The sequence below is a fragment of the Sorghum bicolor genome, chromosome 2, assembly GCF_000003195.3.
Source record: "Sorghum bicolor cultivar BTx623 chromosome 2, Sorghum_bicolor_NCBIv3, whole genome shotgun sequence".
NCBI classification, from domain to species: domain Eukaryota; kingdom Viridiplantae; phylum Streptophyta; class Magnoliopsida; order Poales; family Poaceae; genus Sorghum; species Sorghum bicolor.
In genome coordinates this window covers 8602469-8746286 of record NC_012871.2, presented here as the reverse complement: position 1 = coordinate 8746286, position 143818 = coordinate 8602469, and the positions used below count along the sequence as shown (strand labels likewise).

General features: G+C 42.3%; 9 protein-coding genes and 1 long non-coding RNA gene across 14 annotated transcripts; 7 read left to right on the top strand and 3 right to left on the bottom strand.

The window, feature by feature from the left end:
- LOC110432975 lies at positions 16163-21004 on the top strand. 2 transcript variants are annotated; one of them, XR_002450317.1, is made up of 8 exons: positions 16163-16528; positions 16646-16692; positions 17476-17530; positions 17921-17986; positions 18211-18301; positions 19753-19872; positions 20500-20572; positions 20741-21004. It is a non-coding gene; the product is annotated as an uncharacterized LOC110432975 (long non-coding RNA). The 2 variants fall into 2 exon arrangements; XR_002450318.1 differs by having other exon boundaries at positions 20500-20583.
- On the bottom strand, positions 26379-31111 carry LOC8069127 (probable receptor-like protein kinase At2g42960). The gene is made up of 8 exons (XM_002459530.2): positions 30947-31111; positions 29984-30697; positions 29761-29865; positions 28059-28181; positions 27799-27969; positions 27489-27618; positions 27040-27249; positions 26379-26949 (listed from the first exon to the last, which is right to left on the bottom strand). Exons 2-8 carry the CDS (start codon positions 30685-30687, stop codon positions 26827-26829), a joined length of 1566 nt encoding a protein of 521 aa, XP_002459575.1. The 5' UTR covers positions 30688-30697; positions 30947-31111; the 3' UTR covers positions 26379-26826.
- Positions 38036-40018, bottom strand: LOC8078462 (nitrile-specifier protein 5). The gene is made up of 2 exons (XM_021452625.1): positions 39842-40018; positions 38036-39353 (listed from the first exon to the last, which is right to left on the bottom strand). The coding sequence occupies exons 1-2, from the start codon at positions 39860-39862 to the stop codon at positions 38361-38363; spliced, it is 1014 nt and encodes a 337-aa protein (XP_021308300.1). The 5' UTR covers positions 39863-40018; the 3' UTR covers positions 38036-38360.
- Positions 43257-44909, top strand: LOC8078461. Its single transcript, XM_002461663.2, has 3 exons — positions 43257-43706; positions 43816-43949; positions 44034-44909. The coding sequence occupies exons 1-3, from the start codon at positions 43341-43343 to the stop codon at positions 44692-44694; spliced, it is 1161 nt and encodes a 386-aa protein (XP_002461708.1). The 5' UTR covers positions 43257-43340; the 3' UTR covers positions 44695-44909.
- LOC8078459 (putative disease resistance RPP13-like protein 3) lies at positions 49565-79433 on the top strand. 4 transcript variants are annotated; one of them, XM_021452167.1, is made up of 7 exons: positions 49565-49613; positions 49690-49846; positions 50040-50942; positions 69102-71160; positions 72527-75322; positions 75981-76877; positions 77057-79433. In XM_021452167.1, exons 3-4 carry the CDS (start codon positions 50131-50133, stop codon positions 71149-71151), a joined length of 2862 nt encoding a protein of 953 aa, XP_021307842.1. In that variant the 5' UTR covers positions 49565-49613; positions 49690-49846; positions 50040-50130; the 3' UTR covers positions 71152-71160; positions 72527-75322; positions 75981-76877; positions 77057-79433. The 4 variants fall into 4 exon arrangements, with proteins under 4 accessions (XP_021307842.1, XP_021307843.1, XP_021307841.1 ...); XM_021452168.1 differs by having other exon boundaries at positions 72522-75322; positions 77124-79433; XM_021452166.1 differs by having other exon boundaries at positions 72522-75322.
- On the top strand, positions 81059-83082 carry LOC8078455 (40S ribosomal protein S12). Its single transcript, XM_002461657.2, has 5 exons — positions 81059-81192; positions 81284-81335; positions 82087-82378; positions 82666-82731; positions 82826-83082. Exons 2-5 carry the CDS (start codon positions 81331-81333, stop codon positions 82883-82885), a joined length of 423 nt encoding a protein of 140 aa, XP_002461702.1. The 5' UTR covers positions 81059-81192; positions 81284-81330; the 3' UTR covers positions 82886-83082.
- LOC8078454 (glycerol-3-phosphate dehydrogenase [NAD(+)], chloroplastic) lies at positions 84400-88494 on the top strand. Its single transcript, XM_002461656.2, has 8 exons — positions 84400-84796; positions 84878-85014; positions 85662-85767; positions 85844-86045; positions 86417-86504; positions 87215-87512; positions 87606-87755; positions 88236-88494. Exons 1-8 carry the CDS (start codon positions 84500-84502, stop codon positions 88248-88250), a joined length of 1293 nt encoding a protein of 430 aa, XP_002461701.1. The 5' UTR covers positions 84400-84499; the 3' UTR covers positions 88251-88494.
- Positions 89626-95290, top strand: LOC8078453 (uncharacterized aarF domain-containing protein kinase At5g05200, chloroplastic). Its single transcript, XM_002461655.2, has 11 exons — positions 89626-89840; positions 90013-90160; positions 90491-90633; positions 91103-91216; positions 91724-91912; positions 91992-92147; positions 92634-92899; positions 92978-93075; positions 93304-93482; positions 94309-94419; positions 94851-95290. Exons 1-11 carry the CDS (start codon positions 89754-89756, stop codon positions 95025-95027), a joined length of 1668 nt encoding a protein of 555 aa, XP_002461700.1. The 5' UTR covers positions 89626-89753; the 3' UTR covers positions 95028-95290.
- On the top strand, positions 98126-99790 carry LOC8069126 (formin-like protein 3). Its single transcript, XM_021454824.1, has one exon. The coding sequence runs from the start codon at positions 98344-98346 to the stop codon at positions 99415-99417; it is 1074 nt and encodes a 357-aa protein (XP_021310499.1). The 5' UTR covers positions 98126-98343; the 3' UTR covers positions 99418-99790.
- Positions 122149-130894, bottom strand: LOC8069125 (KH domain-containing protein SPIN1). The gene is made up of 7 exons (XM_002459528.2): positions 130721-130894; positions 130499-130587; positions 129625-129776; positions 129149-129268; positions 128945-129061; positions 127249-127392; positions 122149-122778 (listed from the first exon to the last, which is right to left on the bottom strand). Exons 1-7 carry the CDS (start codon positions 130798-130800, stop codon positions 122635-122637), a joined length of 846 nt encoding a protein of 281 aa, XP_002459573.1. The 5' UTR covers positions 130801-130894; the 3' UTR covers positions 122149-122634.

Here is a 143818-nt window from a genome sequence, read left to right as displayed (position 1 = left end):
CATCACCGGTTGAGGGGGCCCCTTGGATTCGGCCCCCGACTCCTTCTTCCCCTCTTGAGGACCCACAGGGGCTAAACCCTCACGAGGGGCGCTGTCCTCGTCATCCACGATGATGTGGGGGACGGCCTGTCCGCCCCCCGGCGCCTGGGTCCCCTCGGGGGCCTCCGACCCCCCTCGGGCCTTTGACCCCTCCGGGACCTCGATCCCCCCGCCCGCAGGGGGGATCACATCATCCTCCTCCGCCAGCTCGTCGAGCCAGTCGGCGTTATCTCCTCCGCCCTCTATCTCCGAGACCGATGTCTTAGGAGAAGGAGGCGGGGCGACCCCCGCCTTCTCGGCTTCACGGCGGTTCTTGGAAGAGATCTCCCGCCTTTCCGCCCTTCGCGCCACCTTTGCCTTCTTCTCCTCCTTGGCCTTTTTCTGTTCCTCGTTCCGGGCCCTATTCTTGGCCCGGATCTCCTTGTCCTCGGGGACTGGGGGTAGGGAATCCCTAACGAGCCCCATCCCCTGTGAAGCAAACAGATAAAAGGGGAGTCAGGCAAAAGAAAAAACAGGTACAGGAAATTGAAACAAAAGACACTTTCTTACCAGGGAAACGTAGCCCTTTTCTGGGCGCATCGGCACCACCCGGGAGTTCTTCAACTCCGAGTGCGTGGTCTTCTCGACCCGGGCAGTGATATCTGACGCTGACACCGGCTCGGCTAACATCCTCGTCCCAGCCCAGGGGACGTCCCGAGTCATCTCGAACATAAGCACCCGACGCTACGCCAGTGGAAGCAGGCTCCTCTTGTGGAACGCTATTGCCACCGTGGCCGCAGTAACTCGGGCATCCCGCAGCTTCTGAAGCCCAGCAAGAAGCGGGGCGAGCTTCTTCTGCTCCTCGGACGGAGCACCCCACGCCCACTTCTGGGGGGCCTCCGTCACCATCTTCCCGGTGTACTTCGGCAGCAGACCGCCGTCATTCCGAAGGTAGATCCACCCGTTCTGCCACCCCCGGTTTGACGAAGGCATCGAGCTCCAGATGTACAACCCGGCCCGTTGCTGACGAAGTTGCAGCGGCAGCCGCCGACTCGTAGGGGGAACTTCTCCTTCCCCACGTAATGGGCCGACATCTCCGCCTTGAAAAGGTGAAGCCAGAGGTTCCAATTGACAGGAACCCCCAGGAACCCCTCACAGACCGCGGCGAAGACGGCGGCCTGCATCACCAAATTGGGATTCATGTTGTGCAGCTCCACCTGATCAGACAACCGGCCGGAATCCCGAACCCCCGGTCTAAGAACGACAGGAAGCAAACCACATAGCCCGGTGGCGGGTTTGGCTCCCTGTCGTTCGCCGAAGGAACGATCCACTCCGGGAACTCGACATCCTTGAGAGGACGGAGAATCCCGGCCTTCACACGCGCCTCCAGCGCAGACTTGGTCACATTGCAGGGAGGCCACGCCTCAACGCCGGCCATGGCTGTGGGAGGAGAAGGGCGTCTACGAAGCGGAAGTGGAGAAGTTGGCGGCAGAAGAAAAGGCAGGAGGCAAGAGCTTTTTGGCGCAGGAGCGAGAGGAAAGAAACCAAGTCCCCTGCGGCTGCTTTTATAGAAGGAGCGCGCCACGACCACGCCGCCTGCGCAGAAGGCCAAGCGGGAAGGAGAGCAACCGTCGCCCACTCCCCACCAGGTGAAAAACTCAAAGCGCCAACTCCCTCCGATTCCCGCGCCTGCCGCACGCGCGCATTTATTTCACAGGCAAAACGTCCCATCTAGCCAGGGCGAAACGGCATGGCCGTTTTGAGTCCCCATGCGCCGCGCCTCAAAAGAAGCGCCCTGAACAGTTATGTCAGGGCGGTTCCTTCCAGGGGACGCGGCGCTCGACCCCCCGCTGACCAAGGTCGCAGGGCCGTCTACGTCGGGCGCAGTCGTGTCTCGCCCGACCCCCTGCTAACCCCGAGCAAAAATCGCAAGACGGTTCACGTCGGGCGCAGATTCTGTCTCGCCCGACCCCAACACTACAGACAAGTCTAAAAAAAGCCTTTCGAGGCTAGAAAATCCCCAGGCCATGTCCACCTACGTTCCAGAGGTTGCGAGACTGACCTGCAAAACAGGTTCGAACAGTCGCCTCAGGATGACTGAGCGAGGGATGACTGGAGATGAGCGCAATAGAGGCCAAGGTCCGAACCCCATTGGGAGTCGGCGCATCTTTACAAGTCATATCCGAGACCCATGCGGGTGTCACGCGAGTGGGATCCCATCGAGGGAGGCACCGAGCCCTCGGAACCCAACGAACGGTTTCGACATCCACCGTGACTGCCCTCGGGTATTTTTCGAGATGTGCCCATAGGGCCACTAGCCGACCCCTATCGAATGGGACTCGGACATCCACTTGGATCTACCCGCTTGCAGCTCTCGGGAAGCGTCGTTACTCGCCCATCGAGGGTAGTACGGCACGACTCACCCCTCCTCCGAGCAAAAGGAAGAATGAGGGACGTAACCATAAGACGAGGAAGAACCTGATCGGCCCTTGCGGGGAAAGGGCTCGGGGGCTTCCTCGCACCATGGGAACAGGCGCTACGTGAAAAGAACACGCAACCTATCCCTCAAAATACTCCAGACTATAGCTGCAAGGGGCAAAAGCCTTTGAAGGAATAAAGCCATTCCTCCAAAAGGCTCGGGGGCTACACCCGACGGGTGCGCTCGCGCGCACCCTGCGGAGAAAAGTAAAAAAAGCTCTCAGTCAACAATAAGTCCCTTGGGAAAGAACCTCTGAAGAGGTGACCTCACCCCTTCAAAGGCTCGGGGCCTACTGTTGGGTACCATAAAAAGGGATACCCAAATCAGAGCAATAAAAAACGCAAAAAATAGAGCTTGTTAACCATAATCACCAGGGCACGAGCCCCAGCTCGCCCGACCCCTCAGGGCCTCGGACGCAAGTTCCGACTCGCCCGACCCCTCAGGGCCTCGGACGCAAGTTCCGTCTCGCCCGACCCCTCAGGGCCTCGGACGCAAGTTCCGTCTCGCCCGACCCCTCAGGGCCTCGGACGCAAGTTCCGTCTCGCCCGATCCTTCTGGGCTCGGGCGCCGGACCCCGCTCCACCAGGTCAGCAAGACTTCCACCACACGGCGCCCGTACCCACGATGTGACAAGCGCGATGACTCCCATACTGCAGCAGGGCAGGGTGGCGACTGTTCCAACCACCCTGGGCACTGCAGCCTTACCTCTTTCACTGTGTACCCTTACCTCTTTTACTGTGACGTACTGCCTCACAGTAGAAAGGGAATGGGAGAGGTAATCAGCACCACTATTTGAGGTCTTTTCCCACTATTGACGGGACGATCAGCAGTACCAACGATCCGACCCCCATGACTCCTACAGGACTCGGTAACCCTCCACAGAAGCAGCCATCCCTCAAGGACGAGATGGACAGGCTTCAACAGGGTTGGGACTGTAACTCGTCCACTCGGCAGAGGGAAACCTACCCATGTAAATCTCTGTCTCCCCTTGAGGCTATAAAAGGGGAACCAGGGCTCATAGCTAGGGGGATAGAGGTTCCCACAATCACAATACTCTTTCACAGAGCAGCGACGAGCACTCTGTCCACCATCCAGTCGAGACCTGGGACTTAGCCCTCTCTCGCAACCTGCTTGTACCCCCCTACTACAAGCACCCTTAGGTGCAAGGCTATACAGACCCCCGATCTCACTGGACGTAGGGCACTCCAGGCCCGAACCAGTATAAACCCTCTGTGTCTCACTTGCATCACCATCCAGGCTAGGGTAGTCACGTAAACTTATACTCGTTTGTGTCTAGACCACGAGTCTAGACGCCGACAACCGATGTTGGAGAAATTGTTGTGCCATCAATTTGGCAGTTCTTCATGAGACTTAAGTGTTTTGCTTTTGTCTCCTTTTTGCTCTCATGGACTGAGTAGAGCTAAGAAAGTGAAGTTAGTTCTTAGCTCAAAGTTTTAGATTGTAGTGCAAGTATGAGTGTTCTTCTAGGATCTTTGTCGAGAAGGTTAAACCCAATTTTTAGCAAGTACATTATTTGGATCAAAGGTTTGAGGTGCAGTTGCATACACAAGCTAATTAAAGTGGTTGGCATCATTGCTATACCAAAGAGGTCTCTTTCGTTCAATGTGAGGTCATGTGGTTGGAACTGCATGTAAAGAAAGCATAAAGTTTGGATAGTGTTGTCCTAGTGGATCCATATGTGATTCCTTACTCAATTTTGTGTTTGCTAGTAGTGAAGTCAGTGTAATGTTTTCCAATTTTCTTCAAGAAGTTAAAAGGAATGTTTTGGAGAAGAGATGCTCTAAGCTTAGTTTTAGCGGTGCAATGCAGCCTCCAAGCTCACGGTGTAAGAGGCTTTACGCATCGTCCTCGTAGGTCTAGTCATCTAGGTGCAGGATGACAAATAGCATGTATTATGTGCTATAGAAATTCACACATACAATTGTTCAACGTGCCTTGCATAGTTGCATGCTTCACTGTAAGTAAGCAACATGTGTTGAGCTTGTTCCATTGTTCGATCAGGTGCTAAGCTCAAGAACATGACTTGTTTTGGTTTTGCTGCAGCATATTTCTTGAAGCAGGTGCTTTTTAGATCAAATTATCAGATTCAAAAATAAGACTATTACACACGGTGGTATTGATTGAATGATCATAGCACGTCTGATTGTAACAAATTAGTACGAACACTTGAACGCCACAAATCAGGACAAGCATTTTCCTTTGAAACTCTTGCAAAAATAGTCAATTCACTAGGTACCTTCATAGGAACATACAACAAAATATAGAAGCAAAAGACAATAGATCTTAATCAGCGACTAATATGTTACAAACAATGAAGGAGAAAATGCTTTGGTATTTTTGTTTTTTTAATAACATCGACAAATAGCTTTTATCAGACCTAGCTACCGATGCAAAAACAACATCCATGTACACCTAGTAGTAACTCATCAAGGCAGATTAAACGATCAAGCAACCAACCTGTTATAATCATCTATGTGTAAGTGACCCGGTTGAATGAGTCATCATGTCATCAGGCATTACGTCCAGTCCACCACCTATGCCACCTCAGCTAACGGCAGCATGGTGAGGTCGAACCACATGTTGACCACTTTTGGGGAGGAGTTTACCATGGATGATGATAACGACCTAGTGTCTCTCTGCTCATCTTCATAGCATTATACCTAAATGTGGTTGTAGCGTTATTATGGACAGGAAAGAAATATAAGAGCTAAACCAGATCTCCTACAAGAGATTGGGAAACCAGAGACTAAGCAGAGGGACATAATGGATGTGGAATTCGATCAGGAGTGATTTGAAGAGTTGTAGTGGCATTAGAGCCATGTTGTTGTTATTGGTCAGGAAACCAAGACAAGAGAACATGTTGTAGAGCTATTGCGCCACTATAGAGTTAGATCGGAGGAAATGGTTATGTTGTGGTGAGCACGGCCACAACTTTCATATATTTATAGGCTTAAAGTCACAACACCCTAACAAATTTTGTAATTCAGTTCGACTGAATAATGGTGACATATCCTCCAAGCATTCAACAGATATAACACTATTTTTTCATGCACGTGCATGTCCGTGTGTTGCACCTAGATATTTGTGATTTAAGTTATACTCGACTAGATATGCTAACCATAAACTTTGATTCCATTCGAACAAAGCTATATACCATATATCTTAATTCAAATAGTTATGTTATTTGAATAAAACAAACTTGCATGGTGATCAACACAAAATCACTCTAATTTTGTTAACTATAATAACACTACTACTACATATTAAGAGAATGGAGAGGCTTGCTCCTTGTGGTGTGTGTGTGAACGAGAAGTAGTGAGAGAATATTTATAGTGCTAGGAGGTGCCTTGGTGGAGTGGAGATGCTTCTTTGATCCTAGGGAATATTCCATTTGGTGGGCCCATGGATCCAAGTGCTCCAAACACCATCAATTGGATCAAACGCCATCAAATCAAAGGTCAAGATCTGCCAAAGTTGTGTTTATTTGCATGGAGTGGAGAAATATGGTGGAGTATCTAGGGACGTCGGGCGATCATACTGTGGTCGAGCGACCCCATACTAGCAAGTGGGCCCTCCTATTTACTTATGGATGTTGGTCCCACTATCATGGTGAGGTGTGGGTTGTGTTGGAGTGTTGGAGTGTTGTCGCATTGATTTCTTATAGGTTGTGTGTCCATCAATCCTTGTACATGGTGCATCTACCATCTAGAGAAGATACAACTTGCATTTGATGGTTGAAATTGTCTCCAAGTGTGTTACTTGCTTGTCACCTAGATTGAGGGTCAAGGGGGTTCGAGCGACCCGTATTGTCGGGCAACCCTAGGGTTTACACCCGTGGTCCCACCTTTTCTTGTATTTCACCTGCATACTCAAATAGTCCATGTACATGTGGAACCATGTTATTTCTATAAAATATGCTTATGCAATGCTCATTTCCTTTTATTCCAAGCCACGTTGAGTCATGTCATTTTCACTGTCAACATTGCTCTTTACCTTTTATTTGTCAAACACAATGTCATTTCGGTTGAGCCATATAGCCTAATGCTGAACGTAACTCCCAGCAAGATTTGGTGTTTTAAAATTTTTATGTATTCCATATAGGCAAGAACCAAATGTATGTACAGTACGTGTCATCTGGAGGATGTTAACTAAATGAAAGAAATTGTTTTGTCCTACGAACAATAAAAAGTTATTTGTTATCTTGTGATCTTCTAATTAAGTTATCCTCGGTAAAACACCCCTATATAGGGAACCAAAGGAAATTTTATATTAAATGCTGATCTTAAGTCAACCTAGTAATACTTTTGTGTACAACACTCATCAACATCTGAGTCGAGGATACTTTTTACCTATATAATCTTTAAAATTAATAGAACTAGTAAGTAGTAATAATAATGCTATACAACTTTAGGGGGCCAGGCCTGCCTACCCCCCTTCTCTCCACCCTGGTATGGTGTACTGTTTGTTGACAATCATGTAAAATGTAAAATGATGTGGTTGATCATTCCTCGTTCACAAAATTTCCAACTAAAGAGACGTTTGGTTCAACGGCTAAAAATTATCTCATCTTGTGATAATGAGCTAACATGAGATAATCACTAGCTAAGAGTAGCTAACGGGTTGTAACTACCAGTTAGCCCCAACAGCTCTTATTAGCCTATGATTAGTCTATGTTTAGTTCTTCTAATTGACATCCAAAATGCAGGACTAATTTTTAGCCCTATATATTGTATTTATAACTCTGCTCATATCGTTGCTTGCATTTCTGCCATGGCCAGGGCCTTGAGACATCTACAGCCGACACAACAAAGATCGGCACATCAATGTAGCATCAATGACCATAACATAAAGCATGGCAAGACATTGCAATGAGAATAAGGGCACTCTCAATGCAGAAACCACCATAGTTTCTATACACATTAATTATGGTGTCACCTAAGCATTTTGCTGATGTGGCAAGGTAGTTATTGAAGATAGAGAGCAAAAATCATAGAAACTGGATCTAACTTAGAAACCATGTCTACGCGAAATCCAAGACATAAAGTGATATGATTGGTTAAGAATGGAGAGAGAATGAATATGATTAGATAACAAATTATTGTATAGAAACTATTTATTGGAAGCATAGTTTCTATACATAGTGTCTATAGAAATTAATAGGTATAGAAAGCATTGGGAGTGCCTAAAAAGGCCCAACTCCTATCCTACAAGCGCAAATATGTCAAATTTTAAAGTGAGCCAAGATTTTGCCACACGAAATTGAGTTACCAACTGTAACACCCTAGTAGATAACAGCAAGAATGTTCTGGAGAATTACCATACAACACTTCAACAAAAATAAAACAACAAAAAATACAAAAGCATAAAAGATCATACTAATCAAACAATAAAGAGCGAGGGAAAGAGAAAAAAGCAGAGCAGGACACGTTCATGGAACAGAGGAACGCTCGGTCACGGGAACCTACGGCGACTGTTGTAAGCTCTCTACAGTAATCACTATTTCCCTCCTTTATTAATCTTCCGGTAGGCGAAACTTTCTGATTTAAACTCCAAACAACACGTCTACAAGGGACTTTGCAAATGAATTTTGCATTTAGTGTTGTTTGCAAAGTCTCAAACTCATTTGCAAAGACTAAAAATAGTCCAACTCCAAGGGACTTTGCATTTAGACTTGGCAAACCCAAAGTGTGGACCCCACCTTCGAATTTTTTTTTCATTGATCACGCCCGCGCGTTTTTTTTCCTTCATGCCATTTTGACGTACGTCGTGCGTTCCAGTCGCCGCCCAGGCCAGGTCGCCGCCAGTTGCCGCCCAGCCCAGGCCGCGTTCGTCGTTCGTCGCCATCGTCATTCGCGTCAGTTCGGCTCCGTCCACCTCCGTCCTCCTCCGAGGGAAGGTCCCCGCGAGGGAAGGTCCACCTCCGTTGCCGCGCCGTGGCCGCGTACGTCGTCCAGACGTGGGCGCTCAGACAGCTGGAGGGACGGCGGGCACACGCGGCAGCTGGAGGGCGGGCGCGCGCGGTAGGGAGTGCGGACGGGCGTAGAGAAATCGCGCGGGGTGGGAGGGCGGGGGGACGGAGTCTGACGTGGAAGGCTGAAATTGTAGATGCAAAGTGGTGGGAAGCTTTGCATATATGCAAAGCCTCAACCTCTATTTGCAAAGTTAACCAAATTGCAAAATTTATTTGCAAAACCATTGGAGGGGTATTTTCTACTCTTTTTTGCAAATAGGGCAATGCAAAGTTTGTTTGCAAAGCCTTTGGACGGAATGCAGTTGACAAGTTCTACCGATGATCTATCTAAGCAATGGATCAAAAAAATGAAGTTTTGATCTGTCTTTAAAGTTTCTAATCAACCTTCATTAAAATTCACTTATGGTTTATTTGGATGTCCATATATTTAGCTCAATCCACATATGTTGAAGTGGATTGAAATGAAAATTAAACTAAGTTTCACCCCACTCCACTCAACACATGTGGTATGAGGTCATGAGTGTAATACCCGATTTTAAGGACAAAATCAGATACGCACCGTATGTGAGTTCTAGAAGTCAAATCCCACATATAGCTACAAATAAAGGGTAATATCAAAATACAATGCATAAATATATAACGTACTTAATATAAAAGATATAACCTTTGATAGCAAACAGCGGATGGACAACTCCGAACTTCGGGTATTAACTTCTCTCTACAGGATCCAACTGACTGGTTGATCACAAGCCTAAAACATCTCCTGAAGTGTGGGGGAAATAGCAAGACTGAGTCCATGTCGAACTCAACAAGTATAGCAACTAGATTGTATATATCCCACAATCTCATCATCAATGTGACATAAATAATGTAGAGCATTAAATAATAAATAATGAGCATATTTAACATACAAGAATCATCACCCTTAATGTAGATGTCCCCAAGGCCGCTTCTGACCGTGAGCTCGGCTAGTATACTAGTTTTTAACCCTCTGCAGAGGTTGCACATCTTTACTCATGAGTCATGATTTACCCTTTCGCCCGAGGTAGCTAATCTCTTAACCCCTTTCCAAGGGAGGTCGGCAGGGATCACTATGAAGTCTTTCAAAGGTTCGTCTAACAAGTTAGGGCCGCTGGGTCTCATTAGTCAGTCCGTGTGATTCACCCGCAGGAATCCAGGGTCTGCTATTCCTCAATTGCGCCACAACGGGTAACCGCTAACGAGCTAGAAAAGTTACTCATACTTAACTAAAGCCAGAGCCATTATAGCCCTCATGGTTGCACTGTTGTCCCGGTTATCACTTACAGATAAATCATCAAGTTGCTAAAAAGTCATTTTTATCGTTTATTACTTATCATTAATCTAGCCACAGGATCATGGTCACAGAAATAGAATCTAAATGCTATACTTGTCTTAATCCAAATGCTCTTGTTGATCTTGCTAGTTGTCCAAGATTCTGATCTTGATCACTGAAGCACTCTTGATCACCACGAATTGCTCACCGGCTAAACTCGATCATCGATAACACAAACAAACGGAGAAAACATACACGAAGCAAACAAGGCTACAATTAGAACAGTACACCAATCATATAAAAACAGTAGGAAAAGTTTATAAAAAGATTCTACACATCGCTACAATTCCACGAACGTAAAGATCACAAAAATCGGAGCTAAAATGGAAAAGTTATGAATTCTCTAAGATTTTATATAGAAAAGTAATTAATTAATTAGGGTCACAAAAATAAAAAGTTTCAAACTGAGAAAACAATGTTACTAAGATGTAGAGCTCATTAAAACGAACCTAACACAATTTGAATGGGTCAAATCGGAGTTAAAATGAATATTTTATGGCCAAAAGAAAGTCAATGGCAATTCTGTAAATAGTGAAAACGTATTTTTAATCTAAAACCGAGCTGTTTGTATTTTCCAAACTGAAAGATAAAGTGATTGGGGCTTACGTTGGTGGACAGGGAGTAGGTTCACCGGCAGTGACGCTTTCTTGGAGCTACAGCAACGCCGGAGCAGCCGACCGTTCGTAGATGTCCTGTATAGGCGAGACGATGACGATCACGTTGTAGAGAAGAAAATATAAATTTTATTTTACTACCATAGGAATTCTCAAATTAGAGGCTTTCTATATGATAGTTTTTGATGTGCTTTGCCTAAGGAGTTGGTACATATATATAGGGAGAAAAACTCTCCACCTCCACGTCAACTAGCGATATGTTACTAATTGATTCACAACCTTCATCTTTACTAATAGGCCTAATTAATTATTAAAGCCCATTAATAAATAACTACATGGTTTTTGGGATTTCTTATGGGCTTTGACGTTGAAAAAATAATAAGAGATTTATTATTTTTCGGAATTAATTATTTTCATTGATAAAATAATTCTAGAAAAGTTTAGAATTAGTAGTTAAGCCACGAAAAATACTCCGAAAGCTATGAAAATTCGGGAAAAATTCTCAGAGATATTATAGGACACGGGAAACCCCAATAAAGTTTTTGGAGCTCATGATAAGATTATTTAGAGCATCTAAAAATTAGATCATGCTCAAAGAAAAGTAAGAACAGAAGATGGAAAAATTCCCGAAAAGATTGTAGAGAGTGCTTGATGGACGAGGAACTAAAAGAAGTGCTTTGAGTGACAAAGAAAATATTTTAAGAAGGTCCTAATAAAAATTTGAACTTAGAAATAAGGAATTTGGCTGTAGATAAAACATAAATACGTGCCGAATAAGGAAGATCGATCTACTAAACGTATTTTAAATATTTTTCTTACTATCAACACATAAAAGAGCAACAAGCATCACATCAAAACATATGCACCAGCATGTATGCATAATAATATTGCTAAGCCTTATGATAAATTTTAATTTAATGAAAAATATTATTTTTCCTATATTTTCATGAGCACAAAAACACCAAATTAAATAATTTTATCTACATTTCAAAAGGAGTAAATTTTAGGGTGTTACAATGAGGAAGATACATATATGTATCCAAACAAGACATTAATCTATATTATATTAAACCCGTATTTATGTCTTATGTATTCCTACTGGTGTTACACACCTATGTATCCAAACGCGCCCTAATTAAATCATGCCAGGGTTGTAGTTTATATATTTTCCACTAGCACTCATTGAAGATTGGCCACGCCCATGTAATTGGATGGATATTACCGAAAGCTAGTGGCGATAGCACTCCCTACCAGAACCGTGGAAACGCAACATGGAAGACTAGTTTTACCGAGTGTTGAAGTTTGCTGAGCGCTTGGCGCTGGGCAAAATATTCTTTACCAAGTGCTAAACTTTGCCGAGTGCGGCGCTCGGCAAACATAAATTTTGCCGAGTGCCCCGATAAACTGCACTCGGCAAAATATGAGGCACTCGGCGACGTCCCAGTTTCCAGTAGTGTTTATATATTTTCCACTAGCACTCTTTGAAGATTGGCCACGCCCATGTAATTGGATGGATATTACCGAAAGCTAGTGGCGATAGCACTCCCTACGAACCGTGGAAACGCAAGTTACACGTAATAGAAGTTAGGGATAAGCTTCGAGCGAACGCAGTTTACGGTTTCAATTGACCAGCTTCATAAGCATGCATGCCATTGACGGGTCAGGGTCTCACCAAACCTAGCTATAGCTATATCCAGAGCTTTGAGCTTTGAGCTTTGAGTGTGCAAAAAGCTAACAAGAATCGCAATATATGCATGCATTGCATGGTCCAAACTATGCATGGGGGTGCCTTTTACGAGTCTCGCCGTTCCGATTTCATAATAAAAGGCCGGCGATGCTACGTAGCTTCTTGGAAGCCCGGGCCTATATATAATGTATTGCAAGAGTGCAGTGTCATTTCGTCAGGCGTTTTCAGACAATGAGGTCGTCATTGATTAATTTTGTCCAGATCAACCAAATAATATAATGACGACACACAGGCATGTTGTATACACGTTTAGCTATAGCGATCAGCGTGATTTGTCTCTACGTGCTTGCAGCTAGCTAGCTAGCTAGCATTGGACACTAATGAGCTTCATCTACGAGATGTTGCCAAGCTAGATATACAGTGTAGAACATGTATGGATTTGATTGACCAGGTCTTGTGATTATTAGTCAACAGACCCTGGCACGAAATTGTCGTGGATTAGATCAACTAACTTCACCACTTGCGTCCAGGTTGGTTGCTGCATGCGCTTATCTTGGACGGAGTAAAAGTTGATTGCTGCAGTTCGTTGTCGTTGCTAATAGCTGGCAATGCTTCAAGTAATGCAGTCTATTACTGTAATTAGGAGTATATCAGTTACCACAGAAGAACAAAAATTAAAGAAAGGGTTGGATTGGATAGACAAGGTCTCATATCCTTGTTAAGTTTAAGTGTTTATGAGAAAGACACGAGACTATTAGTACGTGTGCTACAGCACTGTGCGTACCAGATCAACCAGGAGCACGACAAGCAAACCAAACAATCGTGTTAGATTGCTTCGTGTATAATCATCCCAGTCAGCTCTCCAAAAGAAGTCACCATCATCCACCATCCATCTCCTACACTCATCGTCAGATCGACCAGGTGATGCATCATCCACTATTGCACTCACTCACTGAACGAACGCTTTATTTCAGAGGATCCAAGCGTCATCAGCTTTGCCGACGAGGATCTATATCATCGATCCTTCCGCCATTACCTCCGATCCGATTCCTCTCAATGCAAACTTTTTATCTTCTGTTGGAACGTCATCCAAAGGTTTCCCACGTATAGCAGCTTAACATACTCCCTCGCAGTTTCAAGTTATAAGTCACTTTAATTTTTTTGGTACATCCATAGTGCATTTAGATATAATCTAAATCTAGATTCATAGCAAAATCGATGTACGAAAAAAAATTAAAATGACTTATAATTTGGAACAGAGCATCTACATGTTCAGAGCTCAAAAATTTTGTCAGAGTTCTCAAGAAGATTTTTTTTTTGTTGCATTGTGCTTTTTGACCCTTGGCTGATTATGTTTCGCCTTTGCTGCTTGTGTGTGTCCCGTTGAGATTCTTGCTACAGAATAGTACATAGGATTTAGGGTATCGATATTTCAGAAATATCGGTGCACTACATCAGAATTCCTTGAGGTCAACCGCCAAGTAAAATATGAAAAACGCCAAGAGATTAGCCAAAAATATTAGCCAAATTTACTGATTTAGCTACTCTCTAAAATAGATTTGACAAAATAATATTAGAGTACTCCAACAGACTCTGTAAAAGATGGCTAGTGAGGTAGGCTATCCAAAATTAGAGAGCGAATAAGGTGGGATGGAGAGCTACTAAATTTGAAGAGTCATTTACAGAGTCTGTTGGAAATGTTTTTCCTTCAACAATAGCTAAATTTACCTTTAGAAAATGATTTAGCTAATCTCTTGGAGATGCTCTAAAATGCTTCTTTGAGGGATGACCGTACGTCAAGCAAAGACCACCAAGTATAGAGAACAAAGGAAATTCAATTTTCCTTGTCGATCCACACCCCTAAGAATGAATTTCTTGGTAGTTTGACTACTAAGGTAAATTGGATGATGACGTCAAGAAAATTAGTGAGAGTCGGTAAGTATAAAATTAGTGAGCCTCAAGACACCAAGGAAATGAGTTACAATCACGCCAAGCAGAAAAACATTTTTAACCTCGGAAGAAATCCCATGGCCGCCAGGGATCAAACTCAGAATCAAAAGCCTCATGTGTTGCTTATTTATCACTGTACCTCAAAGTTACTTATTATAACTAAATGACTTATACATACCTTTTATATTCACCATAGTGAATATTGTAATGCATAATTGAGAGACTAAAGGAATCCAAATGAAAAATATTGAACTAGAAAGTTTTAGATCACATTCGAGTACTACTTATGTCATTTTCTTCATCTAAAGTCACTTAAAAATTTAAAATATATTTGTTTCAAAATGATGATTTTCTTTGGCGGTTTACAATATAGCACTCAAGGAAATAGCCATTTTCCCTGACGCTTAGCAATAACACTCAAGAAAAAAATGCTCATTTCTTTGAAGGGCGAACGGAATAGCCAAGGGATACAAATCACCTTGCGGTTTTGCTACAACCACTAGAAAAATGATTATTCCTTAGTGACTAGATTTCAGCACTCAAGGAAATTCTGGGCCGCCAAGGATTTTTTGTTTTGTGTTAGTGGTGGTGACCGATATCGGAAAAATTTATCGGAGGTCAAACATTTTAGCAAAAAAAACAAAACCCTTTAATTTGTAAAAAAAAGTCATGTAAAAATATCTCTAAACCATTGGACATAAAAACCAACAACACGAAATAGTATAGAAATAAGATGGTATAACGCTATTATGGTTTGTACGACGGGTGATATATAAACTAAACCGTGCCGTCGTCTCGTCTTTTAGCACGTCTAATAAATATATAATTGCCCTTGAGAATCAATCAAATAAAGGTGCTAATTAAAACGTAAGGTTTGTACTTTGTACAACCGGGCGGATTCTATATATATGCAAATAGCTAGTATTATTATTATTATTATTTCGAATCTGAAAATGGCCTCCATCCAAAACCAATAATTGGATTGTTGGACCAGCAGCAAAGTGGCGATTAGAGAGATGATCGTACGTCGTGAGGCAACTACGCGCCGTCGTCTTGTCCTACGTCGATCGTTGCACTAAATAATAACATACTCCCTCGTTTCCAAATTATAAGTCATTCCAAAAATCTTAAAGAGTCAAAGCATTTTTGAATTTGACTAAAAATATAAAGAAAAATATAAAGATTTATGTCATAAAATAGGTACACTATGAAAATATAAGTAACAAATAATATAATGATACTTGGTTGGTACCAAAAATGTTATTATTTTGCTATATAAATTTGGTCAAACTTAGAAAACTTTAACTCTTCAAAATTTTTAGAATGACTTATAATTTAGGACGGAGGGAGTACTAATTAATCAAGATACGTAATGGATGAGCTAGCAACCGAACAATGCGAGGCAAGGCTAGGGTTTGTTAGCTAGCGCGTCCACGTCCGATCCTCTGCCTGTCAGCGCGCGCAGGGGCCGGCCGGGGAACAAACGTGATGGTGGCATAAATTAAAGGCCACCACAACCATGCATCGCTGTACCGTAAAACACGTACGCAGAGGTCGACGCGACGCATGACATATTGCCTTGCTGTTGTGTTGACACACACACGTACGTGCGACGTCTAGTATGCGTACCAACTACGTAGCAAACGTACTACGTAACTTTGACACATGAGCCATCCGTATTAAGTCGTATTTTTTCTGCCAGACGTTAGTATTTTCTTCATTGTTTGGAGTTGTGTGAGTTGTCAGCTTCTTCGGCGTCGACCGACTTGAAATCTTTTGCACATGTAGCGTACGTGCTAGTTACGATATCAGGGTCGTGGCGTACGTGTAATTCGCGCCAGTCGCCATGCTCAGTCGAATGCATGCACTTGCAGGCTCAATTTCACCTCTTTAATTGGGAACGCGTCCCTGAGCTCTCAGGTACTCCACGTTAGCAACATTAATCTGTACCATTTGATCTCCATCTGACGCCTCTTCTTTCAGCATCTCCGTCATTCTCTAGAGTCTTCATGCCTTCTCCCGAAACCAAACCATCGGAGAAAAAAATGCCGCTCCCTCTCCACACGCCGGCCCTCCGTCCCTGTGCCAATCTTGCCTGCACCACCGTCTCTCTCCCTCTCTGGATCCTGGCCGTTGCCACAGCCAGGGCAGCGCCTCTCACTCTCTCCCTAACGCGTGCGGCAGCGACGGCATGGCAGGCGGTGGCCATGGTGCCTGCGCCCCCATGGCGGCAGCTCCCGGCCACAGAGCAGCGCAACCGCACCCACATGATGGCCGCTAGCGCTGCTTCCTCTCGGCGCTGCATCCTCACGCTGATCCGTGTGGCCTCAACGAAACCCTAGCTGCCTCTTCCTGCGCGCCGCAACCGGTTCGTCTGCTCTACGCATGCACAGGGGTGCATCTTCTGCTCCATTCGCTTCTTGCCGTCTCCCAGGTGAAGCAAGACCACCCCTCTCCTATCTGTTGCTCATGTTGCTATCTCCTTTGTATCCCTCTTCTGATCAATCTATTACTCACTGCTGCACATATCCATTCGTTTCCTTGCATGCAGGAACAACTGTGTAACTTTGATTTGTACAACTGCTCTTCGTTTTAATGGTATGCATTATTTCCCCACTAATCCCCATCCTCATCTCCATATTATTCAACAAATTGGTAGATCCATGAATGGGTAGCGATTCGTAGAACTGCTCTTTATCCTCATCTCCATATTATTCAGTATATTTGTGGATCTACGAATAGGTGGCTCTAAATCCCCTTTATGTCCTTTGCCACTTCAGTTACTTAGAGCACTTGGTAAAACTCATCTTGACATCCAGGGATGAAATAATTTTGTCTTTAATTAATCATGGAGATGCAAGTTTCTTTAAGTTATCATTCTATCCCATGCACTTTCCACCTTCATAGTGTTACCTTGGTTGCACTGCAGTTACCATGGCAGTGGGCTACACAGTTTTTTTTCCTTCAATGTATGTTCCGATGGGCATGCTTATAAAATAGCGGCATTTGTTCTCATGCATATGGTTGCTGGCTTTTCGAAACTTTCATCCTGGATTGTAAAAGAGATATGGAGGAGTACTCGGCGCAGCACGCAAAGGAAATACTCCTCCATTTGCTTTCTCAAAATCACATGGAAATCACCATAAATTCTAGAAGCTGGCACAACATGTCGCATTTTTTTAATGATTTCAGAACCTATTGGTTTCTAAAAGTCTGTACAGCTTGAGAGCTTTTAAATTGTCACTGAGTTTCTATATCTGCAACCTCATTACAAAAAATATTGGTAAAGGAAGCTACTCAACAGGCTATTAAAGGTGTTATCTGCTTTTTGCACGCCAGCTTAATATACATGTTTTTTACCTCTGCCTTGTTAAATGTTAGGTATGACCTTACAGAAGTGACTTCACAGCTCTAAAAGATTACATCTCATTCTGTGGTGAGTATCTTTTGATTAGGTCTATACCAAACTCAATGTTTTCGTACCACTGCATAGTTCTTTGTATAGGCTTGAATCTCAACATAGTGTGCTATGTACGAACCCCTACCATAAAATGTTGTTTGTTTCCGCGAAAAATTTATGTTCTTTCTAAAAGGAGTGACCACCTTCACGCTATGACATACCACTGCTGTCTTTCATCCTCTGAAAAATCTGTGCGACTATATACATAAAAGACAACACATCTTGCTAGATTTATCCTAAAAATTCTCTCTCTGAAAAAACTGTGCAACTATATACATAAAAGACATCACATCTTGCTAGATTTATGCTAAAAATTCTCTATATGTTATGTATCTTCTTTGCTTATGTTTTCCCCTACTATTTCAGGTTCCAATGTGTAATTTCAAAACAATTACGGATGTTGCTATTGCCATAATGCTTTCTTGGATACAGGTTTGTGTTTCTCCCTGCTACTTTCTTCCTTTACAATGGCCATGATGCTCCCGTGTGGAACATTTGGTCTCCTATGTTTCATACCACACGAAATGCAACCTCTCGCCTCTGATTTCTTGCAGTTTACTAATATTTATGTTCCGATGTATGTGTCTATCCTGTACAATATTTATGTTCTATTTTCTACATAAGTTTTAGGAGTGAAATTGTTCTATGAGTTTCAGATTTGCCTGAGGTGCCGACCTTGAAGTTTTAATTCATAGGGACAGGTCATGCAACTCACTATATGATCAAATACAGTATGTCTCCATGGAGGTAGTATTTATCCCTCAAAATGATTTTATTTGAAAGTATAAACTGCCATGTGAATGTAGTCTGAGAAATAAGAGGTTTGTATGTAGCCATCATCTATTTATAGATTATGAATTTGACTTGATTCTTGGTCAACAATAATGGGCAAAGAATGATAATACGACTACTGTTGCCTCAAGGCGACTTCCTCTATATTTCACATAACCAGTCTTTTTCTGACTTATTGATGGTGTTGCGACCTGTATAGTGTTACTACTTTAGAACTGCGTGGTAACGGATAACTATGGCAAAAAAAAATAGGTTTAACAAATTTTATGTGCCGCCAATTAGTTTTCAAGACCCTTATTATGTGTACCTCTCATGGCTTTATATATGTTAGTTGGTGCAGATGTAAATATAAAATATTCTAGGTCCAACAACATTCATAAATGGCGTCTTAAAGTTTGTATGACTCATATGTATCATTCTTTATTCTATGGTAATGGCTAAAGGTCTAAGATATCCATGGTGGTGTTCGTCCAATGAATTTAAAGTGATTTCTTATGTCCAGATCAGTCATAGCATCCAACATTACCCTTTTTTACCTTCTATCATGGTATGTCGTGCTATCTTGGCCTGGTAGCAACCTAGGATGAACTAAATAAATTTGCTTTCTACAGAATAGATTCGATTGATGTGTGGAATTCATTGGCTGCTTTGGAAACAAGGATATTGTTAGAAATCACAAATAAACAATTCTTTCCAATTCTTCTGTGAATACCTTTTTCAGTTCATTGCAGAGCGCAGTTTGTTACCAATATGTATATGGTTGTTTTAGCTCTTGGCAGCTTTCCTTCTTTGAGGACAACTTCCTTTTTATGCATCCCTTATTTATTCCTTTCAAAACATTAAAATACCTAGCCATTAACACGTCCTTCTCACTCCTTTTTACATACTTTAAGTAGGAATTATTTTGTTTGTGTTCTTCAATTCATACCACTTTCATTAGATTCCTTTGTCGATTTAAACTTCCATATGTTGGTTGGCATTTGCACCTTCATCAGTGTTCATTTGAGAAGCTGAAAGAGATTGGTCAGACTCAATAGGGGTTTTGTCAGATTCATCTAGAAAACAAGGTCAGAATCATAGGGGTTTTGTGAGAATCAAAGGGTATAAGTCATACAAGTTGGATGCAAACACAAAACTTTTACATTGGTTTATTTGCAATGACTCGGTTCAAGACCTCATATTATGCATTGCTTCTACTCTTTTGTATACATTTATTTTTACATTAGGCAGCTAAGTTTACATATCTAGCATTCACAAGATTTCTTGTTTGTTATCAACCATATATAGGATATCTTATGGACACAGAAACTTCACAGTTTTAATATATTTGCAGCACAAGCTCTTTGATACAAAGTTTGGCCCAAGTTTAGACTTTTCTATTTGATAGACCTGCTGCCTCTCTTTAGGTTATAGTTGGACACACACAAGATGCTACTACCCACGATTTGAATGCCTTCACAGCTTCACGCATATTCGCAGCGTAAAAATAGGAAAAAAATATTGAGTTTTATTCAGCTACTTAAAAGGTATGCAATCTACCAGTTTTTATATATGACAAGAATTCAATCTACTTACTTAGTGGTGTAACATGTAATTCTGAACTTTAGTTACCTTTTGGAAATCTGTTCAGCAGTACATTTAGGTGTCGATTGTATTATCTTGTGAAATAATACTTATTTAATCACAGAAAATAGAAGTCAGGACGTCAGGTATCTTTGCTAAATGTTTTAGAGAGGCTAATTCCAGTAATTTGCCTTTACCTTCTCACATAACATCTATAATTCTACATTCATATATGCAGTTATATCTATGCTAATGATCCACCTCACCTACAACAAGAGATTGAATTAAGAATGCATGTTTGTTCCATACATGAGTATTATGTTTTACTAACGGTCTGATTTCACTTTTTCATATTCTTAATAATAGTAGTCTTCCCAACACATTGTGTCTGCAAATACTCTTACCTAGAGAACTATTAACATGTTCTGCAGTCATGGAGTGAGATGAATTCATAGTTCAATTTCAAAAGTAATAACTAGAATTTGATCCATGGTCGTTAGCCTTAGCATGCTTATAATAACTATGACATATGATAACTTACAGTCAAGACTGGTTGCTTCCATTGACTTCATCTGCTTTGTTAAATGCAGCGACACCTGTTGCCTCCAAGACCGAGGACGCTAGACAAACCGCGACAAAAAAGACCCCAAAAGGAACCTGAAGGTATATTCCAGGTTTACCCTCTTACACAATTCTTGCATCTTTAACAACCTAATTGCTGCCAAGTAGGATCTGTACATATAAGAAGCTCTATTGTTAGTACATCCATGCCACAGAGTTGTAGCCTCTAACACTGTGCAAAATTTTGTACTTTGTCCCTTTTTGATGCAGCCCACCCCATTACCGTGTTTCGGGGAGCACAGGCTTTTGTTAGGTTCAGAACAACACATGCAACAGCTATGTTGTGTCGTACCTATCTGTTACTAGAAATCTCTACATAGCTATGAACTGTATGTCTAGAACTCTGCATAAAAATCATGCTACCTTCTCATGGCCCAGGCTCAGCATTGGTCTACTTCCTTGCAGCGTTGTATATCAGTATATGCTACCATCAGATTATGAATTTGTATCAAATTACCACATCTATTACCTAAATCTTTGCTGATCGCGCGCAGGGGCGCGCGTTACCACTAGTTCCTGATAATTGTCGATGCATGGTTTACCTGCAAGTGTACCTACTCTATCTACCTGGAGTACTTTTTGTGTGCGTATCTTGGTCGGTTGTCTTCGTCGTTGATTCATCCTCGGCTTGCCTATTAGCTAAATATATATTTACTCTATACGTTTCAAATTATAAGTTATTTTAACTTTTCTAGAGGCATATTCAAATTATAAGTTGTCCTGGTTTTTCTAGCTAGGTGTAGTATAATTTATCTGCTATATATCTAGTTATATATTATGTCTACATATATGTGCATAGTAAAAAAAAAGCCAGAAAGACTTTTAATTTAGAACAAGGAGTACTAGACTAATCAATTAACGGCCAGAGCAATCCTAATTTGAATATGCAATTTTGTTGACAGCTAGTAGCTAGTATAGATATTTATTTCTTTGGAACCGTATAGACATTTTAAAAAAAATAACAAATTCATCAATATATAGAAGAAATAATATCTAAAAAGTGTGATTTCGAATTTGCGGTTAAGGACGACATTCGAGAGTTAGTAGGCGGGTCAGCACTAGGCTATTCGGCCTTGGGTGGCATAACTAGCAAGCTTAGTTGCATTGGTATGCATTTTGGGAGTTACTTAACCGACATGAGGAATATGGACAAGTTGAAGATATTGCAGGTGAGTTTGAACATGTTTCACTATATGGATCAGCTAGAACTAATAAGTTGTGGCTACTAAAAAGTATTCTAATAAAAATTTAAGTGGTGTTTGGATCAATCAGCATGTAATAGGTCGGTAGATTGTCGGTTATTATGTAAATGTCCCTATTTGCTCATATAAGTTCGTCGGAGGAGCTATTGGATTATTTCTAGTTGGGTTATATATCTCTAATGTTTCTCTTTAGTGTATATTAGTAATATTTATTGCAGGCCCAATGTTAATCTTTATATATAAGACGCACTAGAAGAAAAAATAAATCCTAAAAATTCTATAAAAATAGAAAAAAAATCTAACTATCAATTTAGTAGACTCTAATAATCACAACTGATAGCGATAATTGTAGGATCTATTATGTTTTCTCATAAATTACCAACCCCTATTACTACATAAAGTAACACTATTCTCATTTAAATTACATACCCATACATGCTATTACGAAATGTAATATAAAGTGAATATCTAAATTTGCACCTAAATTTATCCACTTATGCTCTTATGAGACATAATTTGAATGAAAGCCATCGCTTAATTTTATCTTTAAATTACCAATGTTGCTAGTTTGAAAGATAGTGTAAGTAACCTCTAAAATTTGCACCTAAATTACCACTTCCCAATACTAAAATAAATTAAAAATATCCCTATGATCTACATTTAAATACCAAAATATATTATTGTGAAAATGTTTAAATATCATGGATTATGTATATATATTTCAAACACTACACCACAACATCAAGATTGACGATGGTTGATCTGACGCTAAAAGCGGATACAACGATAGATGATCTATCACTATAAAGTTATAGCAACAGACTAGTGCAGATGGTGTAAGTCCTATTGCTAAAAAATCTTTAGCATCAAATATCCATGTTGTGCCATCATACAACTCAAATATCCATGCATGGATGAGCAATAAATTGATATTTCATACTTTAGCAATAATGAAAATGTACCTTTATGAGTGACTCATATATCGATGCCCCTAACAACTTTGTACATTTTAAGTCAAATGCTATGGCCTATCTATATCGTTAGTATTGATGTACTATTTTGTATAAAATGATATTGCTACACATATAGTTCTTTACTTAATTCGATAAGAAAAAATCAGTATACTAAATACTAGAGAATAGTGCATAACAAATTTGGCTATGACCTCCACAGTGCATAACAAATATGGTAAACAATGTTTATCAGGTTTAAATGGTATGTTCTAGAGCTTAGCACCCTTAGCCCTTCCTAGATCATACCTCAAATTGTACCATCGACCTTGAGCATTGTGGTCAACTTAAATGCAGGGGTGGAGCTAGAACTTTATGCCAATGGATCTTGCAATGCTATTTATCTATTAGAAAGAGATTTTTATAATTTTAAAAGAGGAGACTATAGTAAATATAGTAAAAAAAATAACAAAGGTTAGCTAACCCTAATAGAACAACATAGCTCCACCCTTACTTAAACGACCATTAATAAATACCATTATAGTAATGAAAATGCGGACATATGACCTAAAATCATTATTTTAGTAACATACGAAATGGGAGTTTTAAATAAATGCACAATAAGCATATTTGGTTGAGTTTAACTTGCGATAAAAAAGTTATAGACAAATTAATAATATGCAAATTTGAAGGTCAAAGTCTAAATTCATTGCATCATAAGACATAGGCCGCAACAAAGCCATCATAACTTGAGCTTACAGTGTCAACTACATGCCTACTATCGAAGATATACGGAGGATAATGTTATCACAACTAGATATGGATTATATGTGTGTATTGTGTTAGATAAGTAACTTTTGTTTTTGTAGATAAAGAATGAACTTTTCTAATGTTTAATTATATATGGCTCCTGAAATTCTAAAGCGTGTAGGAGTCCCAAGTTCATGGACTAGTTATAAACAATGGCATCATGTTACTTTATATAGGGACGAAAGTATACCCATGCAGTCTGTTCATGAAAAGCCAAAACAGAGCTTACAATTTGGAACCCTTGATGGACTATTAGACGGGCTACACCTACACCTGAGCTACATCAAAGTGTAGGGCCTTGTTTAGATGCGAAATTTTTTTGGATTTCGCTACTGTAGCACTTTCGTTTGTTTGTGACAAATATTGTCCAATTATAGACTAATTAGAATCAAAAGATTCATCTCGTGATTTACAGGCAATTTGTGTAATTAGTTTTTATTTTCATCTAGATTTAATGCTTCATGCATGTTCCGCAAGATTCGATGTGACGGGAAATCTTGAAAAGTTTTTGGTTTTCAGGGTGAACTAAACAAGGCCTAGGTTTTTTCACAATTTTTCAATGCATATTTTTCCAAACTTCTAAAGGCTAGAAGAACGCGAGAAATGAATGACGTGAACACACACGCAGAAATACATTATTGTCCACAAAAACAAATGTGTCTCGGATGTACATACAGTACCCGACGCATTGAATCATGATGCGGATGTAGATACCAACGTACGTACGCAACAGTGTAACACATGGAACATCGATCATTGGAATGCAAGCATGCATGCATGGTCCCTTGCATGATTTGGTGTGCATATATAATTACGATATGGATCGGTGCAATCTTTTTGCTGCTCCCTCTCGCCGGCCGGTATGAACCGTCGGTGTCGCCGTCGATGCGCAGCCTAAATCCTACAGGAAGCTAGCTAGCTAGTTCAATTCTTGCCTGCAGCAAACTGCGTAGGTTTAATTTGATCGGAATTCTTGTCACGTCTCGTGCGTGAGTGCTGCTGCTGGCTATTCTATGATGCTATGAGTCGCCTCCTAGTCGCTCAACGCTAGCTCGTATAGGAAATAAAACAGACAACACAATAGGCCCTGTTTAGTTCCGCTGTAGCAATTTTGTTTTTATTTGATAATTATTGTCCAATTATGGACTAATTATACTCAAAAGATTCATCTCTCGGTTTACAAGCAAATTCATCTATATTTAGTGTTTTATGCATGTGGCGCAAGATTCGATGTGACAAACAATCTTGAAAAGTTTTTTGTTTTTCAGGTGAACTAAACAAGGCCTAAGGAGAAGAAGCACATGATTTTGGGATCCGAAAGGACCTGGTTCCTTGTCGTCATCCTCCCAACTACAATTCATCGCCAGAAATAATAATGAGTTACTTTTATACAATTTTTCCAAAAATAATGATTTATTTTTTTTCATATAGGTGGAAGGAAGAGAATGAACTATCATATCATATCTAAAAAGCAGAGCTAGATGTGGGATTATGCCTACGCCAGAGGTTGAGGTCATGAGATGTGTTGTCCTTGTCTCTATGATGATGATGAAGGATTGTCAAATTAACGAGGTGAAGTCCTTCTTATTAAGTTCTTTGTGTGTGTGACTAATTAAATGGGAGGCGAAGTGGTTGTGTATGTGTAGGTGTTAGTGTTATAGAGGACTGGTGTACCATAGGCACGGTGAAGAGCGAATGACAAGGATTGGACCAAATTCAATTTCAAGGACTGAGACCGAGAGGCCAATGAGTGATTCACACCAAGCATGGGCATGGCCGCACAGGGGAAAAGATGTCAATGCGAAAGGTGATGAAGATGGCGTTGACCCAAGATCATATCAAGACACAGCCAAGGAGCGCTCCAAGAACTTTACTGCAAAGCCATGCATGGATGAAATGGACAGGCATCGACATGGCGGAGAAAATGTATGGGGGCTCAAGTGGATTATTTGAACTTCAAAACCATTGATATCTCCACGTTAGCATCGAGGCTAAGCAAAGCGATGAAGGAATCATGACGCCGTATATGTATCGGTATTGGGTCTTTTCTTATTGCTATTTGGACCATATATATTGCTCTTAGCTTGTTCGCTTGGCTGATAAGTCATGAGTAAAAGTATTGTTCGCTGATTTATTGTGAGAGATAGCACTGTTAAATGACTAACAAATTTAACAGATAATTATGTGAATGGATTGTGTGGGACGATCGTGCTGGGCCGATTTCATCAATAAGCCTGACACCAAGGCATCTAAACAGTGGCCTAATTGCTCCGGTCACGTGGGCCAAAAGACAAAATTCAACCTCTTATTATTTTGTTATTATAATAACCATGTTGTTTTTGTGTTAATCTGCATGAAAAAAATGTGTTGTTGTATTAAATAGCACATGATTTCACAATATCGATATAGACAAGTATTGAAGAGATCAAATTAGTGCATCAACAAGTGCTACCAGCTAAAAAAAAAGGTGTTGTATTAAATAGCACATGATTTCACAATATCGATATAGACAAGTATTGAAGAAATCAAATTAGGGCATCAACAAGTGCTACCAGCTAGCTAGTTAAGGAACATAAGCATACGATCACAGTTTGGCAACCCCAACGATCACAGGATTTGCCTGGCCGATCCTAATAAAGAGTCAAGATCCTAGGATTTATTATGTAGTAGTAGTTGTCATCCTGCTCAAATTTCTCCAGCGGTCAGAACTTTAGTAGCCAGCGATTCTCTGCATCTTTTCAGTTGCATTTAATTTCCAATCTACTTGGAAGTTTTTCCAGGAATATCACAGAAAATAGCATCAATTGGATTTGAATCAGTGAGATTCCATGCTAAACATGCTTCACAGAATTCTAGCTTGGCCAATGGATCAGTGAGATTCCATGCTAAAGATGCTACGATTTGAATCAGTGAGAAGATTAGAAGAAGATGATGGTTCAAGTCACTCAACACTCATCACATTAGGAAGGAGACCATATTTTCTGCTAGCCAGCAAGTCCTAACGAAAGACAGAAAAGAAATGTCTGTACAAGCTGCTGCTGCCGCCGCACCAGCAGAATACCGAGTAAGATTCGCAGCAAGTCTGAATCTTTTCTCTCAGGGGATCCATCTCACTCTGCATTCTAAGCTGGCCACTACCAAGGATAATACCTACCTCCTCCAGAAATGCAATGACCTTCCAATCTCTACAGTACAAAATGCAATGCCCTCCAGAAATGCAATGTCCTTCCTATCTCTACCGACCAGCCCCACCCACACCGCGTTCCTCCAATGCTCACCGCTAGTCCAAAACCGAGTTCTTGGCCATCAGGATCTGCTGTGCTCTCATCAGGGGTTAGGACTGAAACCTCGCGGACGGTCCCAACTCTCTTCGATCACTGCTTATCTCGAATTCACTTGAGCTTGCCTTAGACTCGCTGTCTGCGTTACTGCTGTGGGCCCTCCGGCTCCGACGGTCCTTCACAGGATCAAAACACAAGGGTCAGACTTATTGCACAAAAAGAGCAGTATGTTTGTATCATGGGGGTTAAAGCAGAAGAAGCACAACCTCCCGCGATGGGACATCTTCTGCCTCGAGCATCCGAACAACCTGTCCCATAGTGGGTCTTTTCTCAGAGTCTGGGTCAACACACCGCAGTGCCACTAGAAGGGCACGCTTCAGAGCCCGAGTGGTAGGTTTCAACTCCATGTCAGGATCCACCACCTCCTCAGCTCTTCTCGAGCCAACCATCATTTTGAGCCACTCAACCAGATGCACCTGCAACGTGTCCATGTTGTAGCTGATTAACAATCAGAGCTGACAAAGCATTATTGCTTCTACAAAATTGAAAAAATTACACTTGCCACAAGGGATATGAAGCATAAATGCAAGATACCCATACTCCTGAAAACTGAAATATTTTATCTCCCATAGTAGGTAGAAGCTGCTTTTCTGTGAAACAGGTGGTCTCTTGTATGGATGGTTTCAGCAAGCATGATATGATAGCAGATGCTCACCTCATTAGCAGGCCGACCATAGTCAACTGGATCCCTCCCAGTTACTGATTCCAGTAGTAGCACCCCAAAACTGTAGACATCGCTCCTCTCATTTAACAGGCCTGTGTTGGCATATTCAGGGGCGACATACCTGAAACAGTAGCAAAAAAAAAAAGGTGAATGGTTCTTTCCATGTGAAGTGCCACAAAGCTAATTGCTCTAAAAACATGAAAAACAAAGCTCTCAACATCTAAAGTTCCCTACTGTAATGCCACATGTTCCAGTTAGTGAAGCAAGATACTACAAAATGAATGTCAAGCAAACAACATACCCAAAAGTTCCCATAACTCGAGTTGTGATATGGCTCTTTCCTGCACCCAAGAGCTTGGCCAATCCAAAATCAGAAAGCTTGCCATTGAATTCTTCATCAATTAGTATATTACTAGATTTGATATCACGGTGCACAACTTTTGGTTCTATGGCTTCATGTAAATAAGCAAGCCTGTAGTATATCATCCATTATAAAATGTCTTACATAACTAAGCATATGTATAAAAGAAGAGGCAAAATATTGAATGGTCCATGTCTTACGCCTTAGCAATTCCAAGAACGATTTTCATCCGAGCTTCCCAAGTAAGAACACCATGTTGACGCATTGCACCATGAAGCCACTGTTCTAAATTTCCATTATTCACGTACTCATACACAAGCATCCTGGAGTAAGAGGATTATGATGAGGAGAATACACAAATAGATTACAAAACCATATATGATATATGAAACAGATAGATTTACACAGTTTACATTAACCACCAGAAGTGCCGAATGTAGATGGAGAATGCATGTAAGCGTTAACAGCATCTATGTTTTTCTTATTACTCAAACTAAAATCAAGTGTTTCATTCAAAAATGTCTAACTACCAAGAATCGTTGCCCATTGTTAACAACTAAAACCAAGAAGAGGAGCAAGAATTCACATATACTGAATAAAAAACACTGTTAAAGACAAATGCATATCTTATGCACCAAATGAGAATTTTCTTGTAAAGAAATAGTAATCAGGGTATCACAACTTCATAGTTGTAAAAATCATGTAAACATGTGATAGCAGTTAGTACAGCGCAGCAGTACATATGATTAACTGGGTGGCCTGGGTCTTGTGGATTTGATACTGCCTGGACAAATGACTCCTATCACCCACATATGGTGGAGTTTAGTTCATGGAATCCATGCCTCTCACAGGCAGCAATGGCCAGCAAGACCTCACTAGTCACTAGATGCCTTTGAACCATGCTACAAACACCAAAACTACCAGCAATGCGACATCATCAGTGCTGGATACATCCATAAAGCAGATAACAAGTGCCCTATTAAATGGCTTGCTTGAGTTCATAGTGCCTAGAACAGCACAGACAAAATAACCCCGGTCACCATCTTTTCATCTGAAATGACAGATTTAAAAGTTATATATGGCATCAACCCAACTCTCCTGTGAAGTTTCTGTTCGCTTATCTACCAAATTAGTTTCCTTCAAGGAAGTTATATATGGCATCGACCCAACTCTCCTGTTTCGTTGAGATTCAACGATTGTTGTGTTCACACTCCACAGGGCACATGAAAAGCAAATGGGCACAATTTGAGACCCAATCTAAAATTCCATTCCAAATTATTTGTATTCCACAAAAGCACCAATGGGTACAAACTAGTTCAGTGTACAATATTCCTCTGGCATTGCTTGTATATATGTGCAATATGCAGTTATGCATGGCTGATTGTCTTTTGCAAGGTGTAATTAGAGCTTATCTTCTGCGCGAAGCCCTGTTGTACTTAAGAGCCCTGTTACGATTAATGACTGGACATGGATGGAGTGGAGGAAGAAAGTGCAGGAGACAATGGGTTTGATGGGCATTGAGTATTTGACAGTCTATAACAGAGTGAAACGTGGTAATTAAGCTGTGCCAAAATAGTAATCTGAGCCAGCACAGCCATACGTTGGCAAAATGATTCGCCAATAGTGCTATAGACGCAATATCACCCAATGATTATGATCTGACAGATAACGTATCATGAGCTGAAATTGGAATAGCTCAATGAATGTACTTGGGTAGATGCATTCTCAAAGTCAGATGAGCTGTTAGATTTTTCTTTTAGGGTTTGAAGTTTAAGATTTTATCTTGAAACTAGAAGGCGATTATGTATGTATCAGTAGTCATCATATTCAGGCACATATGTATGGCAGCTGAGCTGAGACAAAATCTAGACATCAGTTAGTGCAATCAGAAATTAGCTTCACCTGTGTATTCCCTCGACGCAATATCCAAGAAGGCGGACAAGATTCTTATGCCTGACATGTCCAATTGCCTCAACTTCAACCCTGAACTCCTTTTCAGCTTGACCCCTACAATGACATATCAAACACAATCAGTATGCTGAGACCATCAAAGAGGACAGAACAATATTTCAAGTCCGATATGGAAGGTGTCCTTTAGGTTAAAAATAGGTCCAGAGGTGCTTACATGTTATTAAGGAGCTTCTTTACTGCAACATCAGTACCATTTATGAGGCGACCACGGTAAACAACTCCATACCCACCTTCCCCAATGACATTCTCCTTAGAAAACCGATTCGTCGCATGCTCCAAATCCCTCAAAGTAAACCAATGGCCCCAACCCAGGTGCGAGAACTCCGGGAGACCAACCAGCGGCGACGCGGAGACGGTCGCATACTGAGCATACTGCCTCCTCGCATTGCCCGAGCTACCTTCGTCGCCAGAGTATGAGCTCCCAGCCCTTTCGCACTGGTACGCCGCGGAGCTGCACTGGCTCAGGTTATCAGCGTCGCTCGACTTGCTCCTAACCAGGTGCCCCAGCATCTTCCCCGAATCCTTCTCGTGGTGGGGCTTCTCCTGAACGGCCAGCGTGTGATGGCTTTCCTGCTGCACACGGAGGTTGTGGACAACGGCGTGGTGCTGCTCCCGCACCTCGTCCACCGCAATCTCTTTGGAGACGTCCGGGATTTGGGACACCGGGATCTTATCGCAGCAGGGCTTGTTGCCGTTGCCAGGCTTCTTGTTCCTCCGGTGTACGGACCAGAAACACATGAAGCCCAGGACGCACAGGATTAGCGCCCAGATACAGATGCCAATCACAACCCATAGCCGCAGGCCGAACGGCGGCGTCCTGGAAGATAACTCCGCCCTCAGGATTTCGCCCGCGGACATCTTCAGCAACCTGCAGAGACAGCAGCATCAGTACTGCGATTTTTAGCTTAGCGCTCCGCCGAAGAAGACAATGGATACGAGCGGACCCGGCATAGCGTTAGCACCCCTATGAATTTCGCGGAGGAAATGGAAGCTAGCAGGTATCAGCTGCGATTGGGTCAGATCCGAATACGAGTAGCTCGTACTTAGGTTTGGAGTGCGAGTGCTCCTTTTTCTCGCGGCAGGAAAGGAAGCCGAGGGAATGGGCGGGCGGGCGTACCTGGTGGATGCCCGTCGGTGGTCGCCGGCGAAGCGGCCGACGAAGGCCTGGCGAAGGGCGGCGCGCTCGCGGCTCGCCCAGTCGCCGCCGCCGCCAGCCCCCACTAGAAGAGGAAGAGAGCGAGCGAGAGAGCGAGAGGGAACGGGAAAAAAGGGGGAAAAAAACAGAGAGAGAGAGAGAGAGAGAGAGGGAGGAGCGAGCGCGGACTCGCAAAAATCCTCAGCCGTTGCGGCACAGTGGGACCCACAGTGGGAGTGGCAGTGGCAACGTAGGCCACCCACATCTAGATCGACGGCTACAGATTACAAGACCCCGTCAAACTTCAGTTATTGAGGTTTTGCTTCCTATGATCCAGGAGATTGGAAATGAGATGCCTCTCGATTCATCAAGCTTCATTAATCAAGCATTTTTTTTTCTCAAGTTTTTTATGGTCCAAGAGATTGAAAATGATATGCTTTTATAGTTGATGAAGTGTGAATAGGTGTAAATGTGCACTGCTCTCTTCTTTGGAGAAAGAGTAGAAGGCAAGTCGACTGAGACGCTGCTAGGCATGAGTGATACAAAATTGTTGGACGGTAATAGTTGGGTCATAGATGACATTGTAGACTTTATCGGAGATAATCAGAATTAAACAAAAAGATTTGATCCGATTCCTTTGATGCCAAATAAAGAAAACTCATCTAGTCATACTCAAGTGGAAAAAAATGCATAATATCACTAAAAAGAGTCCTTAAAAATACTAGCTCACCCCATTTTAGGTAGAATAGCTAGCAAGCAGAAGTACCACTAGAGAGTAGGGTTTGGCGTTGTACTTTGTAAATTCTTTAGGGGCACCATACACACCATCTAGAGTAACCTTTAAACTTGTTCAAGTACTAATGGTACTACCCTATGTGTGCTTCTTTCGCTTCCTCCATTTCGAGCTATTAGGTTTTTAACTTATTTTCCTTTGGTGTGTTAATGTTGGTGGGAAAGGATGGCGACGAAAGCCACGCCAGTTTTGAAAGGGGAAGACAATGCTAAAATTCACTAGGGGAAGAGGAGATGAGATAACACTACTTTTTGAAGCAAGCAAACATATATGTATTGTGATGAAAATTAAACCATATGAAGAAATAGTACAAAACACTTGTGGAAGGTTGGTTTTTTTAGTCTAGAAAATTTAACGGAGCACCTCCTTTGTTGAGGTTTTCATTTAACAATTAACACACCTTAGTGATTGGATACTAGCGATAGTATCTTTCTTTGTTGCGAACTACATCGTGGAGAAATTGATACTTGTGTGACGAAACATGTACTTACATGTTGACGATAATATATGCTCTATGAGGGATGACATGTTCTCGGAATCATATTAATTAATAATCAGCCATAATAAATATTTTCATTAAATGTTATGGAGAAGTTGAGTATCCTAAGGCACTCCTAAGTTAAATCATCTAAACACTCAAATGGGAAAAAAAAACTAGCTAAGTGTTTAATTGATGTGTAGCGACTTGTGTGAATTTATGAAAACTTAAAATGTTGATGTGCTAAGTTATTGGATGGAGAGGATGTAACATTGAGACTTGCATTCTCGATTAGTCTGACGGTATAAACCCCGTTTATCTTTACTTAAGAATATGTTTGGATCCACCAATTAAACTTTAACTAGCTAAATTTAGCTATTACCTATCGGAACAACCTAGGCCTTGTTTAGTTCCCAACAAATTTTGCAAAATTTTTCAGATTCTCCGTCACATCGAATCTTTAGACGTATGCATGAAGTATTAAATATAGACGAAAATAAAAACTAATAACACAGTTTGGTCGGAATTGACGAGACGAATCTTTTGAGCCTAGTTAGTCCATAATTGGACAATATTTATCAAATACAAACGAAATTAGTACTATTCACATTTTGCAAAATATTTTACAAGTAATCAAGGCCCTAGCTAAAAGACCAGCTACAATTTAGCTGGGCTGCAGTCTCGCGGGTGGACGAGCGCAAGCAAAGTGACGCCACGCCACGCCAGCAGCGCCTTCCAAAAATTTCCAGGCTTCCACCACACACAACGCAAGCGACGAGGGGCACGGCCAGCCTCGAGCAGCATGCTGGGCCGTGCACAAAGCCATCGAGTGTGCCATATTCTCGTGTTGGTTAGCGGTGTGTACGCAGCAGAAGGCGAGAGGGACAGGGGCCCGATGCCGAGCGTGAGCATGGAGATGAAACGGAAACGGAACGGGCACGCGGGGTTGGCTGTCGCGAAGCTGCGATCGTGCGGATCGCAGTGGCATGCTATTGCTGTGCAAGCAGCTCCATGCCCGTGGCCCGCCAGGTTTCACACGGCAGGGCCCACCTACCGTGACTTGAGCTATCCTGCTCTACCTGTGTACGCGGGCCCACCTGCACAGGAACACAGGATGACACCCAGGTCCCACGCACAGCCAGTTCACGGTCCAGCTGGAAAATGCTGTGGCTGTGGCATCTACCTCTGCTTTCGTTTACTATAATAAAATAGTAGGATCTGTCACCAGTGATTTATTACTCTAGCAAATCCCGAATTCGTATGTGTGTGTGTGTTGATTGCTGCAGTATGTGGGTATGATTTTTTTTATAAGGCCTTGTTTCGTTCACCCAAAAACCAAAAACTTTTCAAGATTCTCTGTCACATCGAATCTTGGAACACATGCATGAAGCATTAGATATAGACGAAAATATAAACTAATTGCACAGTTTGCCTGTAAATCACGAGATGAATCTTTTGATCCTAGTTAGTTTATGATTGGATAATATTTGTCAAATAAAAACGAAAATGCTACAGTACCAAAATACAAAAAAAAATCGGAACTAAACGAGGCCTAAGTATCTAAAAATTATTAAAAATTATTAGCACAAGCACAATAAAATTTGTATAGCCAAAACCCAGCTGGTGCCAAGTAATCCAAAACAGAGAAAAACACCTGCTTCCGTATTTTGCAAGGATCCCCATAAAGATTTATGTGTGTAATAGCATATATTATCTGATCATACAATGTGAATTTCGGAACATTTTATTAACTGATTTTCATTGTATTTTAGTTCCAAATTGTAGTACATACAAATGCACTCGGCACTTGCCATTGGCGGATGCAGGGGGGCTGGGTGGCTGCAGCCCCCTCTTGGACTCAAAAATGTTTTAATAGGTTTTCTTTTTTGCAAAAGATTTCATATATTTGGTATTTTTCTATGTTTATTCTATGAATCTTTGTCTTTGAACACTTTGAATCAATATTAAATTATCAATCTTAGCTATATCCATTAGTGTACTGCATTGAGAAAAAAAAAATTAGTCTATGTTATTTAGCCCTCCTCTTGATCCGTTTCTGGATCCGCCACTGGCACTTGCCTAGCTCCCATTTGAATGTGCGTACACTCTAGATCTATAAACATGGTTAAGAGATTAGGCCAGCAAATCTTAAAATTACGAAAGTTACTACAACGGTCTCTGCTTGCTGTTGAAATCCTAATGTCGCCTAATAATTGTACCCCAGTAAAAATAACTTAATAATTGCAGTTACTACAACGGTCTCGCTGGTGAAATCCTAATAATTATACTCCAAAAAAAAAAAAAACAGGTTCTACCAAGGAGAAAACCTAAGCAGCAGAGAGGTCGTCATCATTTTCCATTAGTTGGAACATTTGTCCTCTTGCCAACATGTAATTAAGAGACCACATGACCATGCGATGGCATTTCGCTAGCAAGGAAGACGCGCTTTGGCCTTCTTTTGGAGCGGAAAATTGCCATACTACACGTACTATTACCACTGTTTAGGTGGTGATTATTCTACGGCCTTGTTTAGTTCACATCAAAAACCCAAAACTTTCAAGATTCCCCGTCACATTATGGAACATTAAATATAGATAAAAATAAAAACTAATTATATAGTTGTCTGTAAATCGCGAGACGAATCTTTTAACCCTAGTTACTCCATGGACGATGTTTGTCAAATAAAAACGAAATTGTTACAGTGTCGTTTTCCTAAAAAATTTTGGAACTAAACAAGGCCTATATGTCAGCATGTCATTTTCACCGCCCGGGTGCAGCATGCATAGGGTCATGGCTAAAAATATTGTTTGCTAATTTATTGTGAGAGAAACAACACTGTTGGCTGATAAAAAAAATACGGCTGATAAGACAAGCGAACGGCTAGGCTAGCTGAGTGTAGCTTTACAAGTAATAAATCAACTACTTCTCTTGTTGTGCAGACCGCCGATTACTTTAACAATGAGGCTAAGAGCAACCACAATGTTTTATCTACCAACTAGCTGAAATATTGTAGAGGTGGTATATAAAGCAATCCATAAATGAAGGTATTTTATTATAGGTTGCCTATAAGGAAAAACAAATAGTTCTCTCTACTTTCTCTCTCGCTCGCTCTCTCTCTTTTCCTTGCCTCTCTCATATGGACTACCCACATCATATACATTGTGACAACGACAATAAGGCCTTGTTTAGTTTGCAAAATTTTTTGTTTTTGGGTACTGTAGCATTTCGTTTTTATTTGACAAATATTGTCCAATCACGGAGTAACTAGGCTCAAAAGATATATCTCACAAATTACAGGTAAACTGTGTAGTTAGTTTTTATTTTCTACTAGCCTCCAGCGTAGGCGGATCCGGAAAACGCTTGTAGAAATATGTTAGCAACCGCCTGTATAGTGTGCCAATGTACTAGTGATGCATGCGACCAAAGATTCGATGTGACGAGAAATCTTGAAAATTTTTGCGAACTAAACAAGGCCTAACTATAGCTCTTTGACATAAAAATTGTCTATATACATTGTGGTTGCTCTAAGATAACAATCCGATCTTACCATACATGTAAGGCACCACAGACTAGTTTAGGCATCGTTGGGTCTGTAGGACCTAGAGCGATTCCTACCATGAATGCTTATCTAATTTATATAACCTTTGATCAGTTGGAACGATTTTTGGGTAAATCTTATTCAACCGAATGATCCTTTAACACATCTTATTATAACATAAATATTAGTTATTTCACGTAACTGAACAGTATTTCCCACCGGATGATATGCATCGATCAATTCCAATCAAGCTATGGACGATCTGACATTATTGTCTAGTAGCTTGTTCATAGTGGAGAAAAGGGTTAGAGAACAATAATCCGGCGGTAAAAAACATCAAGGTTGGTAGCATGAATTGATGGTGGTGGCAACTGGCATACTTTTATGAATTTGTGACAATCTTTAGTTGACAAACTAGTTTCATTTTTTCAACGAATCTCTGCAGTCTGTACTGCACTGTCTCACCTTGCATTGGAATGATGGATCAATGTGAGTGAGGCCCAAAGAATTCGGCCTGGCCCATCCTGGCCCGGCCTGGCCATATGGGTCTACTTCTTGATGCCCTCATCGGCCCATCCGTTGTTGTCCGCCTGTCGCCAACGGAATCGAAGAACGGAAGAAAATAGGCTGATCCAGTTGCATATATATATAGTCCAAAATTGATGTGTACTACTCTATTTATTCAAGAAAACCCAAAAAAGCTTATATAATTTAAGAGCCCTTTTATGATAAGCTAGAACTTGATTCAAGACACTGCTGTAGCTGCAATGCATGCAAATCTAAAAATTATTAGTAAGAATTGCTATAGCATGTAGTAGTAGGGTCTGTCTACTAAAAACTCAAGTGATTTACGTCTTGATGTCACGCGAGTGACACATGACTCAAAATCACTCGATTCCACAGACAAACAAGAATCGAGTGATTTTAATATAGGAATCACCCGATTTTGAAAAAGGAAAATATGCAAATCCAAAGGCCAGAAACAACAAAAAATAAAAGATAAAATTTTTAAAAAATATATACATAATTTTTCTATGTAGGACAAATTGAAAGAAATTTAAAAAAAGAAAGAAAGACAAATTACAAAAAATACATTTGTTTCTATGTAAGGCAAAATAAATTAAATTATAAAAAAATAAAGAAAGACAAATTACAGATTGCACATAGACCAAAATAAATTACAACACTAAAAAAAATTACACTGAGCATTCCTATGTAAAAAATAAAATGAATGACTGTAATTATAGTATAAAGAATCTGATGTGAGCCTGAGCCCATTCCTTATATCTAATTAGAAAAGGCCCAAGAAAAACGCCCAACTAAGGCCTTGTTTAGTTCCAAAATTTTTTTATAAAATAAACACTGTAGCACTTTCATTTGTATTTGATAAATATTTTCTAATCATGGATTAACTAGGCTCAAAAAATTTGTCTCACAAATTACAAGCAAACTATGTAATTAATAATTATTTTTATCTATATTTAATGCTCCATGCATGTGCCACAAGATTCGATGTGACGGAGAATCTTGATTTTTTTGCAAAATATTTTGAAACTAAACAAGGCCTAACTGTAGAGCCAGATGAAAAAAGAAAGGGCCCAAATACAAAGCCTAATTGCACATAGAACAAGGACAACTATAGTTCACACCAAGAACCAAAAACTTTTCAAGATTTTTCTGTCACATCAAATCTTACGACACATATATAGAGCATTAAATATAGATAAAAACAAAAATTAATTGCATAGTTTGCCTGTAAATTACGAGATGAATCTTTTGAGTCTACTTACTCTATAATTGAACAATGTTTGTCAAATAAAAACGAAAGTGCTACAGTACATCAATCTAAAAATTTTTGGGAACTAAACAAGACCTGTGTCGAAACGTATCTTCTGGAAATAAAAGCAGCGGAAATGAGGGCTCTTGTCCAAACCAGAACATAAGGCGTGGCTCCCCAAAAATCTATAGGTGCCGACAAGATGGCCCCACATGTCAGACAAAGACCAAACCAAAGAAGAAAGAACGACACAGATGATAACACAAAAGAGAAATCGGAGGGCTGCCAGAATCAAGTGACAGAAGTAAATGAATTGCTCGAGTGAGACACAGATTTAGAAGTAAAGGAATTGCTCGAGTGAGACACAGATTTACCGTAGTAAAAACCCTGGTGTCAAGTAAACCAAAACAGAGAGAAGCACCTGCTTCAGTATTTTGCAAGGAGCTCATAAAGATTTATGTGTGTAATAACATAATTACCTGATCTTACAAAGTGACATTTCAGAACATTTTATTAATTTATTTTCATTGGGTTTCACAATACGTATATACGTACATGCACTCGCCTCCCCTTTCAATGCGTGTGTACACTCTACGTCTATAACGTTACTGTCAGTCGCCCGTTTCAATACAATCACGCAACATAAAACCCACAAACCGACCAAAGGAAAACAGCAAGAAAACTAGACGTCCGCAAAGATGATGCGTCACAAACTCACAATTCACCACAACATACATACATACATACATACAAGCCCTGCAGATTGCACTGCTACACATTTCACCACTGCCAGTTTGCCAGACGCGCGCGCTAGCTTGCGGCCGCAGCTTCAAGAACGGGCGCGAAGAAGTAGATGTCGTCGAGCCGGTCGTTGGTCGGCGAGTTGCCGCCATACACCAGCAGCCCTTGCCGGCCATCCTTCTCCCCCGCCGCGAACGCGCACCACCCGCGTGGCCCGGGGTGCTGCTGCTGCTCCGCCTCCGCCTCCGCCTTGTCGTCGTCGTCCACCAGCCGCGTCCACGCGCGGGTCTCCGTGTCGAGCGCGAACGCCTCGGCCGAGAACTTGCCGGCGCCGAGGTGTCCGAGGTCGCTGGGATCCACCTCGCCGCCAAACACCACGACGTGCCGCCCGATCCCGGCGCCGCAGAACACGCTCCGTGGGCTCGGCCTGTCGCCCGTGGTCTCCACCACAGCCCACGCCCGTGTCGCCGGGTCGTAGCAGTGCACGTCGTCCATCTCCTCGCCGGAGAACCCGTACACCACCCACACCTTCCCGCCGGCGACTGCCAGCCCCGGCCCGCCGCGCGGGCGGCACGCCTCCCCCGGCGACGGCAGCTCCTCCCACCTCCCACTCGCCACGTCGTACGCCCACAGGTCGTTCAGGCGCCCGGCGTCGCCGCACCCGCCGAACACGTACACCCGCCCTCCCTCCGCGTCCGCCACCATGGAGTGGTAGCTCCGGTGCGGCGGCCCGCCGCCGGAGGAGGACAGGAGCGTCCACGCCCGCGTCGCCGTGTCGAAGGCGTAGAGCTCGTTCAGCTCCTTGTGCTCCAGGTCCCGCCCGCCGAACGTGTACACCGTGCCGCCCACGGCCGCCATGGTCACCCCGACGCGCGGCGGGGGCACGTCGCCCGTGGCGTCGTCGAGGGCGGACCAGGTCTGGGTGCCGAGGTCGAACGCGTACATGGTGTTGTCCACCGGCACGCGCGGGGTGAACTCGCCGCCGAATGAGTAGGCCGTGTGCCCCACCAGAGTGATGGAGTGGGAGCTTCGTGCTCCAGGGCCGCCACCCTTCTGCTCCATCTGGGTGGGTTTTACAAGCATTGCAAATCGCAATTGCAAGCATAAATAAGTGAGAACATCCATACTCAATCTTCCCTGCCTGAATATCTAATTTCACAAAGAAGTTAAGCTCAAGAATGCCCCCCCCCCCCCCCCCCCAACTCAATCGAAAATTGAGGCTTCAATTTTGCAGAAAAGGAATCAGAATTTCAAGAAGTTAAGCTCAAGCAGTCCCCCCTTTGTAGATATTAGATTACAAGATAATTCCCCCACAATTCGAATATGATTCCAGCTAAAGAAGCCCGAAAGTGATACTATCACCGACTGATCACAACTAACTTGTAAACTTGAAGGTTATCCTTCCGCGAATCAAAGTCAACCCTAAATCCGACTGAAACATCAGAAACGTCTCTAAGAAAGATGCACTTGCTAGTGAGCATCCGACGGAACAACAATAAGCAGATCATAAAAAGAACTGGAGGAGGAGGAGGAAGGCTAGGGAAGCAAACCTTCACCCAGGTTCCTGCCATTGCTGCTCCCACAAAGCTCTGCTCTCCTTCAATTCCTCTGCTCTCCCGTGCTTTGGTGGCTGAACAGTGTTGATGTTGAGGGGTCCCCTGGAGTCACTTTTAAGGTGCAGAGGATGGTGGCATGCAGGAGCAGAGCAGCATGAATCTGACCATTTTTTGGGCTCTCGCTTTTCAGAGGATATCTGTCTCTTTGCTTTTGTATGTATTGTTGGGCCTTGTTTAGTTCCTAAAAAATTTTGCAAAATTTTTCAGATTTCTCGTCACATCGAATCTTTAGACGCATGCATGAAGTATTAAATATAGATGAAAATAAAAACTAATTACACAGTTTGGTCGAAATTGACGAGACGAATCTTTTGAGCCTAGTTAGTCCATAATTGGACAATTTTTATCAAATACAAACGAAAACGCTACAGTGTCGATTTTGCAAAATTTTTTGGAACTAAACAAGGCCCCGGTTTAGACGTGGACATTGTTTGGTGTTTTGTGGGGGCAGGTGTCCACTGGACGTGGACGTGACGTGCGTTGCGGCACGGACGAGCACCCAAATGATTTTGTGTAAACTGTGTGTATCAGGCTTTGTTTAGTTCCAAAAAATTTTGCAAAACATGAATAGTAACATTTTCGTTTGTATTTGATAAATATTATCCAATTATGGACTAACTAAGCTCAAAAGATTCGTCTCGTCAATTCCGACCAAACTGTGCAATTAGTTTTTATTTTTATTTATATTTAATACTTCATGCATACGTCTAAAGATTCGATGTGATGGGGAATCTGAAAAATTTTGTAAAATTTTTGGGTAAGTAAACAAGGCCTCAGTTGCGAGTCTGAAGCCAGCCAGCCAGTGTAACAAAGGGTGCGGTTTTATCTCCAATTCCAAGTGTTCCATTGCTTGGAGTTTACCGATGTAGGTTAGCTTCTTCGTCCACATCTCAGGCAGCAGTTCTCCCGACCAGGGCCTTTTTAGATCCGATTTTTTTTTTTTGGATTTTGATACTGTAGCATTTTTGCTTTTATTTGACAAATATTATCCAATCATAGAGTAACTATGCTTAAAAGATTCGTCTCGCAATTTACAGGTAGTTTTTGTTTTTATCTATATTTAATACTTCATGCATGTACCACAAGATTCGATGTGACGGAAAATCTTGAAAGGTTTTGGGGTTTTGGTGAAAGTAAACAAGACCCATGTTAAAACATGGATAAACTTCCCGTCAGACTCCTAATGGAAGTTGACACCGGTGGCAACTGAAGGGTTTTGGTACGAGGTACACTACTACTTCCTAATTCTGCTCCTTGTATGGAGGGAACGTGAGTTGGAGCTTCGAAATCTTTTTTTTTTGGTTTTGTATAGACTATGGAAGGAGAATGATATTTTAAATAGTGGCACACAAAGAAAGTTTAAGAATTCCAATGACATAAATAGCATACTTTTTGTTATTGGCATTGAAAATTTTAACTTTATATTATTATTATTTTTAATGTTAACTCTATATTATTATGTCACTTTGTGCACATGGCACTCAAACAAATGAAATGTTTCCATCATATCACCTTTACATGGCATGGAAAAATATAACTTGAGTCGATGAAGCCTTTAGATCTTTTCACATAAAAATAATGTCATGTGTTTGCCTACAACAGTTCCATTATATATATAAAACAGATTACAGATATGTGTGTCGTCATATACGAAGTGTTTAGATTGAAATGGTGCGTAATTAGTGCTATGGTCAGCAATCAAAATGTTGGTATTTAGAGTACCTATTGAGGAGCTCAAAATATGAAATCATAGAGTTACCCCCCTGTCCCTATTCTCTATGGAACTAGAAGAGTTGCTTGGCTCAAAGTAGTCGCAAACACCTTTAAGATAGTAAAATTCTGTTTCAACTCCGTCTATAATCTCGAACGACTACTCTACGAGAGTATATGAACTATGGGGATCTGGTTGGATCCAATAGATGCTAATAGTTTAGGTAGTTATTAACAGCAACTCCAAGAGAGTTGATAAAAATGGATGGCTAAATTCAAGATTTAGCCAACCCCTAAAATAGAAAATCATGTAAAAAACAAAAATCTCTAACAGTCTTTCTATACAACAAATCATATGGTTAGCGGGACATGCAAGCTATATTTAACATGCGAGAACTCCGGGATAGATGATTTGCTATTTTAGCAAACCAAATACAATAGTTGTTGGACTCTCTTTTCTCTCCTAAAATAGTCAAATATAGAATACATGACATGAATAGCTCTTCTCTTGGAGTTGCTCTAATAGCTCATATCTAATGAGCTAATTATTACTAGCATCTAACTATTAGCTACATGGATCCAAACAGGACCGGCCTTAGAATATCATCAAGCTGTTGGCGGTTGGAGACTTCCCATGCATAGTGCATTAGCAAGGATTTGGTTCCATCAAAGATTGGTTCCATCAAAGATTTAGTTCCTTTCGTTCCTTTCTGTAGAACGAAAGGAACTGAACAATTTTAACCGTCACCGCTCTTCCGTACAAGACATCATTTGTAAGATCAAGGATGAGGGAAGGCTTTGGTGCGCCGCAGGAGCTAAACACCTAAGAGAAATTGTCCCATCTATGTGATTCTGCATATGCTTCTTGAGCTATGCTTGTGCTAGCCGCTCTTCCTGAGGTAAAACAAAATTTTAGAAAAATATGAAAAATAGAGCATGATTTTAGAAAAATATAAAGCCTCTTTTAATCTGAGATAAAATATTTTTTTAGGATTAAACCATTTTGTGATTTTAAATTTTCATAAAATTTCAAAATAAATCTATTTCCTATTCGTTTTACTTCCTTAAACTATCAACAAAGTCCAACTGGTCCTTGTACTTGTTAACTTAGTGTCACTCAGAAAGATCATAGTCCAAATCTATATAGCTTTAATTAAAATTATCAAGAGGGGGAAAAAAAATCAGGTTTTATGAATCCGTGGAGTAAATGAGAATCGAAGAATCACGAAAGCTGAGGAGAAAAGCCTTTTTTTCCCGTTACTTAGGCCTTATTCAGTTCCCAATAAGTTTTGCCAAAATTTTTAAATTTTCTATCATATCAAATCTTGCGGCATATGCATGGAGTATTAAATATAAATGAAAATAAAAATTAATTACACAGTTTATCTGTAATTTGTAAGACGAATACTCTAAATCTACTTAATTTATAATTAAACAATATTCCTTAAATATAAATAAAAATACTACTGTATGAAATCCCAAATTTTACCAACTGAACAAGGCTTTAACAAGCCCCTGGCCCAATCGGCAGATACAATTGGGCCGAGGCTACCGGAGCCCCCACGTGTCCTCACCAACGGCTCTTTCTCTCTCTCCCTTCCCCTCTCGCAGTTTCCAACGGTCAAAATCATCCCCGTCTCTCTCTAGAAAAAAAGAAAAAAAAAATCTGCGGAATCAATCGCAATCACACGCGCAGGCGCAGCGCACAGAGGCGAGTGAGGGCATGGCCAGGAGGGGAGCGCCGGCGAAGGGCACCTGGAGGCCGAGGAGGAAACCCTCGCACGCGCACGCGGACGTCGACCGCGACGGCGATGGCACGGAAGGCGGGCGCGCGCCGCCAAAGGGAAACGGAGCTGCCGCTGCGGCCGGCGGCGGCGGCGGCGGCGGGTTCTTCTGCTGCTACCTGCTCCGGTCCCTCTGCCCGCGCAGCAAGAGCCGAACCTACATCGGCTTCACGGTGAACCCGCGGCGGCGGATCCGGCAGCACAACGGGGAGATCGTCAGCGGCGCGTGGCGGACCCGGCGCGGCCGGCCCTGGGAGATGGTGCTCTGCATCTACGGCTTCCCCTCCAACGTCGCCGCCCTCCAGGTACGCGCCCCCCTATCCTGGTTGGTCTCTGCCTCCGTCTTCTTGGACGGAAAACATCGCTATGTTCTCTTGTGTGCTGATCTGAATAGAGCTTCTGTTTCCTCTGCAGTTCGAGTGGGCGTGGCAGCACCCGACGGAGTCCCTCGCCGTGCGCAAGGCCGCCGCCGAATTCAAGTCGCTCAGCGGCATCGGCAACAAGGTCAAGCTCGCCTACACCATGCTCAACCTCCCCTCATGGGAAAAGTAAGCAAAAGCCGTTTCCTTTGATCTCCGTTCCTGTCTCTGCATTCATCTGTACACTGATGTGGAGCCGTTTCCTTTGATCAGTCTGAACCTGGCGGTGAACTTTTTCTCCTCGAAGAACACCAAGTTCACCGCCGGCTGTCCGTCGCTGCCGAGCCAGATGAAGACCGTCGTCTGTGCGATGGAGGATCTGCAGTGCCAGCAGGCCGACGGCCCATCATCTGAGGAGGATGGCAATGACATCCGTGACCCTGAGGAGCCCCAAGACAATGACGAAGAACTATCTGATTCGTCTCTCCGAGATGGATACTCATATTCTGACCATTGTTTCCAGCAACCGTCCTCTGATGATCAAGTGCAGCCAATGGACGAGCAAACCGGTACTGCTGGTTCTGATGTCGAGGATGACTTAGCTGACGAGCTCGCTCCTGCAATGGGATGGAGCCAACTCCTTGAAGCAAGAAGAGAGTTGAATGGACCAAGAACATCGCCTCTGTGTTCCTTGAGCCCGTGCAGCGAGGATGTCGGATTGGAAGAAGGGTCAGGACTGATGTCTCCATTGTTGATGCCCAATGCTAGTTCAGATGATGATGATGGCCGTGGCCGCCGTATCCTCTATGGAAACGATGTGGTGGACCTGGTTACCCCGACTCCAGTAGGCCGGCTACCGAGAAGAGACTGCGTTTCCAGCATTTGCCCAAAGATCATTGATCTGACGTCCTCGCCTATTGTCATTCAGTTGTAGCGCCTTGCTGCATTGCAGTGTACTAAATGTATCTTGTAATGGCTTTAAAAAAATATATCTTGTAGTAGTGACACTATTTTGGTGTCATACCATGAATTGAATGAATAAGTTAAAATAGCGTAAGATAGGTACGCACATGAGCATCAACATTCTTGTGCGACAAGCTTGCGAAAAGTATTTCAGCAAGCATATGAATCGAAGTATCTACGAAGCTATCATAATTCTCAATCAAGATGTGATTACATTGCTCTTCTCTTGAAATTTTACCGAATTACTATCTTTTTCGGTGGCGTGATGCCTTTTCTTTTCAGTTCATCTGTTTCAGATGAGCAAACAACACAGTACTGTTCACTTGGCTGATGGTTTACAAGGTTAGGAATGAAGGTAAAGTTTATTTTACCTCTGAGGGCATATACCCTCACTCTCTTATCCATTGGATTCGCTTTGAAAAATGTGCAAACATACATCTCAATGCGAAACTGCTTTGAGATGTGTGTTTGCACACTTCTCAAAACGAATCCAATGGGTGGAAGAGTAATGACATGTGCCCTTAAGGCAAAAAAAAAACAGACTTCCAGGAATGAAACCAGGTATACAACCTCAATATGGAACCTGATATGCTAGCGCCAAGAGCCAAAATCATTCAGACTGTATATGCAAATACAATTCATGCTACGAAGATATACACACGTGAGATACTGAATCAATTGTTCAGCAACAGAAAAAAAAATCAAAAGGAGAAGCAAAAGGGATAATCTCTCCGTTTTAAAGTAAATTAATTTTTAAAGTTATTTTAAATCAACTACTTACGAGATTAAATTAGTATAGTTAGATACATCATAAAATATATGTTTATAAATTTAAATTGGTTTGACTTGTGTTCTACCTCTTTCTTCAATAAATATGCTGCCACATCAGCAAAATACATAAATAATATATAATTAATTGTTTTGGACTCTGTGATAGAGTCTTGCATTGTGAGTGCCCTAAGATAGAAACCATGTCTACACGAGAACCAAGACATAAAGTGATATGATTGGTTGAGAATGGAGAGAGAATGAATGTGATTGGATAAAAAAAATATTCTATAGAAACTATCCATTGGGACTATGGTTTCTATATATAGTGTCTATATATCGCCATAGTGTTAGCACGGGCAATATATAGTGTCTATAATTAGACATAATCATTCTGGATGATGATGAGCTGGAGGTGTGTGAGAAGCAGACAGAGAGATTGATCATGAGAGTTCCTAGAACACCAAATAGAATGTACAAAATTGAGTTGAAGACTGTTGAGTTGGATTTTCTTTTGACTATAATTGAGGACCAAGCATGGCTTTGGCATGGGAGACTTGGGCATGTGAATTTCAGAGTTCTGAAACAATTGGCAAGTAAGGAGATGGCTAGAGGAGTTCCTTGGTTGACCATCCTGACCAAGTCTGCAGTGACTGTCTCGCAGCCAAGCAGACTAGGTTGCATTTCCCAAGGCAACAAAGTGGCATGCAGAGGAGAAGTTGTCACTGGTATATGTTGATTTGTGTGGGCCAATTACACCAAAGATAGCAGGTGACAACAGATACTTCATGTTGCTTGTTGATGACCACTCAAGGTGGATGGAGGTGTTTCCATTGAAGAACAAGGACCAAGTAGTTGATGCTTTTGTCAAGTACAAGGCTGAAGTGGAGAACTTCACTGGAAAAAGCATCAAGACGCTCAGATCTGACAGAGGAGGGGAATTCCTTGCTGGGGTGTTTGCAGGAGTATGTGAACAAGCAGGAATTAAAAGGCAACTCACAGCCCCATATACACTCACAGCCCCATAGGATGTGTGTGTGTGTGTTGAATCACTGGTTAAGCGTTTTTGTACGCATCACCAAAAACCACTGAAAAGGGGTAGTGTCATCACCCTGTCGCCAGAGCGACATTGCCTGAGTTCTTCTTGTTCTTCATTTGTTTGTCATTTTCGTTTGATCCAATCCACCATACAGCACGCAATTGTGATCCTGCTCTTACAGCAGAGCAGCTGTCCAAAGTAAGGTCAATTGATGTCTTTGGCAAGGTGAAGTCGATACCGCCCCTGTCGAGCTTTCGTGTCCTGCGTGTGTTGGAGGTAGATGACTGCTCTAGTCTGGATAGCAATCATCCCAATGATCTTGGCAAGTTCTGTCTCCTGAGATTTCTGCGACTGCAGGATTTCAATGACACAAAGCTACCCGAGAGGATTGGCGAGCTAGAGTTGCTGGATACATTGGACATAAGACAAAGTGGCAGTATCACTCCAGTGGTATTGCCAGTGTCTTTCAGTAAACTAGGAAAACTGGTCCGGCTACTCGGCACAAACGTGGAAATACCAGATGGTTTGACTCTGGAGAATATGACATTCCTACGAGATCTAGGAAGCATATGGGCTAGCTACCTTGCATGCAACCAAGTTTGGTAAACTAGAAGAACTAAAGGTCCTCAAACTTATATTTCTTCTTCTACCTTGTTTGTTTAGCTGATAAGTCATGATAGAAAATAGTGTTAATACTGCTAAAGATTAAGAATTTCTATGATGATTTTTATAACGTCACCTCGATCTGTCGCGTATAACCTTATTTCTTGTAGTGCTTCACATCCCTGGTCACGGTCATAGGTTAGTACTCGAATTGATTGTCAAGTGCCTACAATCCTTTTCCAGTTTACAAGTATTCATCCTACGGGCCCCATCAGAACTTTATGACCTTCCCATGAATTTGATGGCACAGCTTCCTTCTAGTCTGCAGACATTCACTGATGGTGGCTACTTGGAACTCCCAATACAGAAATCATTAAAGCTTCTATGGAGATTAATTGTACTATTACCTAAGCATTTTGCTGATGTGGCAAGATAATTAAGCCTTGTTTAGATCCGAAATTTTTTTAGATTTTAACACTGTAGCACTTTTGTTTTTATTTAACAAACATTGTCCAATCATGGAGTAACTAGGCTTAAAAGATTCGTCTTACGATTTACAGACAAACTGTGCAATTAGTTTTTGTTTTCATTTATATTTAATGCTCCATGCATATACCGCAAGATTCGATGTGATAGGGAATTTTGAAAAGATTTTGGATTTTGGAGTGAACTAAACAATGCCTTATTGAAGAGAAAGAACAAAAAACATAGAAACTATGTCTAAGGGCACTCACAATGAAGACTCTATCATAGAGCCTAAAATTATTTATTACCTCGAACAATGTGGACTTAGAGTCTAAATAAGACTTGGAGTCTTATTCTTTCTACCTCTTTCTTCAATAAATATGCTGCAACATCAGCAAAATACCATAAATAATATGTAACTAATTGTCTTGCACTCTGTGATAGAGTCTTGCATTGTGAGTGCCGTAAGATAGAAACCATGTCTACACGAGAACCAAGACATAAAGTGATATGATTGGTTGAGAATGAAGAGAGAATAAATATGATTGGATAAAAAATATTCTATAGAAACTATCCATTGGGACCATGATTTCTATATATAGTGTCTATATATCGCCGTAGTGTTAGCACGGGCAATATACTCGTTAGACAAAATTTGCTGTTGGTCATGCCAAGTGATGGTTCTTTGCTGGCAGACACCTATTTTCGAGCGATTTCTAAAAGACACTTAAGTTGTTGACAAATTGGTTGGTAGACACTATGCCTAACAATTTTTTTTTATATAAAATAGATATAAAAAAATCATATAAGTGTCCCAAAATTATACCATAAAATCTTCTAGACTCTACGTGATGAGAACTACACAGTAAAATATTGTTTTGCAGTGCAAATGATTATTTTGCCTCTCTTCATAAATAATCAAAGTTAACCATGATTAATTTGTTCATGTATTCGTAGGACACTAACAACCTTGGAAAAATCAGAAAATACGTACATCATCAAATCATGACTATGCTAAAAAAAATATCAGCTCAAAATAATAAAATTCATAATGGTATATTTTGCTCAACCGAGTTATAGGTTTATCTCCTGTCGAGCTTAATTGATATATTATTTTATACTATATATAGTCAGGGGTATTTTGGTTAATTAGTCTTAACTTCTGTTGTCTCAAGAAGATCCTAGATAATATTATTTTATTTTAATATAGATATTAATGTGGGGGAACCAAATTACTACAATTAAAGAGTGTTTACTCCTCTTCTCTCTCTATGCCCGTGAGATGATGGGAAGATATATATAGAAGAAGACACGCGTCTAGCTAGCTCGTGCAACAGTGCAGGCCACGACAGTGGCAGTGGGTGAGAGCACGATCCGGCGGACCTGCTCGGCGTGGGCGTGGCTGGCATATATATAGTCACGCGGCCAAGGAGCACGAGTGATTTGGGAGCGCGTGTAGGCGAGCGAGGCGCCGCACCACAGGCAGATCGAGCCAAGCGAGGCGGAGAGCTCTCGTTGCCGGCGGATCGAGCTAGTACGTGCTGGCTAGCTAGCTGTGGTGTGTGTGTCGGCTCGCAGCTGGCCGGCGAACAGGCCGGCCGCGGGAATTATATATGAACTGGAGCAGAACGGGCAAGTACTGAATTATATATGATTTGCCAGCTAACAGTGACCTGTTTGATACCATACGAGACTGCTGACTATATATATACGTACAACTTCTAATTTCACATGTTGGTTCCAATTTAATTTGTAGTCGTCGACACTCTTGACAAGTTGACATGCTTGGCATGCCAAGCATTTTTTTTAACAGGCACAACTATACTAGTGACATAGCATCAAAGGAAAGTGCTTAATTAATTAGCGCGCTTGCAGTGTCGATCTCTAGCAATAGGATAAACATAAACTATTTGCCGGAATCTTTTGGAATCAGATCCAGGTAATAATAAAGACATGTAGGCATGTGGCACCATGCGATCTTGCAGCCACGGCCCTTGAATTGGTGGAGTACGTACGTACGTGTTCATCAGTTCTCCTTCTCACTTGCTGCATGCTGTGCTATATTATTCTGATTTTCCTTGTCTCTGTCAGCATCTCTTCTCCCGTTGATGGCGAGTTGATGGTCTTCGACTGCAGCGTCGATCGAGTCGAGATTGCCGGAGGCAGCGTACGTTTACGCTGCTCGCGGTGATGTGAGCCCCGCCAGCATCTAGCAAGCTTTAATTTGCTAGCTTGGATCGATTATCAGGTGAGACAGCACCAACTGTCCTTTTACGTCGATCTAGTTTTGGACTGACATATATGCAAGCATGCTAGATGAGTAATTAATGGATTCAGATCATCAGATGTCATCTACATGTTGTCCACACCGTATTGGTTCCTGACACATAATTAAACACAAATTAAGGCTGATTAAAGCATCTGTACACCCATCCGCGCAGATTTACGACTCAAGCCAAAAGATCTCCGTCTTCAAAGCATACTCAGGGAAGTGCTGTGTCACTAGGTAAACCAACATATATATAGGGCAAGATGAACATTGCCACTGGGGCACTGAGCACCCTCCTCCCCAAGCTTGCGGAGCTGGTGGCGGGCGAATACAAGCTGCAGAAAGGTGTGAAGCGAGAGATCGAGGAACTCATCAAAGAGCTGGCAACCATGACTGAAGCCCTCCACACGGTGGCTGAGGTACCACCGGACCAACTTGATAAGCTCGTCAAGATCTGGGCCGGCGATGTGAGAGAGCTTTCCTATGACATAGAAGATCAAGTCGACACATTCATGTTACGCGGCAAGCCTTTAAGCCAGAAGAGGCTCATTGGTACGGTCACCAGTTTGATAAAGAAGATCAAGACTAACCATCAGATCCATAATGCTATCGAAGACATCATGGACCAGCTCAAGAAGGTCGCTCAGCGCCGTGATAGGTACAATGTTGGCAACATTATTGCTGCAAAGCCAGATATTGTGCCTGTTGATCCTCGCTTAGAAGCTATGTACAGAAGGGCCACAGAGCTGGTTGGTATTGGCGGCCCAAAGAATGAGCTAGCTAAGCGACTCTTGGAAGAGGACTGCTCATCGTCATCGAGGCAGCAATCAAACATAATTTCTATTGTTGGATTTGGGGGACTGGGGAAGACCACTCTTGCCAATTCATTGCTTCAAGATCTTAAGTCAAAATTTGATTGCCATATTTTTGTCTCGGTCTCCGTTAATCCTGATATAAAGAAGATTTTCAAGAACATCCTCCTCCAACTTGATGAGAATGAATATAGTCGCATAGATGAAGGGTGGGAAGTGAAGCAGCTCATTGACAAAACTATAGAATTCCTCAAGAACAGAAGGTACGATTCTGTGTTACACCTGCTTTTCATCATCGTAATATATATTAAGTAAATACTTTTGCTTTTTGAGAGAAGAATGAGAAAAGTATGCTTTTACTGGTGTTTTCAACTTTCATGTACTTTCACTAGCCTATAGTTATTAGAAACTAAGATTCTGCGTTCTGAGTTTTAGATTCTATATTTTGTCACACATATATGGTGCTAAAACTGTTAGGAACTACACTTTCACTTTGCATAAAACTTCTTTAGAGGCGGGTAAAACAGGTTTTCAGGGGTGGTTAGCCCAACCGCTGCAGTGCTAGCGATTGTGAAGATAAGTGATTCAATTTTTAGTCTGAAAATCAATTTTCAGAGACGGCTTTTAAAAAATATTTAGAGGGTAATAAAAATAAGAAAAAAATTAATGTAGCCGGAAGGGACGAGGACCAGCCACAGCTCACACTACCACCTCATCATGCAGTCACTTATGTCTAATTCTACGATATTATCTATTTATACTAATATATATAAATCTTGTAATCAATATTTTAGCTCATAAATAATTTTAAATGAGAAAACTTTCATCTATAAAGTTTTAAATCCCGTTGAACACTACAACTTTGATATAGAACATTTCGCCATCCATGGTCATTTGAAAAATTCAAATTTTTGAAATTCAACAACTGAGACTTAATTTATATATTTGGACTCGAACAAAAAAATTATCAACCACAACGTTCTAGATTTCACCGAGCACTACAACTTTCATATAAATTTTGTCGTCTGACTTCATTTAAAAAAAGTTATAAATTTATTTTGTGCTGCAATCATTTTTAAGGACGGTTGACTTAGTCAACCGCCTCTAAAATAAAACTGTTGTTGAAAATCACTCATTTTTAGAGGCGGTTGGCATAATGAAACCACCTCTAAAATTGATTCCTAGCAACGGTTTTATAGCTACCGTGCCTCTCACAAAGGTTAGCAGCGATGTGCTAAAACAACCGCCTCTGTTAGAAAAGGGGCGTCTCTGAAGATGTTTTGTGTAGTAGTGTTATTGTGCCATGATAAAGGTTCTCATGTTATTGTGAAGGACCAGAATGGCAACCAGAGGAGGATGAATGAGAGCCAATTAAAATTCTTCACCAAGAAGAACTTGGCCAGTGTCCCTAATACAAAGCACAATCCCCTTGAGTAGTGCTAGCCAAGATCACGTAGTCACATTGGACCTATTGGATCCTAGGAACTCGTCTGGAAAGAAATGGAAGCAAGCGAAGATGTCCAAGAATGAAACCGAACAGACAAAACTGATCTGGCTAGTTTCAAACTGTCTTGTGCGAAATTAGGTGTAATGTAATGCCTTCGCCTTCTCATGCTCACGGCTCTGTGTTATAAGGCTAGGAAAAAACCATATCATGGCGGTACATCTTGGAGTACGAGACAAGAAAGATTTATTTGCCTTTGCTAGCTCCTTACCTAGTGAGAGCAGCCACCGCCGTGACACCTGCCTCCACCACAGATGGTCCCCCTCCCTTCCCCCTCCGGCATCTCGCCGGGAGGCCGAATGGAGTGGGGATCCATCCCTTCAATGGGATTTTTAGTAAACTAAGTCCTTTAGGATTAGAGTCTCTTCATGCCAAGTTTCTTGGTATTAGGGATTTATCTTCTCCTTTAACTCAGTGACTGCGATGGGGCAGGATGGATTCATTTTCTCCATAGCAGCTCTGTTGAAGATGAGGACAACAACTACGGTGTCAGCAACATCCTCAACATGAAGACATTCATCGCCATGGAATTATTCTTTTGGTCTCTTATCCATTTAATTGTGGTTAGATCTGACCATGATAAATAAGTTTAGAGCAGTTTTCCTTATCTTGGTGGCAGAAAGAGGAAGAAGGAAGACATGGGAAAGAAGAAGTTTCTCAACTCCATTTGCAGGAATGTTAGCCGTCATTCGTTGGATATCTATTCTCAGACCATTTGTTGAGTGGTTGCTTGTGCAATCATTCATATGAATCGTCATATAGGTTTGGATTCGAGATTTGGAGCTATATATAGCATGGGTTCAATATAGATGAAGATCAGTTTCTAGGTATACATATTGTATTCCAGAGCGCTAGTAATGTGATGATGAACTTAGCTATAATCTAATATAATTCTTCTTTTATCTCAAAAAAAGACAAGAAAGATTTACATGGATAGAGAGATCAATATTAATCAATTTAGTTACCATACAAGAAAACAACAAATATGGAGCCGTATCTACATTGCCTTGAGAAATAATCCATATCACCATGAGCAACCACCTGTCACATATATATTCAAACCCCCCCCCCCCCGACAATTACAACGTAGGAGTACTAGTTAAGTTGAGATTTTTCCTGAACATCGTCATCTGCCGTGTACACAACGCCTTTGTAAAACCATTGGCTATCTGATCTATAGAACATATGAACCGAATATCTAGACATCTAGAAGCGACTTGTTCTCTCACAAAATAAAAATTATTTCAATGTGTTCTGTTCGAGCATGAAACACTAGATTTGCTAAGAAGATATTTTGCAATAATGTTGTCACATCAATGACAAGTAGCACGAGCATGCGCAATATTCTTAATTCACCAATTTATGAATCCATGTTACCTCTGCAGTAGCATTGGCCAAAGCCATATACTCAGTCTCTATGCTAGACATGGAAACCGTTCCTTGTTTCTTTGTCACACCAAGATATGAGATTATTTCTGCCAAGAATGCTGCAAAACCTATCCGGCCCAATCTGAATCGGAGAAAGCACTTACAAGAAGTGAATTAGACTTTCTAATGTGAGACCAAAATTGATAGGTCCCCTTTATATAACGGAGAATCCTCTTGACTGCCTCCCAGTGAACAGTTGTAGGAGAATGAAGGAACTGAGACACCTTATTAACTGAGAAAGAAATATCTAGATGTGTCAGAGTTAGATATTGTAGTGCTCCTACTATGCTTCTCTACCTAGTCGAGTCTTTAGACCCTAGACTGGTTCTGCTAGTGAGGGATAGTTTTTTTTAGTGCACAACAGTGTAGTAACTGGTTTGCAAAGCTGCTTGTTCACTAGCTTCAGCCTTCTCCTAAGAAGAAGAAGCATCAGTCCAAACTTATTACAGGAGCACACCCATAATTAAAACTTATTATAGGTTCAGGACTAAAGTTAAAGACGGAAAATGAAGGACCATCCACGCGATGCGAAGAACTCCATGGATCTCAATTCTAGTAGCTTGCAAGTGTCAATAATCCGTTCCTTGTCGTCATCCGAGCGCCACAACATAGCCCAAAATTGTAACCAGTGTGTGAAAGGTCCTAATATGGCTAGAGGGGGGTGAATAGCCTATTTAAAAATTCTACAAACTCACTAGAGCAAGAGGTTAGTAAATAACAAAGCGAAGCTTTTTGCTCTAGCTTTAAAGGGGTGTTTGCAAGCCACCTATCCAACAATTCTAGTTGTTAAGATCACTAGGCACACAAGAGCTATGTCACTACTTACACTAGAGAGCTACCTAAAGTTTCTATACAAGTAAGTAAGCTACTCTAGTTTGCGGGAATGTAAGAGAGAAGGTTTGATCTTTATACCACCGCGTAGAGGGGATGAACCAATCAATAAAATGAAGTCCAATCACCGGGAGAAATCCAATGAACAAACACAATGGAGACAAGCAATTTTTCTCCCGAGGTTCACGTGCTTGCCGGCACGCTACGTCCCCGTTGTGTCGACCAACACTTGGTGGTTCGGTGGCTAAGAGGTGTAGCACGAACCTCGTCCTCACTAGGACACCACAAGAACCTACCCACAAGTGAGGTAGCTCAATGACACGAGCAATCCACTAACGTTGCCTTTGGCACTCCGCCGAGGTAGGCACAAACCTCTCACAAACACCGGGAGATGGCCACGAACAATCACCAACTCGTGCCAAAGCTCCTCCGCAGCTCCAAGCCGTCTAGGTGGCGGCAACCACCAAGAGTAACAAGCAAACCCGCTGCTCAACGATCACTAGTGCCACTAGATGCTCAAACTCTAAGCAAATGCAACTAGGATCTCTCCCAATCTCACTTTGGATGAACAAATCTTGAACAAGGTGAGTGGGAAGTGTGGGAGTATGCTCACAAGGTGTATCGACAAGTTAGAGAGTCAAGAGTGTGAGCAAGAACCGGCCAAGGCCTATTTATAGAAGTCCCAACCTTCAACTAGCCGTTGGCAGTTTATCCCACAGTCTGCGTTCACACCGGACGCGTCCGGTATTGACCAGACCAGCGTCCGGTGCTCCTGACCGTTAGAAAAGTAGCCGTTGCCTCTAACACTGACAAGGCACCGGACGCTCACTTTTGAAATACCGGACGCGTCCGACCTCATACCGGACGCGTCCGGTATGCACCGGACGCAAACTCAGAGAGCGTCGCAAAACTTGAGTCAACACCGGTCGCCACACCGGACGCACACACCGGACGGTCCGGTGTGCACCGGACTCACACCCAGAGAGCTCTGCAAGAGGAGTTTGCACCGGACGCCAACTCGGACGCGTCCTAGTTCACACCGGACGCGTCCGGTGTGCACCGGACGCAAACTCAGAGAGTTTCACTGAGAAATGAACTCACCGGACGAGGCACACCGGACTCTACGCGAAAACTGTTTTCGCGTCCGGTGCCTCAACTCGGACGCGTCCGACCTCATACCGGACGCGTCCGGCCTGAACGCGCTGCACACAAAGATTTCTAACTTCTTCCCTTGCTTCCATGTGCCAACACCAAAGTGTCTCCACACTTGTGCATGTGTGTTAGCATATTTCAAAAACATTTTTCAAGGGTTACTTAGTTAGCTCACTAGGTCCTAATGCACATGCAAGGAATCCAATCACTTAGTGGCACTTAGACAACCGTTTTCACAACGAGATTACCCCTCTTAATAGTACGGCTATCTATCCTAAATGTGATCACACCCTCTATGGTGTCTTGATCACCAAAACCAAAACCCTAAGCAATACCTTTGCCTTGATCTCCATAGGGTTTTGTTTTTCTCTTTCTTCTTTTCCAAGTTGAGCACTTGATCATCTTGTGGTCATCACCATCATCACCATGGTCATCACTTGCTCCGTCACTTGGCATGTACCAACCTCATTAAGTCTACACACACTTAGTATAGAGGTTAATACTAGGGTTTCATCAATTATCCAAAACCAAACTAGGGCTTTCAATCTCCCCCTTTTTGGTAATTGATGACAACCCTTTTTACAAAGATTTTCAATAAAATTTTCTTGGATTAATTCATGTTGCTTGCCCAAGCATTTTACCATGTGCAAAGATTATGGACAAGTTTCATAAACCCAAATTGGTAGCAATTGCTCCCCCTACATATGTGCTAAGAGTTTGGATTTGAAAGCTTGCACATATGCTTAAATAGGAAATATAGGAGTCAATTTCTACCAAATGATGCTAAGGTGTAAAGAATGGACCTTTGAAGCGTGATACCAATCGGAGTTGCCAATATACACCATCCTTAGCACCATTAGTAACTAGCCATTCACAAAACTAGAACACCTCGTGAGATCAACATTATAAACAAGGTTCTAGTACCACTTGTGAAACAATTAAAGGTCTAGTTACACTACCTATGCATGCTAGTTTTTCATTTCATCAATCAAATTTACAACTAGCAAACACCACACAAGCAAGGTATCGGAGAGAAAGCTTTTAAAGCTAATGCAAATGCAAGCAACCATATGTTATGCACATTCAAATGCAACATACAAGTTTATGAGCTTGCTCCCCCTACTTGTGTGCTTCAAATTTTATTTTATCCCCTTCTTTTATCATGTTACTCCCCTATCTAAAATCTTTGGGAAATTTTCTCCCCCTTTGTCATCAATGACCACAAAAGGTGAGCTCAAATTTTAGATAGGTTAGTGTGAAACCATGTGAAGTGAGATCATTTTACCATTTTGGTCCAATCTAGATTACTTGCCTAAGATATTTAACTCGGTTTGATCCAAGGACAAGCTTCTTCACACCTCCAAATAAGGGTTATCTTGTACCATGTTGAGTTAAACACTTATAGCTCATATTCTAGATCAAACACTAGGATTGCAAGCCCACAAACATGTCATATGCTACCACTAGATTAAGTCAAGCATAGAAGCAATAGTGGTACCATACAAGCATCAAGTTCATTTGATTTTCATGAATGAGCCTAAGACATGGAAGGAATGACTAGATGCACTAAACAAGTCCTTAGCATAGGATGAATGACATGTCAATCAATTTTACCTTGCTTTGCTTGAAGGAGAGGCATGTCATATAGTGGGGGTGCATCAACACATATTTGAGAAGTCAAGTATGTTCAATTCATTCCTTAGCTTGCAAAACCTCTTCTCATCAAGTGGCTTGGTGAATATATCGGCAAGTTGATCATCGGTGCCTATACTCTCAATGCAAATGTCCCCTTTTTGTTGGTGATCTCTTATGAAGTGATGGCGGACATCTATGTGCTTTGTTCTTGAGTGTTGAACCGGATTGTTGGTGAGCTTCACGGCACTTTCATTGTCACATAGCAATGGCACTTGCTTGAAGTTGATTCCAAAGTCCTTCAAAGTTGCCTTCATCCATAGGATTTGTGCACAACAACTACCGGCCGCAATGTACTCCGCTTCGGCGGTTGATAGTGCAACACTATTTTGCTTTTTAGATGACCATGAGACAAGTGATCTTCCCAATAGTTGACATGTGCCCGATGTGCTTCTTCTCTCAACTTTGCAACCCGCATAGTCCGAATCGGAATATCCAACAAGTTCAAACTTTGCACCTTTGGGATACCACAAACCCACATTTTGTGTATGCTTCAAGTACCTCAATATTCTCTTTGTTGCTTTCAAATGACTTTCTCTTGGTGAGGCTTGAAATCTTGCACACATGCATACACTAAACATGACATCCGGTCTTGATGCGGTTACATAGAGTAGGCTTCCAATCATAGACCGATATAACTTTTGATCCACCATATTTCCACTTGTATCATTATCTAGGCTTCCATTTGTTCCTATTGGAGTGCTAATTGATTTTGCATCATCCATACCAAACTTCTTGAGCATGTCTTTTATGTACTTGCCTTGACTCACAAATGTGCCATTCTTCAATTGCTTGATTTGAAGACCAAGGAAGTAGCTAAGTTCTCCAATCATTGACATCTCAAACTCATTAGCCATCATGTTTCCAAACTCCTCACAAAATTCTTGATTGGTTGATCCAAATATGATATCATCAACATAGATTTGCAACACAAACAAGTCTTTGCCAATCTTCTTGGTGAAGAGAGTGGTGTCAACCTTGCCCATCTTGAAACCTTTAGAGAGTAAGAAATCTCTCAATCTCTCATACCATGCTCTAGGTGCTTGCTTCAAACCATACAATGCCTTTCTAAGCTTGTAAACATGGTTGGGTTTCTTGTCATCTTCAAAACCGGGAGGTTGCTCAACATAAACTTCTTCATTGACATAGCCATTGAGAAAAGCACTCTTGACGTCCATTTGGTATAGCTTGATGTTATGAGCACAAGCATAGGCCAACAAGATCCTAATTGCTTCCAATCTTGCAACCGGGGCATATGTTTCACCAAAGTCAAGACCTTCAACTTGAGTATAGCCTTGTGCTACCAATCTTGCTTTGTTCCTTACAACTATCCCATCTTGATCTTGCTTATTGCGAAAGACCCATCTAGTACCAATAACATTGTGATCACTAGGCCTCTCAACTAATTCCCATACTTGATTTCTCTTGAAATTGTTAAGCTCTTCATGCATAGCATTAACCCAATCAACATCTCTCAATGCTTCATCAATCTTCTTTGGCTCAATGTGAGACACAAAGGAGAAATACTCACAAAATGATGCTAGTCTTGATCTAGTTTGCACTCCTCTTTGAATATCACCTATGATATGATCCAATGGATGATCTCTTGCAATGTTTGTTGGTTGGAGTATTTGCACTTGATTGCTTGCACTTGGTTTATCATGAGATGATGTACTAGCTTGTTGATCTTGCACTTGTGTACCACTTGTACTAGCTTGATTTTGATCATGAGAACCACTAGCTTGCACATTAGAGGTAGGAAGCACTTGATCTTTGTCATCTTCAACATCAATCACCTCTCTTGGCCTTAAATCACCAATGTCCATATTCTTCATTGCATCGACCAATTGAGTGCCTCTCACATCATCTAGATTCTCTTCTTCCTCTTGAGAGCCATTGGTTTCATCAAACTCAACATCATGCACCTCCTCAAGAGTACCACTAGCCAAATTCCAAACTCTATAAGCTTTGCTAGTAGTGGAGTAACCAAGTAAGAATCCTTCATCACATTTCTTTTCAAATTTACTCAATCTAGTGCCTTTCTTCAATATGTAGCATTTGCAACCAAAAACCCGAAAGTATGCAATATTGGGCTTCCTTCCATTCAAGAGCTCATATGGTGTCTTCTCCATCATTGGGTGACAATAAAGTCGGTTGCTATAGTAGCAAGCCGTGTTGATTGCTTCGGCCCAAAAAGAATGACTCACATTGTACTCACTCAACATTGATCTTGCCATGTCAATCAAGGTTCTATTCTTCCTCTCAACAAGACCATTTGATTGTGGAGTGTACTTGGCCGAGAATTGATGCTTAATGCCAAATTCATCACAAAGCTCATCAACTCTTGTATTCTTGAATTCACTTCCATTGTCACTTCTCACTTTCTTGATGGTTGTTTCAAACTCATTGTGTATTCTCTTGACAAATGATTTGAAAGTTGCAAAAGCATCGCTCTTGTCACTAAGAAAGAATACCCATGTGTATCTTGTGAAATCATCCACTATCACAAATCCATATTTGTTTCCACCAATGCTTGTGTATGTGGTTGGTCCAAATAAGTCCATGTGCAACAACTCAAATGCCTTGCATGTACTCATGATGCTCTTCTTTGGATGAGTGTTGCCAACTTGCTTTCCAGCTTGACATGCACTACAAAGCTTGTCTTTCTCAAATGTGACATCTTTCAAGCCTCTAACAAGATCATGCTTGACTAACTTGTTTAATTGTTTCATTCCAACATGACCAAGCCTTCTATGCCATAACCAACCCATGCTAGATTTAGTGAGCAAGCATGTTGATAATTGAGCTTCACTAGCATTGAAATCAACTAAGTATAGATTCTCATATCTAAAGCCTTTGAATATCAAGTTTGAGCCATCTACACTTATGATTTCTACATCATCAACTCCAAATATGCATTTGAAACCAAGATCACAAAGTTGAGCTACGGATAGCAAGTTGAAGTTCAAGCTCTCTACTAGTAGCACATTGGAAATGCTCAAGTCATTGGATATAGCAATTTTACCAAGCCCTTTGACCTTGCCTTTGCCATTATCACCAAATGTGATACTATCAACACCATTGTCATCATTTGGATTGATTGAATTGAACATTCTTGAATCACCGGTCATGTGTTGTGTGCACCCACTATCAAGCACCCAATGCCTTCCTCCGGCTTTATAGTTTACCTACAAAACAAATCAATGTTTCTTAGGTACCCATACTTGCTTGGGTCCTTGGAGGTTAGTGACTAAGCTCTTTGGTACCCAAATGGCCTTCTTCTTTGGACCCACAATTGGTGTACCAACAAACTTAGCATGCACACCCTTCTCACCCTTGGTAAGCACATAACAAGAATCAAAAGGAATGTAAGGTACATTAGCAATTTTCTTGTTCTTGTTCATTTTATTGCAATTAAGCTCTAGGTGCCCAACTTGGTTGCATTTGTAGCAATACCGACCATTGCTCTTCACAAAGCTAGGCTTGTGAGTTGCAAAAGCTTTCTTGCCCTTCTTGGGGGTATAGCCTAATCCCTCTTTGTTGAGAGAAAACCTTTGGCTACCCAAGCACTTTAGCAAGCGGGCCTCACCACCATAGGCCTTGCCTAGGGCGTGAGTGAGCTTATCCACCTCTCTTTTGAGAGTCTCATTCTCAACCTTTAGTGAAGCATCACAAATGACACTAACACTAGAAGTAGAGATAGAGTTGGTGGTGGTGGATGAAGACCTACAAGAAGAGTTAGTGGCAACAACAATAGGTAGATTGGGTGATTCTTTAATTAAGTCACATGTTGTGCCCACATCACATGATACAACAACCTTTTCCTTGTTCTCTTCTAATAACAAGGAGTGAGCTTTCTCAAGCTTGGTGTGAGCCTTGCCAAGCTTATCATGGGCTTCCACTAGCCTCTCATGATTAGCATTGAGCTCATCAAAGGATTGCTCAAGAGCTTTTAACTTCTTGGCCAATTCTTTGCACTTCTTGTTTTTAGATTGAATAAGAGAATCGGCTTGTTCTAACATGTCCATGAGTTGTTCATTAGTGAATTCATTTTCATCATCACTATCACTATCATGTTCATTTTCACTTTCACTTTCATCATATTGTACCTTGTGGCCCTTGGCCATGAAGCATGAAGGAGTGTCAAAGAGTGATGGCTTGTTGTTGATAGCAATGCTTGCAAGCTCCTTCTTCTTGGATGCCTTGTTATCATCACTAGAATCATCATCCGAAGAGGCATCACTATCCCATGTCACAACATAGGATCCGCCCTTCTTCTTCTTCTTGAAGACCATCTTCTTCTCTTTCTTTTCTTTCTTCTCCTTCTTGCTCTTCTTGTCATGCTCATCATTGTCACTATTGTAAGGACAATCCGCCACAATGTGATCGGGGCTCTTGCACTTGTAGCATAGCCTCACATATTCCTTGTTCTTGGAGTTGTCCCTTCTCTTTCTTGTATGGTAGCCCTTCTTCTTCATCATCTTGCCAAATTTGCGGACGAAGAGTGCTAGTGCTTCATCATCACTATCATCATTTGAGCACTCCTCATCACTTGATTCTTCCTTCTTGGCCTTGCCCTTGTTCTTGCTCTTGGATGAAGAGCTAGCTTTGAATGCTACACTCTTCTTCTTCTTGTCATCATCATCCTTCTTCATGACCTCATCATCATCATTGTCATTGTATTGATCTTCGGTCATGACATCTCCAAGTACCTCATTTGGAGATACACCGGTCAATCCACCTCTAAAAATGATTGTTCTCAATGTCTTGAACCTCTTGGGCAAGCACATCAAGAACTTGTGAATGAAGTCCTCATCCTTCACTTTCTCACCAAGGCCCTTGAGATCATTGATGATGACTTGGAGCCTATAGAACATCTCCGGAATTGACTCATCATCCTTCATCTTGAAGTTGGATAGCTTGTCCTTGAGCATATACAATTTGGCACTTTTTACCGTTGTAGTGCCCTCATATGTTTCTTCTAGCCTTGTCCACACTTCACTAGCCTTCTCAAGATCTTTTACTTGCTCAAACACCTTTGAATCAATGCCATTGTATATTGTGTTGAGAGCCATAGTATTGCATTGCTTGTTTGCTCTCTCATTGTCGGTGGGGTTAGCCGGATCAAGAATCACAAAGTCATTTTCGGTGACTTCCCACACTCTATCATTGATTGATCCAAGGTACATCTTCATTTTTCTCTTCCAATAGTCAAAAGAGCTTGTGCCATCAAAGAACGGTGGTTTACCCCCAACATGGTTGAACACTATTTGAGCCATAATTTGAGCACCGAGGTTGTTAAGCCTTCACAAACGGTGACCACGGTTCTGATACCACTTGAAAGGTCCTAATATGGCTAGAGGGGGGTGAATAGCCTATTTAAAAATTCTACAAACTCACTAGAGCAAGAGGTTAGTAAATAACAAAGCGAAGCTTTTTGCTCTAGCTTTAAAGGGGTGTTTGCAAGCCACCTATCCAACAATTCTAGTTGTTAAGATCACTAGGCACACAAGAGCTATGTCACTACTTACACTAGAGAGCTACCTAAAGTTTCTATACAAGTAAGTAAGCTACTCTAGTTTGCGGGAATGTAAGAGAGAAGGTTTGATCTTTATACCACCGCGTAGAGGGGATGAACCAATCAATAAAATGAAGTCCAATCACCGGGAGAAATCCAATGAACAAACACAATGGAGACAAGCAATTTTTCTCCCGAGGTTCACGTGCTTGCCGGCACGCTACGTCCCCATTGTGTCGACCAACACTTGGTGGTTCGGTGGCTAAGAGGTGTAGCACGAACCTCGTCCTCACTAGGACACCACAAGAACCTACCCACAAGTGAGGTAGCTCAATGACACGAGCAATCCACTAACGTTGCCTTTGGCACTCCGCCGAGGTAGGCACAAACCTCTCACAAACACCGGGAGATGGCCACGAACAATCACCAACTCGTGCCAAAGCTCCTCCGCAGCTCCAAGCCGTCTAGGTGGCGGCAACCACCAAGAGTAACAAGCAAACCCGCTGCTCAACGATCACTAGTGCCACTAGATGCTCAAACTCTAAGCAAATGCAACTAGGATCTCTCCCAATCTCACTTTGGATGAACAAATCTTGAACAAGGTGAGTGGGAAGTGTGGGAGTATGCTCACAAGGTGTATCAACAAGTTAGAGAGTCAAGAGTGTGAGCAAGAACCGGCCAAGGCCTATTTATAGAAGTCCCAACCTTCAACTAGCCGTTGGCAGTTTATCCCACAGTCTGCGTTCACACCGGACGCGTCCTAGTTCACACCGGACGCGTCCGGTATTGACCAGACCAGCGTCCGGTGCTCCTGACCGTTAGAAAAGTAGCCGTTGCCTCTGACACTGACAAGGCACCGGACGCTCACTTTTGAAATACCGGACGCAAACTCAGAGAGCGTCGCAAAACTTGAGTCAACACCGGTCGCCACACCGGACGCACACACCGGACGGTCCGGTGTGCACCGGACTCACACCCAGAGAGCTCTGCAAGAGGAGTTTGCACTGGACGCCAACTCGGACGCGTCCGGTGTGCACCGGACGCAAACTCAGAGAGTTTCACCGAGAAACGAACTCACCGGACGAGGCACACCGGACTCTACGCGAAAACTGTTTTCGCGTCCGGTGCCTCAACTCGGACGCGTCCGACCTCATACCGGACGCGTCCGGCCTGAACGCGCTGCACACAAAGATTTCTAACTTCTTCCCTTGCTTCCATGTGCCAACATCAAAGTGTCTCCACACTTGTGCACGTGTGTTAGCATATTTCAAAAACACTTTTCAAGGGTTACTTAGTTAGCTCACTAGGTCCTAATGCACATGCAAGGAATCCAATCACCTAGTGGCACTTAGACAACCGTTTTCACAACGAGATTACCCCTCTTAATAGTACGGCTATCTATCCTAAATGTGATCACACCCTCTATGGTGTCTTGATCACCAAAACCAAAACCCTAAGCAATACCTTTGCCTTGATCTCCATAGGGTTTTGTTTTTCTCTTTCTTCTTTTCCAAGTTGAGCACTTGATCATCTTGTGGTCATCACCATCATCACCATGATCATCACTTGCTCCATCACTTGGCATGTACCAACCTCATTAAGTCTACACACACTTAGTATAGAGGTTAATACTAGGGTTTCATCAATTATCCAAAACCAAACTAGGGCTTTCAGTGTGTTCCCCTAAAAAGAACCTGCAAAAAAGTTTTTTGGGTGACCTTTATCAAAAACCATATCGTTCCTTGTGATCCATATTGCCCAGCAAAATACCGCAGCCACAGTCAATAAAAGATCATTATGATTAGAACCTCCTAGCTTTGACCAACTATTGAAAAGATGGTTCATGTTCCTTGGAGGAAAAATACCAAACAAAACAAATACAGCACGCCAAAGAAATCTGGCATAATGACAATAAAAAATCAAGTGTTGGATAGTTTCAGGTGTGCTACAAGCCTTACTCCCATTCCAATTCCTTTTAGCAAGGTTGTCTTTTGTCAGTACCACCCTATTTTTTAAGAACCAAAGAAAAATCTTAATCTTCAAGGGCACTTAATATGCCAAATTTCCTAGGTAACTTTAATTCCATTATTAACTAGGTATTTGTACATGGATTTAACAGAAAATAAGCCATGAATGGCAACAATATGGTAGTGTTTACATTCAGTGGCAGACGGCCTACCGCCATGCAGCTGATCCATGCATGTGCGGCTCCCACTGACTAGCTGTGTGTAGAGTTCCCCAAGCGATAGTGGCTCGGTGTGTGCTGGCATGGCAGAGACAACAGGGTTGATATCAGCGTCAAGGCTGGCGACGATGTAGGAGGCAATCACCTCACCTTCCAGCTTCTTTCTGGCAAATGCCATGTCATCCGCTAGGGACATCATGCAGCTGAAGAATTCCACGATTGTGGATGTGCCCTTCTGCGCCTTGGCGAGCGCCATACGAGTGTTGATGACGTGGCCACTAGATTGCGACATGCACACATCCTAGATAACTTTCCAGACTTCCACAACCATGGTGTAGGTGGTGACTTGACCAGAATTTCATGAGAGATGGAGGCAAGCAAATAATTGAGAACTTGTTGATCATTGGCAACCTAGGTATCATATTCTGGATTGGGGATCATCTCCATAATTTTGTCCACCGACTTGGCAATCTCCAAGCTAGCTCTAACTGATCAAGACCTTGGTGGTCACCACCGGTTCCAACAAAGGAGATCGCCACAGGTGGCGCACTTCATCAACCCTGACGCCCTTGTGCTAGCAAAGGAGATTGATGGACCTTGGCGCAGGTGGCTTGGAGATCCTAGGTCCATTGGAGCTCCAAAAAACCAAGGCCTTGGTCCTAATTCAACTCAAATGACTAGCCTAATAGATAAGGATGGCCCCACCTTATACAGAAAACTCTCAAGTTGGGGTTTCGTCAAGAATCTTTCAAATGATGATTTCTCGGCGAAAGATATCTATTCAAATAAGTGGCTAAAAAGTTCCCAAATGGTCATAGCACTTGAAGATCAACCGACAACAACCTCAAAACCTTCAACTTAAAGATATCCAATAAAATAACAAATAAAAAGGAGGTAGAGAATGGAGTTTTAGGGAGATGGAACTTGATATGTGATAGTTGGGCACTATGCCTTGGTATGGGAATGTTCCATGGGATCTAAAACACATAAAAATAAGGCTAATGCACCAAAAAATATGGATTTGGGAGAGGAGAACAAGAGGTGCACAAATTTGATCTATGCTTGATTACTTTTACCATGTGCGATTACAAGCTACTCCTAGCAGATCTCAAAGCTTGGATGGCAAAAAGCTTAAAACCAAGAGCCTCTCCGCTCTCTCCCTCTCCTAGATCTAACTAAAGCTCTCAATCTCTCAAATGAGAACCTAATATCCCAAGGCTTCACCACCACCAACCATATCTCATATTTTATAGGCACTTGGACTATTTGCCAAGTTGCCATTGCATGAGTACTTATTAGCCAAATACCTGTCCAAGTTTTTTTCTTGTTGATCCAATGGACCTGGCGCCTTCTTGACTTCTCGCTTTGTCTCGTTGCAAACTTTGAGATGTCGTGTACACTAATCCGCCACTCCTAGGTTTTGAGGCTCAAACCGGCCAAACACGACAGTGATGGTTTTGAGACCCAAACCGCCAAACTGTCCACGTCTAGTTTTAAGGCCCAAACTAGCAAATCCTCCTCTAGTGGTTTTGATGACCAAACCACCAAACCGTCCATCCCCTATTTTGAGACCAAACCGGCAAACCCATGTGCTTGCCTGGACAGGCGTGACTAACCAATACCGACGTGTGTCCAACTCCGCCATGATTTACGCCTTCACCTTCCTTCTTTATTTGACTGATGCCACTTCATCACCCATGTAGAGGCGTGTACGGCCTCTGCCAAGTGCCATGATGCCATCGCCCTCCTCCTTGACTTGGTCAATATCGTCTTCATCACTTATGTAGACTTGCCCTTCATGTGCCCTATGTGACACATATTCTATTCTCTAGCCTCTGGCCCTCGCTCTAAGCCATCTCATCGCCCTTCACCACTCCTAGTCCATCACACGTGGATTCTTCACTTGACCTTCTCCATTGTCTCGACCGTCTTGGTGCACCCAACACTTGCACATTCACAAGACAAGAGACATGTTGCACAACACAACTCAAGACGACACCTCTAGATAGCCATTAGCATATCAAGCACATATGAAATATGACTCAACCGGGAAAGCCTCTCACACCTCTCACACTTGTGTCAATTATTCCTCACGTCATGGGCACATCTCCACCATGTGTTCACAAATGGACAGTTGTAGAGGTAGGGAGGATATTGTTGTTGTTGTTGTATCTTCTCGATGTAATTGACTGTGGTCAATAAAACTACCTTTATCAAAAAAGTATTTTCTTGGTAATTTACTAATTACTTTGTGGGACTTTTCTTTTGAAAAAAATGGCAGGAGCTCTGCCCTTCAATTAAGAACGGGAGTAGAAAAGGTGTTTTATGTACAAATAGGACCAAAAACAGTCCAGTCGGTACAGCAGCAAGAAAGAAAAGCTCCCTATTGAAACGCTCTTGTTCTTTGCTCTATGTCGTCTTTAATTCTCGTGGCCACCTGCATCACCGTTTCATAGGCATTGTTGAATATTCGTCTGTTCCTCTCTTTCCAGAGGTTCCAGAAGATATAGATAACCATGCCGTTGAAGCGTCTTCGCTCCGGACGAGGCACTTTGCTTGTAGTTTTCTCCCACCGGTGACAAATATTTGGGGGGTCGTTCTGTTGCGGTCCCAGGAGGATGTCAAAATGTTCCCAAGCTAGAATTTGACTCCAAACTGCCTTAGCAAATGAGCAGCATAAACATAGGTGTAGCCCAGTCTCCAAAGGCCCATTGCACAGCACACACTTTTCCTCATGTGGCCAACCCCTTTTTACCAAGTTAGTCTGCTGTTAGTAGTTTTCCGTGTAACAGGATCCATACAAATACCTTGCACTTATTTTCCGCAAGTGCTCTCCAAATGAGGTCCCTTCGAAATTTTGAGAACGAGCCTCTGAATTGGGCACGGTACGCTGAGCAGGTGGAGTAATTTCCATCTGCCATCCATTTCCAGGTGATAGAGTCTTTGACACCTTGGGTGAGATGAACATCCTGGATTCTGATCCAGAGGGAGACAAATTCCTCAACGTGGGTGGCAGTGGTGATGCGATGGCCTAGGGAGCGTATCCAGTTGTCGTTACAGAGTTCCTGCTGGACTGTTCTATTCTTCCTGTTGGCTAATTGGAAGAGATTTGGGGCCAAATACTTAGGTGCTTCTCCCTCAAGCCAATTGTTGTGCCAGAAACTAGCCTTTGCGCCGTCTCCTATGGTGACTGTGGTTGAGGCATTGAACAACAGTCGATCGATGTGGCTGCAAGAGAGGTCCATCCCAATCCATGGTTTGGAGTCTTCCGTCCACTCCTGCCACAGCCAACGAAGTCGGAGTGCGCGGCCAAATCTCTCTAGGTCAGGTACCCCCAGCCCTCCCAGATCCTTTGGTCGGGCGACCGTTGGCCAATTCACCAGACAATGTCCTCCATTTGCATTCTCATCCCCTTTCCATAAGAACGATCTCCTAATTTTGTCAATTTTCTTTTTTTCCCAAGCTGACAGGGGAAATACTGTGAGGTGATAAGTTGGCATGGCCGAGAGGACTGAAGAGACGACTGCTAGGCGCCCTGCCCTATTAAGCCATCTTCCTTTCCATCCTGGTAGTCGTTGCCCGACGCGCTCAATGAGTGGCTGCACGTGGATTTTCTGCAGTGTTCTGACATGTAGCTGTAGTCTAACTACAAACTTGTTGACACCTTTTAATATCGAACAAATTAAAATTTTCATACATTAGGACTCAAACAATTGTCTTTGTCCAAAAGCTACAGGTGCTAATGATCATTGGAAAATTAGTAGATAAATTTGATTTGAAGAAATTGAGAAAAAGTAAAATAACTGTTACTCTCTTATGAGAGGAGGGACAGCTTGTTTATGGTTTCTAATAGCTACGTTAACTCCACAGTTGGTTCGTAACAAATAAATCATGCACAGTCCGCCTTCCATGTTCTGTATTAATCTTCTACCATTTTTCTAATTTAACACTGAGGTGATTATCCATGCATCTTGCAGTCACCTTGCTACTAATTTCTTATTTACAGTGCTTGTGGTGTCATAATTTCTTATGTATATGTTTTCGAGATAGACTTTTGCATAACTGCATCTTGGTTTACTAACATGCCTGTGCGTACTGTTATATATTACTAGGTGTTTGTGCGTGATTGATGATTTATGGAAAGAAACGGCTTGGGATGCTATCAAGCTTGCTTTCCAATATGGTCACCCTGGAAGCAAGATAATCATAACCACTCGCAAATGGAATGTTGCAGAACATATTTGTGGTGGTGTTTATGAGCTGAAGCCACTTTCTGATGATGACTCAAGAAAGTTGCTCTACAAGAGAATATTTGACACTGAAGATGGGTGCCCTCCTAGTTTCGTAGAAGTTGCTGGAAAAATCATAAAGAAATGTGGTGGTGTACCATTGGCCATTATTACTACAGCAAGTTTACTAGCTAGTAGAGCGATGCATTTAGAGGAATGGGAGAGGGTGAATAAGTCTATCGGTTCTGGACTTCTTGGACATAGTCTTGACGGGAACAAGATGAGGAAGATCTTAAGCCTGAGCTACAATGATCTGCCTTTTCATTTGAAGACTTGTTTGCTGTCTCTAAGCAAATATCCTGAGGATCAGTTGATTAGAAAGGATGTTTTGGTATGGAGCTGGATAGCAGAAGGTTTCATTAAACATGAGGAGACACAAGGACCTGCATGGAAAAGCTTGCTGGAGATAGCAGAGAGCTACTTCAATGATCTCATCAATCGAAGTTTGATCCAGCCAGCACAAAGTCATGCCCCTTCTGAACAAGATGGTCAGGTGCATTATTGCCAAGTGCATGACATGGTGCTTGAGCTAATAAATCACTTGTCAGCTGAAGAAGGTTTTGTTACAGTGTTGTCAGAAGATGGACAACAAGCAGGCACACTTACATCTGCCATGCAGAAGAGGAAGATTCGCCGGCTATCGCTCCATAATAACAGCACCGGATCCTATGGAGCCTCACCAGAAGCAGAAAAAGAGCAACTGTCCAAAGTGAGGTCACTTGATATCTTTGGCAAGGTCACATTGATACCGCCCCTGTCAATCTTTGGTGTCCTGCGTGTGTTGCAGGTAGATGACTGCTCTGGTCTGGATAACCATCATCTTAATGATCTTGGCAAGTTGCGTCTCCTGAGATTTCTGCGGCTACATGATTTGAAAATTGTTAAGCTACCCAAGAGTATTGGCGAGCTAGAGTCCCTGGAGACATTGGACATAAGAAAACAAGTCAGCATGCTACGGCCAAGGCGAATGGTATTACCAGTGTCCTTTGCCAAACTAAGAAAACTTGTCCGGCTACTCGCTAATGGAGTGGAACTGCCGAATGGTTTGACTCTGAAGAATATGACATCACTACGAGAGATAGTAGGCATACAGGTTACCTTGCACGCAGTGACCGAGCTTGGTAAACTGGGAGAACTAAAGGTCCTAGGGCTTTACGTGCCTAGGCCTAATGAGTCATCAAGTGACCGAGGTTGGTATGTGACATCTCTTATGATGGAACATGGGATGAGATTGCCCCCTTCTGTCAACGAATGGATTGTCAAGTGCCTACAATTGTGCCCCAGTTTACAAATATTCATCCTAGAAGCCCCACATTTTTGTCGCTATCCCGTGGATTTGATGGCGCAGTTTCCTTCTGGTCTGCGGACATTCATTTGCCATGGTGGCTACTTTGAGAAGGCATTCCCAAAGTGGACTAAGCCGCAGCTGTCCTATCTCACCGTCTTACACCTCAGTCTTCATACTGTGTGTGTACTACCTGAGCACATTGAGCAGCTTGCTGAGTTACCATCTCTTTGTTTTCTCATGATAAATTCAGTTTGTCAGTCGTATCGTGTGCAGGAGACCCTCAGCAGTTCATCTGGATTCCCGTGCTTAACGTATCTTGATCTTTGGTCTCCCAAGTTGTTCCTTAAGTTTCAACAGGGGGCTATGCCAAAACTTCAAAAACTTCGACTTACATTTTCCCCCAAATTCACTTTTGATGAGTACAATGTCTTTGATTATGGCTTGGAGAACCTCCCTTCTCTCCGTCATGTTATCATTCAGTTAATGGGGTCTGGTCGCACTATAATGGAAATGGATGATGCTATTAGGAAGGCAGTTAATGATCATCCCAACCATCCATCACTCGATTTGTTGACTAAAATATAAGATTTAAAGGTATGAGCTGACTCCTCTACATCAAGAGATAATTTTATCTATCTATTCACTCTGGCGGCAAAACAATACAACTCTAAAACAGTATCAAGTCAAACCGATCTTCAGTTTGACCAAATTTAAATATCAATCTTTATAATATGAAATATGCATCACTATATTTCTCATAGAATAAATTTTAATAATATGACTATTTTATGTGTCAGAAATTTTGACACTACATTTTTATAAATTTGATTAGTTTGACTAGCACTAGAATTGCATTTTTCTTTCTGGGTGGATGTCGTAGCTAACATATCTGTAGTGCCCATGCAACATTTCATTCGTGCTAAGCTGATGAGCTCCGTTAACCTGCACTGTATTATTCCGCCAATGTAGTTTTTGCCATGTTATGAACATATATAGATGATTCTATATACCATTTTTAAAAAATAAAGATGATTCTGACTAGCTAGTTAGCCCTCATACGACTTGTTTTCCTCTGTGCCAAATCAATTTAGATACTGTATAAGTAAATTGACCGCTCTCAAGTCTCGAGGCATTGTGCTAAGAATATATAGAAACCACGAGCATGGTGTCAGCCATAAAGCCCATAATAAAGACCTAGTAATCCTACTTGTTCTGTTCTTCATGTGTCACATTAGCTTTGTCCCAAGTCAAATATTACTATTTTTGACCTTCCATTTCAACAAATCCTTATAGTTTCATGACATGTGGATTTTCATTGTGAAAGTATTTATTATAGTTAACTCAATCTAAAAACATAAACCTCATGTCATGAATCTATATGAAGTTTTTGAAATCAATGGTCAAATATATAAATATATATTTAACTTAGGACAAAGCTAATACAATATGTAAAAAAATACAAGTATATATTGTCACCCATTGGCCATATATACCAACACCGCCATACAAGGAACACAACAAGGGCTTCTTTTTAGTATTGGGCCGGGGATGTTAATTAACCGTGGTGGCTGGTTGGTTGGTGCTACAACAAAGGAACCTACCGCTACGCTACTCAAGTGTTTGTTTTGATACCGTGAGTCACATGTGTCCATGCATGTTTGTTAGGAAAAAAATATTTATATTTTGATGCACTGAATCAAAACAAGACAACAATCATGCTAACTAAGAAATGAGTGGTCAAGCCAACAGCAATTGTTTCTTTTGTGCTACTGCTACCATTGTTTTTTCACTATTATTTGGGACGTCAGTCTACAATACCATTGTACGTACTAATGCCTCCTGCAACATGTGTACAATGATCTACTTAAACTGTTTACATTATTATGAAAGTTGTAAACTATCATTTGCGATACCTTATTACGACTTCATTCTTATTCTTGTTGTTTCTTTTGTAGGACAGAAGCAGCAGCATGTAATTTGTTACTCGTCACATTCCTTGGTCACAGGATTACGTGCTTTTCCATGAAATTTATTCCAATAAATTCAGTACCAGTATTTGTTTGAAAAATACTTTCGTCCATGTGTGTTTGTTGTATGAAATTTATTCCAATATAAAACCAGTACTAGTATTTGTTTCAAAAACTTACTGTCATCCATATACTGGGTTTGCTGTAATTGAGTATGGTCGTGATCTATTTATTAGGACTTAATTAATGGACACCTCATGTGGAGTTATTCAATTCAGAGCCCCAACAATTGTGGCTAGGCGGCTTGAGTCTTGACTCTTGAGGTAGTTTGAGTTGAGTCCTTGAGGGAGAGTATTAATAATGCAAGTTAACAAATTTTATTTGGTTTGCTTATTCCTGACAACACCCCTCCAATGAGGATAGCTTCATTAACAACACCCCTGAACCTGACGGTGAACTTCTCCTCGAAGAGTACCAAGTTCACCGCGGGCTGGCCGCAGTGGCGAAGCTTGGGCAAATTAGAGGGTGGTGCACTTGTTTTGTGGGTGCATAAACAAGTCTAATAGGTGGTGCATGTATGATAAAATTTTAATCAAATTCACTGTTTTTACAATTTTTGGTGGTGCATTTGCACCACCTGCATATAACCTACCTTCGCCCCTGGCTGGCCGTCGCTGCCGAGCAAGGTGAAGACTGTCGTCTGCGCGATGGAGGATATGCAGTGCCAGCCTGACAGCCCGTCATCTGAGGAGGATGGCAATGACATCCGTGAGGATCGGAGCCCCAAGATAACGACCAAGAAGCGTCAGATTCACCTATCCAAGATGGATATTCTGACCATCGTTTTCAGCAACCGTTCTCTGATCAAGTGCAGCCAATGGACGAGCAAACCAGGACTCCAGGTTCTGATGTCGAGGATGACTTTAATGTTGACGAGTTCGCTCCTCCAATGGAATGGAGAAAAATCCTAGACACAAGAAGAGAAATGAATGGACCAAGAACATCGTCTCGGTGTTCCTTGAGCAGCCCCTGCAGAGACAATGGCAGCCACAATGATGGATTGGAAGAACTGACAGGAAAGATGTCCCATAATTGATATCTAATGCTGCAAAGTTGATCCAGCTCCCTTCACGAGTCATCCTCTCCAGATCATCTCCATTTGCCAGCAAGGCTTTAGCTTCAACAGGGAGTACATTGTTCTTCCAATCAAACGCTGACTGATATAAGACACGTTCCCATCTGTTGTTCACCTGACTAAGCCAGGTAGATTGTGAGGTCTTGTACCGAAGCATTTCAACTTGTTCAGGCGATCCAGAAACTCTGGTATCTTCTCCTTTGGGCATAGAGAGCTCCAGTTGTGCAGCATAGTTGTTACCTTCAGTAACAGTATCCTCACATCTATCCAGCGTATACCCAGAAAGCACAAGTTGTTTCTTAGTTTCTAAAGCCTCCATAGGGCAGCAACACAAAAAGTATTTTCCACTATGAACTTCTTGTTACTCAACCACATAGTTCCTAAAGACCCAAAGTCTATACCAACTTGTCTATCTAAAACTTAAGAAAGAAAGGCCCAAAGTTGTTTAGCTACTACACAGTCAAAAAACAAATGATTGACAGTTTCTTTTTCAAAAATGTTGACAGAAATGCCAGGCAAATATATTAATATAGAGGAGGAAAGAGACAAAGTACAAACAGAAAAAAAAGGAAAACCAACAAACCAAAAGGCCCAAATAAGAGATTTAGGCCCTCAAGGCAAAAGAGGCAAACGACCTAAACCATAGGCAAAATTTCTCGTAAACGCTTGGGTCCCGCACTACACCAAAGTTGAGCCTCCTCCTTGATCTTTGCATGTGCTTGACAGTTTCAATCTTAGAGCAAAATAAACAAGTAGGATCCTTAATTTTCTTCCTGATACTCAAATTATCCCTAGTAAGCACCTTGTTTGGACAACAGCCATAAGAAAAAGTGCACTCAAGGTGGGATTTTAAGAGACCAAACAGCAGGAACATAAACTGGAGAAATACCCCTAAAATTGATGACTTTGTATAAGGACTATGAAGAATAAACACCCTGAGAATTGAACTGCCAGATCAAAGAATCCTACTCATCCGTAAAAGTAATAGTGGAAGCTAACAAAGGTGATTTTAATTCAGATGGGAGAGATTTTAGAGCAGTATCTACTCACAAATGCTTAAAATGCTAAAATCTGATGAAATTTGAATGATGTGGGATACTGGAATCGAAGAATTTTTATCCCATCCAAACAGCGTCTCTTTCTCCTCCGTGTCCGTGTGACTGTCTGTGTCTGTCGCCGCCTTCTGTCGCGTGGGTCCTCTTTGTTAGTACTTTCTCTCTGCTTCCCCGTCCGTCACTGCTCTGCTCCCGTGCACCCCGGGCATCTCCTTTGCCGCGCCACCGCTTCCCCTCGCCACCGGCGTGCCCTTCCGCCACCCTGCGCCGTGCCTACGCTCGCTATGCCGCCCCGCTGTCGCTCGTGCGCCTCCGCTGATCTAGTGCTGCGTGCCGCCGTTCTTGTGCCTTCCCGCCGCCTTATGGCCGTGCTGCCGCCGCTGGCTGCTTTCACCGACACCATTCCCTGCCGTCTGTGTACTCTACCGTTGTCCCGCGTGCGCCTGGCCGTCAGGTTTCTCCGCACGTGTTCTCACCCAGTATGCAGAATGCACTACACTACCACTATCTCCGCAGCTTCTCCGGCGAGATCGAGATCTCCCACAGCATTGGGTGTAATTTCCTCCCGCACCTGGCTTCTGTCCTCCTTCAAGTGCACGGTGAGAACCCTGGCTGCTGTTTCATGATTTCATTACTCTGTTTATCCTATGTATACCAGGTGTTTGCTTTTATGTCCATGAAGAATGAGTTGTGCTATCTCTGCCTTTGGTCACATGTGCACGGTGGTGACTTATGGTATTCATTCTATACCACCAGTCCACCACCTTTGTGTAAGTCACACTTGTACTGGTTTAAACAATTTCTTATATAAAGCAGCACGGCAGCACCAACTAAGCCAACTTCTTAATCAAAGACAGCTCATAGTTGACTTTGCACTAGTTTAAGCAATTAGCTGGTGATGATGTCGGCCATATCTTGTGTGTGATGAGTCACGGTATAGTTGGTGCCAGTCTGCCAGATCAAGTTGGGTTCCGATGGCAGGTTCACCGGCACTGACAGCTGTGTACGTGTTAAGAGGTTGCCAGATCCAGAGTTCACGCTACTCATGGTAGGATGGTATCTGCTAGGATCGATTAGGTGGGAACTTGCTATAGCTCTTGCTCCTCACGATCTATTGGTTCTACTTTTCTGCATTTAGATGTTTCATGATTTGCTAGGTTCATTGAGTAATTTGAATGTCAGCGATCCTTTGAACGGTCCTTCTGCTCTTGATACATAGCACAAGGGCTTACTAATCGTACCTTTCTACCTATGCAGACCACTAGAACCCAAGGCCTCATAAATTTCAAAATATACTCAAGAAATAGAGAAAATAGTCGTCCAAGATGGACATCGCCATGGGAGATTGGGAGCTATGAACACCATCCTTCCCAAGCTTGCAGAGCTGGTGGCAGGTGAGTACAAGCTGCAGAAGGGTGTCAAGGGAGAGATCACAGTACACCAGGGAGAGCTGACGAGCATGAGTGCCACCCTCCACAAGGTGGCTGAAGTGCTGCCGGACCAGCTATAATGAGTAGGTCGGGCCAGCGATGTGAGGGAGCTATCCTATGACATAGAAGATGAAGTCGACACCTTCATGTTGCGGGGCAAGGAGCATGACCATACCAAGCCGTTCAGCCTCAAGGGGCTCATTGGTAAGGCCATCCATCTGTACAAGAAGGCCAAAGACTAACCATCAGATCCACAGTGTTATCAAAGACATCATGGACCAGGTCAAGAAGGTCACTAAGCGTCGTTATAGGTACAAGATTGACAGCATTACTGCCAGGCCAGCTATGGTGTCGGTTGATCCTTGCCTAGAAGGTATGTACAGAAAGACAGCAGAGCTAGTTGCCATTGGCGGGCTAAAGGATGAGCTAACTAAGCGACTCTTGGGACAACACTGCTCATCGAGGCAGCAAAATATAAATTCTGTTGTTGGATTTTGAGGACTGGGGAAGACAACTCTTGCCAATTCATTGATTCAAGATCTTAAGTCAAATTTTGATTGCCGTATTTTTGTGTCTGTCTCCCTTAATCCTGATATAAAGAAGATTTTCAAGAACATCCTTCTGCAACTTGATGACAAGAAGTATAGCCGCATAGATGAAGGATGGGAAGTGCAGCAGGCCAGGAGCTCATTGACAAAATTATAGAATTCCTCAAGAATACAAAGTACGTTTCTATATTTTACCTACTTTTCATCATTACATAAATAATTATTTTGCTTTTGTAGAGAATTATAAATAGAGTATGCAGTAACTGGTCTTTTCAACTTTCATGTACTTTCAGTACCCTATGATTATTAGCACAACTGCATCTTGGTTTACTAACTTGCCTGTATTTATCACTAGGTGTTTGTGTGTGATTGATGATTTATGGAAAGAATCTGACTGGGATACTATCAAACTTGCTTGCCAGGATGGTCATCCTAGAAGCAGGATAATCATAACCACTCGCAAGAAGACTGTTGCTGAACATGTTGGTGGTCTTTATGAAATGAAACCACTTTCTGATGATGACTCAAGAAAGTTGCTCGACAAGAGAATATTTGACACTGATGATAAGTGTCCTCCTAGTTTGGGAGAAGCCGCTGGAAAAATCTTATAGAAATGTTTTGGTGTGCCATTAACCATTATTACTACAGCAAGTTTACTAGCTAGTAAACCGATGTGTTCAGTGGAATGGGAGAAGGTGAATAAGTCTATCGGTTTTGGTTTTGGTTCTGGTTCTGGACATAAAAATAGTCTTGATGTGGACAAGATGAGGAAGATATTAAGCCTAAGTTATAATGATCTACCTTTTCATTTAAAGACTTGCTTGCTGTCTCTGAGCAAATATCCTGAGGATCAGGTGATTGAGAAGGATGCTTTGATATTGAGCTGGATAGCAGAAGGTTTCATTAAAGTAGAGACACAACCTGCAGGGACAAGCTTGCAGGAGATATGAGAGAACTACTTCAGCGAGCTCATCAATCGAAGCTTGATCCAGCCAGTGGACAGGTGGCCGTTGGATCGTTATACTGAAATAGGTGTTGTGGTTCCTGCTTGCCAAGTACATGACATGGTGCTTGAGCTAATAAATCAGTTGTCAGCTGAAGAAGGTCTTTTTACAACGCTATTATCAGAAGATGGTCAACAAGCAAGTACACTTACATCTGCTGTGCAGAAGATGAAAATTCGTCGGCTGTCTATCCATAACAGCAATGAATCCTACGCCTCAGCAGAAGCAAGAGAGCAACTGTCCAAAGTGAGGTCACTTGATATCTTTGGCAAGGTTAAGTCGATACCACCCCTGTCGAGCTTTCATGTCCTGCGTCTGTTGCAAGTGGATGATTGCACTGGGCTGGAGAACAATCATCTCAATAATCTTGGTAGGTTGTGTCTGTCAGCTGAGATTTCCGCCACTACACGGTTTGCAAGTCTTGGAGCTACCCGAGAGTATTGGCGAGCTGGAGTCCCTGCAGACATTGGACATAAGACGTGCCTATGTCTGGCAGGAGATACTGTTGCCAGTGTCTTTCGATAAACTAGGTAGTAAGCTGGTCCGGCTACTCTCTGAAAGGGTTAAACTACCGGATGGTCTGGCTCTGCACAATATGAAATCTCTGCGAGAGCTCGTAGGCATACTGGTTACGTTGCATGCAGTGTCTAAGATTGGTAAACTGAGAGGGCTAAAGGTTCTCGGATTTGGCACCGGTTTCAAAAATTCTCACAAATCAGATCTGGAGTTGATCCCCAAGTGCCTAGAAATGTGCCCCAGTTTACAAGTATCATTCATAGTACTAGTACAATCCTGCACAAGATTATCCTCTGGATTTCATGGAACATGTTCCTTGTATCCAGTGCCAATATTGATTATGGCTTGGAGAACCTCTCCGTCATGTCGTTGTTCGGATAGCGATTAAGGAGTGCCCCGAAGCGCATGATGCTATCAGGAATGCAATTAGAGATCATCCCAACCATCCCTCGCTCGATGTTTCCTAACCTAAAATATAAGAGGCACGGGCTGACTCCTCTCCTGATCATGATAGAATGCCCATGCCCCGTGCAGTATTTCATTCATGCATGGTTCAAACACAAGAGCCTAGTTGATGATTTTCCAACCATTTGTCATCATATTATTGTTTGAATAACCTTTTCCTTATGAGATATGTTTTCAATCTCCACTTTACTTCTGATTAATGAAAAACGTACCTAGTCATGGTCATAAAAAAAAAGAAATGTTTTCAATCATGTCATGGACATAAAATGATTTCCATATTAATTTGTTAGGTCTCATGTAGCTTTTCATTGCTCCTCCATGTCTGTTAGAGTTTTGTTTCATATTGTGAATTAGGTTAAAATAACATGGGTCCTAGGAATGGCCTATTTTACCGTTTATGACATATATAATATAAATCCTTTTACACTTTGAGGCTTCAATCTCATTCTTGTCGTTTATTTCTCTGTATAGAACGGAAGCTTGTGCGGGCGTCTGTAGCGGCACATTCCTTTTGTTACAGGGTTGGAGGCTATATATATATGACTTGATCTAATAATATCGATCTTTCTTGTAATTGAGGATGGATCGCCACTATATATGCTTTACCTATTTCTGGACATATTCCATCGACACATTGTATGGAGTTTGATTAAGTTTGAATGTTTGATACATAATGATTACTGTTGGCTGAGGCCTAATATCGATCTTTCTTGGAATTGAGGCTGGATGGCCACTGGACTTTACCTATTTTTGGACATATATCCATCGACACATTGTATGGAGTTTAATTAAGTTTGGATGTTTGATACATAATAATTACTGCTGGCTGAGGCCCAATGTACTATGCAAGTCTGCATTCTGCGTGTTCCTAACCATCGAGCGAGGGTGGATGCAAGTCTAAAATGTACTATGCAAGTCTGCGTGTCCTGGGTGGATGCATGACAGCCATGAGGGCATGTACAACGCGTCCTTGTGCTCGTCTCTACATCACTATTTTTACAAAAACAACCCTGCCGAAGCCTGGAGACGGAGGTGTCGTCGTCTCGCGAGGCGACGGGGAAGGCCTGTGCTCCGAGGCCCACGCGATGACTCCAGCAGCGTTGTACTCTCCGAGTCGACGGCGTGAGGATCCCGTGCACTTGGGGGGTTCTGGTTTCGATGCTTGCGGGGTTCTGGTTGTCTACTGCGCGCGGAAGAGGAACGAAGGCACCACCGCACCGCATCTAGTTAGAGCGAGGGCGCCTCCACGGTAGCAGTCCGGCGGCGGCAACCGAGAACCTTTGTCGCAGTAGCAGTTCGACGGCGGTGGCTGGCTCGCTTGGTTGCGGTCTCGCGGAAGGGGTTCGTCTTTGCAGCAGATACGGCAGGCCTCACCCATGGTGGCGCAGTCGGAGGTTTGGTGCGGAGAGCTGTTGTCCCTGAACCGGCCAACGCTGCGACGATTGGTGCAATGGTGCTTACGGCGCGCTTGCATGGGTTGCCGCCTCGCTGGTCGCTGCTACAGCACCTTGTGCTCATCTCCGCTGCAATCTTCACTGCAACCGTCAAGCACTCGTTTCATTTGTTGCCGCATCTCCTCCTCTGAATTTGCTTTTGTTTTTCTGTATTCCTCGTACCTGTCTTACTGCTTCTTACATATACCTTGGAATTTGAGTCTCAATTTATATGTTTCAATACAAACGCGTTGTCTGAAACCCGAATGAAGAAAGTATCAATACACTGAAGAACAATAAGAATACAATACGTTCAATTGCAAAAATAGAAGTAACTGCGCCTTTTGTTTATGGCAGCAAGGCCTGCCTAGGCAAACCTTTTTGGCCGCTCTTATAAGTTCAGTCGGATTATATTTTGTTTGGATTATGAAAACATTTTATATATAATTTATATTAATGGTTCTAATAAAATATTCTAATTATGTGTATGATCGAGTTTGTACCAAGAAGCAACACGATGACATACATGAATCATATACACACTTGATTCTAGCTACATGCAAAAGCATTAAACAATATAGAGATAGATATCTGTCTGTGGGTTGTATGACATGTCTTTATATCTGTCTGCATGCTAGATTCGAGGCACTTAGAGACAGACTTCCGTCTATGGGTTGTACATGCCCTGAGCATATTTAATTTGCTGCCCTCACATGTCTATATAGAAGAGACGGATTAGTATTTTCGAACCAAAATATTTTAATAAAAATGGTCTAAAGTCGTGCGTTATTTGGAGCAATGAAGTAAGGCAGTATTCTTTTTTTTTTTTTAAAAAAAGACCGTACGAGTTCATTCGTTACGGAAAATTATGATAAGACCAAGAAGAAAGAAAAACGATGAAAATATTTGGGGTAGTGAAAGCTAGACATTCAGCCCACCAAGGCCCAAACAGGCCCGCCTCAACGAGCCGGCAGCCCGGCACTATAATTCCGCCTTCTCCCACCCCTCTCACACCCTCTCGCCAAAACCCTAGCCGCCGCAGCCGCCGCTCGGTGCTCCCGCCCTCTGTTCAGGTGGCGGCGCGCTCCCCTCGCCTCGTTTGTTCTTCCTCCTCCCGTCGTCTCCCTCACTAATCGCTACTGACTTTTCGCTTGCCTGCTCCAGATCTCTATTCGCAGCCGCCGGCCAGGGACCCCTTCACAGCGAGGAACATGGCGTAAGTTCCCCAGCCGATCTATTTTCCCTGCTCGTTTCAGGAATCTTGGTCTGGTTAGTGAAATTTTAGCTCCAGATTAGTATGACGCTAGAATCGTTCTACTCGATGCGGGTTTTCCGGAACTGTCGCGGGTAGGGGTAGCAATAGCCAATAGCTCGGTAGATTTAAGTTGCGCTACTGTTGTGATGAAATGATTATCCTGCGACTTGTGCGGTCTTCCGATCTTGAATCATCGGGCATATCTACTGTCCTGGGTCGAACTTGATACAGGCATGTTCGGCTCATTTGTGTTCTGATGGAATTAGATTATTTTGCAAGTGCGTTCATAACGTTGCTTGTGTGCTCAATGGCCGGCTGACCAAACCAAACTGAGATTTTGATGGCTAATTCGGTTATTAAGTTAGGGTTAGTTTTCTGCAGGTTTGTCTTGTCTATGTAGTTTAGTGTACCAATCTAAGCAACTCATAGTTGAATGTTTTTGTTTCAATTGATTGAGATCATTATTATCATCATATCAAAGACTATAAAAATGAACTTCACTTTATACGCTTTTAAGTTCTGCTGGCTTGCAACCTATGTCCTGTTGCTTGTTGGTTCTCCCAATACCTGACTACTAGTAGCATTGAAATGTTTCATCTGTGTGCAGTATATGTTGATACTTTTATAGGCTTTGCATTGCAAATTTGTTTGATATACTTGGAAGCTTTCTGTTCCTGCGTTGTCAATTCACCAAATTGTTCTGATGTGGCAGTGATCAGGAGGCCCCAGTCGCTGTTGAGGCACCGACCCCAATTCTTGGAGAGCCGATGGATTTGATGACTGCTCTGCAGCTCGTGATGAAGAAGTCAAGTGCTCATGACGGACTTGTCAAGGGTCTTCGTGAGGCTGCCAAGGCCATTGAGAAGCACGCTGCTCAGCTTTGTGTGCTTGCTGAGGACTGTGACCAGCCTGATTATGTCAAGCTGGTGAAGGCGCTCTGTGCTGAGCACAATGTTCACCTGGTCACTGTTCCTGCTGCTAAGACTCTTGGCGAGTGGGCTGGGGTGAGTTAGAGTTTCCTTCTCTAAAACTTGTGCTTCTTTTTACATAGTGTTATTGATGCTGCTACTGGATTACTCATTTGAACATTCATTTTTATCACTTCCAATGCCCCACCTTTTGTTAGCAGGGGAAAATTTACTATTGTCTGTAAATGTCAAGTCTTTACATTTCCTTTTTAATTCATTCAGTCATGTTTCTATTTTCTAGAGCATGCTGTTTTGCACTATGTGTATTCTGTTGTATGAACTTGAGCCTTGATTGTAACAACCTCCACTTACGCTCCTTGCAGCTTTGCAAGATCGACTCTGAGGGCAAGGCAAGGAAGGTTGTAGGCTGCTCCTGTGTCGTTGTCAAGGTAGCATATGCATCATCTACTTTCTTACAATTAATTACTTTGGTTTACCCTAGGCAGCTAACATGACATTTCACTGTTTTGTTTCAATTACCAGGACTACGGTGAAGAATCTGAGGGCCTTAACATAGTGCAGGAGTATGTCAAGTCACACTAGATGTAATACGTTTCAGTACTTTGGACCTGGGCTTAAAATTATGCTTGCATCTGGGGCTTGCTAGGAGACTAGAACATTTTACTAGAAAAGCCAAAGAGGATATGAGCAATTTGGACATCTGAAATTTTTGTTATGGTGCTGTCATCTGGTTTTAATGCAAATCAAGAAGAGCTGAGTTTATGCTTGCTTTGCCGTTACCTTTTTGATGTTTAATAATCATGTTCCATGTTTATCATGTTTACACTGTCTGTGCTGCGGTTGCTAATTTATTTCTTATTTGATTTGACAAATCTTTGTGCTCTGCTATGAATGCATCCTACTTTCCACTTTCCTGGTCTGTTTTTACCGGGACAGTGCATAGCATACACCAGTTATGAAAGCATAATGCATGATCATCATACGGAGAGACAACATTGTGATTTGTGGAAGACGCCATTGATATTTTTTTACTGTGTAGCAAATTAAATCATGTTTAAACTACCATTTCCTGAAACTGGAGCATGGAAACACTTGAGTGGAGACACAGCATAACATGCGATAAGATGAAGGGACTAATTCGACCGGAGAAGGGGCGACTATTTTCGAAAACAAAATGTGAAATGTGAGGTGCAGCTTGGAAAACATTAACCATGCATACAGAGTACAATGCACGTCTGGTTCTTCTGTTAGTGCTCGCGGTTCTTCAAGAAATCATACGAGGGAGCGAGGAGCGAGAAATTATATTATATAAAAATACTTCAAAGTCAAAGAGAAGTATCCAAATGACACGTCTTATATTTTACAGTAACTTATGTTTATAGCAATGAAATACCACAACCTACTTGATATGATATATGACAATTAGAATTCTCTATGATATGTCTTCCCTATAAAAGACTTGAAATAGCTTGCTTACGAAGTTTTCATTCTATGAATAGAGACTATTTTTCTATTTTATTAGGTATTATCTAAGTTGCAAATATCCATTTCTAAAACAATGGAATACGAGGATTAGAACGTTTGGTTAAGGACACAGTATGGAAGGACAACCCTACCAAGACCTTGTTTCGTTCCCAAAAAAATTTGCTAAAAATTTTAGATTTCCCGTCACATCGAATCTTGTGGCGTATGTATGAAACATTAAGTATAAATAAAAATAATAATTGATTGCACAGTTTGCTTATAATTTACGAGACCAATCTTTTGAGTCTGCTTAGTCCATGATTAGACAATATTGTCAAATACAAACGAAAATGCTACTATGTCCATTTTGCAAATTTTTTTGGAACTACTTGCACAATTTACCTGTAATTTGTGAGATGAATCTTTTGAGTCTAGTTAGTCTATGATTAGACAATATTTGTCAAATACAAACAAAAGTGCTAGAGTGTTCATTAAAAAAAAGTTGAAAACTAAACAAGCCCAAGGCCCAATTGTCTCGAGCGGCTCATAAGGAAGGACAACGTGGCGTCATCGTATTGGCTGAAGACCCCAAATCACTCGACTGGAATAGAAAAACAATTAAAAAAAAAGAGTAGCAGGGCCGCAGGGGTCAGGGGAGCTGCGAAAGGCGGGAACGGATAAGATAGCAACAATAACAAAGGCCGCGCGAAACTGTTCTTCCTCCATTCTCCAATGGCCGCCGCCGCCGCCGCCACCGCATTCTTTCCCTCCATCCCGACTCCTCGGCCCCGCCTCACCGCCACCGTCGTCTGCCGCCCTCCGCCCATATTCACCGGCGCCACTGATGCCGTGCCTCCGCCGGAGGACGAGGACTCCAGCGACGACGACGACGACGCCGGCGCCGCGCCACGCAGGAGCGGCCGCAAGGACCGTCGCCGCGCGGTGCGCATCGCGTGGGAGAAGCTGGTCCGGTGGTCCCGCTCCTGGCGCCGCCGCAACCGCAGCGACGTCCTCGAGAGCACGCGCAAGGTAGGACTCTCTGGGCTTGGATTTGGATGCGCGCTTCCTTGCGGGATCTGATTGGGAGAAGTCGAGTGGCGGGTTTCGCAGGTGGTGGTTCTCGGGGGAGGGTCCTTCGGGACGGCCATGGCGGCTCACGTGGCGGCCAAGAAGGCCGACCTCGAGGTGGCCATGCTGCTCAGGGACGACCTCGTCTGCCGGTCCATCAACAACACACATATCAATTGGTTGGTAACCTCTGCTGCCTGCCTCCTTTCTTGATCCATGTCGTAGGATACTTTATTAGGTTCTTGTTTCACTCAGAGATCATCTTGAACGAATAGATACTCAGATTATCCGGGGGCAGATCAGGCTATCAGGCATAGTGATATCATCCTGTTATTATGACCAATTAGGCAATGACAAGTTTCATGTTCGGAAAACTAATTTTGTGTGCATTTAGCTGTTACCAACATCAATTTGTGCTGCATTCCATCCACATTCCTCAGAGTTTATATTTGTACAAAAAAAAATGTAGAGGCAATGTTTCCAATGCGAATGATAATGTGGAAGGAAACCTCATCTGGTTTAAATTGAGTAATTGACTTGAACTCATAGTGCATGAAAAATTGTAACTGAACCATTTTATCTTAAAGTATCCATCTCACCAGAGACATGATGTTGAGATGAATATGGTATATAGTATTGATGATTTATTACAGTGTATGTGTGATAGTAGATGAGTATATATAATATCGCACAAAAAGGAGGAAAATACGATACAACATTTTGCTGATGTGTAACGATACCTTATTATATAGAGTGGCCCATGATAAACTATTTTTGATGAAAAATACAACAATGTATGAATTACGGCTTCTACCTTTTACTGTAGCAAGTACTTAGCAGAACACAGATTGCCAGAAAATATTGTTGCAACGACTAGTGCTGCTGATGCTTTAGCAGGAGCTGATTTCTGCTTCCATGCTGTTCCGGTTCAGGTATTCACAGTTCTTTATGAAGCATTATGCTTGTTGCACATATTCCATCCTTTTGACTCTGTACTTTCTGTGGCAGTTCAGTTCATCCTTTCTTGAAAGTATTTCAACACATGTTGATCCAAAGTTGCCATTCATATCACTTAGCAAAGGGCTGGAACTCAATACCCTTCGGACAATGTCTAAAATCATCCCACGAGCATTGGGAAATCGCCGCCAACCATTTGTTGTTCTGTCAGGACCATCATTTGCTGTAGAGTTAATGAACAAATTGCCTACAGGTCTGTTGATATCATTAATATTGTTTAACTGTTATGTCACTTTCTTTTTCAAGCTTAATGTTGACACTGAGTTATTTGTACCTGTAGTCCTTTAAACTTCTTCACATATTTGTATATGAAAGAACAAACGATGGATTTTAAGACAACAGAAAAATCCTAATAATCAAGTACATGCATGCAGCTGTATTTCTAACCATAGGTATCAGAGTGGTACAACAAATACAATGGTATTTTGAAATCTAGCCATGCAATTGTGCAAGCTATTCCACTAGTGTTTGATGCTCACTAGCCTTTGAATTTCCTTCTTTCATCAAGCACTCGGAATCTCTCAATCTGGACTGAAGTTCATTGTCATTCAACTTTAATTGTAGCGATGGTGGTGGCATCCAAAGACAAGAAGTTGGCAAGTTCTGTTCAACAACTGTTAGCTTCCCCAAATTTGAGGATAAGCACATCAAGGTACAATTGCCTAGCTCCATGACTTTATCACAGAAGGTACAACCGCATGAATGCAAAAGTATATGCCATAGGCTTGTGTTTACTAAAGCTGATAAAGAAGACGAGGTAGAAGATGCTTGAACAGAATGCAACACAGATTTTTTTTGCTCTTCTTACTATTTGATTTTTTATGTATGGGAAAGAGAGAAAAGTTCTTACAGTTTAAAAGTGGCATTGCATTAGTTTCTGAACTCTTACGACAAGGGAAAAGTGAGTGTGTTACTACCTGAATTCCCCAACATCATTCAATAGTGAAGAAGGAAAACTTAATGATTTTCTTCAAATTTCATCTTAAATTGACTAGTAATCTAAAATTGGAACTAGTACGCTCAACAGCTAAGCATAAGGAATAGTTTTCCTTGTTTCAAATTAGTTACTACCACACAGTTCAATATTAGTCTTAGGAGCAATATCTTGGGAATTTCTGTTGTCTGTGAAACTTTTCTCCAGCTAAAACTATTCCAACTAATAGGCTATATATGATATACCGTACTAACATAAAGAAGTGTGATGAATGTTTCTTCCACTATGATTTTGTACACATTAGGATTTAGGTTAGTAGAAATTTGTTGTTTTGATTGTGACAGTTCTGGTACTTACATACTTACAGTGACCTGTGATACTGAGAAAACCTTAGGCAAATATTTTGAATGTGACCTATGATACTTCAGTGATGTTACAGGAGTAGAAATTGCAGGTGCCCTGAAGAATGTTCTTGCAATAGCTGCAGGTATAGTGGAAGGTATGAGTCTTGGAAATAACTGTATGGCTGCCCTTGTTGCTCAAGGCTGTTCAGAAATACGCTGGTTGGCAACGAAGATGGGAGCAAAGCCAACTACTCTTTCTGGTTTGTCTGGGTCTGGTGACATCATGCTTACATGTTTCGTCAACCTTTCACGGAATAGAACTGTGGGGCTACGCCTTGGTTCTGGCGAAAAGCTTGATAAAATCATGAGTTCTATGAATCAGGTGTGCAGAATTCCTTCCATGACATCAGTTTATGCAGAAAATGTCACCTACTCATCTGTATAATCTGTAATTAGTGCATTTATCTATCTTTAGGTTGCTGAAGGTGTATCAACTGCTGGGGCTGTCATTGCGTTGGCTCAGAAGTACAAGGTCAAAATGCCAGTCTTGACAGCAGTAGCACGGATAATTGATAATGAATTAACTCCAAACAAGGCGGTTATGGAGTTAATGAATCTTCCTCAGGTATGCCATGTAATTTGAAGTTTCATCCAGATACCAAATGAACTGGAGTATTTTATTTCACAAGCACAACCATCGGATCCTCGCTCTATTTTAAATTGTTGTATTTGGCTAGTGACTGTTTTAACTTGTAAAAAATTGAAAAAATAATCAAGCAATTTGTCTAAACAGCCACATAGTCTTAAAAGAACTTGGCTTCTACTGAAATCATTCTTCATGTGTTGTCAGTGTCTTTTATTTTGAAAGTATTGTCAGTGTCTTTTATTACCGTGTTCCAGTGACATATTTTTAAATTGTTGTTTTGTTTAAACAAAACAGACACCCATTTCGTTTCGATGCTTCTTGTTTAAGTACGAATAGTTTGCCTGGAAGGCTGAAACACACAAGGGTTTCTCAACTGCTATCTGCGCATTATAGTAAATCTGCCGTTAGTCTTGTTCAAATTAATAATGAATGACAATGTGTAAAAAATTTCTTTTACAGGTGGAGGAAGTCTAACAAGGCTAGCAATGGAGTTTTGCATTTTTTCCACTTGGCTCCAAGTGTAGCTTGGGCCCTGGCCAACCATATTAAAAATCTGCCAAAGACCGTTACTTTTTTGTACCATTGCATTGTTAATGCAAAAGTGATATATCCATTAATTTCAGAACACATTGTCCTCTCCTTGTACACCGACAAAAGCTTTACTATGATGTTTCTTTTGAAGAAGGAAATGTTCTCAAGCTCTGGCATTAAATTGGAAGGAGATGAGTTCCATCTAGCACTCACTAGTAACAACATTAAAATGCAGCCTTATCGTTAGAGCGGAGCAGTAGCCGGCATCCATGTACCTAGAATAATCCTAAAATTATACTCACTCCGTTACTCGTTTTGCTTTTTATAGGTATACATAGCAATACACAAACAAATGATATGTACTCCCTTCGTTCCAAATTATAAATCATTCCAAGAATCTTGAAGAATCAAAGTATCTCAAGTTTGACCAAATTTTATAATAAAATAATAACTATTATGATACTAAGTATCATTAGATTTTTTCTTAGTTATATTTTCATAGTATACTCACTTTATGTTATAAATCTTAGTATTTCCCTCTATAATTTTGATCCAACTTAAAAATGCTTTGACTCTAGAGTGACTTATAATTTAGAATGGAGGGAGTGTTAAAAAAAATCTCCAACATTCTTTCTTATTTGAAGAGACATTTGAATAAAAACCGCTCTCAATATCTCTTCACCTTTTTCAACTTCTTTTTCTATATCTCTTGTTCAATATTGCAATATTTAGAGATAAAGTTGAAAAAACTCGTCAGAGGGAATTACAATTATTTGGTGTAACATTCACACGATTTTGCACTAGCCTTTCCCTCGAAATTAAATAGGGGAACATGCGTGCTTCAGGCCCTCAGCACACGAAAGATGTGTGGATTTTTCTCATGTAGTTCCTCGAGCAAGGCAAGAGGAATATACTCCTTTCGTCCACAAATAAATATACATCTTATTTTTTGAGAAGTCAAATCTTTTTTAATTTGACCATATATATATACTAATATTTATTATATATAATATCTATTATTAGATTGAGCATAAAATATATTTTTATAATATATTTATTTATAGATATAAATATTAATATTATTTGATATATTTTTAGTTATATTTAAAAAAGTTTGACTTCTTTAGAAATGAGACATGTATTTATTTGTATACCGAGGGCGTAGTTTTAAAAAAAAATGGCAAGAGGAATATCACGCGGGCCGATCCTGCAATATCACGCGAGACGCAACGCCTGTTGGCCGGTGAACGAGCAGAAGCAAGGCCGCAATCTTGCACACGTGTCGTCTCCTGCGCCGTTACACACATTTCGGACTCGAGGCTCCGAACGCTCTGCTCGCAGTCGCACGCACGGACTTTAGACCTGCACACCGCTGCTGCGGCCTCCTACCACCTCTCCGCTCCCGTCGCCGGCGAGCCGCGCGTCCACCCACCCATCCTCTCACGGATGGCTTCGGCGGCCGCGAGGGGCGCCGCGGCGCGCTCCCCTCTCCTCGTCCACCACCACCACCACCGCCGCCGCGGCCTCCCCCTGGTACGCACTACGCCCGAGTCGACCCGGTCCCGACCTCACATCTCGCCATTTTACAAGGGTAGTCCATTGCGTTCGCGCCTGTCTAAATCCCGGAATCGCGCTGGAGCGAGGTTGCCTTCGATTCGACTGTGCTGTAATGCGTAAGGTGGACATTGACTGGGGTTTGCTGCAGGTGCATCCCGGCGGCGGCGGGGGAGGCTCCCTCCGGGTGGGCGGGCCCGGGATTGAGCCTCGACGGGAGGGGCGGAGGCGGGCCCGGGTCGGGGTTAGGGTTTTCGCTCGCTACTCCCAGGCCCAGGATTTCTCCACACGCCTCCAAGGTAATGATTTGATTTGATTCATGAATACTTCCTCGCTGATGTAATGTTTCGTCTTCTGCCAAGTGATTCTGTAATCTTAGTGCGGCCAACATCTAAGTCGCTATAGGAGGGAGAGCGCCATGTTTAGTACCATATGTATGTAACAAGGCTATAGGATTTGTGGCCCAGTTGATAGTATAGATAGATGGGGATCTGTTGTTCGGTTGACTAATGATGGTATAAAGGATGTTTCACAGTGGAGTGATCAAGGGATGAATGTGTGGATTTGAAGTTTGTTTGTTCTTTGTGAATCTAACATCCAGTTCTGCGTTTTTTTTTACTCAAATGCAGATAGAGTTGGCGAGTTGCCTAAATTAGTCGAGGACCTTCTCCAGACGTCGATTAGTACAGGGCCTCGAGGTGCTTTCAGGATGGCACAAGGGATCCAAGCTGTGCTTGGGGTTGGCGGGGAGTGGCTGAATGACCTCTCAAAGGTTTGACTTATACTGTTTTATGCTTTCATTTTGTCTTCGCATATCTGTTGTTATTGGGAATGCAAATGTTCTTATAGCCCTCTCAAAAAAGAGGGTTAATGGTCATGTGGGAAGTATTTTGTAAAATAGTGATAGTGCTGATTCAAGAAAATCACATGGATGCATGCGTGGTGCGCATTCTTGTAATCACACCCATGGTCCACACTCCCACTTGGATACATGCTTGTAAGTTGAAGACTAAATAGTCAGAGTAGAACCTTGGAGGTTCGACATTAAACTGTTGCTGTACTGATTGGTTGAGTTGGGTGAGCTTTAGAGGTACATTAGTTAGGTTGAGATGGAAGTGGGGTTTCATTGGTGCAAGATGAGGCTGAATTTTGAGCAACTCCTATGTTTGACTCAGATATTTATTATCAGTTATTTGAATTAATTTCAGCAGGAACATAATTTCGTGCTCTTATTATTGTAGACAGCCAACACAGCAGCAGGAATTCCATCTCAGATGCAGCTTGGTTTACTTTCTCCAGTTTACCTTAGAAGACTTTTTGAGCGCATGGGTGCAACTTATATCAAGTTAGGTCAGGTGAGACGTGTTCAGACTTTGTACTATGATTGATGACAATCTGTGATACACTAGTAGCCAATAGAAATCTTTTATTTATCAATGGGATTTTAGTTGAATTATTAACACTTTTAGTTGTAGTAATTATGTGTACATCAAAAATGAAAGATTCCCAATTAATCGTGAGAAATCATGATACAAATTAGCATGCTCATATGCTCACTACCTGTGTTGAGTTTCAAAGGGTAGCACATTTCAAACAACCAACATGTTACCTTTTCAGGTTCGACTCCCCATAAGAGCGAATTTCAGTTTGAGGTTGAATATACTGGGGAGCTCTTTCTTTAAAATAATTAAAAAAAACATGTTACCTTTTCGTGGTTGGTCTTTTGAGATGGGTATGGGGATTGAGTCTGAATAACTTTCTGATTCCATAGTGGTGTACCATTTCTGCTACTTCTTTAAAAATGATGTTGTAAGTTATGATTGTTTGGGCACTGATGGTGAACTGACTGTGTGATGATGCAGTTTGTAGCATCTGCACCAACTTTGTTTCCTGCAGAATATGTTGAGGAATTCCAGAAGTGCTTTGACCAAGCACCAGCCGTCCCATATGATGTGATTGAATCAATATTACGTGAGGAGCTGCAGCGGCCATTGGATAGTGTATATGAATACATTGATCCGGTGCCAATAGCCTCTGCCTCCATAGCACAGGTTTCTCTTGGAACCTTTTTTTTTTAATAACATTATGCATTCTGTTTTTCAAGCATTGAGATAATTCATTGTCATCCAGGTTCATGGGGCTAGGTTGAAGAGCTCTCAGAAGGATGTGGTGATTAAAGTTCTAAAGCCTGGTATTGAGGATACTTTGGTTGCTGACCTGAATTTTATCTATGTTGTTGCACGTGTTTTGGAGTTCTTGAACCCTGAACTACAGAGGACATCACTGGTAAATGCACTTCTAATGATGAAGTTCATGTGCAATCAGATACTTGAATGCGCGACATGGCATTTTTTTCTTTAAAACATGAGCTTTTCCTTTAATTTTCTTTTTTTAATCAAAGTAAGAGCAATAATTTTTATCAGCAGCGAACCATATTTTGTTGTACATAACAATCAACCAAGTGGTTTTTGTAGCAGATGGTGGTTTATATTCTGAAAATCAATGTAAAAAAGTGCATTATTAAACTGTTCATTGTGCCACAGTTAGTGAGTATATGTGCATCAACGAACATAAAAAAAGAATAGATTTTGAGAAAGAACATTGAATAGAATGGTATAACTAGGGTATGTACGTACTGATGTGGGGACAACAAACATTATGAAATTTGATTTTATATTTTGATTCATTCTTTATATTGCCATTCAATCAGTTAGAAAACTGCACAGTATCTAATTAACAAATGCCATTTTTACTAAGTTTTTTTCATTATAGGTAGGCATTGTCAAGGACATAAAGGAATCAATGCTTGAAGAAGTTGACTTTAGAAAAGAGGCTGCAAATATTCAGGCATTTCAGGGATACCTAGATGCAATGGGGTTTGACAGGCAGGCAAAAGCCCCATTTGTGTATCAACACTGTAGTACAAAACGTGTGTTGACTATGGAAAGATTGTATGGAGTTCCGCTTACTGATCTTGATTCTATAAGATCTCTTGTTCCTGATCCTGAGTTGACTTTAGTCACTGCCCTTAATGTCTGGTAAGTTACACAGCTGTCCCCTTTCATGACCTCTGTAGAGCCTTGGTTCAAACTTCAGAAAAATGCATTAAATTGCAGGTTTGGAAGCTTGATTTCATGTGAATCCTTCCATGCGGATGTGCATGCTGGAAACCTATGGTTGCTCCGTGATGGGCGAATTGGTTTTATTGATTTCGGTATGCTCAAGCAATTTCTTCCATAGATGTTTTTGTATTGGTTGATTATCAATCAGTTACATTGTAAATGTAACAGAACATGAATCATATCACACAACTAAGGGTGAACTTTTACCTCGTTATGCACAAAAATTCCAAATATTCTAGGTTGATTATGGTATTATGGTAGTTTGTGATTGCATCTTTTTTCATTAGTTACATAATTATATACTAATTAACACTTTTCAGGGATTGTTGGTCGAATATCTCCAAGGACTTGGGCAGCTATGGAGGTCTTTTTGGCTTCTTTTGCAACTGAGGATTATGATGCTATGGCCTCCGCCCTTTCTGAAATGGGTGCTACAGGGAATGATATAAATATCAATGAATTTGCAAAGGACCTGCAGAAGATATTCTCATCAATACAGGTAATGTTTCCAAAATAGGCTATTGATATCCTGAAGCTTGATCAATGTTTTTGCTAAGGAAAAAAGGCTTTGGTTAACCATCTTCTGAGTGACCTAAGTTCTTGCTAAAATTGCATAAGTTAATACTATGGCAGACGTAAATAAACTATTTAGTTAGTTTTGTATTTATTATGGAGCACTTGTCTTCTTTAATTTCTTTTGTACTTCATCTGTTCGCACATTTATGACATCCTATAATGTTGTATCCCCTGGATTCACCTGTAACTAGGGATGAAAACGGGATGGATACTTCTCGATATCCATGCGTCCCGAAAGGATCAACTCTATATGGATAGTCTGTATCTCAATTTGTACCATATCCAAATCCGAATACTAAAATCGTATTTCTGATATGTATATGTGATAGATATCAATATCTGAATGATCCGTATCCGGTTCTGAGATCCGATAAAAAAAATATGAGATAGAATACGGGATATGGGACAGAGTGCAGGATCACTGGTATCCGTCTGTATCCGATTCAGTTTCACCCTACCTGTAACCATTGGGTATGAGTAATGTTCTTCTGGGCGTCGGCATGGACATTTGTCTTTGCTGGGGAACTCATACCCAACCTGACGACAGGTCTACATGGGCATAGTATCATTGGATTTGTCATGAAACATACTTTCGTAATATAGTATTTTATTAGTTTTTGTTATCATGTTCTCAAAGTCCAAAAAAAATGTTATACATTTACAAAAAAGTGGGATTACTTGATATCCCATTCTACTAGCTTGTTTGGTCCAAAAAAAAATGTGCTAATGTTTTCTCATCTGTTAAGCAGGACTTGGATACTGAAATCATAGTTGCAACAGCAAGGACCCCTGATGCTACAGCAGTATCTGCTAATGTTGTCCTTGATGAGAGACAGATGAATGCTCTATTTCTTGATCTGGTGAGTTACATTCTTTTGAAATTATGTCTAGAACAGTAGAATGGTTTACTTTCTCCTATGGTTTAAGTTCTTTTTGCTGCAGAAGCTTTTTAGCTTTAAACTTCCCCACTGTTTGGTGGATATGTGGACCTACTGAAATTTCTGATGTTGATTTTCACAATGGATTGGGGACCAGCCCTTTTCCAAAGAGTAGCCTGAGCTGTGGATTGGCTGTCATGATGAAGTAGATGATGATAAGTTGATGTGTTTACATATCAGTTTCATGATATGTTGCCTTGATGTGTTGCACATGTTGCTGTTTGAAAGGCACTAGATTTTGATTTATTTGCCATTGCTTTCTTGAATTTTCCCGAGCTATAACATACTTAGTACTTTTGAGAAACAAGAGAATAGAAAATGAAAGCTGACACTTCTGATCTTGCATTTCCCAGGTTAGGGTAAGCGAGTCTTATGGGCTGAAATTTCCTCGAGAGTTTGCTCTTCTCATGAAGCAGCTTCTGTATTTTGATCGCTACACAAGACTGTTGGCTCCCAGCATGAACATGCTGCGAGACGAGCGGATCAACATCTCCACCAATCGGCAACTGAGAAGAACTGATAGATTTTAGTGACACCATTTTATTAGTCACCAGACATACTAGAGGAGTTGTGATGGGCGATAATAGCAAAGCTCATGTGACCCAATACTGTATATAGTTTTGCCAGACCAGCATAGAAATGAACCACACTAGAAATTGTACTCTTATTCGTATTCTGGAATTCGGCGTTATATATGTCGTACTAGCTACTAGGCAACATGTAAAAACTGTATGTAAACTGTCAAGTAAATTTTAGTAGACAAATCAAGTTAAGATGCAGCTGTACTATACTACAACTGTCAGCACAAAAAGTGATGGGCTGGACAAAAAACTCTACTTCACCCAAAATTGGCTAGACCGAAACACGTTTCGTTGCTTCTTCTCGGGGTCTCGTTGCATTTTATCGGGGTCACCACGAACTTATGGAGGGATTCTACTATATGACCGGACAGCACTGCAAAGTGGCTTTCAGATCCCAACTCGTTGCAGCTTTACACAACAGAGAGTTCATAGTGACAAATATCGGCAGCTCAGGTTCGAGCTTCAAATAGGTACCATAGTAAATCTATATAGATATATATATATATATATTGATACTATTTTTATATAAACTTAGTTAAACTTGAGAAGTTTGACTTGTTCCAAACCTAGGATTTTTTTTTTGAGGGAGTGATAGTTAACTTCTGACAGTTAGTGGCTCTATTTGAATCCTCAGCTGATAAACCAGCTAATATCACCCACCAGTCCACCTCCTACCTACCAATTAATTATTAGTTGGTTTCTTCAAGTTAAACACAATTATTAGTTAGCTAGGTGGATCTAAATAGGGTTTTAATTATTTTTTTTAAACAAAGCAAAACAAGCAGCCATTATCATGACCCTTGTAATTTTGTTATTACGATTTAAGCGACAGTTTTTTTTTGTGACAAAAAACTGAGGATGATACGAAGATATGCAATGGACGCTGGAAAATCACAAATGAGTGAATGATGGCAATGGTACCATGAAGTGAAGCCATTGTGAATACAGAATGGCATCATTCTGTTGACGAATTTGTCTTATTGATTTCTTTGTTCAAAAAGGACATGCCAATGCTAATAGCGTAGCCATCATCAAACTCGTAAGTAGAAGTCATAGTTTCTTTCCAAACAAACATGGACATGTAGGAAAAACTAGGCACTATTTTACTCCTATTGTAAAAATAAGAACGTTGGAACTTGAACTATATGCTTGTAATTCCGTTGCTCTAATAATGTAATTCGGATTTGCCGCTGTGAAAAAAAAAGTTTGAGATAAGAACGTGCTAACCATGTTTTTGAGAAACTAACGCTCAGAAGAACGTGCCGATCACTAACCTTTTTTTTGCCCTTTATAAAATGCTCTTATATATGCTAACTTTTGAGTTTCTCTTGTTTCTTGTAATTATTACAACCTTGTTACAGTTGAGGTCATGCTCGAGTACTTCCAGATTTAGGATATGGTGGATGGCTTCATTTTGCATCTAGAAACTCCAGACCAATATAGATGGAAATTAACGCAGGATGGTTCCTACAGCAGTAAATCGGCCTACGCTGCCTTTTCTAAAGGATCCATCAAGTTTAGCTCCTGGAGAAGAATCTGGAAAACTTGGGCTTCTCCGCGCTGCAAGTTTTTCATCTGGTTGGTCTTTCACAACCGGGTTTGGACAGCTAATCGTTTAGCAAGGAGGAACCTACCCCATCCTGAGGCATGTCCACTATGTGATCAAGAGGGTGAAACAATAAATCATTTACTAGTGGGCTGCGTTTTTGCTCGACAAGTTTGGTCTCTGATTTTGCAACAGTTAGGGCTGCTGCAGTTGCCTCCACAGCCTACTACAACTTGTTTCTCAAGATGGTGGAAGAGAACAACTGCTGCTATCTCCAAGGAGACGCGTAAAGGACTCAACTCCTTGATTATTTTGGTGGCGTGGGAGATTTGGAAGCATCGCAATACTTATGTCTTTGATAATAAGAAGTCAAGTATATTTGTGCTCGGCGGGTGCCTCTAAACTCTAGGAGTTGGCGTTTAGGTTGCTACCTGGTGGGGTTTAAGGCATAGAGGCTTTTTGGTCGTTCTCTGTTTTTAGTGTGGCGGTTCAGTAACCTGGTAGCCAGTGTGTGGGGTGTGTGAGTTTGTGCGTGTGTGAGATGGGTCTTTTGACCCGTGTACCTCTTTTCTCTACCTTAATAAAATGACGCGCAGTTCTCCTGCGTTGTTCGAGAAAAAAAATACTTCCATATATGGCACACATAACCATGTTCTCTTTTTCTCCATATAAAAAAATTATTACTAGCGTACGGACACGTGTCAATTTACTTTAGTTTCTTCTGCATACGTATAGTTTGTCAACACACAATTCTCTATCCAGTGACGGAAAAGGGGGGGGGCTAGCAGGGGCCATGGCCCCCCCTAACTCCTGAAACTTTCTTTAAGAGTACATGCAAAGTTAGTTATTTTTAAGTGATAGAGCTTAAGCTAAATGTAATCTTCATACATATCTTCTATACTCGGCCCTCCCTATATATTTGCTCTGGTTCCGTCTCTGTCTCTATCGATGAACATTTTTCGCCAACTTATGCCGGTCGTTTGCTTGTCTTATATAAGCGGTACTTTTTTGTTAGTCAATAGTGTTTTTTTCTCATAACAAATCAACAAACAGTATTTTTAGCCATGACTTTTCGCACGCATCGATAATTTCACAACGTTAAATTAAACAAGATAATCGCCCCTGTGTTTTTTTTAATGCACATGCGCGCGCGGGTTGCCCCTTGAAGCTGCCGAAACCCAGCTGCACTTGGCTGTTTCGCTTTTGCAGCCGCTTCCAGAAACGGACCCTGCCTTCAACTTGAAACTCCTCCCCTACCCCTACCGGTTTTACCCAGTTTGAATTTTGAAACCCACGAATATTCCAGACCCCCAAACCCAAGGGCATTCCGGTCATTCCGCGCTGCCCCCTCCCGTTCCCGTGCTCCCCAAGCGAATATGCCCCACACGGCGACCACCACCGCCACGTGGGCACCTACCGCCCTGAGGCGGAGATTCCTTGCAAGGAACTACCACCGCGAAATTACCCAAACGCCCCTGCCCTGTTCAACTAATACCTTCCCCCAATTTCCCCTCGACGGCGTCCGTCCCCAATTTCGCCTTCGCCTTCTCTTCTCTTCCCGCTCCCGTCCCGAAATCCGCCCGCCCGCCGAATTAGTAGCAGATCGAAGCCCTAGCCCTAGCCGCATGGCCGCCGCGACCGTGCGCTGAGGCGGCGCGGGCTCTTTTCCATGGGGTGAAGGAGGCGGCGTGCCCCCCCGAGGCGTGGGGACGAATAAGGATGGACCCTAGCTTGAAGGAGGAGGTGATGAAGGCGGTGGAGGAGGCCAAGAGGTCCGCGGCCGCCGCCGCGGCGCCGACGCGGTGCCGGGTGGTGCGGATCATCGTGCACGACGAGGACGCCACCGACTCGTCGTCTTCCAGCGAGGACGAGGTGGACGAGGAGGTGGAGCAGGAGGGAGAGGAGCGTCCGGGGTCGGCGGGGAGCGTGAGCGTGAAGCGCAGCCGCGTGCTGCTCCAGTCCGCCGGGTGCGGAGGTGAGGAGGAGGAAGAGGACGAGGACGAGGAGGGGGAAGGCGGCGCGAGGTTCACGGGCGTGCGGCGGCGCCCGTGGGGCCGGTGGGCCGCGGAGATTCGCGACCCGCTGCTCCGCCGCCGCGTCTGGCTCGGCACCTTCGACACCGCCGAGGAGGCCGCGGCGGCGTACGTCGCCGCGCGCCTACGCATCCGTGGCGGGCCCAAGGCATCCTCCTCCAGCGACCTGCTCCCTCCGCCCGCTGCCGCGCACCGCCCGGTCCTTCCCCCTCGTCCCCCGCCGCCACCACCACCTCAGCGGGAGAAGCAGCTGCCGCCGCCGCCGCCGCCGCTACCTCAGCGGGAGAAGAAGCAGCTGCCGCCGCCACCAACGCAGCGGGAGAAGCAGCTACCACTACCGCCACCGCCGCTACCTCAGCGAGAGAAGCAGCAGCTGCCGCCGCCGCCGCCGCCTCTGCTTCCGCCGAAGAAGCAGCTGCAGTACCCGCCACCGCCTCTGCTTCCGCCGAAGAAGCAGCAGCTGTACCCGCCACCGCTTCCCCTCCCACCGAAGAAGCAGCAGCATCACCACCACCACCACCATCACCCGCCCCTGCCGACACTTCCGCCGAAGAAGCGGCTGGCGCCTCCGCCTCTGCTGCCGGAAAGCAAGAGGCAGTGCCTCGCCTCCTCCCCGTCGGAGCCGCCGCGGTTCGTGCCTCTGCCGGTGTGGGCGCTCATGTCCGGGTCCGGGAAGCGCAAGAAGCGGTCGGGCTGCGGCGGGCGCGTCCCCGCCCTCCACACCCCCGCCCCCGCCGCCGAGGAGACCGGGCGCGCCTGAGAGGCCGGAGACGAACGGCGCGCTACTCCCTTGGTAGCACTACCTGGTATCCATCGTTCCATCCATCCCCCTACCGCCGCTCCTCGATCTTGATGGCCGATCTGAATGGCCGCCGCTCGTCGTGTCGTGCCCGTGTGACTGCATTCCAATCCAATCCATCGATGCTAATGTGAAGAGAGCCTGTTGTAACCTCTCTCACTCTCTCTCTGATTCATGAACTGATGATGATTTGTGTACATATGCTGGCATGCTGCTGCTGGAACTGGTGGATCCGGAACCGCAGCGGGTGATGAACTGATCTTGTAAAACCTGATGAGTTATTATTATTCATGTGTAATAAATAAGTATCATCTGTTGACAATCTTCTTTCGAAGCTTGGGTTTGCTGCTGCTGTGGAGATTGCAAGATTGTTGCCACGGTTGTTGCTCTTGTTTCGACGATGGATGGCAGTGAAAGTAACGGCTGCGGTTCCGCTTCGTCGTCTTGTTTTTGTTAAAGACTGCTCCTACCTCTCTGTACCTGTGATTCTGTGAACAAGCGTGACGCATGGAGAGTTGGCAGAGCAGAGCGAGCACACGTGCAGGCTTTACTCTTTTTTGTGTCAGTGCACGCTCACTCGCAGCATACTACCCGTATCTAACAAAACGGCGTTGCGTCATTGCGTGACAGTGCCTAGAGGGAAAAAAGAGCAAATATAGCCGGTACAACATTATGGCTATGTTATATAGTTTGTTTGTAATTTACGAGATAATTTTTTTAAACCTAGTTAATGATTAGATATTTTGGCCTTGTTTAGTTTTCAAAAAAAAAATTATAATTTTCTGTCATATCGAATCTTACGGCACATACATAAAGCACTAAATATAGATAAAAAATAACTAATTATATAATTTGCTTTTAAATTACGAGACGAATTTAGGTAGTCCATGATTGGATAATACGGGCCTGTTTGGTTACTAGGCCAACCTTTAGACAGGCTAGCTGGGGCTAACATTGGGTTGTTTGGTTTCATGACTTTAAGCCTTAGCCAGGCTTCTGCTGCCCGCCGTACAGGTCTTAGACTGGCTCCCGGAAAACGGGTTGCCGGTCTGTTTTTCTAGAGCCTGGCTTGGCCGGTGCTCCGTCTCTCATCCCCTCACCTCTCGGTCCTTCACAGTTCACACGCGGTGAGCCAAAAGACAGCGAGGTCCGCCAACTCCTCCCCTCCCTGCCAGTGGGTGGTCCCCTGCTCGCGGCGTAGGTCGCGGCGGGTCTCGGCTGCTGCGTGCGCGACCTCATGGCGGACGTGCAGGCACTCCGGCAGCAGGTCTCCATGCAGCTCCAGAGCGACGCCGTAGCCGGGGACGTGCCGACCGAGGAGCAGTTTGACCCCCTCCTCGCTAGCAGCACCAAGGATCCCTCCGACGCGGCGATGTAGGTGGCGCTGCTGTCCGCCTCGGGGGCGGAGGAGCAGGAGGAGACCACGAAGGAAGTGGCGGAGGTGGAGCACGGCCTCCTGGAGCTCCAGCAGCTGTTCCTGGACATGGCCGCGCTCGTGGACGGCAGGTGGCCGCGGTCGCGGGCGACGTGGCCGTGGTCGAGGCGGAGCTTAGCAAGAGACGGAGGCTGCAGGGCACCGCGCGTCGGAGGCGGGTCTGCCTGGCGGGCGGAAATACGGTACTGCTACTCGTCGGTGGCCCTCGTGCTAGTGCGCAGGGGCGGCGGCGGCGGCGCCGCGAAGCTTGTGCTGCCGCTCCCTTACCGAGATATGACCCGTGTTGCTGCAGCTCTCTCGCGAAGCTTGTGCTGCTGTAGCTCCCTCGTGAAGCTCCCTCGCAGAGAAGCTTGTGCTGCAGCTCCCTCGCTCATTGTGTGCTCGATGAATTGCCACAAAAGATGGTGAAGTTATCTGTGTAAAGAGGAGGTGACTCTACCCCAGCCAAACCAACTAACCAAACACATTATGCTAGCCAGGTTTAGATAGTGTAGACAACCAAACAACTCTATTTGGCTTGCTGGAGTCAGGCTTAGGTTAGCCTGGCTTATTCTTAGCTAGGCTAGAAATAAGCCGTAACTTTTCGCATGCCTTATAAGCCGTACTTTTCCACCAGCCAGCGGTGTTTTTTTTCTCATAATAAATCAGCGAACAATACTTTCAGTCATGACTTTTCAAACTAACGAACACAAACGTGCTACAGTATTCATTTTGCAAAAAAATTTAAAACCTTTGCAAAAATTTTCACCTACGAAACAGAGGAGTGTACATTTACTGCTCCTAACTAATTTTAGTAGTACTCCCTAATATTTCTCAATAATTATTAATATTAATTGCACACAAAGAATTCATGCTCCGCGAGTTCTTCTTCCATGCACATCTTAGCTTGTTCTTTTCAAATTGTGTTTTTATACAGTACGTAGTTGCGAATTTGTCTTTGTCGTGCATAAGCCTCTAGTCAAACAAATTTATTACAAAGACCAAATACCAATGTACCCTAGTACGTTCCCTTCCTCGTTCCTCCCAATCAAACCATTTGGTCCACCTACTTCTAACGGATTCCCATGTTTTGCCTTTTGTGCTACCAAATCAGCTCCTCTTTCCTAGAGGATTAGATCAAATCCGATGTTTCCCATGTTCCTATTGTGCATTATACGGGAGACATATAGTACTATCTCATAAATATACTACCTCCGCCGCACAAGAAAAACATTACGTTATAGTTTTATTAATCTTCAATCAAACTATTAGTTTGTTTATGAGTAAAGTCCACCACCGGTCCCTAAACTTGTATTGCCGGTCCCTAAACTTACGAATCAATCGTTTAGGTCCTCAAACTTGTTCGTATGTGACATCTCGATCCCTAAACTTGTTCAGTTATGTCATCTCGTTCCCTAAACTTAGAAATCACCCGTTTAGGTCCTCAAATTTGTTCAGTTGTGTCATCCCGGCACTAAACTTGGTTTTGGATCTCATTTGTGTCAAAACAAAACGATCTAAAAACTCTATATCAAAAAATAATTTATAACTTTTTCATATGAACTCGAATGAAGACAAACTTTATACCAAAGTTATAGTCCTCAGCACAATCTACAACTTTATAGTTGAAATATTTTTTATTTGAAGTCGTTTAGTGTTATAAAATTAAATTTTAAATTTCAAAATCTATAAACTTATAAAAAATATTTTGGGACCCTAAACGATTTTAATTTAAAAACTTTTCAACTACAAAGTTGTAGATCGCGTTGCTACCTACAATGTTGATATAAAGTTTATCTTTATTTGAGTTCATATGAAAAAGTTATGAGATATTTTTCAATATAGAGTTTTTAGATGTCTCCTGTTCTGACCTAGATGAGACTTAAAAACAAGTTTAGTAACCGAGATGACACGACTGAACAAGTTTGAAGACCTATATAGGAGATTTTTAAGTTCAAGGACCAGTATGACACAACCGAACAAGTTTAGGTAACTAAACGGTCATTTTACGAGTTTAAGGATCGGGATGACACATTCGAACAAGTTTAGAGACCGCTGATGGACTTTACTCTTTGTTTATTAAGGGAGGTGTTTAGTTCCCATAGAATACAAAATACAAAATGCCAACTTTGGAGTGATAAAATGCAAAATGACAAATTTTTCAGGGTCATGTTTAGTCTCATCCAAAATACAAAATTTATTGCCTTCATGAGAGCCTCTTGAGGCTCTTTTTGGTTTTTTTTGGGCCTCTTGAGACCAAAATCCAAAATGGAGAATAACCACTTTTTTACCAAAAAAATTACATGGTGTTTATTTCTATTATGCAAATGATGGACCAAATCCAAAAAGTTTTAGGAAAAAAGGGGAACTAAACACTCCGTAAATCTATAGAGATATTATCAATATTTATGATATCAAATAGATAATACTATGAATATACATTTTATGTTGAATCCAACTGATAGTTTTAAGACATTTGTTTTCATTGGATTATTAATCTTAAATATTTGGTTTATGTTTGGTAGCACAAACTATTAGTTTGTTTTTATGTTTTATGTTTTCATATTACATTTATTTTACATTCGGTAATGCAAATATCATCATTTATTTATATAATCATGACAGGGGGGGGGGGAGGGTGTAGGAGATAGAGAAAATTCAGTGGTGTGTGCCCTGCCTAGTGGGTACAAGGATCTATGACATTGAGGGTGGTAGTACAGCGAAAATTTAGCTCTTTCTGCTGTCTTTTAAATTTTGCGTGGGTCGGTTCAACCAAAACGCTTAATATAGCTCCTTCCCCTTAGGTAGAATAGCCATTTTGTCCTGAACTATTGATGTGCCCGTTTCAGTTTTTAAAGTTTACTTTCGGGCTCAATTTTGTCTCTAATGGACACTTTAAAGGGGTGATGAAGACCACTTTAATAGCTTAGAGGTTAAATTGAGCATTGTGCGGTACTCCCTCCGTCCCTGAAAACTGCAACTTCTAGAGTTGTCCTAAGTCAAACTTTAACCAAATTTATAGAAAAAACGTTAAGATTTATAGTATCAAACTAATACCATTAAATTTATTATAGAATATATTTTTATAAGATACTCATGTTATGTCATAGATATTGATGCTCTTTTTTATAAAATTAGTCAAAGTTAAAAAAGTTTGACTGACATGGATTCTAGAAGTTGAAGCTTTCAGGGACAGAGAGAGTAGTTTTAGAATGAAAATGGCTATTTCGCTTTTTTTCTGGATGGAATTCGTATCAAATTTCTGTCTCGGACAATGTTGTAGTAATTCTACATAACAGGCTGAAATGAAATAAAGGTAAGATTTATCGTTGGCATGACCATAAACCCATGATAATTTGATGGTATGGATATATGGTAGAATACTTTGTAGGCATGGACTAGTGGACTATTAGGTGATTAATTATTAGTTGTAGCTCCTTTTTCTTTCTTTCTTTTGTCCCCATTGCTTGGCTCAGCTTCAAAACCATAGGTGGAGCTTCCGCCTCATATGGCTCCTCTAGGAATGGGGGTAGGCCCAGCCCAGGCTTGTGTGGTTAAGGTTGTTGTCACCTCGGTTGAGCATTCAGTTAGAGACGGTGATCCCAGGTTCGCCGGAGGAGATGGTGTTACAAGTAAATTGCACAAACAAAGCCCTTGCACTATAGGGACAAGAGGGCTGAACAAGAGGGAAAAGTGATCGAGGGACAAGATAACTTAAAAACTTTTATAACAAACTATTACAAAACGTTGTTTGGGTCATCACAGAGAAATGAATTCTCGCTTGATGAATCACAAATTGAAGATGTCCCTCGGATTAATGAAGAAGAGAACAAGATGCTAATAGCCGAATTTACAGAAAGAGAGGTAAGAGAGGTCATTTTTCAAATGAAACATAATAAGGCGCTGGGGCCTGATGGCTTTCCAATGGAAATTTTTCAGGTGTTCTGGTCTCTCATAAAAAATGACTTAATGGCCATGTTTCGAGAGTTCCATGAGGGTAACTTACTTCTCTTTAATCTGAATTTTGGTACGATCAGTCTAATCCTGAAACAAAAGGAGGTCAAGCAAATTCAACAGTATAGGCCTATTTGCATGCTTAATATGAGTTTTAAAAATTTTTACTAAGGTCTTGGCTAACAGGCTAACAGATGTTGCTGAAAAAGTGGTCAGACAATCACAAATGACCTTTATGTCAGGTCATAATATTCTGGAGGGGGCCAATGATCTTACATGAAACAATTCGCGTACTGCATAGGAAGAAGAAGGATGGGGTAATTCTTAAACTAGACTTTGAAAAGGCCTATGATAAAGTTAATTGGTCTTTTGTGCAGCAAATGCTTAGGATGAAAGGATTCTCGCAGACTTGGTGCAAGTGGATTGAGGAGGTAGTTAGTCAAGGAAGTGTGGGGATTCAGGTAAATGATGAGATCGGTAGTAATTTTTAGACCAGAAAAGGACTTAGATAGGGGGATCCCCTCTCGTCTATCCTTTTCAATCTGGTAGCTGATATGTTAGCCATTCTTGTCTCAAGAGCAAAAATCAATGGACAATTCAGGGGGCTGGTTCAGAACCTGATAGATGATGGGCTTTCCATCCTTCAGTATGCGGACAATATGATTTTGTGCCTAGAGGATAATCTAGAGGAGGCTAGGAATCTAAAACTTGTGTTGGGAGCTTTTGAGAAGCTTTCGGGGCTGAAAATTAATTATCATAAAAGCGAATTGTTTTGTTTCAGCGCGGCCAAGCACCGAGGGAATGAGTACATGGAAATTTTTGGGTGTGTACAGGGAAGTTTTCCCTTTAAATACCTAGGGATTCCGATGCACTTCTGGAGGCTATCTAATAGACACTGTGAAAAGTCCTTGTATGGTTTTGGTAATTGAGTGACAACTTAGATAGACTAATAGTGTTTATGTGAGATATACAGGAGATTAGTCCATATGTGATTATGTGATGATGAAGGAGCTCATTGCATATGAGACATGACATGGAGTCATGTGACCAAGTGGAGAAGATCAAGATGAGGCTTGGCTTGATGGACCGGTTGCATGAGTGAAGGGCAAGTCGGAGGCTTTGAAGCGAGGGACTGCGTGTGATGGTGAAGCTTGAGCAAGACATGGCGCCGATGGACCGAGGCAACGGTGAAGAGCAAGTGAGGTCAAGATCGATGAACCAATACGGTCACATGATGATATGAAGTGGATTATATCATTTGGTGATTGGTTGGTGCATGTGTTGCATCAACATTAGAAAAGATGGAATGGAGTGCACAAGGCAAAAGTATAACCTAGAGCATTTCTATTTCACCGGTCATAGGTGTGTAGAGAAGTTTATGACCGAATTTAGGATAGATGGCCGTACTATCAAGAGGGGCAAACTTGTTTATATATCGGTCATCTAGTGCCACTTGAGCGATCTAACTTTGCATACGTGTTAGGATCGAGTGGCGTGGCAAGTTGAGAGGCTAACTCCTTTGGGAAAATATTTGTGAAAAGCTAACACACTTGCACATTGGTGGTGGTCACTAGGAGGTGTTAGCACATTTGCAAAGGAGGTGGAGTTCCTAGGGTAGAGAGGGGTTTGGGTTCCTCTCTCCCTCTCGCCGAGCTTGTGAGGCGGGATTCGGCGCTTTTGAGAAAATTAAGTGTATGTTTTCTATTGCGCTGGTGGGAAATTTGAAGAAGTCACGGGAGTGTTTTTCACTGGAAAAACACTCACTGAACGCTGGCCTCAGAGGCATCGGACGCTGGACCAGAGCGTCCAGTGTACTGTCAGTTCCTGGCGTAGGTGTAGAGTGAGCTTGGACGCTGAACCTGCTGAAGTGAACACACCGAACGTGAGAGCAGTAACGCAAAGCGAGTCCGGTGCCGAGTGTCCAATGGTCTGTAGAAGAAGAGCCTACGGCACCGGACACAGGAGAGCGTCCGGTGGCCAGCGTCCAGTGACCCTGGGTGGAATGCACCCTCTCTGCGTATGGGTCTGATGTATACCTGACGCGTCTGGTGTGGACCAGCAGAGTGTCCGGTGCTACTGCTTTAGGTGCGAGTGCGTGTTAGCCGTTGACGGCAACGATCGAGTTCAAATGGCTAGTAACACATGGCTGCTTCGTGAGCATCAGACGCTAGGTTCAAGCGTCCTGTGGCTCCGTGTAGTGCGTCCTGTGCCCACGTGTTTTGCCTAGTGAAGGGGCAACGACTAGTTTAGCCCTTGGGACTATAAATAGAAGTGGTGGCCGGCCTTGGCTGGTGCTGAGCACCCTTGGGACTTAGTGTCCATACTTGGGGAGTGCTAGTGAAGCCTCTAACTCACATATGCTTGATAGTGATCATCTGATTGTGTGAGTGAGTGATTCTAGTGTGTTGCATTGAGAGATTGCATCGAGTGGCACTAGGTGTTCGTGTTGCAAGCCTGTGGTGCTTGTTACTCTTGGAGGTTGCCACCTCCTAGATGGCTTGGTGGCTTGTGACTCCGTCGAAGCATGCAAGGAGATTGTGCAGTGCTCCGGAGAAGAGATTGTGAGAGGTATGGTGCTCACTCCGCGGGGATCACGAAGAGCAACTCTATTGGATCGTGCGTGTCATTGAGCTACCTCACTTGTGGATAGGTTCTTACGGTGTCCTAGTGAGGATGAGGTTCGTGTAACACCTCTTACCCACTGAACCACCAAGTGTTGGTCGACACAACGGGGACGTAGCTTGGTGGCAACCAAATGAACCTTGGGAGAAAATCATCGTGTCAACATTGTTCTTCCCGTTGGTTTGCAAGTCCTAATACAAGCTTGTATTTACATTCATATACTTGTGCTTGTGTAGTTTCTCTTGTAATTAGTTAGCTTGTGTAGCTTGCTAGTTACCTTCTTGCTTGTGTAGCTAGAAGTAGTTTTCCTCGCGTGACTAATTTGGTTTGTGTAACCTTGTTAGCCACATTGCTTAGTTTATGTAGCTAAGTAATTTGCGCTCTCTTATTTGGCATTGGTTGCCTTGTTATTCAACATTGCTGGTGAGCTTAGGAGCTTTGTGCTTTTGCTTACTAGTTGCGTAGAAGCTCCCCCGGTTTGAAAACTACTAGTGGCATAGGTTTGTGTGACCTTGCTGAAAGCCCTAGTTTGGTTTTGGATAATTGATGAAACCCTAGTACTAACCTCTATGCTAAGTATGTGTAGACTTAATGAGGTTGGTACATACCATGTGATGGAGCAAGTAATGATCATGGTGATGATGGTGATGACCACAAGATGATCAAGTGCTCAACTTGGAAAAGAAGAAAGAGAAAAACAAAACCCTTTGGAGATCAAGGCAAAGGTATTGCTTAGGGTTTTGGTTTTGGTGATCAAGACACCATAGAGGGTGTGATCACATTTAGGATAGATAGCCGTACTATAAAGAGGGGAATTCTTTGGCTAAGCGGTTATCAAGTGCCACTAGGTGTCATTGTTCATGTGCATGCATTTAGAACCTAGTGAGCTAACTTAACTCCTTCAAAGAAAATGATTGTGAAAATGCTAACACACGTGCACGCTCGTTTGGTACACACGTTGTGGTGTTGGCACACTTTGATAAGGAGGTGGAGTTTCAAGAGTAGAGAGGGGATGGGTTCCTCTCTCCCTCCCGCCGAGCTTGCGAGGCGGGATTCGGCGCTTTTCGAGAAAATGAAGTGCATATTTTCTATTGCGCCGGTGGGAAATTTGTAGAAGTCGCGGGAGTGTTTCTCGCTGAGAAAACACTCACCGGACGCTGGCTCAGAGGCACCGGACGCTGTGTCTGAGCGTCCGGTGTGCAGGCTGCCTGACTCGGTTAGGGTTAGGCACCGGACGATAGGCACCGGACGCTGGCTTGAGCGTCCGGTGGTTAGCGTCCGGTGTGCGGGCGTTTTGCGACCCTCTCTGCGCATGGGTCCGGTGAGCACCGGACGCTGAGGGTGCGTCTGGTGGCTCGCGTCCGGTGAACATGCAAGTTTGCGGAGCTCTCTGCGCATGAGTCCGGTGTGCACCGGACCGTCCGGTGCTCACTTGCTCAGCGTCCGGTGCACTGCAGGTGACCGTTAGATTCTGACACGAGCGTGACACGTGGCTGACGTTGGAGCACCGGACGCTGGTGTTGAGCGTCTGGTGCCCCTTTAAGAGCGTCCGGTGACCCCGTATTTCGCCCAGTGAAAGAGCCAACGGCTCTATTTGTTTGAGGGGCTATAAATACGTGTTTGGCTGGCTTGGGGCATACACCTTTGGCATTCTAGCATACTTGACATCCTTGTGAGCCTAAGCAAACACCTCCCACTCATCTCCTTCATAGATTAAACATCTTTGTGAGATTGGGAGTGATTCCAAGTGCATTTGCTTGAGTGATTGCATCTAGTGGCACTTGGGGATCGTTCAAGCTGCGGTTTTCTTGTTACTCTTGGTGGTTGCCGCCACCTAGACGGCTTGGAGCAGCGGAGGAGCATTGGCACGAGTTGGTGATTGTTCGTGGCCATCTCCCGGTGATTGTGAGGGGTCTTGTACCTTCCCCGGCGGAGAGCCGAAAGGTAACTCTAGTGGATTGCTCATGTCATTGAGTTACCTCACTTGTGGGTAGGTTCTTGTGGTGTCCTAGTGAGGACGAGGTTCGTGCTACACCTCTTAGCCACCGAACCACCAAGTGTTGGTCGACACAACGGGGACGTAGCGTGCCGGCAAGCACGTGAACCTCGGGAGAAAAATTGTGTGTCTCCATTGTGATTGTTCATTGGATTTCTCCCGGTGATTGGACTTCATATTATTGATTGGTTCATCCCCCCTGCGCGGCGGTATAAAGTTCAAACCATCTCTTTTACATTCCCGCAAACTAGAGTAGCTTACTTACTTGCATAGAAACTTTAGGTAGCTTTCTAGTGTAAGTAGTGACATAGCTCTTGTGTGCCTAGTGATTATATCAACTAGAATTGTTGGATAGGTGGCTTGCAAACACCCCATTAGAGCTAGAGCAAAAAGCTTCGCTTTGTTATTTACTAACCTCTTGCTCTAGTGGGTTTGTAGAATTTTTAAATAGGCTATTCACCCCCCCCCTCTAGCCATATTAGGACCTTTCAAGTGGTATCGGAGCCGTGGTCACCGTTTGTAAAGGCTTAACAACCTCGGTGCTCAAATTATGGCTCAAATAGTGTTCAACCATGTTGGGGGCAAACCACCGTTCTTTGATGGCACAAGTTCTTTTGACTATTGGAAGAGAAAGATGAAAATGTATCTTGGATCAATAAATGATAGAGTGTGGGAAGTCACCGAAAATGACTTTGTGATTCTTGATCCGGCTAACCCCACCGACAATGAGAGAGCAAACAAGCAATGCAATACTATGGCTCTCAACACAATATACAATGGCATTGATTCAAAAGTATTTGAACAAGTCAAAGATCTTGAGAAGGCAAGTGAAGTGTGGACAAGACTTGAAGAAACATATGAGGGCACTACAACGGTAAAAAGTGCCAAATTGTACATGCTCAAGGACAAGCTATCAAACTTCAAGATGAAGGATGATGAATCAATACCGGAGATGTTCTATAGACTCCAAGTCATCATCAATGATCTCAAGGGCCTTGGTGAGAAAGTTAAGGATGAGGATTTCATTCACAAGTTCTTAATGTGCTTGCCCAAGAGATTCAAGACATTGAGAACAATCATCTTTAGAGGTGGATTGACCGGTGTATCTCCCAATGAGGTACTTGGAGATGTCATGACCGAAGATCAATACAATGACAATGATGATGATGAGGTCATGAAAAAGGATGATGATGACAAGAAGAAGAAGAGTGTAGCATTCAAAGCTAGCTCTTCATCCAAGAGCAAGAACAAGGACAAGGCCAAGAAGGAAGAATCAAGTGATGAGGAGTGCTCCAATGATGATAGTGATGATGAAGCACTAGCACTCTTCGTCCGCAAGTTTGGCAAGATGATGAAGAAGAAGGGCTATCACACAAGAAAGAGAAGAGATCACTTCAAGAACAAGGAGCATGTGAGGCTATGCTACAAGTGCAAGAGCCCCGATCATATTGTGGCGGATTGTCCTTATAATAGTGACAATGATGAGCATGAAAAGAAGAACAAGAAGGAGAAGAAAGAAAAGAAAGAGAAGAAGATGGTCTTCAAGAAAAAGAAGAAGGGTGGATCTTATGTTGTGACATGGGATAGTGATGCCTCTTCGGATGATGATTCAAGTGATGATGACAAAGCATCCAAAAAGAAGGCACTTGCTAGCATTGCTATCAACAACAAGCCATCACTTTTCGGCACACCTTCATGCTTCATGGCCAAGGGCCACAAGGTACAATATGATGAGAGTGAAAGTGAAAGTGAACATGAACATGATAGTGATAGTGATGATGAAAATGAATTCACTAATGAACAACTCATGGACATGTTAGAACAAGCCGATTCTCTTATTCAATCTAAAAACAAGAAGTGCAAAGAATTGGCCAAGAAGTTAAAAGCTCTTGAGCAATCCTTTGATGAGCTCAATGCTAATCATGAGAGGCTAGTGGAAGCCCATGAGAAGCTTGGCAAGGCTCACACCAAGCTTGAAAAAGCTCACTCCTTGTTGTTAGAAGAGAACAAGGAAAAGGTTGTTGTATCATGTGATGTGGGCACAACATGTGACTTAATTAAAGAATCACCCAACCCACCTATTGTTGTTGCCACTAACTCTTCATGTAGGCCTTCATCCACCACCATCAACTCTACCTCTACTTCTAGTGTTAGTGTCACTTGTGATACCTCACTAAAGGTTGAGAATGAGACTCTCAAGAGAGAGGTGGATGAGCTCACTCACGCCCTAGGCAAAGCCTATGGTGGTGAGGCCCGCTTGCTAAAGTGCTTGGGTAGCCAAAGGTTTTCTCTCAACAAAGAGGGATTAGGCTATACCCCCAAGAAGGGCAAGAAAGCCTTTGCAACTCACAAGCCTAGCTTTGTGAAGAGCAATGGTCGGTATTGCAACAAATGCAAGCTAGTTGGGCACCTAGAGCATAATTGCAACAAAATTAACAAGAACAAGAAAAATGCTAATGTGTCTTACATTCCTTTTGATTCTTGTTATGTGCTTACCAAGGGTGAGAAGGGTGTGCATGCTAAGTTTATTGGTACACCAATTGTGGGTCCAAAGAAGAAGGCCATTTGGGTACCAAAGAGCTTAGTCACTAACCTCCAAGGACCCAAACAAGTATGGGTACCTAAGAAACATTGATTTGTTTTGTAGGTAAACTATAAAGCCGGAGGAAGGCATTGGGTGCTTGATAGTGGGTGCACACAACATATGACCGGTGATTCAAGAATGTTCAATTCAATCAATCCAAATGATGACAATGGTGTTGATAGTATCACTTTTGGTGACAATGGCAAAGGCAAGGTCAAAGGGCTTGGTAAAATTGCTATATCCAATGACTTGAGCATTTCCAATGTGCTACTAGTAGAGAGCTTGAACTTCAACTTGCTATCCGTAGCTCAACTTTGTGATCTTGGTTTCAAATGCATATTTGGAGTTGATGATGTAGAGATCATAAGTGTAGATGGCTCCAACTTGATATTCAAAGGCTTTAGATATGAGAATCTATACTTAGTTGATTTCAATGCTAGTGAAGCTCAATTATCAACATGCTTGCTCACTAAATCTAGCATGGGTTGGTTATGGCATAGAAGGCTTGGTCATGTTGGAATGAAACAATTAAACAAATTAGTCAAGCATGATCTTGTTAGAGGCTTGAAAGATGTCACATTTGAGAAAGACAAGCTTTGTAGTGCATGTCAAGCCGGAAAACAAGTAGGCAACACTCATCCAAAGAAGAGCATCATGAGCACATGCAAGGCATTTGAGTTGTTGCACATGGATCTATTTGGACCAACCACATACACAAGCATTGGTGGAAATAAATATGGATTTGTGATAGTGGATGATTTCACAAGATATACATGGGTATTCTTTCTTAGTGACAAGAGTGATGCTTTTGCAACCTTCAAATCATTTGTCAAGAGAATACACAATGAGTTTGAAACAACCATCAAGAAAGTAAGAAGTGACAATGGGAGTGAATTCAAGAATACTAGAGTTGATGAGCTTTGTGATGAATTTGGCATTAGGCATCAATTCTCGGCCAAGTACACTCCACAATCAAATGGTCTTGTTGAGAGGAAGAATAGAACCTTGATTGACATGGCAAGATCAATGTTGAGTGAATACAATGTTAGTCATTCTTTTTGGGCCGAAGCAATCAACACGGCTTGCTACTATAGCAACCGACTTTATTGTCACCCAATGATGGAGAAGACTCCATATGAGCTCTTGAATGGAAGAAAGCCCAACATTGCATACTTTCGGGTTTTTGGTTGCAAATGCTACATATTGAAGAAAGGCACTAGATTGAGTAAATTTGAGAAGAAATGTGATGAAGGATTCTTACTTGGTTACTCTACTACTAGCAAAGCTTATAGAGTGTGGAATTTGGCTAGTGGTACTCTTGAAGAAGTGCATGATGTTGAATTTGATGAAACCAATGGCTCTCAAGAGGAAGAAGAAAATCTAGATGATGTGAGAGGCACTCAATTGGCCGATGCAATGAAGAATATGGACATTGGTGATTTAAGGCCTAGAGAGGTGATTGATGTTGAAGATGACAAAGATCAAGTGCTTCCTACCTCTAATGTGCAAGCTAGTGGTTCTCATGATCAAAATCAAGCTAGTACAAGTGATACTCAAGTGCAAGATCAACAAGCTAGTACATCATCTCATGATCAACCAAGTGCAAGCAATCAAGTGCAAATACTCCAACCAACAAACATTGCAAGAAATCATCCATTGGATCATATCATTGGTGATATTCAAAGAGGAGTGCAAACTAGATCAAGATTAGCATCATTTTGCGAGCATTTCTCCTTTGTATCTCACATTGAGCCAAAGAAGATTGATGAAGCATTGAGAGATGTTGATTGGGTTAATGCTATGCATGAAGAGCTTAACAACTTCAAGAGAAATCAAGTATGGGAATTAGTTGAGAGGCCTAGTGATCATAATGTCATTGGTACTAGATGGGTCTTTCGCAACAAACAAGATCAAGATGGGATAGTTGTAAGGAACAAAGCAAGATTGGTAGCACAAGGCTATACTCAAGTTGAAGGTCTTGACTTTGGTGAAACATATGCCCCGGTTGCAAGATTGGAAGCAATTAGGATCTTGTTGGCCTATGCTTGTGCTCATAACATCAAGCTATATCAAATGGATGTGAAAAGTGCATTTCTCAATGGATATATCAATGAAGAAGTTTATGTTGAGCAACCTCCCGGTTTTGAAGATGACAAGAAACCCAACCATGTATACAAGCTAAGAAAGGCATTGTATGGTTTGAAGCAAGCACCTAGAGCATGGTATGAGAGATTGAGAGATTTCTTACTCTCTAAAGGTTTCAAGATGGGCAAGGTTGACACCACTCTCTTCACCAAGAAGATTGGCAAGGACTTGTTTGTGTTGCAAATATATGTTGATGATATCATATTTGGATCAACCAACCAAGAATTTTGTGAGGAGTTTGGCAACATGATGGCTAATGAGTTTGAGATGTCAATGATTGGAGAGCTTAGCTACTTCCTTGGTCTTCAAATCAAGCAATTGAAGAATGGCACATTTGTGAGTCAAGGCAAGTACATAAAAGACATGCTCAAGAAGTTTGGTATGGATGATGCAAAATCAATTAGCACTCCAATGGGAACAAATGGAAGCCTAGATAGTGATACAAGTGGAAATATGGTGGATCAAAAGTTGTATCGATCTATGATTGGAAGCCTACTTTATGTGACCGCATCAAGACCGGATGTCATGTTTAGTGTATGCATGTGTGCAAGATTCCAAGCCTCACCAAGAGAAAGTCATTTGAAAGCAACAAAGAGAATATTGAGGTACTTGAAGCATACACAAAATGTTGGTTTGTGGTATCCCAAAGGTGCAAAGTTTGAACTTGTTGGATATTCCGATTCGGACTATGCGGGATGCAAAGTTGAAAGAAGAAGCACATCGGGCACATGTCAACTATTGGGAAGATCACTTGTCTCATGGTCATCCAGGAAGCAAAATAGTGTTGCACTATCAACCGCCGAAGCGGAGTACATTGCGGCCGGTAGTTGTTGTGCACAAATTCTATGGATGAAGGCAACATTGAAGGACTTTGGAATCAACTTCAAACAAGTGCCCTTGCTATGTGACAATGAAAGTGCCGTGAAGCTCACCAACAATCCGGTTCAACACTCAAGAACAAAGCACATAGATGTCCGCCATCACTTCATAAGAGATCACCAACAAAAAGGGGACATTTGCATTGAGAGTATAGGCACCGATGATCAACTTGCCGACATCTTCACCAAGCCACTTGATGAGAAGAGGTTTTGCAAGCTAAGGAATGAATTGAACATACTTGACTTCTCAAATATGTGTTGATGCACCCCCATTACATGACATGCCTCTCCTTCGAGCAAAGCAAGGTAAAATTGATTGACATGTCATCCATCTTTGCTAAGGGCTTGGTTAGTGCATTTAGTCATTCCTTACATGTCTTAGGATCATTCATGAAAATCAAATGAATTTTATGCTTGTATGGTACCACTATTGCTTTTTTGCTTGACTTGATCTAGTGGTAGCATATGACATGTTTGTGGGCTTGCAATCCTAGTGTTTGATCTAGAATATGAGCTATAAGTGTTTAACTCAACATGGTACAAGATAACCCTTATTTGGAGGTGTGAAGAAGCTTGTCCTTGGATCAAACCAAGTTAAATATCTTAGGCAAGTAATCTAGATTGAACAAAATTGGTAAAATGGTCTCACTTCACATGGTCTCACACTAACCTTTCTAAAATTTGAGCTCACCTTTTGTGGTCTTTGATGACAAAGGGGGAGAAAATTTCCCAAAGATTTAAGATAGGGGAGTAACATGATAAAAGAAGGGGATCAATTAAAATTTTGAAGCACACAAGTAGGGGGAGCAAGCTCATAAACTTGTATGTTGCATTTGAATGTGCATAACATATGGTTGCTTGCATTTGCATTAGCTTTAGAAGTTTTCTCTTCAATACCTTGCTTGTGTGGTGTATGCTAGTTGTAAGTTTGATTGATGAAATGAAAAACTAGCATGCATAGGTAGTATAACTAGACTTTTAGTTGTTTCACAAGTGATACTAGAACCTTGTTTATAATGTTGATCTCACGGGGTGTTCTAGTTTTGTGAATGTCTAGTTACTAATGGTGCTAAGGATGGTATACATTGGCAACTCCGATTGGTATCACGCTTCAAAGGTCTATTCTTTACACCTTAGCATCATTTGGTAGAAATTGACTCCTATATTTCCTATTCAAGCATATGTGCAAGCTTTCAAATCCAAACTCTTAGCACATATGTAGGGGGAGCAATTGCTACCAATTTGGGTTTATGAAACTTGCCCATAACCTTTGCACATGGTAAAATGCTTGGGCAAGCAACATGAATCCAAGAAAATTTTTATTGAAAATCTTTGTAAAAAGGGTTGTCATCAATTACCAAAAAGGGGGAGATTGAAAGCCCTAGTTTGGTTTTGGATAATTGATGAAACCCTAGTACTAACCTCTATGCTAAGTATGTGTAGACTTAATGAGGTTGGTACATACCATGTGATGGAGCAAGTAATGATCATGGTGATGATGGTGATGACCACAAGATGATCAAGTGCTCAACTTGGAAAAGAAGAAAGAGAAAAACAAAACCCTTTGGAGATCAAGGCAAAGGTATTGCTTAGGGTTTTGGTTTTGGTGATCAAGACACCATAGAGGGTGTGATCACATTTAGGATAGATAGCCGTACTATAAAGAGGGGAATTCTTTGGCTAAGCGGTTATCAAGTGCCACTAGGTGTCATTGTTCATGTGCATGCATTTAGAACCTAGTGAGCTAACTTAACTCCTTCAAAGAAAATGATTGTGAAAATGCTAACACACGTGCACGCTCGTTTGGTACACACGTTGTGGTGTTGGCACACTTTGATAAGGAGGTGGAGTTTCAAGAGTAGAGAGGGGATGGGTTCCTCTCTCCCTCCCGCCGAGCTTGCGAGGCGGGATTCGGCGCTTTTCGAGAAAATGAAGTGCATATTTTCTATTGCGCCGGTGGGAAATTTGTAGAAGTCGCGGGAGTGTTTCTCGCTGAGAAAACACTCACCGGACGCTGGCTCAGAGGCACCGGACGCTGTGTCTGAGCGTCCGGTGTGCAGGCTGCCTGACTCGGTTAGGGTTAGGCACCGGACGATAGGCACCGGACGCTGGCTTGAGCGTCCGGTGGTTAGCGTCCGGTGTGCGGGCGTTTTGCGACCCTCTCTGCGCATGGGTCCGGTGAGCACCGGACGCTGAGGGTGCGTCCGGTGGCTCGCGTCCGGTGAACATGCAAGTTTGCGGAGCTCTCTGCGCATGAGTCCGGTGTGCACCGGACCGTCCGGTGCTCACTTGCTCAGCGTCCGGTGCACTGCAGGTGACCGTTAGATTCTGACACGAGCGTGACACGTGGCTGACGTTGGAGCACCGGACGCTGGTGTTGAGCGTCCGGTGCCCCTTTAAGAGCGTCCGGTGACCCCGTATTTCGCCCAGTGAAAGAGCCAACGGCTCTATTTGTTTGAGGGGCTATAAATACGTGTTTGGCTGGCTTGGGGCATACACCTTTGGCATTCTAGCATACTTGACATCCTTGTGAGCCTAAGCAAACACCTCCCACTCATCTCCTTCATAGATTAAACATCTTTGTGAGATTGGGAGTGATTCCAAGTGCATTTGCTTGAGTGATTGCATCTAGTGGCACTTGGGGATCGTTCAAGCTGCGGTTTTCTTGTTACTCTTGGTGGTTGCCGCCACCTAGACGGCTTGGAGCAGCGGAGGAGCATTGGCACGAGTTGGTGATTGTTCGTGGCCATCTCCCGGTGATTGTGAGGGGTCTTGTACCTTCCCCGGCGGAGAGCCGAAAGGTAACTCTAGTGGATTGCTCGTGTCATTGAGTTACCTCACTTGTGGGTAGGTTCTTGTGGTGTCCTAGTGAGGACGAGGTTCGTGCTACACCTCTTAGCCACCGAACCACCAAGTGTTGGTCGACACAACGGGGACGTAGCGTGCCGGCAAGCACGTGAACCTCGGGAGAAAAATTGTGTGTCTCCATTGTGATTGTTCATTGGATTTCTCCCGGTGATTGGACTTCATATTATTGATTGGTTCATCCCCCCTGCGCGGCGGTATAAAGTTCAAACCATCTCTTTTACATTCCCGCAAACTAGAGTAGCTTACTTACTTGCATAGAAACTTTAGGTAGCTTTCTAGTGTAAGTAGTGACATAGCTCTTGTGTGCCTAGTGATTATATCAACTAGAATTGTTGGATAGGTGGCTTGCAAACACCCCATTAGAGCTAGAGCAAAAAGCTTCGCTTTGTTATTTACTAACCTCTTGCTCTAGTGGGTTTGTAGAATTTTTAAATAGGCTATTCACCCCCCCCCTCTAGCCATATTAGGACCTTTCACTTGCTTCTAGATTTGGTTAGATGAGCTCTTGCTAGCACCTTGTTTGCTTGTTTAGGATCTTTTATAAGGTGCTAGAAAACTTAGATAGAGGGGTGTAGTCCTGGCTAGACCGATAGTTTTAATTCTGCATTAGTTTCGGTTAGCCGGTGTGATAAGTTTTAGAAAGGACTATTCACCCCCCTCTAGTCTGCCATCTCGACCCTTCACACTGGAGTGCAGTTGAAGAACGTTTTTAGAAAAAAACATAGCAGTTGGAAAGGGAAACTTCTTTTATTAGGAGGTAGACTAGTTTTGATTAATTCGGTGCTCTCTAGCTTACCATTGTACATGATGTCCTTTTCTGCAGTCCCTAAGGGGGTGTTGAAAAGATTGGACTACTATAGATCTAGATTTTTTGGCAGTGTGAGGAACACTGTAAAAAGTACAGGCTGGCAAAATGGATTATTCCTTGCAATCCAAGGTGTATAACAGGGCTGGTGATTCTAAATTTGGAAACACAGAACACTTGCTTACTTAATAAATGGTTAGTCAAGCTTATGAATGAGGATGACATATGGCAAAATCTGCTTAAAAGGAAATACGTAAAAGATAAGTGCCTAACTCAAATAGGAAGGCGACCAGGGGATTCACACTTCTGGTCAGGTTTGATGGAAGTAAAACATACCTTGCTTCAGTACGGAAGATACAGGGTGAACAGTGGTTGCCAAACCAGATTCAGGGTCATCAATCACTTAAACAGAGGTTTCCTAACCTGTAAAGTTTAGTTAGGAGAAGGAGTGTTTTGATAGCAATGGTACTGGGCTCAACTCCACTGAATGTTTCGTTTAGGTGGGCGATAGGGTCAGAGGCTGGATGAATGGCTTAGGTTGGTTGCTCTACTAATGCCGGTCATTTTAAACAATGACAAAGATAGGTTCATCTGGCTAATAAAGAAAGATGGCGTCTTCACAACTCAGTCCCTTTATAAAGAAATAATGGAGGAGAGAATTGGGGGGAATGGGATATTATGGAAAACAAAGGTACCTTGAAAATTAAGATTAAAGAGAGGGGTGGTTTTAACAAAGGATAATTTGTTAAAGAGAAGGTGGAAGGGGGATTCTAAATGCAAGTTTTGTGGTTTAGAAGAAACAATTCAACACCTCTTTTGATTGTCGGGTGGCTCGGTTTGTTTGGAATTTGTTGATCATTGCCTTTAACATTCTACCACCAAGAAGCACAACTCACATGTTTGGATCTTGGATAAGGAGCTGTGCTCCAGGGCTAAGAAATCAATTAATGGTGGGAATAGCGGCTTTGTGTTGGGCATTGTGGTTGAATAGAAATGATACGGTATTTCAAGGATCAATGGCTAACTCTTATCTGCAGGTAATTTTTAGGGCGGTATATTAGATCGGGCAATGGTCCATATTGTCTAGGCATCTGGAAGGAGTGGCGCTACAGTTTTTTGGTGGCAAGGTGTGGAAGAGCCAGAGAAGAATAGAAGTGTAATGCTTTGTTGTTGTAATGTCACTAATGTTGTTTAGAGGTTTTGAGCAGTGGGCTATGCTGCAGCCAGTAGTTTGGAGTCAGCTAAGGGGGGTTTTGTTGTCTGTGTCGCGAAACAGTGGTCTAAGTACCGTATTTGTATCGTTTGGCTATAAGCATTCAATTGTGAATGTGAAGGCCGAAATGCTTTTATTCCGTAACCTAAAAAAATTAGACTTAAAAAATTTGTTCTGCAAATTATTCTTTAGCTATATTTTTAGTTTTATAAATAATCTATATTTAGTATATCATGTATGTATCTAAATATTTGATATGATAGTTGTTAAAAAAAAAGGCGGAACCGCCCTAATAACCGAGCAATGAATCCCCAACGACAAACTTTGGTCTTTTTTTTAGGTCTTCTCTTTTTTTGGAAACATTTATTAGCCGTAGTTCTTCTGCTCCTACCTGCAGGCTGCCCGCAGCTCTACAACATCCGCCAACCTGTGGGTGCGGTTGGCCGGCCTGCTGGGGCTCGCTCGGTACCTGCCAACGGCCGCCGCTCCGCCGCTGCCTGCTGCTGCCGCGGACATTCCGTGCAGGCATGGCTTGGAGTAGGCCTTTTGGCTGTCGTCAATCTGTCATCACTCATTCCGAGGAGGGCGCCGCGTGACTTTTGTACTAGCATTCGGGGGTGTGGAAGGCCCTGATTAGTTCCCCGCCAAAACAAAATTTATCCATCCATCCAATCTTTAAACTCATACATAAAATATTAAATATAGATAAAAAAATAAACTAATTACACAATTTGATTGAAAATCGCAAAACGAATCTTTTAAGCCTAGTTAGTGTATAATTAGCCTTAAGTGCTACAGCCCACATATGTTAATGATAGATTAATTATGCTTAATAGATTTATCTTGCAGTTTCCAAACGAGCTATATAATTTGTTTATTTATTAGTTTCTAAAAACCTCTCCCGACATCTTCCCGACACATCCGATGTGACACCCACAAATTTTTCATCTCCAATCTAAACAAGGCCTCATTAATTATGTTTTCATAGTATATTTATTTGATATTATAAATCTTTATAGTTTTTTCTATAATTTTAGTCAAACTTAAATGCTTTGACTCTTCAAAATTTTTGGAATGCCTAATAATTTAGGATGAAGGGAGTACAACTATACATCTAGAAAAACCAGTATATCTTATAATTTGAAACCGAGAAAATACCACAGTCCAAACATTTGTAGGTAGAAACAGCTTATCTAGCATCTGTTGGAGTGACCTCCCACCGATTAGGCCCAAAGGCCTAATCGGGCCTTGATCTGCGCCCTGATCGGGGGCGCCCAACCCATCTATGGCTGGAGGGCCCCTGTCACACTGCGTTATAAATATAGCTGGGGGCTCTCAATACGAGGTTCACTGTGAGCTGCCACACCCCACCGAAACTCTAATCCTGATCTGAGAAGGGCGCAGCCAGTGACGGGAAGCCCTCTGCGCCGCCACTGCACTGCACCACTATTTCTTCCCCGCCGGTCGTCACTGCACCACCGAGGCCTCCCCGACCGTCGCTGCCTAGCGCAGATCCATCACCGAAGACATGGCAGCCTCCGGATCCGGATCTTCCACTGCGCCTGCTCCTACCTCCTCCGATGGTATGAACCTCCTACCCTCCTCGGTCCTGAATCTTATAGATCTAGTACTGCGACACTTGTTTATCCCGAATAGAGAAAGGTTTACCCACTGGTTTACTCCTAGAACGATCCTACAGTTCTAACAGCATCAGCCAGCCTTGGGCAGGTTTTAATTAGACCAGATATGCCAATTGATTCTACCGTTTCATAATTGGGTGTCGTCTTAGAGATTTTTCTCAAGTCTCAACAAATCCAAGCTCTCATCAAGTTACACCCACGACTTCTTTGGATCCATCATTTTCCATGGGGATTAGAGGGGATTAAGAGTCGTAGTTCATTCTTTCCTCAATCCTCACCAATTCTCTATCGAACAAGGGAGAATTCCGCAAAAATATAAATATTTGTGATACCATGTTTATTAAGTCAATATTTTTATGTTTGATCGAATTTATAAAAATATAAATATTTGTCACACCATGTTATAAAAATATGGTTTGGTGTCATAAATCTTGACTCTTTTCTATAAATTAAAAAAATTAAAAGGTTCAACTTATAATAACTCTAAAAAAATTAGTATATTCAGGGAGTAATTAAAATATAATTTAGCAGGCAGTTCATTTGAAAATACACGTTATATAAACACCCCATCGATTCACTAAGTACTAACATTCTGAATTCACATGGTTCATTCAAAGTTGTCATCAAACTATCATAGAGAGCAGAGTGCGTCATCATCTGTGATGTTGCAACTCCACAATGTAATGTGAATAATACAAGCTAATTAAACACCTAAACGAACCAGCTCACACTATCAGGCATAACTAGTCTCCCCTGAAACCACCTATCCTCAGCATCATGATCTACTTAGGGTTAACAGTCAATAACGAATAAAACGAATGTTCATCACCTTACAAGTTACAACAGCATGGCTGGATCCACCAAAGATCGAGACAGTTCAACAGCCATCGATTTCTCCTCATCTCAAGGAGACGACACACTTGGCACCAGACTACCTGTCCAGCAGCAAATGCATACCTTTTCTTACACAAGCACCCACGACACGGACAGCGCAAGTTCAAGGGCACCTTGCTGGTGCTGCACCATGAACGACTGAAGAGCAGAGAGCCAAAAGCTTCTCTACTGGCTTGGTTTCGCGCGTTTCATGCCACCGTTACTGAAAGGGGAGACACTTCCAGGATGAGGGCTATCTTCTCTCAGAGTTGAGTTTAGCATAGCCAATTCCCTCAGCTGTTGCCTCTTGTAGAAATCTTGTGACTCTTCCTACATCAAAGGAACGCAAAAATTGAGTTCTGGGCTTAAGGCGTGCTCGGAAACTTAAAGACACTCCTAATTCTACAGAATTTCTAAGTTAGAGAAGAAAATATAACAAAAAATTCAATATATGCATACAATGACTGAGAAGTGACTGCGAAGTGAAAAACACTTTACAGAAACATTGAGTGAAAAAAAATTGCTCTTAGCCACAACAGGCCAAAGCTAATGATATTCAGAGTTCAGTATACAGTTTCTTCTCTGGCCACTACTTGCAAGTAAATGACAACACATATATCTTCTCTACAGAAACAATTAATACTGCCATAAGTCACTGACAAAGAGGTGGTATTGTCGAGAATGACAATGTATCTTAACCTTTCAACATTATAATACTATAGTATCCTTTGAGACAAACTTACCTATGAACCTTTGTATGTCCAATCTACATGCACAAAGACACAGCTAGATATAATGTTTTAAAAGTAATAGGTACACACACCCCAAAATGCCATTTTACTTTTACTTCAGGGAAATTCATGATTTACATGCAGTTAACGATATATTAGGCAAAAGTATGAACGCATCATAGTTTCATAAAGTTGCAATTGAATAGCATACTACAAACTTTCCAGTTTTAGTATATACATTTCCTTTTGTTGTTGACTTCAGTTTCCATAGTTAGACAAGACAGAATAATACAGGGTACATGTTGTACATGTTAGCTGCTAGAAGTCACTAGATACTCATTGAACGCATTGGGCAGAGGCTACCTGGATGGAAAGCTAGAATGCTCAACAGAGCGGGCAGACTTGCTTTGGTCACCTCAGTGCTATCCTCGATGACTTACCTATCACCTCACCATGTTCCCTCTGGCGGTATGGGCAAGAAAGCAAATTGACAAAATTAGAAGATCATTCCTGTGGAAAGGTGATGAGAATGCCAACGGAGGGCATTGCTTGGTAAATTGGCCAACAGTCTGCATGCCAAAAGGTTTGGGAGGGTTGGGGGTGCCAAACTTGGAAAAATTTGGAAGAACCTTGTGCCTACGTTGGTTGTGGCAGGAGTGGGTTCATGACTCAAAACCTTGGGTAAGGATGACACTGCCACACAATGACCTAGACCATTTGCTCTTCAACGCTTCAATAACGACAACAATTGGGAATGGTAACAAGGCATGCTTCTGGCATCACAATTGGCTAGATGGTGAAGCTCCAAGATACCTAGCGCCCCATCTTTTCGAGCTAGCGAGCCAAAAGAACAGGACGGTTTGCCAGAAACTACAAAATGGTAATTGGATCAGCTCCCTCAGGATGCGAATCACAACATCTGTTCAGATACAAGAATTCGTTGCCCTCTGGTTCAGGATTCAGGAAGTGCAGCTCATGCCCGATGTGCAGGACTCCATAGTTTGGAGATGGACAGTTGATGGAAACTACTCCACACGTTCGGCATACCATACAGTTCCAAGGTTTACACTGCAAGTTCCAGGCTGATCTCATTTGGAAAGCAAGGGCGGAAAATAAATGCAAGATACATGCCTGGGTACTAATGCACGACAAAATCCTCACGACAGATAACTTGCAAAGGAGAGGGTGGCCACATCACGAGAACTGCGTCTCGTGCAATGGACCTTTAGAGACAGGATTGCATCTATCTTTACTATGCCCCTTCGCTAAAGCCCTCTGGAGCCAGGTGTTATCTTGGGAAAACTTTGATGTGCAACTGTCCCAACCCAGTGCCTGGCCACTTGGTGGGAGGATGTGACAAGCAAGGTGCCAAAGCAAGAACACCGGACATTTAATGGAGTGCTCATTTACGTTGTGTGGAACCTGTGGAAGGAAAGGAATAAGAGAATTTCGAAAACGAACACAAAATGTCGGAACAGGTCGCCTATCTAGCCAAGGAAGATATTGTTCAGAGGCATAGAGCCATGTGTAGTGCGGGCAAAAAAAAACAAGCGCATGAGCGGTGGCTTCTGTGTGTTGGCCCTTTGGCCGGTGTTTGAGTTGGTCCTATGACTGGTTTTTTTGGTACCATGGTTGCTTGTACATAAAACTCTATTTCCTTCTTAACTGAGCGGCAGAGCTCCTGCCTTTACTTTCAAAAAAAAAAAGAAGTCACTAGATACTAAGTAATGCAAAGCTTGACACCATTAGTATGTAATACTCCCTCCATTCTCATATGAGAGGCATCTAAGAAGTTTTCACCAAGACTAAGGAATCCAAATTTCCATCTAAATCTTATTAACTCCTGGCCGCGCTAATTAATCTTGCATGCTGCATGCGCGATGTTCCAACCATCCACGACGCTCTGCATGCCAGGAAATCTGGCCATGCTTGCACGTGCTCCAGCTCTCCTGCAATGCCCACGCCGTGCCAACAATCGTATTTTCGGCAAATCGTTTGGTCTTCTACTATCTCCCGCGTACGACTCAATTTCGGTTCCACAGGAACGTCGGTAATGAAAAGATTCAAAGCTCATGCTGCGCAAACTCTTGCGACCCCAAATTTTGAATCCACCATGGCTCTCTGTATATTTCCATCTTCCATGCACAAGTCTTATGCTCACCTCTCCTCTCCAATCCATGGCACAGTTAGGATTCGATCTCAACCAAGAACCAAAGCCAGATTGGACTTCAATGACAGTCTGACCGATTGGGATGCCATTGAGGAGTCTGGAATATGAGCAACAACTAATCTTGCTTATAGCCTACATTGGTTGAGTCTAGAATATGAGCAGCACTCTCGGTCATCCATATGTGCTGAGGGAGCAATATGGTGTCACTGTCCATCTTTAGATCATTGATGTTAGGGAAAATTATCTAGCAGTCAAACTCCTTGAAGCCATAGATCCAAGCTCCTAACATATACTCCCCGTGTGTATGAGACCACAGCGAGAGCACAGAATCCCAATGCCGCGACGACGGCGCCACTCGTCATGGTCTAATGCATCTTTACTGTCGCTGGTTTCGGCCCTGGTAACTGCTTCGTTGATCTCGTCCCCGGCAACTGTCGTCGATCTCGGCTGCGACAACCACTTTGTTGATCTCGGCCACGAGCGCATCCTCATGGCACCCAATCAAGGCCACGAAGGAACTCCAGCGAGGTGGCCAAGTCTATTGCTGGTGGCAGCGAGGGGTTGAGCGATGCCGTAATGGAAGTGATGGGCAGAGATGGAAGTGCGTCTGTCATGGGCAGCCAACAGGCTGCCAGGGCCCATGGGCTGAAAGTTCGGCCCAGTTATCTTTATAAGTTTAGTTATCTTTGTATTTGCAATTTCTATTAGTCCCAGATAGGTTATTTAGCAAAAGAGGTGAAGTAGAAGGGACATAAATATCTGTAGACTCTATTGATATAACCAAGCAATCAATTATGAAGAAACAATTCTAGTCCCCCTCAATCTCTCAAGCTCTTGGCTAAGCATAAGACCTAGTTATCTTCAAAATATCCACCACGTTCATAACATCTGGTATCTAGAGTCCAGCGATCCTCTTCCATTAGCCGGATCCTCCAGCCGCCGCCGCACCCCCATCACCACTATCGTCGCGCCGCAGCCTCATCATCTCCACCTGCCGCCGCCGCCGCCCACCCTTGTCGTCGCGCCGACCACTCCAGCAAGGGGCTCAGGCAAGAGCTTCCAGCAGCAAGAGCTTCCAGCAGTGGCAGCCTTCTCTGGTTCAAGGGGCTCAGGCCACAACGACCTCCAGGGCGACCAACTAGCTGCTCGTCTCTTCCCATGGGATCCAGGATGCTCTCGGCACCTTCCTCGACCACTATCACTGCAGCTCGAGGACGAGCTGGTCCTCAAGGGAGGGGGAGATGTCATGGGCAGCCAACAGGCTGCCAGGGCCCATGGGCTGAAAGTTCAGCCCAGTTATCTTTATAAGTTTAGTTATCTTTTTATTTACAATTTCTATTAGTCCCAGATAGGTTATTTAGCAAAAGAGGTGAAGTAGAAGGGACATAAATATCTGTAGACTCTATTGATATAACCAAGCAATCAATTATGAAGAAACAATTCTAGTCCCCCTCAATCTCTCAAGCTCTTGGCAAAGCATAAGGCCTAGTTATCTCCCAAATACCATCCCCATAACAGCGTCTGAGAGTGACACTTCCTCTACAGATGAAAGCGAGAGCTGGCTGTATGAAAGGGAAGCAGTATGACTGAGGGCAAGTTAAGTATGCGTGCATCTGGCTGTTGGGAAGGAGAAGTAAATGACTTGCAATCGATAAATGGACTGCATGCACGCGGGGTTATTTCCTCTGGAAAACTCGCGTGCATGCATGCGGAACCGAGGCGTCTACTCCTTATGCGCCTGTTATATGCAAAAACTTTTCTAGAACCAATACACATTGACAGAAGAATGTCCCAGTATATTATTATATTTGATACATGGATCATGTAATCATTCCACAGCATTGACCAATTGACATAGAAGTGTCTCAGTATAGTTTACTGTACACTAGAAGAACTTACCACCGGCTTTAGCAATTCTTCCATAACTTCTTGTGCCTGTCTCAGTCTTGTATCAATGACATTTGCTGGTAACTCAGCCTCGATCAATATATGCAGTGGCTCATTCAGATGTTCATAGCCAGGTTTTCCTTTAAGCTTCTCCTCCTGAAGTAAAAAAAAAAAGCACCCTTGCAGAGTTAAGCAGAAGAAAATGACAAGAAGGGTAAATATGACTTCTTGATTGCTGTAATAATGGTGTAACGGGAACAGGTTAAAGAGGTCAGACTGAATCCCAAAACATATCCACAATCCATAACAAGAAGAAAACACAACAAAACAGTGCTGAAACTTCACATGGGTAATTAAACATATCTGACCATAAGGAATAACCAAATGTTACTATTTGACAAGTTACCAAAGTCTAGGTCATGGCATAGCGAGCAAAACTAACAACAAATACATGTGATTCTTCAAGCCACCTTCAGTAGAGGGCTCTAGTAGCTAGAGGGGCACATGGATCAGATACGAATGGATACCTATGGATACGAATTCAAATAGTCATTTTTTTCTCGAATTCAGATTTGGTTAAGGATATTGTCGGATAGTGTTGCTGTGTTGGATAAGATATGAATGGATATTGACATCAGGTATGATTCTGATTATCTAGATTTGGATATGGTGTCAAACATTGAATATCTGCGCTTGGATACTGACCGAAAATATCTGCACCATTAGTAGGGTTACTGGATATTCACAATACAGATGTATCTAGGATTGGCCCTGTTTGGCACAGCTTATCTCCAGTTTCTAATCTAAGGAAGAAAAAAAAGGCACCCAAACACCGATTCTTTTTCAGCGCTTCTGCTGCTATTGATAGGGAGAGCCAAAAGTTAGAAGTGGGGAGAGTCCAGCTGTGTATCTAGGATCAGCCCTGTTTGGCGTGGCTTACTTCTAAGAAAAAAATTAGGCAACCCATAGTTTTTGTTTTGAAGCTCTATGTCATAGCTATTTTGATCTAGTGACAGCGAGAAAAAAATAAGCACAGAATTGAAGCACTCCTTGGTTCGAATTTGTGCCATAAACAAAAATGGACAAACTAATGATGCTTCGTCTGAAGGATACAGAAAGGAACAAGTAGTGCAAAAATGGCAGAATTCCTCCTAAAATTATTTGCCTAAGGTAAGTGGCCTACTGCCCTTAGTCATCACAATGCTGCTCTTTCTCAGGGTCCGATGGGCATGGGGGATCTGGATCTTGAGCAGGACATTCTGTAACTCTGTCCCAAGACAACAAGATCTAATCTAATAAATAGCAACTGATGCCTAAGTAAGCATTCATTTATTTATTTTATCCAAATGTTAGTCCAGAATTATGTTTGTCCTTATACTGTTTGAGTTAGTCAACGGAAAAAAAAGGCTTGGTTCATGTTTTCTGATCAAAATAAGGAAAAAAAGGCTTGGCTCCCGTTTTCTGATCGTGAATGCTGATGCCTAGTCTATTGCAGAAATGACAAAAGAAAGACTAGTTGAACAATGTTAATACTGGAAGTCAACCAAGAAATTTGAAGTGGCATGCAGCTCATAGAGTTTCTTGACAGACAATACATTAACAGAGGAACTCCTTCACCTATCTAGCTATAAAACCTTGCTAAATTTAAGATAACATAAGTACAGAAACATAAGTGTGGTGTGATTAAGCAAAATAATATTTTGGTTACCTTTTCTGTGTCTTTGATGGAACCCTTTCCTCTAATAAAAACACGGCAGCCAGTTGATGCTTCGACTCGCTTTAGAGAATTACCCCTTGGGCCTAGAATGCGCCCCACAAAGTTGAACTATAGAAAATTTAAAATAGAAGATGTTAGAAAAGAAATGTCATTCATTGCTAAAGGATAAACTGCACAGGTTGCGGGAGGCAGTACATTAGGGTAAGAGTCGACAGGAACTTCCAAGCGTACGATCTTCTTGACAATATAAGAGCCAGGACTTGGTGGTGCTCCTTGCCAATCCATACTTGTTCCAGGAGGAGGAAGGCCCAATCTCTGTTATATTAAAAGTAGACATTACTATATATGACACAGACACACCCTCTAGGACTCAAAGTATCTTCACTACAGAACATTATAACAATACGGGTCTGCAGCCTAGTGGCTGTAGTGCCTTAGTAGCACCCAGCAGGCCCGGGTGGACTCCCTGTGGGAGTGGATTTACGGGGCTTGGTTTTTTTTATTACATTCTATAGAGCGTCATAGCCTTCATGGTTTCATCCGTCATCAGAATGTTGCAAGAATTAGAAATCCAAAAACAATGAAAATATAGCATAACAAACAAAGGTTACTGAAGGGATTAGAACATGTTAAAAAAGAAAGTTTATTTCAGCAATTAAATATACACCTACCTCTTGGTGCATCCCATTCCAAGGACCAAATCCATTGCCATGTAGATTAGGCCGAACAATTGGTGAAGACATAGGACTAGGGCTTCTAAACCGGCGCCTGTCAAGATCACTAAATCCATGGTCATGAACCATGCTTGATACCCGCATGATTTCTACATGACACAAATGACAGAAGAAAAGAAAATCAGCAGAGTTAGTAGTCAGAAAAGAAGAAATAATAAACTGTTTTAACATAGGGTGCCATAATAGCAGCACGCTTAAAAAAGAATAAGAAACATGCCAAACAATAGGCTATAGATAGTAGCGTGTGTAGTCCTATAGATGATTTCCTCAAATGGAAACAATATACTATTTTTATTAAACAAGATAATAATCAATATGCAATGCAGTCCAACTAAGTCATAACTCTACTCTGCACAATGCAAGCCACAAGGATGGAATGAACAATTGATTGCATCCCCTACATAAACTTCCCTGATCAATGGACTCTATGCCGTTTTCAGCCATCTTGATCACTGATGGTGGATCAACTAGCATTAACTAAGAACTCATTACCAAACCCGGTAGCAAGACAATCCACTCTATTACCTAAAGGAGGACCCAATCGCGAAACAGGGACAGTAAGACTAACGGGATCGCTCTATGCCAGCCAAAAAAGATCAAGACGGCGGCTTTGCAACTCTACTATCCCCCCAACCAGCATAAACAAAAGCTGCAGAAAAAGATCGGCAGCCACCCGAGCATTGAATCCGGGCGATTCCCCACTCCCGATTGCAGAGGAATCCCCTCCGAGGGGCAAACGCACAAGATTTGCCACCAATCGGCAAGCAACAGTGAGCAAGCGAGGGATCAAAACAAAAAAAAAAGATCTCACCTTGGTTGAGCAACCGGCTGCATATGGGCAGCACCTGCATGAAGGGCCCCAGCTTCTGATGCTCCGCGAGAAGCTCGGCCAAGTACTGGCTGCGGAGGAAGGAAGCAGGGACGGTACCGTCAGCACAGCGCACCAAACCAATCAATCGCGGCGGGGAGAAGGGAAGGAAGCAATCGTCGGATCAAGAGTCGGTAGCAAGCAATCCGGGTGAGAAATCAGTACCTGTCAGCGTCGGGGTTGCTCCTAATCTGGGGGGAGAGGGTTCTTGCAGGGGAGAAGCCCTGGCTGTACAGGCCTGACATGGTGGCGGCCGGGTGGAGAGGGAGAGAGAGAGAGCTGGGAAAGAAAGAGAGAGGGGGAGATAGAGAGGGTTTTTTCCTTTTCCTCCCTACTAGTGGAAGGAGGGTGATGATAGAGAGAGAGAGAGAGGAGAGAGAGAGGTTGGGGTGGGGGACCCACTCCCAGACCACAACACAAGAGAAATGGTGGTGGGGGTGTGGTAGAAAAGGTTTTGCACCCTGTTTCTGTGGGTGCTGCTGCATAAAGGGAGACTGATCAGATGGAGTACAGGAACAAGCTCTGGGCTGCTGGAGACTGGAGTAGCCAAAGGCCGGCCCAGTTAAGATACCTCGATATAATAAAATCGTTATAGATGAAGAGATTTTTTAGAATACAGCTATATAACATTGTGGATGAAGACAACTACCAAAAATAAAATATTTTAATCAATATTTCTATAACTAAATATATAAGATACAAAGATAGTTACAGATAATGTATATTAATTATTGAATTTAAATATATAAAAATAAATTTTATAAGTATATAAATAAAATAAATACTAATAAGATTTATATATATTTAATAATGTTAAGATTACATTAGTCATAAATAACTTTTAAAAATGATACTCTCTTCATACTTAAAAATAAAGTTGTTTTGGACAGCGGCGTAGTCTTCAAAGTATAACTTTGAATTCTTGTTTTTATAAAAATATTTATCGAAAAGTGATATATGTATATTTTTATAAAAGCATTTTTCAAGACAAATCTATTTATATGGTTTTCATATTTCCAAACTCAACAACTTAAAAGTTATTCAAATTTTATATTTCCAATGTTTGACCCAAGACTTATCCAAAACGACTTCATTTCTTAGTACGGAGGGAGTACATATTATTTGTTATTGAAATTATTGCTATTTACATAGTCCATTAATTATAACTATAAGATTTAGATGGTCTCAAAATAAATTGTACTTTGCGGATACATATAATATCATATATTTCATATTTTTATTGAATTTGGACCTGGTATCGAATAAGGAATAATCTTCGGAAATGAATACAGATACATCCATTTAACATCCATATTTAATCGGATACGGATATGAATATCCGTATTTACACTAAACTAAAACGGATATAGATATCGGATGTGGATTTCTCGACATCCGTATCTATCCTTAGAACATTAGTACTATCGATCCTTCAAATATTTCTATTGGCATTTTTACCAACCGCCAGTGTGAAAGACCACTGAAAAACAGTAAGCTTTGGAGGCGTCTCCTAAGAACTGCCACTATAAATATTTACACCGACACTTTTCTTAAGGAGAGACTGCCACTATAAATCGATTTACACTAATGGACTTCTTCATATTTCATAAATTGCAAATCAGGCTAAAATAGTAAACACACTAGACAACCACGCGAAAGTTGCATTAAATTGTTCAAGAAATCAAACTCACAAAATATCACGCCTCGTGCGATACACCCTTTACCACTATACCCTAAAGTCACTTGTAACTTAACAACGGAAAACAATCCCCTAGTATTGACTCCGCTAGATTTTTGAATCGATATTTGAAGCCCTAAAAGAATTCATATGAAAAAGTTTCAACTTCAAAGGTTTAGATCTCGTTAAAATCTACAACTTTGATTCTTATCATTTTTTTCCATCTGAGGCCATTCGAGAAATTCAGGAAAAATATGAATTAAAAATCTTAAAACATAGTTTTGAAACCCTAATGTTTCCAAATAAAGAAGCAATCAACTACAAAGTTGTAGATCATTTCGAATATGACAACTTTTGTTTAGATCATGTATCAGATCATTTGGAAAGTTCAAAAAAATTAATTTATTTTTTGTAGTGGCGCTAGGTTAAGAAAACCGTCTATGTTAATATGTTTTTGTTGATCATTTTCTTAACGCTAATGCTAGTAAAAATCATATAATTTTACTGGTGGTAGACTTAAGAAAACAACAAGTAAAATACATAGCCTGGGCTCATAGTTATTTCTACTAGCGTCTATACATTAATTATGAAACCGATATTAAAAAGTTAGCATCAGAAAAGATCAATTTTGTACCGGTGTCATTTAAGGTTGTCACATCATGCATCTTGCTCTAATTTTTTTTTTCATTCGTAGCTCTGAAAATGCCTTTTTTTAAGCTTTCGTACTTTATATTACTCAATCAGACCCAGCTAAATTACTGGTCACCAAATCCTCAACTTCCTGAGATACATCATCCTTGGACATTTTGCACTTACTAGGTAGTTTACATCCAATAGCAGCTAAAGCACGTGCTAGTCATTAGCGGTGAGGTAGCACATCAGCAAATCATCGCCAAAAGAAAAAAAAAACAAGAAAACACATAAAAAGAATCACAGATGAGCTTTGGACCCTTGACCTTGGAATACTTTGATTTGAAGGGCCCAAAAAGGAATTCCACCGAAGAAGTACCTCGGCTGGTTGGCCCATCTAGCCCATAGCACCATATGAGCATGGACTTTAATCTTTCAACTTTTTCAAAAATCTGTTTTTTTATCTTTGAACTCTAAAACCACACAAAATATGTTCCTTAACTTTTTAAACTATGCAAATTACATCCCCAACTTGGTTTTGAAAGTGGTTTTATCCTTTTCTTTTTATTTATTTCGGTTGTTTTTTGAAAAATCATAGTAAATCATATAAAAATTATAAAATAAAAAATTCAATTTTATTGAACTTCAGATGAGTAGATCTATACATTGAATACATAATACAGTATGCTTTAGTACAAAATTTTTGTTACAGCTTTAAATCTATGCTTTTTTGTAACTAATTAGAATAATTATAACTACAGTTTCTATGGTCCAACTGTGATGAAATTTATATATGTGGACTAATTATTCTATGCTTGAGTTGTAGTAAAAATTTTATACTTATTGGATTATGTATTACTTAGTTATAGATTTATTTAGGTTTATGCTTGTCAAATCTTAATAAATCTATGACTAAGTTATACATGATCTAATGAGTATTAAATTTTTGCCACAGTTTAACACATACAATAATTAGCCCAATACAAAAAATTCACCACAATTATACTGTGGAAATTGTACTCCCTCCATCCCCAAAAGAGAGATATTTTTTACTTTTAGACATCGTGTTTGACTGTTTGTCTTATTCAAAAAATTTCTATAAATTATAAAATAAATAAATAATTATTAAAGTATACTTAATGATAAAATAAGTCATACAAAATATGATATTTAGACAAAAAATTTGAATAAAATAGATGGTCAAACAAGGTGTTTAAAAGTAAAAAACGACACTTTTTGGATGGAGGGAGTAGCTATGAATTATTCTATTTGATTATAGAAAATATAGATATAAAGCTAAAAAAAACTTTGTACTAAAGCATACCATATTATATGTTTACTATATAGATCTACTTATCTGGAGTCCAACAAAATCAAATTTTCTATTTTATGAATTTTATATGATTTACTATGATTTTTCAAAGATTCAACCGAAATAAGTAAAAAAGAAAAAGACAAAACTACCTTCAAAACCGCTCATAACCATGTTAGTGACGTAACATGCATAGTTTTAAAATTTGAGGGATATATTTTATCCGGTTTTGAAGTTCTAGATGAAAAATAGACTTCTACAAATGTTAAAGAATCTAAAATTGACTTTTTCCTAATTAGAAGAACAGGCTAGGCGTACCGTGCTTTACCATATTTTCTTCTACTTTGAATATGGCTTTGGGCCTTTGGGGACTAGAGAGAACGAGCGATGGGTTGCGTCGGACGAATGCTAGCTTGGCTGCCCATGTTGTTGGGCTGAACCATTAATGGGACAAAAAGTAAAGTGTTGCTCCTGTGCAACTTGGGCCATGACCCTAGTTGCCCTAATGCTGGGCCCGCTCCTGCCCTTGCAACAAAAGTTCTTATTTATTTTAACCTTCTTGTAGATTTAATTAAAAAGAAACATATACCTTAACAAAAATTGCATCTTTCTTTCGTAGCCTTATTTTTTTTGCACTTACTTGTATGGCCCAAAAACAAAAATATCTTCCTTCAAACGTTGTTTAAGTGCAAAAAGAATAAAGTTTGAGCAAAAAAATTGTATCTTTTTCATATGATCTTGTATGAAGACGATATTTATATAAAAATTATAGCTTTTGGCGAGATCTATAACTTTCTAGTTTTGAGTTTTTTTAATTTAAAGTCGTTAAGATAATAAAAAAATTAAACAAAATTTCAGCAGTATATTAATTGTGTACAAGCACTTATTGCCATGAAAAAAATCATATCTTTCTTATATGGTGTCAAATGAAGATACTTTATATATCAAGGTTGTAGCGTTTGATGGGATCTACAACTCTGTAATTTCATATTTTTCATTTGAGATAATCAAGATATTCAAAAACTATATAAAGTTTTAGCAGCATATTAATCGCGTATAAGCCGTGAAACTAGAATTTACGTACTATTACGTGTGACCTTATTTGCGCAATATTACCCTAGTTACTATACAAAGTTTTTTGTGAGGCGTTTTAAATTGGCCTCGGAGGCGGGCGGGCTTTTAAGCCATCTTGGTTAATGCCTAGGATTAACTAAGGCAGTCATATTTATTAATCGAGACGGTCACAGTCAACCGCCTTGCATCGATTTACCGAGACGGTTACCTAAAATCACTTAACTGAGGCAGGCCTTATAAGAGGCCTAGACGAGGCCTGATAGGCACGACAAGTATAAAACAACTTAGAACTTCCTTCCCTCACCTATCCCACACCGGCTTCCTCTCCTCTCCCTCAAGAGCGAGCAGTGCCCTCGCTCAGTCTGCCTCCCTTCCTCCCTCCCTCTCTCTCTCTCTCTCTCTCTCTCTCTCTCTCTCCTGCTCTCTCGGACAATGCAGACCGGAAGCGCGAGCGCCAACATGGTCGAGGCTGGATCCGGTGGCGGGGAGGTCTGATCCGGTGCTGGGATGGCTGGATCCGGTGAGCAACAACGACAGTTACACTCTTCTCCAACGGGATCTAGGCCGGCCCCGTTCTTCTCCGACGACGGCATGGCGAATCTAGTTGGCGGCCTTGGATCCGAAGGTGCGAGTGCGGCCTCGATGGTGGTGACAGCAAGGCGGGCCTGTCGCCTCCTCTAGCATTGGTAGTGCGCGGAGCCTGGTCTCCTCCTCTAGCGCAGCGGTGGATTTGGGGGCACGAGGCCAAATCTGGGCATGGGCGGCCAGATCCCGGTGCATGCTACGTGGTCCGACGAGGATGCAAACATCTGCGAGTAGCAGCGACGGCAGCGGCGCGTGGATGGGATCAGTGGGCCCATGGATGGTTCATCGAGCTTATCCATAGGCATTTTTTGTTTTTTATTCGATTTATTAAGGCGGGCACTGAATCACCTCAGAAAATATCCCATTTATCGTGACCTTTCGACCGAGGCGGTTGCGACGTCCGCCTCGGTAAACCGAATCTGGCCGCCTCGGTAAAGCTTTTCTGTAGACAAACTATATCTGCATTTTATCTTTTCATCAGAGATAAAATGGCCATTTTACTCTAGATTTAACACCATCAATAGAGTGAATTAAACATAAGGCTATCGAAGAAAGAGACTTTTGTTTTCAGGCTATATAGGGCCTTGTTTAGTTCCTAAAAGTTTTGCAAAATTTTTCAGATTCTCCGTCACATCAAATCTTTAGACGCATGCATGAAGTATTAAATATAGACAAAAATGAAAACTAATTGCACAGTTTGGTCGGAATTGACGAAACGAATCTTTTGAGTCTAGTTAGTATATGATTGGATAATATTTGTCAAATACAAACGAAAGTAGTACTATTCCTATTTGGCAAAAAATTTTGGAACTAAACAAGGCCTAGGTAAGTTAAAAATAGGACTATGAAAGGAAGACACATTTTTTAAGGTAAATATCTCATTTAAAAATCGATTTCTTATAAGCTGCGTTCGCAGGGCACTGGAGCAGGCAACCCGGCCCTGAATAAAACCCAAATGGTCAGTGAATGCTTCATATTTGAGCCAATGTTAATTATGCACTGTGGAGACCGACATGAATGAGTGAGGTTGTACTGTGTGTTGACAGGCACAACTGTTCATTCATTGATAATATTCCCGTATGGTCGAAACTTTTGTTCAATATAGTGGCATACTTATGTGTGCATATTTACCTCTATATCATCTCGCTAGCCATGACATTTGTGCCAGCGAACCCACGACAAGTGCAGAAAAGAAGTTGAGAATGAAATGAAAGGTCTAATGAGCAACAGTAGATCGGGCAAAAGTATTTTATTCTGAAGAAGTTTGTCCATACAGTGTGTTTATGACTCTCATGCTATGTTGCTTTACTCCATTAAACCCATTTGATCCATTCATCATCATAATCATAATGCACAAAAAAAATCAATCATGTCACCTTATTTAATAAAGCAAAATACAACAATAAATAAAATGCACGGTAAGTCCTCAAAACTTTTAGGCTATTTCCAATTGGGACCTTGAACTAAAAAAGTGACAATCTAAGTCCCTAATCTATTGCCGTCACACACCAATGGTCCAAAACCCGTCACATCAGCACTAGCATCTGACGTGGACATGCCACATAGACAGCTCCTAGGTCAAACCATCATGACGGCCAGCATGGGCACGCAGTGGCGCTCTGCGCATGCGACGGGAGGAAAAGGAGGGGTGGGGCGCTGCTGCATAGCCATGCTTGGCAGTGGGGTCCGGGTGGCGCGCAACATCCATATGCTCTAGCTCGCCTAGCAGGCACAGGAGCAGGGACGCAAGTGCTGGGCCTAAGCTGCAGTGTGGGCCTGGCTTGGGGCGCACACGGCGGGCAGAGCCAAGGTGTGGGGTCACTTGGCGCTTGCAATAACGCACGTGCACCGACCAAGTGCCATTGTAACTTATCAAACCATCATATCACACGAGCAATTGTAAAACCTATGAAAATCGATTCGACGATATTTTGTTGGTTGTCCTTCTGAAAGGATCAAGATGCCCAAGAGGGGGGGGGTGAATTGGGCTTCTCTAAAAATTTAAGCAACCTATAAGCTTCAATTCAACCCCTTGTACCTAGTGTGACTAGAGAGCTACCAGATAAAAAGTTTTGCAACTTAGTTCCAATCCTATACTAGCATGGCAATTCTAAGAATGTAAAGACACAAATTAAATGCTAGAAAGTAAAGGAGTAGTGGAAGAAAATGCTCGGCGATGTTTTGCCGAGGTATCGGAGAGTCGCCACTCTCCACTAGTCCTCGTTGGAGCACCCGCGCAAGGGTCTTGCTCCCCCTTGGTCCGCGCAAGGACCAAGTGCTCTCTACGGGCTGATTCTTCGACACTCCGTCGCGGTGAATCGCCCAAAACCGCTCACAAGCTTGACACAAGCCACCCACAAGAACTCCGGGCGGTCTTCGTGCCTCCAATCACCACCGAACCGTCTAGGTGATGGCGATCACCAAGAGTAACAAGCAAAAAACTCTCACTTGACCCAAACAAGGCACTAGAGAGTGGTGGATGCACACTTGACTCTTGGAATTCACTAGAGAAGGATTCTCACAAGAAATCACTCAAAACTCAATCCTCTCTAGGCTCTTGCTGCTCTCTTGCTCCACAACAAGTTTCTTAGATGTTCAAATGGGCAAGAGACCTCTCATGGACGAGGTAGAGGAGTATAAATACACCCCACGAAGTCCAAAGGTCAGTCAACCGTTTTCCACTGAAAACGGGGTCACCGGACGCTGTTGATGTTGCACCGGACGCTATGCACCGAGCGTCCGGTGACACTTCAACGGCTAACTGTACTTGGTCTGACAGGTCACCGGACGCTACTTCTCAGCGTCCGGTGGCACCGTCCGGTGCTCCGGGGAGTTTTACAAACTCCCTGAGTTTAAGACCAGACGCTACCCGGTGCGTCCGGTGCTCGGGGCAGGTTTGCAACCTCCCTGGTTATGGGACCGGACGCTGCCCGGTGAGTCCGGTGCCAGCGTCCAGTGCCTAACCCTAAGCACCGGAACCTTCCAACGGCTAAGGACCTCACCGGACGCACTCACAGAGCGTCCGGTGCAGCGTCCGGTGCCTACTTAGGCACCCTAACTTCGTCGAAACGCGACCGTTCCAAAATGAAGTTGGTTCCTCTCGATCTAAGGACTATCTCTGAGCTGTCTAGTGCTAGGTCTACCAAGTGTGCACCACACCTAAACCTAAAGCCTTGCCTAAGTCAAGCTACTAGATCAAAGCGCCTCTTAATAGTACGGTTAAAGGAAAACAAAGTCCTAAACTACTCTAAGTGCCCTTCTTCACCATATGGCACTTAGACCTAGTCTAGTCTTGACGATGTCCATCCATCCTTTGAAAACTGAAACGATTTCCACTATTAAGCAGGCATGTACGTCCCTGTTCATCGAGTACCTATTACCATGACCTCACTAATGACTTTGCCTCTGCAAAACACACGTTAGTCATAGTAATCAACATTGTCATTAATCACCGAAGCCATTAGGGGCCTAGATGCTCTTTCAGCTTCCATGTCAATGAGATCATGTCGGTGGCTGCTCAGAGAGCGCCACGATGATAGTGACCCTTGGCTGGCGCGTTATCGATGTAGACAAGGGACAGCTAACGACGATCGGCTAGGCTAGGCTGATGCTATGATGAAGATGAGGTTAGAGCAAAGGCTTGTACCATGTTAGAACACAACTCGAGATGATGGTTAGAGGATCTTTGGTCAGGTCTTTTATCTCAGTCTTAGGTGATTAGTTTCAGTCAGGAAGTGGGTGTGTGTTTGGCTCTCTGTATGACTCCTTTCTCTATTATTAATATAATGATACATAGTTCTCCTGTCTATTTGAGAAAAAAGACCACTTGGCATGCGTTCAATAGGAAATTGGTGTTGTAGGTGTTCCTGCGTCGCTGACAATAACCATGGTGCACAGGAGATTTGACAGAAGTCAAAGGGAAAAGAAAACATGAGATGATTGTTAATGCAAATGGGGACACCCTCAATTATTTGAGAAAAAGAATTGGTTTGCATAGTTGCATTAATGCATCTGAAACTTTTTAAGAACCTTCTTAATGCGAGTTTCATGTAAAAGATAAAAAGAATATTTATAGCGATCCCTTGAAAATTTACACAAAGAAGAAAGCTAGCCTCAGCTGGCACAACATATCTGAGCAGTTAGGGGTGGAAGTTCTAATTAATTTCAGTCATTGGGCCGACCCAGAAACTTAATCAAATGAACTAGAATAACATTTGACCGTAACTAGTTAGCTGTCCCAAAAACCACCATCGGGTATTCACCTGCATCTTTATTAGCAGTGAATCATTAATCATTTTGTTGATTGATTGAATCAACAATTTATAATTCCTAGCCAACATTATGTCATTGAACTTAGAATGAAAGGATTAGCTTGATTAAATTTGAGGTTCCACTACCGTAAGCGTGAAGGTTGCTTGAGAACATATATTGATCAGTGGAGTTTACGCACTTCGCTCATCCCCTATAACCACAAATCCTATGGTTGTTCTGAATATATCTCCTTATTAAGTTCTCCAATGAGAAAAGCTGTTTTTCTGGCCTCTTGTTGATATATATTTCGACACAGTTGCAAGAATGATATAGATAGAGGCAATACCGCAATACTATAAACCAATGAGAAGTTTCCTCATAATCCACTCCCTATATTTGTGTAAACCCCTTAGCAGTGTTATATGATCTCTCAATTGACCCATCAGCTTTGTGCTTTATCTTGAGAACCAATATATGTCCCATAGATTTGCCTTGGCAGTAAATCAACAAAATTCCAAACCTGATTTTTCATTATTGATTCAATCTCATCCTGCATAGTGCTAACACGTTCCTTAGAATATGAACCAATGCAAATTTCCTCTGTTACAGTTTTTTTTTCCATCTAAGTAATCTTGAGCATCCAAGAAACTACCTCCTTAATCTCAATACAGTAATGATCTACTCTAGTTTGCATCCTCCTATGAGGATTAGGGGCATGCTTGGTTGCCCACATCACCATAATAAGGCTGCCACACCCACATCAAGGCTGCAGTTTGGTTGGTCAGTAATCATTGGCATGCCACATCTTTTATGCTTGTTTGCAGTAGGATGTTTTGCCACAGGTGTACCACTGAATTTTGGCGCAGCAACTTCAGTGCCACCATAGGTGCACATGGCAGAATTTTGCTGAAAACCAAGCACGCCCTATAGATACTTCTATAGCTTGTGAAACTGCTTTGCTTTGAGTGTTATTTAGCTGGCAAACATGTCTAGAATGAGGAACGCACAGGAGAGCAGGGGTTAGTCTCCCTTACGTTACTTCTCCCAATAGAAACTGTTTCCCCCATTTGCGCTTCTGAAAGGTCCTAATATGGCTAGAGGGGGGGTGAATAGCCTATTTAAAAATTCTACAAACTCACTAGAGCAAGAGGTTAGTAAATAACAAAGTGAAGCTTTTTGCTCTAGCCCTAAAGGAGTGTTTGCAAGCCACCTACTCAACAATTCTAGTTGCTATGATCACTACACACACAAGAACTAAGTCTCTACAAGCTACACAAGGCAAAGTAAGCAACTAAACTAATTACACTAGTCTGCGGTAAGTAAAGGATAGGATGAGATATTTATACCGCCGTGTAGGGGATGAACCAATCACCAATATAAACTATCATGCACCGGGAGAATGCCAATCAAACACAATTGAGACACCGATTTTTCTCCCGAGGTTCACGTGCTTGCCGGCACGCTACGTCCCCGTTGTGTCGACCAACACTTGGTGGTTCGGCGGCTAAGAGGTGTAGCACGAACCTCGTCCTCACTAGGACACCGCAAGAACCGACCCACAAGTGAGGTAACTCAATGACACGAGCAATCCACTAGAGTGGCTTTTGGCACTCCGCTGGGGAATAAGCCCAAGAACCCCTCACAAATATCACCTTGATTGGGGGTGGACACAATCACCAAATCCCCTCACCAATCAACAAATCCACAACCGTCTAGGTGACGGCAATCACCAAGAGTAATAAGAAATCCACAATTGCAATCACCACCTAGTGCCACAAGAATGAAATCACAAAAGCACAACACTAGGGTTTCCCCAAATCCTCTCACCAATGAGCACCATGCTATGGAGAAGGAGAGGAGAGGAAGGAGATGCACTTGAAGCTCTCAGATCTGTCACTTGAGCTTAATCTCTCACTTGAATGGAGCACAAAGCTTAGGGAGTGAGAGAGGAGGAAGGGAGAGCTTTCTCTACTCTTTAGAAGAGCCACTGGAAGTCAGAAAATGTGTTCTATTCGAGTTGCCCCGTCAAAAACGAAGGGAACGAGTACTTATAGTGTGGCACCGGAAGTTTCGGTGCCTAGGACCGGAACTTCCGGTCTGACCAGATCTGACCGTTGGAGCCTCGGTCCAAGCAGATCTGACCGTTGTGGCCAAGCAGATCTGACCGTTGTGAGAGATTCGGACCCAGCGGAAGTCCCACCGGAACTTCCGGTCAGACACCGGAAGTGAATCCTGACGTGCGAGGGCATGCGCAAAGGCACCTATGCGGACTCCCGTTCATGGACCGGAACTTCCGGTTGTGGACCGGAACTTCTGGTCATTGACCGGAACTTCCGGTCAGACACCGGAAGTGTTTTCTCAAACGCGAGCGCACCTCTCACAGCCCAACCGGAACTTCCTGTCAGGCTGACCGGAACTTCCGGTCAGGCACCAGAAGTACCACCGGAAGTCCCACCGAAACTTCCGGTCCTGCATTCTCAGCACCATCTCAAAACTTGTTAGGATGCTAACTTTTAGCTCCGAACTCCGAATTCGATGATCTTGGACATTTCAGAATGCTTACTCAGAGGGCTATACAATCCATATGGATACTCAATCCAAATCATAATGGATCAAAGCAGTATTTCAATCTAAAAGTCATCCTAATGTCCGAAGAACACCGAAAAAACTTCTCTCTCTTCTCCAAGTTGATCAAAATCAACTCCAACACCTTCTCCTTTGCAAATGTGCCAACACCACCAAGTGTACAACACCATGTGCATGTGTGTTAGCATTTCACAATTATTTTTATAGGCTTTCTCATGCATCTCACCACGTCACTAAGCGCTAGGTATATGCAAATGAGACTCACACTTAATGGCACTAGATAACCATTGCAATTAAAGATTTCCCATCTTTATAGTACGATTATCTATCCTAAATCCACTCACACCCGCTAGGTGTCTTGAGTGGTAAAACAAAATGGCCCTAATAAAAATACCTTTGCCTTGAGCCCATTTTGTTTTTCTCTTTCTTCTTTTCCAAGTTGGAGCACTTGAATATCATCTTTTGGTCACCTCTATCACCATGACCATCATCTAGCTCCATCACTTGGTGTATACCAACCGAACCTTATATTTCACTCATGACAAAGGTTAGTACACATAGGTTTCATCAATTATCCAAAACCAAACTAGGACTTTCAGCTTCTCTACACACAAATTCTAACAAAATCACACAAATAATCAAGCAATAATATGAACCCATAAATTTTTTAGATGGCCCCCAAAAGGAAGAAGGTTAAACTTCTAGGGTGTTACAAATATCTGCTCAGTACCTTTTGCTGGAAAAGAATCTTGATATAGTCTGCTGCACCAACATATAATTATCATGAATACATCTGCCACGGATGAAAGCACTTGTGATTGGTGGCCACCAAAGAATCCAGAAACCTGGGCAAGTCTATTTGCCAAAATCTTTGCAATCAGCCTGGCAAAACTATGGATTATACTGATCAGTCTAAAATCCTTAACCATGTTAGCCTCTGCATCTTTGGGACTAAAATGAGGTAAGCTGAGTTCAAGAGCCATAACTTTTTGGTGTCTCCTTGCTGAATAGAAATGATCGCTGCCATGAAATCCATCTTGATAGTTTGCCAACATGATTTATAGAACTTGCATGTTCTTGCTAGCACGGGGCTTCACTCGAAGCTGAGATCATGCATGGGTCGAAGGGTCCACCTAGAGGGGCTTTG

Coding starts and splice junctions, on each gene's coding strand:
- LOC8069127 (XM_002459530.2), bottom strand. CDS start 30,687: ATGTCCGCGGGCGAAATCCTGAGGGCGGAGTTATCTTCCAGGACGCCG. Junction 28,182..29,760: donor TGCGTCGAGGGAATACACAG/GTGAAGCTAATT, acceptor CTCTTACTCCAG/GATGCTTGTGTATGAGTACG. Junction 27,619..27,798: donor CGAGTTATGGGAACTTTTGG/GTATGTTGTTTG, acceptor CTACTGTTTCAG/GTATGTCGCCCCTGAATATG.
- LOC8078462 (XM_021452625.1), bottom strand. CDS start 39,862: ATGGCAGGAACCTGGGTGAAG. Junction 39,354..39,841: donor TGGCAGGAACCTGGGTGAAG/GTTTGCTTCCCT, acceptor AAACCCACCCAG/ATGGAGCAGAAGGGTGGCGG.
- LOC8078461 (XM_002461663.2), top strand. CDS start 43,341: ATGGCCAGGAGGGGAGCGCCGGCGAAGGGCACCTGGAGGCCGAGGAGG. Junction 43,707..43,815: donor CCAACGTCGCCGCCCTCCAG/GTACGCGCCCCC, acceptor TTTCCTCTGCAG/TTCGAGTGGGCGTGGCAGCA. Junction 43,950..44,033: donor AACCTCCCCTCATGGGAAAA/GTAAGCAAAAGC, acceptor TCCTTTGATCAG/TCTGAACCTGGCGGTGAACT.
- LOC8078459 (XM_021452167.1), top strand. CDS start 50,131: ATGAACATTGCCACTGGGGCACTGAGCACCCTCCTCCCCAAGCTTGCG. Junction 50,943..69,101: donor GAATTCCTCAAGAACAGAAG/GTACGATTCTGT, acceptor ATATATTACTAG/GTGTTTGTGCGTGATTGATG.
- LOC8078455 (XM_002461657.2), top strand. Junction 82,379..82,665: donor CTCTTGGCGAGTGGGCTGGG/GTGAGTTAGAGT, acceptor CGCTCCTTGCAG/CTTTGCAAGATCGACTCTGA. Junction 82,732..82,825: donor GCTCCTGTGTCGTTGTCAAG/GTAGCATATGCA, acceptor TTCAATTACCAG/GACTACGGTGAAGAATCTGA.
- LOC8078454 (XM_002461656.2), top strand. CDS start 84,500: ATGGCCGCCGCCGCCGCCGCCACCGCATTCTTTCCCTCCATCCCGACT. Junction 84,797..84,877: donor TCCTCGAGAGCACGCGCAAG/GTAGGACTCTCT, acceptor CGGGTTTCGCAG/GTGGTGGTTCTCGGGGGAGG. Junction 87,513..87,605: donor TCATGAGTTCTATGAATCAG/GTGTGCAGAATT, acceptor ATCTATCTTTAG/GTTGCTGAAGGTGTATCAAC.
- LOC8078453 (XM_002461655.2), top strand. CDS start 89,754: ATGGCTTCGGCGGCCGCGAGGGGCGCCGCGGCGCGCTCCCCTCTCCTC. Junction 92,148..92,633: donor AACTACAGAGGACATCACTG/GTAAATGCACTT, acceptor TTTTCATTATAG/GTAGGCATTGTCAAGGACAT. Junction 93,483..94,308: donor AGATATTCTCATCAATACAG/GTAATGTTTCCA, acceptor TCTGTTAAGCAG/GACTTGGATACTGAAATCAT.
- LOC8069126 (XM_021454824.1), top strand. CDS start 98,344: ATGGACCCTAGCTTGAAGGAGGAGGTGATGAAGGCGGTGGAGGAGGCC.
- LOC8069125 (XM_002459528.2), bottom strand. CDS start 130,800: ATGTCAGGCCTGTACAGCCAGGGCTTCTCCCCTGCAAGAACCCTCTCC. Junction 129,777..130,498: donor CAGCCGGTTGCTCAACCAAG/GTGAGATCTTTT, acceptor TGTGTCATGTAG/AAATCATGCGGGTATCAAGC. Junction 129,062..129,148: donor CTGTCGACTCTTACCCTAAT/GTACTGCCTCCC, acceptor AATTTTCTATAG/TTCAACTTTGTGGGGCGCAT.